Below are 144,179 nucleotides of genomic sequence, written 5' to 3'. Positions count from 1 at the left end.
ATCGATGTAGAAGGGTTTTTTGTCTTTTTTTTTTGGCTGCGTTGGGTCTTTCATTGCTGCATACGGGGTTTCTCTAGTTGTGGCAAGCGGGGGCTGTTCTTCCTTGTGGTGCACAGGCTTCTCATTGCTGTGGGCTCTCTTGTTGTAGAGCACGGGCTTAGTTGCTCCGCAGCATGTGGGATCTTCCCAGACCAGGGTTCAAACCCATGCCCCCTGCATTGGCAGGCAGATTCTTGACCATTGTGCCACTGGGGAAGTCTGATGTAGAAGTATTTTTTAAATTTATAAACACCCTACACCTACATAGTCAAGGAATTGTTTCATCCTTTTAAAGCACTAACAATGTGCTAAGTGCTAAAAATGACAGAGAATTAAGTGGGATCTTTGCTCATAAGGCTATGAGATGCATTCCTATAGGCTCAAAATCTACCTAACAGGATATGACATGCACACTGGGAGATACTCCAGGGAACAGGCTGTTGACAGAGTGGAAAAGTCAGGCATATGCAATTACAATGTTGAATCCAATCATCGTCATGAGTTCAGGGTAGATATTTATGGATCATCATGGGGATCGGGAGGAACTTGACATTCTGGATGGGTAGTAGGAGACGATTTTCTTGAGGAAGGAGAAGTTATCAAAGACAAAGTCACTTCCAAGTCAAGAATTGGATACTTTACAAGTTGTACAGCTCATCTGTTTAACAGGCCCTCACATTTGCTGCATGCAGAAGCTGAGTTTGGTTGCCATGAGACCACAGTAGACATTCTGAGTGCCACACTTGGTAGCAGCACAGCTGTAATCAGGACAGACTGCAATCAGGACCCTTTTCTCTGGCTCCATAGATAGTGACAAAATCCATGTTTTCTTTTTCCAGGGCCCAGTTCAGAAATCAGTGCTGATCAAACAAAGCACACATTCTCTCTGGCACTGAATTTGACTCGGCAGAATCTGTACAGAGATCCTGGCAAGCAAGAGATTCACTTTTCGAAGCCATGGACAGTCCCTGGAAGCAAATCTAATCCTAGTGCAGTGTTCCAAGAAGAAAAGTGAGAAATTTTTAGAGATGGGCAGAAGGGAAGATATAAGAATAACCATAACAAGATCCTTAGAGGGGAGAGCCGTATTGGATTAAACTTTATATGCCCTATAACAGCTATACAGTGCCTAAGTAAGTGCCTATAAAAAACTACATATGTTAATTAATGGAAGGAAGGAAACCTAGTCAGGACAGGCTAAGCATCTATGATAGTATTCATTTGGTTGCAGAATCAAAACCTTCAGCCTTTAAAATCACCAGGACCGGCTCATTACTCTACGGACATACAACTCTTATTTCTGAATGCCACCCATGTGGCACAGCCACCGAACTGAGGCAGCAATCAGAAGAAGCAGATGGGTGCTCTGTGCTTTATCCAGTCTGATTTGGCCAAGGCCACACAGATAGGTTCTACAAAGGAAGCATTATTGCCATTGTCACTGAAACACAAATCTACTTCTGGAAGACAAATGCCTTATAAATACACCAGTTGAAAAACAAAGTGAATTTAAGCCTATATGAGCAAGAGAAGATTCTTCCTTTTTTAATTTGATCTTTACTTTTTTCAGCTTTATTGAGATATAATTGACAAATAACTTTGTGTAAATTCAAGGTGTGCAATGTGATGATTTGATATACATATATATTGTGAGAAGATTACCACAATAAGTTAGATACATCCTTCACATCACATAGTTACCATTCTGTGTGTGTATGTGGTGAGAACATTTAAGACACATTCTTTTAGCAAATGTTAAGTATACAATACAGTATTGTTAACTGCAGTCACCATGCTGTACATTAGATCCCCAGAACTTATTCATCTTGTAATTAATGCCCGCTTCTACTTTTCTCTGACAAACCTTTCAACCTTTAAGGTCCTCAAAACATTCCTGTTTCATATCTTTGTTTCTGGTCCCCTCAATGACTTTAGCTGTTTTCAGCACTTGTACATAGGAACTCTTCTTACACGACATAGTCAACTAACGCAATATCCAGGCCTTACAGATAGGCTGGTTGCTGGAAAGTTAGCTTCTGACATGCCATATAAGTTTTCCAACAGATATCCAGCAATAATACATAATTACATTATATATTTATTATTATAATACATTATACTATATCATTATCATATAATTATACCTCTGCTGGATGTAGTGTAATCTTATCTCAGTGACTCATAAAGCACTTTAGGATCCTGGTGTGTCTCAGTTATACCTGGGCTCTCAGCAAGCAAAACAACTGTGCCAAAGTGCTGGTGAGCAGAACATTATGTTTAGTAGATTCCTGGTAAGCGCAACTACATCTTTACTCCAGAACTATTTGGTATGTAGATAGCTCTTAGGAACCTAAGCATTTTCTATCTACTTACTTACCAAGATTAGTTCTATTTAGTTTCCTGGATCAAACAAGATCAGGTGTGCTCTATTTAGCATGTTTTAAAATATTTGCTTATGATTATACTCATTTGTGCTCCCAGTGTTTTTCCTTCTTATGTTTTTATCTCAGATTCTCTCCAGGCTCAAATATTTTATTTTCCAAGGCAATTTCTTCCCCTGGATGTTTATTTTAAGGCTATGTACAATGAGTCCTTCAAAAAGTTGGCTCGCAGACTGCTGCTTACTGGCTACATCTTACACAGCAAAAATAAGCAATATATTATTCAGCAAATAACCAAAATATTCTTGGAAATAATATAGATTTAAGGTTCTCCTAGCACGATCTGCAGAGCTCTGGGTTTTTACAGATGTGCTTTGCTGGTCACTGTGATATGAAGAGAAAGCTAAACTCACTTCTCTCTGTGCATCTCATATTCCTCACCTTGAGCTGTTCTTTCCTTAACTGTTTTATATATTGGAATTCCGAATAAGGTTGTTTGTAAAATGGATTTCATAGCATAAAAATAGTTTGACAATAAGCAATATTGCCTCACCCACTGACTGACTGTGAATATTTCATTTTGATTGATCTAGTTGCCTGTTGACAAAACTACTATTGGGAAGTAGCAGTGATGCTGAGAAGCCCTTTTCTGGTGTAGAAATATTTTTAAATCCTTACCAAGGGTTCACTGCTTAATAAAGCCCATATACTCCCAATGCTTACTGTCCAAAGTATCATTATGCCCACCACTCAACTGAGCTTCCACCCTACAATTCTAAAATCTAAGCAAGGATGTGTGTTGTTGCTTTGAATATTTGGATTAGAAATTATTGGAGAAGCACGTTCTCATGCAGTTTGACTCTTCTCCACATAGGAGTAATTACCCCACATTGCAGCTGGACTCAAGGGATTTTGAATGTAGTAACGAATTCCTGTAAACCTTCCAAGAAATACAAAACCATATGTCTCAGGGACTTGGTTGGAGGCTGAAGCTATAGATAAGGATGTGGAAAGGGAATGGTAGTACTTCTAAAGCCAACTGGTTATGAATTAAAATTCATTGCTAATGTAAATGAAGCTAGAATGCATATTTCCCATGCTGTTTAGGGTGGAATTTGTCTTAGTAGTAGGAAACTGGATGCTAAACTTTATAATTTTCTTTCTAATGATTAAAGAACAGAATGTCCATATTCTCAGAATTTTCATACTAGAAGTTCAAATTTATATATGGCTTATATTAACTGGATAGCTATAAAGAGAAACTCTCAGAAGCTTAGGCAAGATCAGAAAAAGGTCAAAATATGAGACTGAAAGTAATGAGAATTAAAACACAATAGATGAAAATAGTCTTCTGGAAAAGTTCCATATTCAAGAGATCTTTTCTTCTTACTGAGGAGATCCAAATCCAGGCAAGAAATAAAACATAAATAAGAAAAGCAGTAACAATCAATTATATCCATTTATTATCTCTAGAAAGGGTGGGACGTGTTTATGGAAGCACAGTATTTCAAACTGAGGCTGGGAAAAGAGGAACCAAAAATAAAAATTCATAACATTCTCTAAGAAGAGATACCATATCTAAGTGACCTGAGGTAAACTCTCATTGAATAAGGATGGTTTAGCAAGCTTTTCTTATAGCCTTTTTTTAAAAATTTATTTACTTATTTATTTTTATTTTTGGCTGCATTGGGTCTTCATTGCTGCATGCGGGCTTTCTCTAGTTGCGGTGAGCGGGGCCTACTCTTTGTTGCGGTGCAAGGGCTTCTCATTGCAGTGGCTACTCTTGCTGCGGAGCACGGGCTCTAGGGGCACGGGCTTCAGTAGTTGCAGCACATGGGCTCAGTAGTTGTGGTTCGCAGTATCCAGAGCACAGGCTCAGTAGTTGTGGCACACAGGCTTAGTTGCTCCACAGTATGTGGTATCTTCCTGGACCAGGGCTCGAACCTGTGGTCCCCTGCATTGGCAGGTGGATTCTTAACCACTGTGCCACCAGGGAAGTCCTCTTATAGCCTTTAAGCAACTTTTAGGATCTCAAGAAAGAATAGGGAAAATAGATGTCTATAATCAGCCAACCATAAGTAAAAGAGATTAGTCTAGATATACTGGATGGGCCTGATTCAATCAGTTGAAAGGCTTTAATTGCAGATCTGAGGTTTTCTGGAAGAAGAAAAGAATTTCTCCTATGGACTGCAGTTACAGCCTGTGTCTGAGACTTCAGGCCTGCCTTTCCTCACAGCCTGACCTATGGATTTTAGACTTGCCAAACCAGCTCCCACAATCACTTAAGCCAGTTCCTCGAAATAAAGCCCTTACTGTATCTTTCCTATTGGTTCTGTTTTTTCTGGTTGAACCCTGACTGACATCCTCCTGCACAACCTTTCTCAGGCAACTAACAGAGAACGTACGTCATCAAAAAGAAAGAATCAATAAAGAAAGAGGAAGACAAGGATGAAGCAAACAGGGAATTCCATTTAAAAGAGAGATAAAGGGAATCCCAGGATGATAGTGACTAAACATTCCCAGGGAAACAGCTGTGGACCATGTTGGATAGGATGTCTAACATCCCTAAGGAAAATAGAAAGGGATACACTAGCTGTCTCTTATCTACAGTTTCACTTCCCCGGTTTCAGTAACCCATGGTCAACTGTGGTCTGAAAATATTAAATGGAAAAATTCCAGAAATAAACAAAGTTTTAAATCACGCACCTTTCTGAGTAGTGTGCTGAAATCTCGCAACTTCCCTTCCAGGACTCGAATCATCCCACTGTCCAGAGCATCCTGCCCATTAGTCACTTAGTAGCCATTTCAGTTATCAGAATGACTGTTACAGTATCACAGTGCTTGTGCTCCAGTCACCCTTCTTTTACTTAATGATGGCCCCAAAGCACAAGGGTGGTGATTTGGATATACCAAAAGAGTGCTTCCTTTAAGGGAAAAGGTGAAAGTTCTCAATAAGAAAAGGGGGAAAAAAATGTATGCTGAGGTTGCTAAGATCTATGGTAAGAACGAATCTTCTATCCATGAAATTGTGAAGAAGGAAAAAGAAATTTCTGTTTGTTTTGCAAACTCCAAAAGTTACAGCCAGTGTGTGACATGTGCTTAGTTAAGACGCAAAAGGCATTAAAGAGAGATACTAAATTCACAAACCTTTTACTACTGTATATTGTTACAATTGTTTTATTTTATTATTAGTTATTGTTGTTAATCTCATTGTGCTTAATTTATAAATTGAGTTTTATCTTAGGTATGTATGTATAGGAAAAAACATAGCATATAGCTGACCCCTTAACAGGAGTTTGAACTGCATGGTCCACTTATACATGAATTTTTTTTCAGTAGTAGATCATACAGTAGTACTACACAATCTGAGGTTGTTTCAATCCACAGGTTCAGAACCTCTGATACAGAGAAACCATGGATACAGAGGAAGTAAAAATATGGAGAAACTTCAGATACGGAGAAACTGTGGATATGGAGGGTAGCCTCTAATACTTGGATTTTTTACTGCTTGAGAGCCAGCAGCCCTAACCCCTGTTGTTCAAGGATCAACTGTATATAGGGTTCAGAACTATCCAAAGTTTCAGGCATCCACTGAGGGTCTTGGAATGTATCCCCCTCAGATAAGAGGGGACTACTATACTCATAAATTGAAAATTAGTAATACATACCAGATTAACAGGTTAGTAGCTGAGAAGACAAAAGCCAGACGTATTTTAAAACAATATTGACAGGAGTTCTTAGTGACTAAGACAAAAATGTACATGTTGCCTTGCCTGCCCATTTATTGGTGGAACCACAGAAGTTTGCAATTCACTGAACATAGGAAGCAGGGACACCAGCGAAACTCTTCCAGTGCAGATGTGCCATAATTACGTTTTTTGGTTTTCTTTTGCCGTACGCGGGCCTCTCAATGTTGTGGCCTCTCCTGTCGCGGAGCACAGGCTCCGGACGCGCAGGCTCAGCGGCCATGGCTCACGGGCCCAGCCGCTCCGTGGCATGTGGGATTTTCCAGGACCGGGGTACGAACCCGCGTCCCCTGCATCGGCAGGCGGACTCTCAACGACTGTGCCAACAAGGAAGCCCCATAATTATGTTTTGACTGAGATTATTATCAATTTTGTGTTCTGAAGAAAAATGTCTCAGCAATGAATGCTTAAAATGAAATTTTCTGGGGACTTCCCGGGCGATCCAGTGGTTAAGACTCTGTACTCCCAATGCAGGAGGCCCAGGTTCGATCCCTGGTCAGGGAACTAGATCCCACATGGCTCAACTAAAAGATCCCTCATGCTGCAACTAAGACCCAGAGCAGCCAAATAAATAAATAAATATTTTTAAAAATAAATAAAATAAAATGAAGTTTTCTGAATAGGGTTGCAGAAATGATCTGGGAAAGATGCCAGGAAGGAAAAGATTTCTAGGAGGAAAAGGAGAACTAAAAAGTTGTGTTGATAGAAAAATGTTTTTAGTAGACAGGAAGAAACTCAATACTACTAAGGTCGTGGTGTGGGGAATAAAACTCCAGTGTCAGAGTAACAGCTTTGATATCTTTCAGCTGCCAGAGACTATAAAATAAAACCACATTATTTAGATATCAGCATCATGTTTTATGCTAAACTGTGTCAAAAGCTAAATTTAAAGCAATTTTAGGCATAAATTGGATTGTTAGGTGAAGGAATGCCTTCTGAAGTTCTGGAGAGTCCAATAACTAACAAGTAATGGAATTATGAGCAGTGATTTCTATTAGGCTCAGGTAGATAAATGAAGTGTCATTCAGGTATGTCATAGATCTGAAGTGGATGGACAGGTTACAAATAGTAAGTACAATGCTCTAGGGTCAATTGAGTAGTGGCTTCAAGGGCATCAAAGGACTTTAAAAGTTCTTTCTTCTACATCAGCATCTGAGAATTCTAGGGAAAGTTGGAGATACAATGCCTTCATCTTTAGTGAGTTTAGCTTAAAATAATGAAAACAAATGCATTCATGTGTACATATAGGGATAAATACCATAGTATAATAAATTAGGCAGACTGACTTCAGCAAGTGGTATTGGGAAAGTTGGACTGCCGTATGTAAATCAATGAAGTTAGAACACACCCTCACACCATACACAAAAATAAACTCAAGATTGCTTAAAGTTTTAAATATAAGACATGAAACCATAAAACTCCTAGAAGAAAACATAGGCAAAACATACTCTGACATAAATTGTATCAATGTTTTCTTAGGTCAGTCTACCAAGGCAATAGAAATAAAAGCAAAAATAAACAAATGGGGCCTAATCAAAATTATAAGCTTTTGCACAGCAAAGGAAACCATAAACAAAACAAAAAGACAACATACAGACTGGGAGAAAATATTTGTAAATAATGTTAACAACAAGGGCTTAATTTCCAAAATATACAAACAGCTCATACAGCTCAATATCAAGAAAATAAAAAACCCAGTCAAAAAAAGGGCAGAAGACATAAATAGACATTTCTCCAAAGAAGACATACAGATGGCCAATAGGCATATGAAAAGATGCTCAATATTGCTAATTATTAGAGAAATGCAAATCAAAACACTAATGAGGTACCACCTCACCCTGGTCAGAATGGCCAGCATTAAAAATCTGCAGATAATAAATGCTGGAGAGGGTGTGGAGAAAAGGGAACCCTCCTACACTTTTGGTGAGAATGTAAATTGGTGCAGCCACTATGGAAAACACTATGGAGGTTCCTCAAAAAACTAAAAATAGAGTTGCCGTATGATCCAGCAATCCCACTCCTGGGCACATATCTGGACAAACCATAATTTGAAAAGATACACGCACCCCTATGTTCATAGCAGCACTATTTACCATAGCCAAGACATGGAAACAACCTAAATGTCCATCAACAGATGAATGGATAAAGGAGATGTAGTATATATATTCAATGGAATATTACTCAGCCATAAAAAAGAATGAAATAATGCCATTTGCAACAACATGGATGGATCTAGAGATTATCATACTAAGTGAAATAAGTTAGAAAGAGACAGACAAATACCATAAGATATCACCTACATGTGGAATCTGAAGTATGACAGGAATGAACTTATCTACGAAACAGAAACAGACTCACAGACATAGAGGACAGACTTGTGGTTGCCAAGGGGGAGGGGGTTGGGGGAAGGTTGGATTGAGAGTTTGGGAAGAGCAGATGCAAACTATTATATATAGAATGGATAAACAACAAGGTCCTCTTGCATAGCACAGGGAACTATATTCGATATCCTGTAATAAACCATAATGAAAAAGAATGTATATATATATATATATATATATATATATGTATAACTGAATTATTTTGCTGTATACCAGAACCTACACAACACTGTAAATCAACTATACTTCAATCAAAAAAAAATTAGGCAGACTGAGACATGATGCATGCTAGTACCTTAGCAACATGTATAACCAGGAAAGGCAGAGAAGGTGAGACTGTTAAAAACTGGGCATGAGGATACCAATGAGTCTTGATCACCTAGCTTCTGGAGTAGCCAGGAAATCAAAAGCCCATAAGCCAAAGGACATGGCAGCCTCAAGACTGAGTAACTAAGGGCCCCTCTCAGTTGGGCAGAGAACAGCATCAGGAATCCATCTGATGTTGATTATAACTCTCTTCACAGCAAGGCTCTTGCCAGGAGCTAGAGTCCACAGGAAAGAGGCTTGGTGCAAGCCAAATAGGGAGTTGGAGTCATAACCAAGTGAGCTCCAGCTCAGGGAGTATATCCAGTCCAGCAAGGAAAGCAGAGCAAATTCACAATCCGAATTAATATGGTGAGTAAAAGGGGGAAAAAATCCTGCAACAAAATGGGCTCCAATTCAAGAGCTTCCTGCAGTCAATTATAAACCAGGAAGAATAGTTCTAGGTTCTATCTACAGGTGGTGCTAACAAAACTGCTTTAACTTCCTGACCTGGTCATGATCTGCTAGGGAACTGGGGTCAGACTGGTCCAGCATGAGAAGGACAATATTGTCTCCAGCTGGGCAGAACTGGTGACAACAAAAGTAGAAAAAATGAGATTATTAAGGATAACACATAAGATGAAATGACACTTGAGTCTCATTTCAAAGCTGTTATATCTGCTGAGAGTCCAAGGAAACCTTGTCAGTGACGAATCAGTTTTTAATGAATAGAGTTATAGGAGTTCTATGCTGTATATTTCTAAGAACTCTGCTCTGAGCAGGCCAATGAAAAGAAACTTCTGCACATTTACTCAGACAGACACCGTTCAGAGTGATAATAGGAATTATTGTTTTGATCTCAGTAACAGTTTATGAAGCCAACTAGAGAGTCATGGAAAGAATGATCAAAGCAAAGACAAAAATAACCTATACTTTCTTTTTCCCATAGAGCCTGAAAAATCCTTTTACCCACCTTTCATTATCTTTTGAAATAACTTGTAGGGAAATAAAAGCGGATGTCTGGAGAAGTCATCAAGAAAAGACACAAAGCAAAGAGATTTCAAACAGGTATGTTTTAAATGATCTGGCTGAAGGTTTGGGGGTTTTTTGGCCCCTGTTCCATCCCAACTGATCCCAGAGTGTTGGTGGCTGAGTGTTCTAGCAATGAACACTTTTTCAAATCCAAATGTGCTGTCATTTTACTTCTCTTTGGTAAGAGAAGACTTAAGAAAGTGGATGAGGGGCTTCCCTGGTGGCGCAGTGCTTGAGAATCCGTCTGCCGGTGTAGGGGACATGGGTTCGAGCCCTGGTCCGGGAGGATCCCACATGCCACAGAGCAACAAGGCCCGTGTGCCACAACTACTGAGCCTGTGTTCTAGAGCCCGCGAGCCACAACTACTGAAGCCCACATGACTAGAGCCTGTGCTCCGCAACAAGAGAAGCCACCACAGTGAGAAGCCCATGCACCACAATGAAGAGTAGCCCCTGCTCGCCGCAACTAGAGAAAGCCCATGTGCAGCAACAAAGACCTAACTCAGCCATAAATAAATAAATATATTAAATAAATAAATAAATTACATTAAGGCAAATTAAAAAAAAAAGTGGATGAAAGTATGCCTTAGAGTATCAAAAGAGCGTTCTTCTGCAATCCAGTCCTTTTAATCCACAGGTAAAGCCAACTGGACCTGGAAAACTTCGAGTAATTCCTTGTCTGTCCTTCTGTTATACTTGCAAGGGAAAATATGATGTCACTTCTTATGAGAGCGGTCTTGATTCACAGAACATTCATTCATTGGCATTTGTTTTTTTCCTTTCTTTCCCAGAGTCATAGTATTTAACAACAAAATTTAAAAATCTTTTGGTAGTTTGGGTACTTCTTTATTTTTTCTTTTTAAAAGGACAGATAGGGGAACCTTTAAGATGGTGGAGGAGTAAGAGGTGGGGATCACCTTCCTTCCCACAAATACATCAAAAATACATCTACATGTGGAACAACTCCTACAGAACACCTACTGAACGCTGGCAGAAGACCTCAGACTTCCCAAAAGGAATGGAAGCCTGAGAGCAACCTACACACAGAGGTGTGGCCATAACCAAAGCTGAACCCCAGGAGCTGTGTGAACAAAGAAAAGGGAAATTTCTCCATGCAGCCTTAGGAGCAGTGGATTAAATCCCACAATCAACTTGAGGTACTCTGCATCTGAGGAATACCTGAATAGAAAAAGAATCAACCCAAAATTGAGGCAGAGGATTTTGGGAGCAACTGTAGACTGTGGGTTTGCTGTCTGCGACTGACTAGTTTCTGAAATTTATGTTTACCTTAGTATAGTTTTTAGTGCTTGTTATCATTGCTGGATTTGTTTTTGGTTTGGTTGCTCTCTTCTTTTTTTATTTTATTATTTGTTTTTATTTTAATAATTACAAAAATTTTAAAATTTTACTTATTTCATCTTTTTTGGTTTTTTTGTTTTTTTTAATTTAATTTTATTTGTTTTTTTATACAGCAGATTCTTATTAGTCATCAATTTTATACACATCACTGTATACATGTCAATCCCAATCGCCCAATTCATCACACCACCACCACCACCACCACCCCACTGCGGCTTTCCCCCCTTGGTGTCCATACGTTTGTTCTCTACATCTGTGTCTCAATTTCTGCCCTGCAAACCAGTTCATCTGTACCATTTTTCTAGGTTCCACATATATGAGTTAATATACGATATTTCTTTTTCTCTTTCTAACTTACTTCAGTCTGTATTACAGTATCTAGATCCATCCACATCTCAACAATTGACCCAATATCATTCCTTTTTATGGCTGAGTAATATTCTAGGTTCCACATATATGCGTTAATATACGATATTTCTTTTTCTCTTTTGAACTTACTTCACTCTGTATGACAGTCTCTAGATCGATCCACATCTCAACAATTGACCCAATATCATTCCTTTTTATGGCTGAGTAATATTCCATTGTATATATGTACCACATCTTCTTTATCCATTCCTCGGTCGATGGGCATTTAGGTTGCTTCCATAACCGGGCTATTCTAAAGAGTGCTGTAATGAACATTGGGGTGCATGTGTCTTTTTGAATTATGGGTTTCTCTGGGTATAAGCCGAGTAGTGGGATTGCTGGATCATACGGTAATTCTATTTTTTATTTTTTAAGGAACCTCCATACTGTTCTCCATAGTGGCTGTAACAATTTACATTCCCACGAACAGTGCAAGAGGGTTCCCTTTTCTCCACACCCTCTCCAGCATTGGTTGTATGTACATTTTCTAATGATGCCCACTCTAACTGGTGTCAGGTGATATGTCACTGTAGTTTTGATTTGCATTTCTCTAATAATTAGTGATGTTGAGCAGCTTTTCACATGCTTTTTGGCCATTTGTATGTGTTCTCTGGAGAAATATCTATTTAGGCCTTCTGCCCATTTTTTGATTGGGTTGTTTGTTTTTTTTAATATTGAGCTGCATGAGTTGTTTCCATATTTTGGAGATTAATCCTTTGTCCATTGATTCGTTTGCAAATATTTTCTCCCATTCTGAGGGTTGTCTTTTCGTCTTGTTTATGGTTTCCTTTGCCGCGCAAAAGCTTTGAAGTTTCATTAGGTCTCATTTACTTTTTTTTTTTTTTTGCAGTACATGGGCCTCTCACTGTTGTGGCCTCTCCCGTTGCGGAGCACAGGCTCCAGATGCGCAGGCTCAGCGGCCATGGCTCACGGGCCTAGCCGCTCCGCGGCATGTGGGATTTTCCTGGACCGGGGCATGAACCCGTGTCCCCTGCATCAGCAGGCGGACTCTCAACCACTACACCACCAGGGAAGCCCTCATTTATTTTTGTTTTTATTTCCATTACTCTAGGAGGTGTATCAAAAAAGATCTTGCTGTGACTTATGTCAAAGAGTGTTCTTCCATGTTTTCCTCTAAGAATTTTATAGTGCCCAGTCTTACATTTAGGTCCCTAATCCATTTTGAGTTTATTTTTGTGTATGGTGTTAGGGAGTGTTCTAATTTCATTTCTTTATATGTAGCTGTCCACTTTTCCCAGCACCACTTATTGAAGAGGCTGCCTTTTCTCCATTGTATATTCTTGCCTCCTTTGTCATAGATTAGTTGACCATAGGTGTGTGGGTTTATCTCTGGACTTTCTACCTTGTTCCATTGATCTATGTTTCTGTTTTAGTGCCAGTACAATATTGTCTTGATTACTGTAGCTTTGTAGTATAGTCTGAAATCAGGGAGTCTGATTCCTCCAGTTCCATTTTTATCCCTCAAGACTGCTTTGGCTATTTGGGGTCTTTTGTATCTTCATAAAAATTTTAAAATTTTTTGTTCTAGTTCCATAAAAAATGTCATTGGTAATTTGACAGTGATTGCATTGAATCTGTAGATTGCTTTGGGTAGTATAGTCATTGGCACAATATTGATTCTTCCAATCCAAGAACATGGTATACTTCTCCATTTGCTGGTATCATCTTTAATTTCATTCATCAATGTCTTATAGTTTTCTGCATACAGGTCTTATGTCTCCCTAGGTAGGTTTATTCCTAGGTATTTTATTCTCTTTGCTGCAATGGTAAATGGGAAGGTTTCCTTAATTTCTCTTTCAGATTTTTCATCATTAGTGTATAGGAATGCCAGAGATTTCTGTGCATTAATTTTGTATCCTGCAACTTTACCAAATTCATTGATGAGCTCCAGTAGTTTTCTGGTGGCATCTTTACAGTTGTCTATGTATAGTATCATGTCATCTTCAAACAGTGACAGTTTTACTTCTTCTTTTCCAATTTGTATTCCTTTTATTTCTTTTTCTTCTCCAATTGCTGTGGGTATGACTTCCAAAACTATGTTGAATGATAGCGGTGATGGTGGACATCCTTGTCGTATTCCTGATCTTAGAGAAAATGCTGTCAGTTTTTCACCATTGAGAATGATGTTTGCTGTGGGTTTGGCGTACATGGCCTTTATTATGTTGAGGTAGGTTCCCTCTATGCCCACTTTCTGGAGAGTTTTTATCATAAACGGGTGTTGAATTTTGTCAAAAGATTTTTCTGCATCTATTGAGATGATCATATGGTTTTTATTTTTCAATTTGTTAATATGGTGTATCATATTGATTGATTTGCATATATTGAAGAATCCTTGCATCGCTAGGTTAAGTCCCACTTGATCATGGTGTCTGATCCTTTTAATGTGTTGTTGGATTCTGTTTGCTAGTATTTTGTTGAGGATCTTTGCATCTATATTCATCAGTGATATTGGTCTGTAATTTTCTTTTTTTGTAGTATCTTTGTCTGGTTTTGGTATCAGGGTGGTGGTGGCCACATAGAATGAGTTTGGGAGTGTTCCTTCCTCTGCAATTTTTTGGAAGAGTTTCAGCAGGATGGGAGTTAGCCCTTCTCTAAATGTTTGATAGAATTCACCTGTGAAGCCATCTGGTCCTTGACTTTTACTTGTTGGAAGATTTTTAATCACAGTTTCAATTTCATTACTTGTGATTAGTCTGTTCATATATTCTATTTCTTCCTGGTTCAATCTGTGAAGGTTAAACCTTTCTAAGAATTTGCCCATTTCTTCCACGTTCTCCATTTTATTGGCATAGAGTTGCTTGTTGTAGTCTCTTAGGATGCTTTGTATTTCTGCGGTGTCTGTTGTAACTTCTTTTCCATTTCTAATTTTATTGATTTGAGTCCTCTCCCTCTTTTTCTTGATGAGTCTGCTAATGGTTTATCAATTTTTTTAGCTTCTCAAAGAACCAGCTTTTAGTTTTATTGATCTTTGCTATTGTTTTCTTTGTTTCTATTTCATTTATTTCAGCTCTGATATTGATGATATCTTTCCTTCTGCTAACATTGGGTTTTCTTTGTTCTTCTTTCTCTAGTCCCTTTACGTGTAATGTTAGATTGTTTATTTGAGATTTTTTTTTGTTTCTCGAGGTAGGCTTGTATAGCTATAAACTTCCCTCTTAGAACTGCTTTTGCTGCATCCCATAGGTTTTGGATCATCATGTTTTCATTGTCATTTGTCTCTAGGTAATTTTTATTTCCTCTTTGATTTCTTCAGTGATCTGTTGGTTATTTAGTAATGTAGTGTTTAGCCTCCATGTGTTTGTGTTTTTAACGTTTTTTCCCCTATAATTCATTTTTAAACTCATAGTGTTGTGGTCAGAAAACATGCTTTATATGATTTCAATTTTTTAAAATTTACTGAGGCTTGATTTGTGACCCAGGATGTGATCTATCCTAGAGAATGTTGCGTGCACACTTGAGAAGAAATTGTAATTTGCTGTTTTTGGATGGAATATCCTAAATATCAGTAAAAAAATCTGGTTTATTGTGTCATTTAAAGCTTGTGTTTCCTTATTTATTTTCATTTTGGATGATCTGTCCATTGGTGTAACTGAGGTGTTAAAGTCCCCCACTATTATTGTGTTTCTGTCGACTTCCTGTTTTATACCTGTTAGCATTTGCCTTATGTATTGAGGTGCTCCTATGTTGGGTGCATATACATTTATAATTGTTATATCTTCTTCTTGGATTGATCCTATGATCATTATGTAGTGTCCTTCCTTGTCTCTTGTAACATTCTTTATTGTAAAGTCTATTTTATCTGGTATAAGTATTGCTACTCCAGCTTTCTTTTGGTTTCCATTTGCACGGAATATCTTTTTCCATCCCCTTACTTTCAGTCTGTATGTGTCCCTAGGTCTGAAGTGTGTCTCTTGTTGAAAGCATATATATGGGTCTTGTTTTTCCATCTATTCAGCAAGCCTGGTTCTTTTGGCTGGAGCATTTAAGCCATTCACGTTTAAGGTAATTATTGATATGTATGTTCCTATGACCATTTTCTTAATTGTTTTGGGTTTGTTTTTGTAGGTCCTTTTCTTCTCTTGTGTTTCCCACTTACAGAAGTTCCTTTAGCATTTGTTGTACAGCTGGTTTTGTGGTGCTGAATTTTCTTAGCTTTTGCTTGTTTCTAAAGCTTTTGATTTCTCCATCGAATCTGAATGAGATCCTTGCTGGGTAGAGTAATCTTAGTTTTAGGTTCTTCCCTTTCATCACTTTAAGTATATCATGCCACTCCCTTCTGGCTTGTAGAGTTTCTGCTGAGAAGTCAGCTGTTAACCTTATGGGAGTTCCCTTGTATGTTATCTGTCATTTTTTCCTTGCTGCTTTCAATATTTTTTCTTTGTCTTTAATTTTCGCCAGTTTCATTACTATGTGTCTCAGCGTGTTTCTCCTTGGGTTTTTCCTGTATGGGACTCTGTGCTTCCTGGACTTGGGTGGCTATTTCCTTTCCCATGTTAGGGAAGTTTTCGATATAATTTCTTCAAATATTTTCTCTGGTCCTTTCTCTCTCTCTTCTCCTTCGCATTACCCCTATAATGCGAATGTTGTTGCATTTAATGTTGTCACAGCGGTCTGTTAAGCTGTCTTCATTTCTTTTCATACTTTTGTCTTTATTTGGCTCTGCAGCAGTGAATTCCACCATTCTGTCTTCCAGGTCACCTCTCCATTCTTCTGCCTCAGTTATTCTGCTATTGATTCTTTCAAGTGTAGTTTTCATTTCAGTTATTGTATTGTTCATCTCTGTCTGTTTGTTCTTTAATTCTTCTAAGTCTTTTTTAAACATTTCTTGCATCTTCTCTATCTTTGCCTCCATTCTTTTTCAGAGGTCGTGGATCATCTTCACTATCATTATTCTAAGTCTTTTTCTGTAAGATTGCCTACCTCCACTTCATTTAGTTGTTTTTCTGGGGTTTTATCTTGTTCCTTCATCTGGTACATAGCCCTCTGCCTTTTCATCTTGTGTCTCTTTCTGTGAATGTGGTTTTTGTTCCACAGGCAGCAGGGTTGTAGTTCTTCTTGCTTCTGCTGCCTGCCCTCTGGTGGATGAGGCTATCTAAGAGGCTTGTGCAAGTTTCCTGATGCGAGGCACTGGTGCTGGGTAGAGCTGACTGTTGCTGTGGTGGGCAGAGCTCAGCAAAACTTTAATACCTTTGACTGCTGGTGGATAGGGCTGAGTACCCTCCCTCACTGTTGGTTGTTTGGACTGAGGCAACCCAACACTGGAGCCTACCTGGGCTCTTTGGTGGGACTAATGGCAGACTCTGGGAGAGCTCACACCAAGGAGTACTTCCCAGAACTTCTGCTTCCAGTGTCCTTGTCCCCACAGTGAGCTGCAGCCACCACCGCCTCTGCAGGAGACCCTCCAACACTAGCAGGTAGGTCTGGTTCAGTCTGCCCTGGGTTCACAGCTCCTTCACCTGGGTCCCGATGCACACACTACTTTGTGTGTGCTCTCCAAGAGTGGAGTCTCTGTTTCCCCCAGTCCTGTCGAAGTCCTGCAATCAAATCCCACTAGCCTTCAAAGTCTGATTCTCTAGGAATTCCTCCTCCCATTGCCGGACCCCCAGGTTGGAAGCCTGACGTAGGGCTCAGAAGCTTCACTCCAGTGGGTGGACTTCTGTGACATAAGTGTTCTCCAGTCTGTGAGTCACCAACGCAGCAGTTATGGGATTTGATTTTACTCTGATTGCGCTCCTCCTACCGTCTTATTGTGGCTTCTCCTTTGTCTTTGGATGTGGGGTATCTTTTTTGGTGAGTTCCAGTGTCTTCCTGTCAATGACTGTCCAGCAGCTAGTTGTGATTCTGGTGTTCTCGCAAGAGGGAGTGAGCACATGTCCTTCTAATCTGCCATCTTGGCTCCGATCTAGTTATTTTATTTTATTAATTTTTTTTCTTTCTATTTTTCTGCCTTTTTTTCTGAGCCGTATGGCTGACAGGGTCTTGGTGCTCCGGCCTGGTGTCAAGCCTGAGCCTCAGAGGTGGGAGAGCCAAGTTCAGGACATTGGACCACCAGTGACCTCCCGGCCCCACATAATATCAATCAGTGAGAGCTGTCCCAGAGATCTCGGTCTCAACAGTAAAACCCAGCTCCACCCAACAGTCAGCAAGACCCAGTGCTGGACGTACAATGCCAAACAACTAGCAAGACAGGAACACAACCCCACCCATAATCAGAGAGGCTACCTAAAATCATACTAAGTTCACAGACACCCCAAAACACACCACTGGACGTAGCGCTGGCCACCAGAAACACAAGATACAGCCACACCCACCAGAACACAGGCACCAGTTCCCTCCACCACAACCCACTGAACCAACCTTACCCACTGGGGCAGACACCAAAAACTATGGGAACTACAAACCGGCAGCCTGGGAAAAGGAGACCACAAACACAGTAATTTAAGCAAAATGGGAAGACAGAGAAATATGCAGCAGATGAAGGAGCAAGGAAAAAACCCACCAGACCAAACAAATTAAAAGGAAATAGGCAGTCTACCTGAAAAAGAATTCAAAGTAATGAGAGTAAACATGATCCAAAATTTTGGAAATAGAATGGAGAAAATATAAGAAACGTTAAACAAGGACCTAGAAGAACTAAAGAGGAAACAAATAATGATGAACAACACAGTCAATGAAATTAAAAATTCTCTAGAAGGAATCAACAGCAGAACAACTGAGGCAGAAGACCAGCTAGGTGACCTGAAAGATAAATTAGTGGAAATAACTATCACAGAGGAGAATAAAGTAAAAAGAATGAAAAGAATTGAGGATAGTCTCAGAGATTTCTGGGACAACATTAACAACACCAACATTCAAATTATAGGGGTTCCAGAATAAGAGGAGAAAAAGAAAGGGACTTAGAAAATATTTGAAGAGATTATAGTTGAAAACTTCCCTAACATAGGAAAGGAAATAGTCAAGTCCAAGAATCACAGAGAGGCCCACACAGGATAAATCCAAGGAGACACACGGCAAGACACGTATTAATCAAACTATCAAAAATTAAATACAGAGCCTCCCTGGTGGCTCAGTGGTTGAGAGTCTGCCTGCCGATGCAGGGGACACAGGTTTGTGCCCCGGTTCAGGAAGATCCCACATGCCGCGGAGCGGCTGGGCCAGTGAGGCATGGCTGCTGAGCCTGCGCATACAGAGCCTGTTCTCCGCAACGGGAGAGGCCACAACAGTGAGAGGCCCGCATACCACAAAAATAAATAAATAAATACATAAATACAAAGAAAAATATTAAAAGCAGCAAGGGAAAAGCAACAAATATCATACAAAGGAATCCCCATAAGGTTATTAACAGCTGCTCTTTCAGCAGAAACTCTGACAGAAGGGAATGGCACGATGAAAGGGAAAACCCTACAACCAAGATTACTCTACCCAGCAAGGATGACATTCAGATTCGACAGAGAAATTAAAACCTTTACAGACAAGCAAAAGTTAAGAGAATTCAGCACCACCAAACCAGCTTTACAACAAATGCTACAGGAACTTCTCTAGGCAAGAAACACAAGAGAAGGAAAAGACCTACAATAACAAACCCAAAACAATTAAGAAAATGGTAATAGGAACATACATATCAATAATTACCTTAAATGTAAATGGATTAAATGCTCCAAGCAAAAGACATAGACTGGCTGAATGGATAAAAAAACAAGAACCGAATATATGCTGTCTACAAGAGACCCATTTCAGACCTCGGGACACATACAGACTGAAAGTGAGGGGATGGAAAAAGATATTCCATGCAAACGGAAATCAAAACAAAGCTGGAGTAGCAATTCTCATATCACACAAAATAGACTTTAAAAGAAAGACTATTACAAGACACAAAGATGGACACTACATAATGATTAAGGGATCAATCCAAGAAGAAGATATAACAATTGTAAATATTTATGCACCAACATAGGAGCATCTGAATACATAAGGCAAATGCTAACAGCCATAAAAGGGGAAATTGACAGTAACACAATATTAGTAGGGGACTTTAACACCCCACTTTCACCAATGGACAGATTATCGAAAATGAAAATAAATAGGGAAACACAAACTTTAAATGATACATTAAACAGGATGTACTTAATTGATATTTACAGGACATTCCATCCAAAAGCAACAGGATACACTTTCTTCTCAAGTACTCATGGAACATCTCCAGGATAGATCTTATCCTGGGTCACAAATCAAGCCTTGGTAAATTTAAGAAAATTGAAATCATGTCAAGTATCTTTTCTGACCACAATGCTATGAGACTAGATATCAGTTACAGGGAAAAAACTGTAAAAAATGCAAACACCTGGAGGCTAAACACTATGCTACTAAATAACCAAGAGATCACTGAAGAAATCAAATAGGAATTAAAAAATACTTAGAAACGAATGACAAAGAAAACACGATAGCCCAAAATCTATGGGATGTAGCAAAAGCAGTTCTAAGAGGGAAGTTTACAGCAATACAATTGTACCGCAAGACACAAGAAAAATCTCTAATAAACAACCTAGCCTTGCACCTAAAGCAATTAGAGAAAGAAGAACAAAACAACCCCAAAGTTAGCACAAGGAAAGAAATCATAAAGATCAGAACAGAAATAAATGAAAAAGAAATGAAGGAAACAATAGCAAAGATCAATAAAACTAAAAGCTGTTTTTTTGAGAAGATAAACAAAATTGGTAAACCACTAGAGAGCCTCATCAAGAAAAAAGGGGAGAAGACACAAATCCACAGAATTAGAAATGAATAAGCACAAGTAACAACTGAACCTGCAGAAATACAAAGGATCCTGAAAGATTACTACAAGCAACTATATGCTAACAAAATGGACAACGTGGAAGAAATGGACAAATTCTTAGAAAAGCACAACATTCTGAGACTGAACCAGGAAGAAATAAAAAAATATAAACAGACCAATCACAAGCACTGAAATTGAAACTGTGATTAAAAATCTTCCAACAAACAAAAGCCCAGGACCAGATGGCTTCACAGGCGAATTCTGTCAAACATTTAGAGAAGAGCTAACACCTATCCTTCTCAAATTCTTCCAAAATATAGCAGAGGGAGGAACACTCCCAAACTCATTCTACGAGGCCATCATCACCCTGATACCAAAACCGAGGAAGATGTCACAGAAAAAGAAAACTACAGACTAATATCACTGATGAACACAGATGCAAAAATCCTCAACAAAATACTAGCAAACAGCATCCAACCACACATTAAAAGGATCATACACCATGATCAAGTGGGGTTTATCCTAGGAATACAAGGATTCTACAATACATGCAAATCAATCAATGTGATACACCATATTAACAAACTGAAGGATAAAAACCATATGATCATCTCAATAGATGCAGAAAAAGTTTTCGACAAAATTCAACATCAATTTATGATAAAAACTCTCCAAAAAGTAGACATAGAGGGAACTTACTTCAACATAATAAAGGCCATATATGACAAACCCACACCCAACATTGTTCTTAGTGGTGCAAATCTGAAACCATTTCCACTAAGATCAGGAACAAGACAAGGTTGCCCACTCTCACCATCATCGTTCAACATAGTTTTGGAAGTTTTATCCACAGCAATCAGAGACGAGGAAGAATAAAAGGAATCCAAATCGGAAAAGAAGAAGTTAAATTGTTACTGTTTGCAGATGACATGACACTATACATAGAGAAACCCAAAGATACTACCAGAAAACTACTGGAGCTCATCAATGATTTGGTAAAGTAGCAGGATACAAAATTAATGCACAGAAATCTCTTGCCTTCCTATACACTAATGATGAAAAATCTGAAGGAGAAATTAAGGAAACACTCCCATTTACCACTGCAACAAAAAGAATAAGATACCTAGGAATAAACCTAACTAACTAGACAAAAGACCTGCCTGTATGCAGAAAACCATGAGACACTGATAAAAGAAATTAAAGATGACACAAAGAGATGGATATACCATGTTCTTGGATTGGAAGAACCAACATTGTGCAAATGACTATACTACCCAAAGCAATCTACAGATTCAATGCAATCCCTATGAAACATCCAATGGCATTTTTCACGGAACTAGAACAAAAAATGTCACAATTTGTATGGAAACACAGAAGACCCTGAATATCCAAAGCAATCTTGAGAAAGAAAAACGGAGCTGGGGGACTCAGGCTCCCGGACTTCAGACTATACTACAAAGCTACAGTAATTAAGATAGTATGGTACTGGCACAAAGACAGAAATATAGATCAATGGAACAGGATAGAAAGCACAGAGATAAACCCACACACCTATGGTCACCTTATCTTTGATAAAGGAGGCAAGAATATACAACAGAGAAAAGACAGCCTCTTCAATAAGTGGTGTAGGAAAACTGGAGAGCTACATGTAAAAGAATGAAATTAGAACACTCCCTAACACCATATACAAAAATAAACTCAAAATGGATTAAAGACCTAAATGTAAGTCCAGACACTATCAAACTCTTAGAGGAAAACATAGGCAGAACACTCTATGACATAAATCACAGCAAGATCCTTTTTGACTCACCTCCTAGAGAAATGGAAATAAAAACAAAAATAAACAACTGGGACCTAATGAAACTTAAAAGCTTTTGCACAACAAAGCAAACCATAAACAAGACAACCCTCAGAATGGGAGAAAATATTTGCAAATTAAGCAACTGACAAAGGATTAATCTCCAAAATTTACAAGCAGCTCATGCAGCTCAATATCAAAAAAACAAACAACACAATCCAAAACTGGGCAGAAGACCTAAATAGACATTTCTCCAAAGAAGATATACAGATTGCCAACAAACACATGAAAGGATGCTCAACATCACTAATCGTTAGAGAAATGCAAATCAAAACTACAGTGAGGTATCACCTCACACCATTCAGAATGGCCATTATCAAAATATCTACAAACAATAAATGCTGGAGAGGGTGTGGAGAAAAGGGAACCCTCTTGCAGTGTTGGTGGGAATGCAAACTGATTCAGCCACTATGGAGAAGAGTATGGAGGTTCCTTAAAAAACTAAAAATATAACTACCATAAGACCCAGCAATCCCACTACTGGGCATATACCCTGAGAAAACCATAATTCAAAGAGTCATGTACTACAATGTTCATTGCAGCACTATTTACAATAGCCAGGACATGGAAGCAATCTAAGTGCCCATCAACAGATGAATGGATAAAGAAGATGTGGCACATATATACAATGGAATATTACTCAGCCATAAAAAGAAATGAAACTGAGTTATTTGTAGTGAGGTGGATGGACCTAGAGACTGTCATACAGAGTGAAGTAAGTCAGAAAGAGAAAAACGAATACCGTATGCTAACACATATATATGGTACTTAAAAAAAAAAGTTTCTGAAGAACCTAGGGGCAGGACAGGAATAAGGACGTAGATGTAGAGAATGCACTTGAGGACACGGGGAGGGGGAAGGGTAAGCTGGGACGAAGTGAGAGAGTGGCATGGACATATACACACTACCAAATGTAAAATAGATAGCTAGTGGGAAGCAGCTACATAGCACAGGGAGATCAGCTCGGTACTTTGTGACCACCTAGAGAGGTGTTATAGGGAGGAAGGGAGGGAGATACAAGAGGGAGGGGATATGGGGATATATGTATACATATAGCTGATTCTCTTTGTTATACAGCAGAATCTAACACAACACTGTAAAGCAATTATACTCCAATAAAGATGTCAAAAAATTTTAAAAAGGACACATAATCGTTTTCTACATAGCTAGGGGTTTTAGATAGACAGACAGTATTTCAGGATAAATGGAATTCCACCCAAAAGAGTTGCGTAATTTCTACAAGTTTCGATTCTTAATATGGTGCTAATTCTAAGTTAGCCGATCGTTTTAGGTTCAGAAGAGGCCTGAAGAGATCACCTTGCCTCACCTCCTGTGTTCTGACCACCAAGATTTAATTATGTCCCTGTCCTCATTTTATGGAGTGAAGTTCAATGTTATGCTGGGGTTTCACTGCAACTCAGAGAGCATGAGAATCCAGGACAACTGCCTCTTGTGGAGGGCCTTGATCTACCACTACACCATGCTGTTTCTCTCCTAGACCACTGGCTGATTTAAGCTATATTATTATAAACCAGGCCATAGACATTAACTTAGTAACTGAGTCCTGTGAAATTTCCAAGCTAGATTACAATGACTCAAGAGTGTCTTCACAATAAAAATTTCATAATTAAAAGAAATGGTTTTGTAGAATATTGTGGGCAATAAAATATATTTCTTTTTTAATAAAGTGGTAAATAATAGGAGGCATTATTGTTAATTATTTTGATTCCCATATGAATGCATATAATTATAGAATTCCTACATATCATAGTGAATGTATTCCTGTCTGAGATATGATTCTAGAGTCAAGAATTGCAATCAGAGAAAGAAACCAAAAAAATCACTATACGGAAAGATGTGGTAGCACATGCTGGTAAACTATGGTAAGAAATTTGCTGTGATCCCATGTGTCCTTTAGTAGATGGATCTAGAAGGGGTTAATAAAAAAGGATACGGGGGGCTTCCCTGGTGGCGCAGTGGTTGAGAGTCTGCCTGCCGATGCCGGGGACGCGGGTTCGTGCCCCGATCCGGGAAGATCCCACATACCGTGGAGCGGCTGGGCCCGTGAGCCATGGCCGCTGAGCCTGCGCCGGAGCCTGTGCTCCGCAACGGGAGTGGCCACAAGAGTGAGAGGCCCGCGTACCGCAAAAAAATAAATAAATAAAAATAAGGTTACAGGAAACCTAGGATTAGACATTTCCAAATGGGAATGATGAGCTTTACACTCTTCCTGCCTTGCTCCAGAGAATGCCCTCACTCCCCACCAAGCATAGCTCACTCAAAACCCTGGTTTTCCAAGGAAGCAGATTACCATGCAACATGCACGAAAAAGAGGGAAGTGGTATTTCCACAGATAGTCTCAAGAAGCTTGGTGGTGTCTCAAGCCAGTCTTTGGGAAATCCTCATGTCCAATGAAAAACAGGGATATGGAAAATACAGTTTACTATTAAAAATACATCTTGTTATAAAATGTTATTAAAGTAATTAAAACAGGTATTTCTATGACATGGTTTCAACATATTTTATGAAACTGAACATTTGATTCTTGACATTAACAGTGAGAACGAAGACTTCTATCTGGTAAATTAACACTCCTAACCGCAAGTGCATGTGACCACGTGTATTCTTATTTTTGCTTTAGATAAAATTTTTCGGTTTTTATATTTACCATAAAAATACAGACATTTTAAAAACAAGATCCACAGGGACCTCCCTGGTGGCACAGTGGTTAAGAATCTGCCTGCCAATGCAGGGGACATGGGTTCAATCCCTGGTCTGGGAGGCTCCCATATGCCACAGAGCAAGTAAGCCCGAGCGCCACAACTACTGAGCCCACGTGCTGCACCTACTGAAGCCCATGTGCCTAGAGCCCGTGCTCCACAACAAGGGAAGCCACAGCAATGAGAAGCCCTTGCACCACAACGAAGAGTAGCCCTCACTCGCGGCAACTGGAGAAAGCCCACGTGCAGCAGCGAAGACCCAACGCAGCAAAAAAGAAAAAAACCAAGATCCACAAATTTCTTTTTCAAGCATTGTGGTTATATTTTTTAACAATCTCGTGTAAATTCTATATGATTGATGAAATTATTATTTTTAAAAGCAATATTCTTATGTATTTTTTATTTATGGGTGAGAGTATTTCTAGGCAGGATGTCTAGATTTACTTGTTTATATATCACTTTATACATTGCTATGTCCCTGAAAGAATGTAGGGGAAAATAAAAACATATAACCCATATGAATCTAACTTTAGATGATTAGATTAATTCAAGGTTATATTGTAAACAGTTGATTTGTTAGTATAGGCTAGACTGTGCTTTGGTTAAAAAAAAAAAAAAAACACCACCCCAAATCTTAGCAGCTTAATAAAACAAAAAATTTGTTTTCTTGTTTACTATATGTCTGTTGTGAGTCAAGGTAGCTCTTCAGGCAAATATCCTTCATTAGGAGACTCAAGAGATTGAGGCTGCTTTTACCATCTTCTAATGGTGATATCATTTTTACTTTTATCAAAATTATTTGAGTGAGGGCATTCTTTAAGTGCTGTATGATGCTATCAACTGTAATTTTTATTCTAAGCTATAGTATCTTCTATAAATATAATGCTAGCATAGGTTTTTTTTTTTTAATCTATCTTCACAATATTTATACTTGCTACATTGCTTGAAAGGCGTGCTTACGTGATTATCTTTGTAAGGTCACACATACCGTCATCACCTCCCACCCCTGCCAGAAAAACTAAAGCAGTTTACATTATTGTGCCTCCTTTTTTTCTCCCCCTTTAAAACAGTTCAGTCAAGTGACTTATATAAGCATTTAAAACTAGCATTGATTTTGGCCATATCAGTTTAATTGTTTTCCCCAAACAGTATTTGTTTAAAATAAATTTAGAAAATGCCCTAAAATATGAAAGACTTACAAGACTCCGAATGTAAGACAGTGTCCTTTTATTCTGAGGCATACTTTTGGGTAAAATATTAAAAGTCTATTAAATTCTTAGCATTATGCTAAGTCCTAAAACGAAGATAATGCACAGAGGCAGGGACGGACCTGAGAACTGGGGGTGTGGGCACGGGTGCATGTGCCATTTTGACTCTGATATGGAGGGTAGGCTCCTCTCAGGGGTGATAAGCATGCTGAAGGCCAAGTGAGATAGACAGTGAACCATGTGAAGCCTGGCGGAAGATCATTCCTGCCAGAAGGAGTATTAAGCACAAAACACAATAGCTGTAAGGTATGAACAAGCTCCATTTGTTCAAGAGTCTGAAAGTGAAAGAAGGTCATTCTCTGGACAGAGAGCTGTAGAAGATTAGTTGAGAGAAGTAGGTAAGGTGTGACTCATGCAGAGTCATACTGGCCCTGGAGTGGAGTTTTGATTTAAGTGTGCTAAGCAGTAGCCCTTGGGGTATTTTTAGGATGTAGTATGATCTCGTTCCTATTTGACAAAGGCCACTCTGTCTTGCACAGAGAATTGGATCCAGGAGACAGAAGTGGAAGCAGAGACTTGGTAGGAGGCCGAGTCTCTAGTCCAGGTGGGAGCTGATGGAGGTTTGGACCAGCAGTGGAGAAGGAGAGAAACAGAATTCCATAGGAAATTCCAAAGACACACAATGAACTGGAGAAATATTTGCACTTCATATCACAAAATGTTGTTTTTCTACAGATCAATAAGAAGAAGACCGATAACCTGAAACAAAAATGAACAAAGAATATTAACACGCAGTTTGCATGTTAAAAAAAGGAAATTAAAAAAGGCTTCTAAATATATGTTAAGCTGCTCAATCTCACTCCTAATAAGATAAATGAAAATTAAAATTACACTGAAATATTTGTTTAACTAGAAGACTGGCAAAAAGCAGAGTTTAAAAGAACACAGGAGAGACAGAAGATGGCGGAAGAGTAGGACACAGAGATCACCTTCCTCCCCACAGATACATCAGAAATACATCTACACGTGGAACTGCTCCTATAGAACACCCACTGAATGCTGGCATTAAGACCTCAGATCTCCCAAAGGCAAGAAACTCCCCACGTACCCGGGTAGGGCAAAAGAAAAAGAAAAAACAGAGACAAAAGAATAGGGACGGTACCTGCACCAGTGGGAGGGAGCTGTGAAGGAGGAAAGGTGTCCACACACTAGAAGCCCCTTCGCGGGCTGAGACTGCGGGCGGCGGAGGTGGGGGGAGCTTCAGTGCCACGGAGGAGAGCACAGCAACAGGGGTGCGGAGGGCAAAACGGAGAGACTCCTGCACAGAGGACCGGTGCCGACCAGCACTCACCAGCCCGAGCGGCTTGTCTACTCACCTGCCGGGGCGGGTGGGGCTGGGAGCTGAGGCTTGGGCTTCGGAGCTTAGATCCCAGGGAGAGGACTAGGGTTGGCGGAGTGGGCGCGAGCCGCGGCTATCAGTGCGGATCCCAGAGACAGGCATGAGACGCTAAGGCTGCTGCTGCCGCCACCAAGAAGCCTGTGTGCGAGCACAGGTCACTATCCGCACCCACCTTCCGGGAGCCTGTGCAGCCCGCCACAGCCAGGGTCCCGGGATACAGGGACAACTTCCCCGGGAGAATGCACGGCGCGCCTCAGGCTGGTTCAACGTCACGCCGGCTTCTGCCGCCGCAGGCTCGCCCCGCATCCGTACTCCTCCCTCCCCCCGGCCTGAGTGAGCCAGAGTCCCCAAAGCAGCTGCTCCGTTAACCCCGTCCTGTCTGAGCGGAAAAACAGACGCTCTCAGGCGACCTACACGCAGAGGCGGGGCCAAATCCAAAGCTGAGACCCTGGGAGCTGCGAGAACAAAGAAGAGAAAGGGAAATCTCTCCCAGCAGCCTCAGAAGCACCGGATTAAATCTCCACAATCAACTTGATGTACCCTGCATCTGTGGAATACCTGAATAGACAACGAATCATCCCAAATTGAGGAGGTGGACTTTGAGAGCAAGATTTATGATTTTTTCCCCCTTTCCACTTTTTGTGAGTGTGTATGTGTATGCTTCTGTGTGCGATTTTGTCTGTATAGCTTTGCTTTCACCATTTGTCCTGGGTTCTGTCCGTCCGTTTTTTTGTGTTTCTTTCGTACTTTTAAATTTTTTTTTCTTAATTATTTTTTATTTTAATAACTGTATTATCTTATCTTACTTTATTTTATTTTATCCTCTTTCTTTCTTTCTTCCTTCCTATTTTTTCTCCCTTTTATTCTGAGCCGTGTGGAGGACAGTCTCTTGGTGCTCCAGCCAGGAGTCAGGGCTGTGCCACTGAGGTGGGAGAGCCAACTTCAGGACACTGGTCCACAAGAGACCTCCCAGCTCCACGTAATATCAAACGGCGAAAATCTCCCAGAGATCTCCATCTCAACACCAGCACCCAGCTTCACTCAACGACCAGCAAGCTACAGTGCTGGACATCTTATGCCAATCAACTAACAGAACAGGAACACAGCCCCATGCATTAGCAGAGAGGCTGCCTAAAATCATAATAGGGCCACAGACACCCCAAAACACACCACCAGACGTGGACCTGCCCACCAGAAAGACAAGATCCAGCCTCATCCACCAGAACACAGGCACTAGTCCCCTCCACTAGGAAAGCTACACAACCCACTGAACAAAACATAGCCACTGGGGACACACACCAAAAACAACGGGAACTACGAACCTGCAGCCTGCAAAAGGAGACCCCAAACACAGTAAGATAAGCAAAATGAGAAGACAGAAAAATACACAGCAGGTGGAGGAGCAAGATAAAAACCCACCAGACCTAACAAATGAAGAGGAAATAGGCAGTCTACCTTAAAAAGAATTCAGAATAATGATAGTAAAGATGATCCAAAATCTTGGAAATAGAATAGAGACAATGCAAGAAACATTTAACAAGGACCTAGAAGAACTAAGATGAAACAAGCAACAATGAACAACACAATAAATGAAATTAAAAATCCTCTAGATGGGATCAATAGCAGAATAACTGAGGCAGAAGAACGGATAAGTGACCTGGAAGATAAAATAGTGGAAATAACTACTGCAGAGCAGAATAAAGCAAAAAGAATGAAAAGAACTGAGGACAGTCTCAGAGACCTCTGGGACAACATCAAACGCACCAACATTCGAATTATAGGGGTTCCAGAAGAAGAAGAGAAAAAGAAAGGGACTGAGAAAATATTTGAAGATATTATAGTTGAAAACTTCCCTAATATGGGAAAGGAAATAGTTAATCAAGTCCAGGAAGCACAGAAAGTCCCAAACAGGATAAATCCAAGGAGAAACACGCCAAGACACATACTAATCAAACTGTCAAAAATTAAATACAAAGAAAACATATTAAAAGCAGCAAGGGAAAAACAACAAATAACACACAAGGGAATCCCCATAAGCTTAACAGCTTATCTTTCAGCAGAAACTCTGCAAGTCAGAAGGGACTAGCAGGACATATTTAAAGTGATGAAGGAGAAAAACCTGCAACCAAGATTACTCTACCCAGCAAGGATTTCATTCAGATTTGATGGAGAAATTAAAACCTTTACAGACAAGCAAAAGCTGAGAGAGTTCAGCACCACCAAACCAGCTTTACAACAAATGCTAAAGGAACTTCTCTAGGCAAGAAATACAAGAGAAGGAAAAGACCTACAATAACGAACCCAAAAAAATTAAGAATATGGGAATAGGAACATACATATCGATAATTACCTTAAATGTAAATGGATTAAATGGCCCCACCAAAAGACACAGACTGGCTGAATGGATAAAAAAACAAGACCCGTTTTTCTGCTGTCTACGAGAGACCCACTTCAGACCTAGGGACATATACAGACTGAAAGTGAGGGGATGGAAAAAGATATTCCATGCAAATGGAAATCAGAAGAAAGCTGGAGTAGCAATTCTCATATCAGACAAAATAGAGTTTAAAATAAAGACTATTAGAAGAGACAAAGAAGGAAACTACATAATGATCAAAGGATAAATCCAAGAAGATATAACAATTATAAGTGTTTATGGACCCATAATAGGAGTACCTCACTACATAAGGCAAATACTAACAGCCATAAAAGGGGAAATCAACAGTAACACACTCATAGTAGGGGACTTTAACACCCCACTTTCACCAATGGACAGATCATCCAAAATGAAAATAAATAAGGAAACACAAGCTTTAAATGATACATTAAACAAGATGGACTTAATTGATATTTATAGAACATACCATCCAAAAACAACAGAATACACATTTTTCTCAAGTGCTCATGGAACATTCTCCAGGATGCATCATATCTTGGGTCACAAATCTAGCCTTGGTACATTTAAGAAAACTGAAATCATATCAAGTATCTTTTCCAACCACAATGCTATGAGACTAGATATCAATTACAGGAAAAAGGTCTGTAAAAAATACAAACACATGGAGGCTAAACAATACACTACTTAATGACGAAGTGATCACTTAAGAAATCAAAGAGAAAATAAAAAAATACCTAGAAAGAAATGACAATGGAGACACGACAACCCAAAACCTATGGGATGCAGCAAAAGCAGTTCTAAGAAGGAAGTTTAGAGCAATACAGTCCTACCTTAAGAAACAGGAAACATCTCAAATAAACAACCTAACCTTGCACCTAAAGCAATTAGAGAAAGAAGAACAAAAAAACCCCAAAGTTAGCAAAAGGAAAGAAATCATAAAGATCAGACCAGAAATAAATGAAAAAGAAATGAAGGAAACGACAGCAAAGATCAGTAAAACTAAAAGCTGGTTCTCTGAGAAGATAAACAAGATTGATAAAGCATTAGTCGAACTCATCAAGAAAAAAAGGAAGAAGACTCAAATCAATAGAATTAGAAATGAAAAAGGAGAAGTAACAACTGACACTGCAGAAATACAAAGGATCATGAGAGATTACTACAAGCAACTTAATGCCAATAAAATGGACAACCTGGAAGAAATGGACAAATTCTTAGAAATGCACAACCAGCTGAGACTGAACCAGGAAGAAATAGAAAATATGAACAGACCAATCACAAGCACTGAAAATGAAACTGTGATTAAAAATCTTCCAAAAACAAAAAGCTCAGAACCAGATGGCTTCACAGGCGAATTCTATCAAACATTTAGAGAAGAGCAAACACCTATCCTTCTCAAACTCTTCAAAAATACAGCAGAGGGAGGAAAACTCCCAAACTCATTCTACGAGGCCACCATCACCCTGATACCCAAACTAGACAAAGATGTCACAAAGAAAGACAACTACAGGCCAATATCACTGATGAACATAGATGCAAAAATCCTCAACAAAATACTAGCAAACAGAATCCAACAGCACATTAAAAGGATCATACACAATGATCAAGTGGGGTTTATTCCAAGAATGCAAAGATTCTTCAATATACGCAAATCAATCAACGTGATACACCATGTTAACAAATTGAAGGAGAAAAACCATATGATCATCTCAATAGATGCAGAAAAGCTATTGACAAAATTCAACACCCATTTATGATAAAAACCGTGCAGAAAATAGGCATAGAGGGAACTTTCCTCAACATAATAAAGGCCATATATGACAAACCCACAGCCAACATTGTCCTCAATGGTGAAAAACTGAAACCATTCCCACTAAGATCAGGAACAAGACAAAGTTGCCCACTCTCACCACTGTCGTTCAACATAGTTCTGGAAGTTTTGCCACAGGAATCAGAGAAGAAAAAGAAATAAAAGGAATCCAAATCAGAAAAGAAGAAGTAAAGCTGTCACTGTTTGCAGATGACATGATACTATAAGTAGAGAATCCTAAAGATGCTACCAGAAAACTACTAGAGCTAATCAATGAATTTGGTAAAGTAGCAGGATACAAAATTAATGCACAGAAATCTCTGGCATTCCTATACACTAAGGATGAAAAATCTGAAAGTGAAATTAAGAAAACACTCCCATTTACCATTGCAACAAAAAGAATAAAAATATCTAGGAATAAACCTACCTAAGGAGACAAAAGACCTGTATGCAGAAAATTATAAGACACTGATGAAAGAAATTAAAGATGATACAAATAGGAGATATACCATGTTCTTGGATTGGAAGAACCAACATTGTGAAAATGACTCTACTACCCAAAGCAATCTACAGATTCAATGCAATCCCTGTCAAACTACCAATGGCATTTTTCACAAAACTAGAACAAAAAATTTCACAATTTGTACAGAAACACAAAAGACCCCGAGTGGCCAAAGCAATCTTGAGAACGAAAAATGGAGCTGGAGGAATCAGGCTCCCTGACTTCAGACTATAGTACAAAGCTACAGTAATCAAGATAGTATGGTACTGGCACAAAAACAGAAATATAGATCAATGGAACAGGATAGAAAGCCCAGAGATAAACCCACGCACATATGGCACCTTATCTTTGATAAAGGAGGCAAGAATATACAGTGGAGAAAAGACAGCCTCTTCAATAAGTGGTGCTGGGAAAACTGGACAGCTACATGTAAAAGTATGAAATTAGAACACTCCCTAATACCATACACAAAAATAAACTCAAAATGGATTAAAGACCTAAATGTAAGGCCAGACACTATCAAACTCTGAGAGGAAAACATAGGCAGAATACTCTATGACATAAATCACAGCAAGACCCTTTTTGACCCACCTCCTACTGAAATGGAAATAAAAACAAAAATAAACAAATGGGATCTAATGAAACTTCAAAGCTTTTGCACAGCAAAGGAAACCATAAACAAGACCAAAAGACAACCGTCAGAATGGGAGAAAATATTTGCAAATGAAGCAACTGACAAAGGATTAATCTCCAAAATTTACAAGCAGCTCATGCAGCTCAATAACAAGAAAACAATCAACCCAATCCAAAAATGGGCAGAAGACCTAAATAGATATTTCTCCAAAGAAGATATACAGACTGCCAACAAACACATGAAAGAATGCTCAACATCATTAATCATTAGAGAAATGCAAATCAAAACTACAGTGAGGGTTTGCCTGGTGGCGCAGTGGTTGAGAGTCCTCCTGCCGATGCAGGGGACATGGGTTCATGCCCCGGTCCGGGAAGATCCCACATGCCACGGAGCGGCTAGGCCCGTGAGCCATGGCCGCTGAGCCTGCGCGTCCGGAGCCTGTGCTCTGCAACGGGAGAGGCCACAACAATGAGAGGCCAGCGTACCGCAAAAAAAAAAAAAAAAAAACTACAATGAGATATCATCTCACACAGGTCAGAATGGCCATCATGAAAAAATCTAGAAACAATAAATGCTGGAGAGGGTGTGGAGAAAAGGGAACACTCTTGCAATGTTGGTGGGAATGTAAATTGATACAGCCACTATGGAGAACAGTACAGAGGTTCCTTAAAAAACTACAAATAGAACTACGATACGACCCAGCAATCCCACTACTGGTCATATCCCCTGAGAAAACCATAATTCACAAAGAGTCATGTACCACAATGTTCATTGCAGCTCTATTTACAATAGCCAGGACATGAAAGCAACCTAAGTGTCCATCAACAGATGAATGGATAAAGAAGATGTGGCACATATATACAATGGAATATTACTCAGCCATAAAAAGAAATGAAATTGAGTTATGTGTAGTGAGGTGGATGGACCTAGAGTCTGTCATACAGAGTGAAGTACGTCAGAAAGAGAAAAACAAATACCATATGCTAACACATATATATGGAATCTAAGAAAAAAAAATGTCATGAAGAACTTACCTAGGGGTAAGACGGGAATAAAGACACAGACCTACTAGAGCATGGACTTGAGGATATGGGGAGGTGGAAGGGTAAGCTGTGACAAAGTGAGAGAGTGGCATGGACATATATACACTACGAAACGTAAAATAGATAGCTAGTGGGAAGTAGCCGCATAGGACAGGGAGATCAGCTAGGTGGTTTGTGACCACCTAGAGTGGTGGGATAGGGAGGGTGGGAGGGAGGGATACTCAAGAGGGAAGAGATATGGGAACATATGTATATGTATAACTGATTCACTCTGTTATAAAGCAGAAACTAACACACCATTGTAAAGCAATTATACTCCAATAAAGATGTTAAAAAAAGAACACAGATTTAGGGACGGTATGAAGAAATAGACACTCTCATACATTTCTGGTACGAATGTAAATTAGCATACTCTGTGTAATAGACAATTTGGAGATGTGTATTAAAATTACAAACATACTTGTCCTTTGACCCTACAATTCTGCTTATTGTAATTTATCCTCAGATGAACCTTTATTCTACATCCGTGTAACAGATGTTGTCAGTGCTTTGCCCATATCCCTCAGATTTGCGACCTCAGTCAATGCCTCTCAGATGCTGGTGTGTATTTACCTCCTCTCTCTCACTCTCGAGACTGAGTAATCGGAAGGGACGTGTTTTGCTCCTTTCTCGGATTTCCCCATTTTTAACTTCCTGTGAGGTTAAGCTCCAGTTACCCACTGAGGTACCTGGCTTAACCGTGCACCACTGGTTGCCTCCTTTTCCCTGGATCACTTTCCCTTCCTTTACTAGTCTTCCTAGCGCCTCTAAACAAACTACTTATAACCAATGTTGCTTTCTGGAGGAACCCAAATAAGAGAATTCTCAACCTCTTCTCTGGTTAGATTCCCAATGCGGGTGCTCCTGGCATTTGGGCAGAGTAAGTCTATGTTGTACAGGCCTGTCCCTACCTTTGAGGACTTTTAGTATCCGTCTTCCCTGGACACTAAACTTTGATAGCACTCCAGCTACTTAATGAAAAACTTAATCCATGAATTTCTACGTTTCCACATGTCCCTGTCTCTTCCCTGGGAACAAAGCTTCTCCACAGCCCTCACAAGCAGTACCAATGTCTTCCCTCACGTTCCTCTTACCACTGGGCCTGGTGGTGGGCTAGGCATCCTCCTTACTGTTTTCTACTGCTTCCAGATCATTTTCTCTTACTCTTCCCCTCCAACTCCAGCTTTGAATCCCATTCCTTCCCACCATAATATGTACTGTTATCCCTCGTCACAGGGGTACCACCTGAAGACTCCTCCTTACTCCTTGAAGATTTTAGCCCCTAGCTAACTGTCATTTTATCCAACACTACTCCTACAATAATTCTTGGTGACTGTAATATTTACCATGGCCTCTCAGTTCCTTGACCTTCTCTCTTCTCTTTTGCAGTGACTGTATCTGTCCTTCAAAAGAGAACCTCCAGAAGTTCCCACTACGACATCTATCTACTTCTCTGCATCTATGCCACATACAGCCTTCCTTTCTGTTACTACAGATGACCTGTCCCTTCCCCTATCTGGACCAACACGTTCTCTAGTATCCGAACTGCATACTTTCTTGCCTACTCAAGGACATGACTCCAGGAAATCACATCTCTCCATCTGCATCACCAATTTTTCCCTTTCCATTGGGTTACTACTTTCAGCATTCAAGTACACTGTAATTCTGCCCATCTTAAAATATTAATACACTCACCTGGGTTTTGTCCTACTTTACTGGCTGCTTCATCATAGCCTTCCTTGCTGGTTCTGCCTTATTCTCCTGACTTCTAAGGATGGAAGGGCCCCAAGGTTCAGTTCATGGTCTCTTCTCTATCCATGCTGCCTACATTAGAGATTTCATCCAGTTTCATGGCTTTAAATTCCATATACACATGAACAACTCCAGGATTTACTTCTCCAGCCCTCTCCTCTGAATTCCAAACTCATATATCCAACTCTACTTGATATCTCTATCTAGATACCTGATAAATGGTTTTAAATGGAAATGTTCAAGTCAAACGTCTTATCTCTTCCTACCCAAACATGCTCCTTCCATGGTCTTCTCCAACTTGGGGAATGGCATACCCATCCTTCCAGTTGCTCAGACCATACTGCTGGTATCATTTGATTCTTCTTTTTCTCTCATGATCTACCTCTACTTTAGTAGAATAGAATTCAACCACCACTTACACCTCCATTACCAACGCACTAGTCCAAACTATCACTTTTTAAAAATTGTAATAGTTTTCTGAGTTTCCTATGTTCAGTTTTGCCACCCTCCCCAGGCCAATTTCAAAACAAAAATCAGTGTGACCTTTAAAGACTTGTTAGATCACGTGAGTACTTTGCTCAAACTCGTGCATTTCATTTGGAGTAAAGGTGAAAGTCCTTACAATGGCCCACAACTGCAGAGTGGGGCAGATTCAGCATATATTTGGGGGTTAGAACTATTAAGACCTGCCAATGGGTTAGATGTGGTAAGATTAGGGAAAGAGAGCAATCAAACATGGCAAATGACTCCTTAGTTTTGGGCCTGAGCATTTGGGTAAATGATTGTGTGTTAACTCTCATAAGAAAGACAAGGGAAGAGTAGTAGAATGGGTCTGATATGTGTATATGGGATGGGGTTACAATGAACAGATAAGAATTGTCATGTACATTCTGGGTTTTAGGGACCTATTAGACATCTAAGTGAAGATTATGCATATGCAGCTGGTTATATAAATTTGATAAAAGAAAACTAGGTGTGATTTCATGGAACAATACAAAGTAAAATGATATTTTGAAAAGGATGCAGTGGTAAACTATTTTTGATGTTGCTAAGAGTGAATACAATTAGGACACAGGTTGACAATGAATTAGACAAATGCAGGTAATTGATGACCTTGAGAAGATTGTGTCAGTGGAGCTGTGGGATGGATTAAGGAGAGAATGAGAGGAGTTAAATGGAGGAGAGTTTATATAACTGATTTGAGAGTGGGAAGGTAAGTTGGTTCCCTTCTGATTATAATCATTCTTGAAATATATTTATTGTGATATAATTAACCATAAACTTTAAATTGAATTATTCATCTTATTTTTGAGTTGTAAAACTTCTTTATATATTCTGTATACAAGTTCCTTATATGATATATAATTTGCAAATATTTTCTCCCATTATTTTGGTTGTCTTTTCATTTTCTTGATAGTGTCCTTTAATACATGAGTTTTTAATTTTTTTTTTTTTTTTTTGTGGTACGCAGGCCTCTCACTGTTGTGGCCTCTTCCGTCACAGAGCACAGGCTCCGGATGCGCAGGCTCAGCGGCCATGGCTCAGGGGCCCAGCCGCTCCGCGGCATGTGGGATCTTCCCGGACCAGGGCACGAACCCATGTCCCCTGCATCGGCAGGCAGACTCTCAACCACTGTGCCACCGGGGAAGCCCATGAGTTTTTAATTTTGAAGTCAAATATATCTAGATTTTCTTTGGCTGTTTGTGCTTTTGGTGTCATATCTAAAAAACTGTTGCCTAATCCGTGGTCATGAAGATTTACAATCATGTTTTCTTTCAACTGTTTTATAGTTATAGCTCTTACATTTTGTCTTTGATCTATTTTGAGCTAATTTTTGTATATGTTATGTGACTATTATTTTGATACTGCTATGCACACAATTCTTTTATTAATTTCATTCTTAATTTCCTTCTGCCTGAGGAATGGCTTGTAACTTGTCTTATAGGATCTGCTGCTAATGAATTCTTTCAGGTTTTGTATGTCTGAAAATATCTTTACTTCACCATTGTTTTTGAAAGATGTTTTAGTGCGACATACAATTCTAGGCTGACAAGTTTTTTCCTTTCATTACTTTAAAGATGTTGCTCCACTGTGTTTTCACTTGGATTGTTTCCAATAAAAAAAAAATCTCATGTCACTCTTACTTTTATTGCTCTGTATGTAACATGTCTTTTATCCTGGATACTTTTAGGTTCTTCTTCCTTATCGTCATTTTTTTGACAATTTTGTGATAATAGACCTAGGTGTAATTTTCTTCATGTTTCTTGTGATGGAGTTTCATTGAGCCTCTTGGATTTATGGGCTTATAGTTTTTATCATTTGGAAAATTTGGGGACATATTTTCCCAAACATTTTTTTTTTCCCCTACCTTCTTTTCTCCTGTGGAGACTCTAACTGCTCACACCTTAGGCTGCTTAAAGTTGCCCCACAACTCACTGATGCTCTTTAATTTTTTTGGATTCTTTTTTTCTCTCTGTGTTTCATTTTGGATGGTTTCCATTGCTATGCCTTCGAATTCACTAATCTTTATCTCCTGCTATATGTAATTTGCTGTTAATCCCATCCAGTGTATTTCTCATCTTGGACACTGTACTTTTCATCTCTAGATATATGATTGGGATCTGCTTGTAAAATCTCTGCTTAACTTTCTGAGTATGTATAGTATAGTTACACTAATTGTTTTAATGTTCTTTGCTGCTAATGACATCAACTGTGTCAATTTGGGTCAACTTTGACTTATTGGTTATTCTCCTCATTATGGTTGCATTTTCCTATCTCTTCGCATGCCTGGTAGTCTTTGGTTGCATGCATACTTTGTGGATTTTATTTTGTTGGGTGCTGGATACTTTTGAATTCTCATACATTTTCTTGTGCTTCGCTCAGGAATGATGGTAAGTTACTTGGAAATAGTTTGATCCCTTCAGTTTTTGCTTTTATGGTTTGACAGCTTGGGAGCAGTTCTCAGTCTAAGGCTAACTATTCCCCACTAATGAAGCAGGACCTTCTTGAATAATCTACCCAGTACCTTATGAATTATGAGTTTTCCCAGCCTGGCTGGTGAGAACTGGCAATGGCATGGGTTCTCTCTGTTGCTTCCAGATGATTCTTTCCTGGGCTTCACGTAGTTTCCTCATTGGTACATGTTGATCAGGACTCTGCTGAATATTGGACAGGGGTCCCTCTGCAGACTGCCGATGTTCTCTCTGTGCAGCTCTGTCCTCTTTGTCACTTATCCTATCAACTCTGTCTTGATTTCCCTGGACTCTCACCTCTGTCTCTTCAATTCATGGTCCTAACTGGGCTTCACCTCGGTTCCTGTTCCATATGTCATGGCCTGAAAACTCTCTTAAGTGAATACACCTGGGCAATAGTTGGTCTCATCTCTCATGTTTCCTTTCTTTCAAGAATAACTGTCATTCACTGCCTAATAGCCAGTATCTTGAAAACCACTGTTTCATGTATTGTTTTTGTTTTGTTTTCTTTTTGTTTTGTGTTTTGTTTTGGTTGTTACAAGTGGGAAGGTAAATCTAATCCCTGTAATTTAACTCTTGGTCATATACCTTTTCTTAATCAAAGATAGCAGGGAGGAATCTGAAATGGCCCATCATTAACATCTTTCATTCCCTGTTTATGATGAGAATGGGAAATTTGGCTCAGATCATTTCTATACACATTTACAGTTTTTCGTTTCTCAGATCTCAAAAAACATATGAGGCAAACACTGATACTTCAAATGGATTCCTTCTCCAGAAACAAGAGACTTCCACTGGGGAATACTGATTTATAGTGTCGGATGCTAGCCAAAGCTTTGTTCTGGCAGAATTTACAGATCCAAACATGTCCACAGGGGTCTGATAGATGCGAAGTTGCAGGTCAGAAGTCATATGTGATAAACTGGGGAAATGGCAGTGAATGTAGAGGTAGGCCTGGTCCAAAGTCATCTAAATTCAATAGTAGGATAGCAAATAAGAGGACTCTAACTTTCTGAACCAACTTAATGGCACTGTCTACATCCTAAACTCCTACCACCTACCTCAATCATAAGATTGTTTTTTTAAAAGTACTTTATGAAAAAAACCTTTAAGAGCAATATATAATACTGAAAGCAAACGCAAGTCTGTGTGCCCGAGGCACAGTGAGGCCAAACAATACCAAAACGTAGTAGTATGGAGCAGAGAAAGGTTTATTGCAGGGTCATACAAGGAGACAGGTGGCTCATGCCTTAAAAACCTCAGACTCTCCAAAAGCTTTTAGCAAAGCTCTTTTATAGGAAAGGTGAGGGAGGGACGTAGTTAGTTGCCACAAACTTCTTGGTGTCAGATCCTTTGTTCTTGAGGTTAGGTCACAGTCAGGTCACAATGTTCCTGTAAACCTCCACCAAAACAAATGTTATTCTTTGTTCTGACAAGAAAGGGCAAGGTCCCAAGGCTCAACTTTCGCCCAGGCCCCGCTGAAGTTAGATCTCAGCTGGCGGCGCCCTGAGGGCCAGGTCTGCAGACCCTGCTCAGCCGTCATGGCTGAGCAAGCAAGGCGCCCAGGACCCAACCAGCCCTTAGGCTTTTCATTTAAACTGGAGAGAATCACTTATATAGGATCAAATACATGTTGTAGCAAACACCAATCAGGTGAATTCCCAGCTCACAACAGCTGCCCTTCTCTGAGAACAGCCCCAATCACACAGGTAGACCTGAAGTAATGCTGCGCCGTGTCCTTGCAACTTAACCCTGACCTCTGGCCACCACCTAGCGGTAGACAACAGATCTAAGGGGGACCAATTTTTAAAACGTGGAGAGACTGAAGGCTGGTTGAAACTGTTACCTTAATGGCAGTGTCCATATACTCCAGTTGCTGAGGTCTCCATGGACCGCGACCCACAGAGACTGCCGCCGCCATTAGGTCGAGGAAGTGGGGACTGGGGAGAGGCTCACTGCTGCCTCAAGGCCTGGGCGCCGCCAGTGGGCCGCCATGGTGAGGGCTCTGGAGCTCTGCGGAACACAGCTCTCAGCTTGTCCCCAGGCCCCCCGGCTCACCCGCCAGCCCGAGGCCACAGGACCTGGAGGGCCTCCAGGGAGAAAGCCACGATCCGCCCCTCACTGCACTCGCTGACGCGAGCACCACCGCGAGGCTCACTGTCGCTGGAGCGGGACCACTAACCACCAAGCTCCGTGTCTCGCGATAACAGTCTGGCGCTGACGGCCGCGTGCTAACAGCTGCGTGCCCGCTCCACCCCTATTACAGTATTAACCATTTTACTGATATTATTGTTGATGCTGATAAGTCCTTCAAAGAGGGTCCATATGAGCCTGCGCGTCTGGAGCCTGTGCTCCGCAACAGGAGAGGCAACAACAGTGAGGCCAGTGTACCGCAAAAAAAAAAAAAAAGAGGGTCCATAGTCCCCCAAAGAAGATTAACCAGGATAATGCAAAAAATATCATAGATGAGGAAATGAATTTAATTCTCCTGATGCAGTATCCTTTTTTACCAATCCTGGAAACATTGTGTGTCCACAAAGCTTAGCAGTATATTCGTGTTAAGGATAATACAGCTTTTCTGTCTTCCCAGCAAAAGTAGCCCTATTGCTACAACCCGTTTCTCCTGTTTTACCATCTGCTTTGGTCAATATTTTCTTAAGCTAGTAAGAAAGCTAACTGACACAGTTGAGACGGGAAACTGGTTTTAGAAATCTGTTGACAATATAAGCTAGAAGAGACAGTTTTAGAGACCTGGCATCAATATTTTTAAAATAATAATTTCTGGATTTTTTTTTTTGTCCACACTGTACAGCTTGTGGGAGGCTCATGGGATCTTAGTTCCCCAACCAGGGATTGAACCCGGGGCCACAGCACTGAAAGTACCAGGTCCTAACCGCTGGACCACCAGGAAACTCCCAATAATTTCTTGATTTTAAATAGCTACAGTTGGGTTTCCAGTGTCCTAGAAATCCAATGACAAAAACAGTATCTCATTAGGAATCAAGAATATGAAAAGTTCTACTGATTATGACCTAGCAGTGATTCTCATAAAATTCTAACTCCTGCTGCTACTCAAGGTAGCCTGTATAAGTATAGATCCAGAATATGAGTCATATTATGACTGAAATATACGTTCCTACTAATATTCGAGTTCCCTTGCCTTAAAGGACATCAAAAGATATCAACATATGATAGTCAGATATAAAGTATTAGTGTGGTTTTTTAATACCTAGTAAAAATAACAAAAGGTATTAATTGTATGAAGAAACCCACTTAATTAGGCAGTCCAATCACATATTCAGCAGGAAGATGAGTCTCTCCAACATAAATACTTTAGTAAGACACATGACTGCTATGATAGTGATCACTGACTTTCACTGCAGGATTTATGCATCTCTAAGGGTATGTTTCATGACCGAACTGCATTTTAATTTTTATTTTATTTATTTATTTTTGGCCGTGTTGGGTCTTCGTTGCTGTGCATGGGTTTTTCTCTAGTTACGGGGAGCGGGCTTCTCATTGCGATGGCTTCTCTTGTTGCGGAGCACGGGCTCCAGGCACGTGGGCTTCAGTAGTTGTGGCACACGGGCTCTAGAGGGCAGGCTCAGTAGTTGTGGTGCACGGACTTAGTTGCTTCTCGGCATGGGGCATCTTCCCAGGGCTCGAACCCATGTCCCCTGCACTGGCAGGTGGATTCCTAACCACTGCGCCTCCAAGGAAGTCCCTGAACTGTATTTTTAAAAGTCCTTTTCCTATATCTTCTTTGAAAGTCAAACTCTTTTTTTTTTAACAGCTTAAATTAAAAGGAGGTGACACGTTTCCCAAGTAGGTTTGGTTAGATCAGGGGTTCTCAACCTGGGCTTTTGTTTGTTTGTTTGTTTTTTGTTTTTTTGCTCCACCCTTCCTCCTAGGGAAGTTTGGCGATGTTTAGAAATGTTTTGATTGTCAAAAATGAGGAGGAAGGTGTTACTGGCATCTAGCAGCTAGAGGCAGGGATTCCACTAAACATTTTACAATGTACAGAGCAGGCTCCTACAACAAAGAATTATCCAGTCCCAAACGTCAATAGAACCATGACTAAGAAATCCCATGTTAGATGAAGGCTGTGTGATGCTATTAAACTTCACTATAAATTTGAATTGAGAAACACCTTTGTGCTAACTTTTAAAATTACGTTTGTTTCACGGACTTCCTTCGTGGTCCAGTGGCTAAGACTCCGCGCTCCCAATGCAAGGGGCATGTGTTTGATCCCTGGCCAGGGGACTAGATCCCACACACCGCAACTAAGAGTCCACATGATGCAACTAAAGATTCTGCATGGATCAACTAAAGGTCCCACATTGCCACAGTGAAAATCTTGCACACAGCAACGAAGATCTCTCGTGCCTCAAAGACCCAACACAGCCAAATAAATAAATATTAAAAAATAAAATAAAATTACACCTGTTTCAAGAAAAGATAGTCTTATTCACTGTTTTTAAATAATAACTTCTTACATTTCATCATTTACAAAATCCTTTCATTAATCTCATTTGCTCTTCAGAGCTCTGATGAAGAAGTCATCTTTTCCCCTGTTTTACTACCAAGGGCACTGTTGTGCAGGAAGAGGCTGAGGGATTCAAGCAAGATCACAAAGACTCAAATTCTGGGTGGATAATCTAGTGCCCTTTTTGCTATCCTATAGCTGTGACACTTTTGTTAAGAACACTATATAAAACAGGATTTAAAAAATTTAAAAGCCGGTCTTCCCTGGTGGCGCAGTGGTTGAGAGTCCGCCTGCCGATGCGGGGGACACAGGTTCGTGCCCCGGTCTGGGAAGATCCCACATGCCGCGGAGCGGCTGGGCCCGTGAGCCATGGCCGCTGAGCCTGAGCATCCGGAGCCTGTGCTCTGCAACGTGAGAGGCCACAACAGTGAGAGGCCCGCGTACCGCAAAAAAAAAAAAAAATTTAAAGCAAATTGTTGTGTATCTATGTGCACAGAAGACAGAAGACATATGTCATATGCTTTAAGGATGCAGAATGGGAGAAGGACTGGGCCTGGGTTGGGTATTATCAGAGGTGGGAAGCAAGTATGGAAGGTAAGGAGCTAAAAGAACGATGACATTAGCCAAGCCACATGGAGGAGAACAGATAGATCCCTAAGTTTAAAAAGGTGACTTCTTGGGACTTCCCTGGAGGTAAGACTCTGTGCTTCCACTTCAGGGTTTGATCCCTGGCCAGGGAACAAAGATCTCACAAGGCACACAGCATTGCAGAAAAGAAAAGAAAATGACTACTTCTCTGTGAAAATCATTCCTTCCCCTATAAATAGGATAAGACCCTTATGAAAACATAAAATGGACAAATGTGCTGAGTCCAACCAGAAAAAAAGAAACCACACTCATTACTTCCAACAGAGGATTTGATACATCCATTGTACAGCTGACGGAAAAACTGAGAAGAATTCAGGGATTAACAACCACAGGAAGCCATTACACTTTTAAACAGGCCGGAGGGAGGAGGCAGTATTGCCAGGGCTGATTTGGTGATAGGCTTGTGCAGCAGGAGCTGGAGCCTGGGAGAAAACACAGTTGCTGCCGGGGAGGGTGCCTAAGGCATAAAAAGAGGGGGAATACACTGGCTTCTCCGTTCCTCCCTCCCTCCAGGATCCCGACAGTGCCTCCTATGGGCCGAAGCCGGCAGGAAGCCAGCTGACACAGGAGGCTGGGAAACAGCCTGCAGGAGCTGGCTGAGATGTGGAGCAGAGAAGGGAAAGGGCAAGGGATGGCTGGGATGGCAAACGGGTTCAGAACCATAGCATGTCCTGCAGGCTTTGTGCCAAAATAAGGACACCACGACTAATTAGCGTACGGCATCAGGTGAATATTCCAGGAGCTAAATCATGTTTTCCTTCAAGTCAAGGAAAACGTATCTTGAATCTATCCTGGACCAAACAAATAAACAAGTAAAATAAAAATCAAACTCAGAAAAGGAACGTGACAAATGAAGCACAACAGTCTGTGTAAATATCCAGACTTTTTATGGTTAAGTAATTACAACTGAGAAAAATAAAAAACAGAACAAAAGAAAGAAAACAGCTCTAACGGGTGTTCAGAAAGGAAGCTGGGCTTTTGTCACACCTGTTTTGCACACAGTAGGCTCCACATTCAAAACAGAAGCAAATTCTTGCTGAGCTCTTGACATGAAAATAAAAACATTCATCACTTTTCCTCTCAAAATTGTAGACTATAGCAGAACACAATTTTTAAAAGGCTAGCCTAATTTTCTTTCTGGGGAAAAAAAATATTAAGAAAAGACGACTGAAGAGGCAATAGTATATTGCTGCAGGCTCTCTCTCTTAACTGGTTCACTCTATGCACTGAATATGCATAATTCAATTTTAAGAAGTATATTGAAATTATAGAATCACTAGTATAAAATCCAGAAATCCTAGAAAGTAAAAGCCAAACTACTAATGGCTATTTCAGCTTATTAACAGTTAATACTTAGAAGAGATGTAATCTGGGGTAATTGCTGGGGACATTTTGGTTTCTTTTTTTTTCTTCTTTTTTTTAATATTTATTTATTTATTTGGTTGCACCGGGTCTTAGCCGCGGCAGGCAGGCTCCTTAGTTGTGGCACACGGGCTCCTCAGTTGGGGCAGGCATGTGGGATCTAGTTCCCTGACCAGGGATCGAACCCGTGCCCCCTGCACTGGGAGCACAGAGTCCTATCCACTGCGCCACTAGGGAAGTCCCTTGGTTTCTTATATATAAGCTCAATCTGCAAGAATGAGTAACCAGGAAAACTTCCAGAGAAGTGTAGCAGTGATGCCATATGTAACAGAGGCGTACATAGTGCTTCCTTCAGGGAAGGAGACACTCAAAACAGAGAGAAATGTGAGCAGGCGCTTAAAGAGAAAAATGTAACGTGTGGTTTCTGATAGCTATTCTGCTTCAGACACAAGTGGGCTTTGCTGGTCAGTCCTAGCAGACAGGGTAAGACTGAAGCATCCAAAATGCAGTACGGGTGGGCGGTAACTGTCTCATACAGCAGAGGGTGGCGGGTGGAGCTCCAGAGAGCTGGATCGAGCTGTAGATTTACAGAGGTCCAGTCTGAGAACATCGTCATATCTACAGGGTCAAGCGAACAAACGCCATATTTAAAAGCTGCAGCCTCAGAGGGCGAAGGGGCTTCAAGACAATACCCAGGGCCCTCAGTGGTGGAAGGAGCGCTGTGAAAGGGAATCTAGGGGCTGGTGATGCTGTGAAATCCAGACTGGCCAGCCGGCATTGGGAATAAGGGGAATGTCACATGTGAGCAGCATGGGTAAAAGGTGAGTGACCAAGGCAGGGATCAAACAGAGAAGCCCAGTTATTAAAAACTGGAGAAGAGAAAGATTTCAGTGATGATGAGGTTGGGGAGAGAAGCCTTGAGAAGGAGTCAGGTGTGGAAGGGCTTACCTCCCTCCCTCCCAGAGCCATTTTCTTAATCCTTTTAAGGCTCAGGTTCTCACTATAGGCAAGTGCCCAGGGCCCATAAGCTTTTCCAGGTTTTATCAAATGGTTTGAGAGCTGGAAAAGAAACGGTTTGGGGCTCTAAAATACAAAGAAAATTGCAAAATGAAATTATTAAATATTTCAAAAGGAAAATTAGATGAATCTCTTTCATTTTGCATAACAAAACATTGTATATTTCATGTGAGACACGGCTGCATTTTTTTCCGTGTTTGACAGAATGTGGGATGAGGCCTCTAAGAGGCCTATATAATCCAGGGGTTATATAGCCCTTGAGTTGGCCCGTCTCCAGCCTGGCATAGTTCAGGCAGAGAAGGTCAAGGGTGCTAAAACTTCGGGAAGGTTGGACAGGCAGGGAGGGGAAGGCAAAAAAACCAAACCACCTAGGCTAGAAATGCGGGGGTGGGGGGGGGGAGGAAGGCTTGGGGGGAGGGTGTTTGGCACCATTGCAGAGGTTGGGATTGACAGGCTGCTGGGAGGTGAAGGCGCAGTGTCCCCGGAGGTGGCGTGGTCTGGTTTCTAATTTTGGAAATGGCCATACCAGGATTTCCAATTTGGCAGCCAGGCTGGCAGCGAAGGGCTCTGAATAGCAGAGAGAACCATCTGGAGGCAGGTGGCCATTCAGTGTTGTGTAGGGGTATGGATGCAGATTTGGCAACAGCTAGACAGCAGGGCTTAGTTTCTAAAGCAGGGAGATGGCAGAACGGGAGGGAAGAGAGTGGGAGAACTCAGTCCTTCTGAGGCTGCAGAGCAGGGGAAAAGCAGCAAGTCAGGGAACACTGAGGCACGGAGGTTCCAAGGCTCCCGGGTTCACCTAGCGTCTGATTGGCCGCAGGACAGTCCCAGGAACACCGCTGCAGCTCACCCAGTGGGCCCTATAGGGCTTCTAGATTGCTGGTCTGGGAGCAGGGCCCAATTCTACATGCTTCCCCTTGGAGGAGGAGTGCCTAGTCTGAGGGAAACAGAAGTCCTTCCGAGATTCTGCTGGAGGCAGGGCCCCTTAATATTTCCAGAGAAAACGCCATGCAGCTGCCATTTCTTGAGTCAGGGTCAGAAGGAAGTGGAGTGAAGTGACCCCAATTTTCGGGGAGAAGAAGGCCAGAGAGGCAGGGATGCGTGGGCGTTGCAGGGACAGATGTTTAAACAAACTCCTCTAGCCAGAAATTGCCCTGATAGGCATTAGGGTGTGTCTCTCTGGGAGGGGACTGAAGACCCTGACCCGGAGGCATTGTGATGACTGAGCAGAGGTAAAAGAGGAGGAGACAGAGCTGCTACACCTCTAGAGCCATTTGGGGCTGCTGCAGAGGCTGCTGACCCTGGCTGGAGAGCACAGTGGAGAGCTCCAGCCTTCCCCTGGGACTGTCTCCAGGGTCCAGAATCAACCGCAACTTCTTGGGTTACCTGAGAAGCAGAGAAGGGGCAAGGCCAGTGCACCAGCAGAGGAGAGAGAACTTAGCTGGCCAAGCTGAAGAAGGGAGAGGTCATCAGGGACTGCTAGATCATGGCAGCAGCGAACGCCTGGATCCTGGCACAGTAAAAATATTTCCAGCAACCGTAAGTGACCTTGGATGAGAGTTCTCAGGGCACATCTGGAGCGATGCTGTAGGGGCTTTGGGTAATCTTGTAGAAGAGAACATTTTGGATGTTTTTCTCCTATTACACTGTGAATAGAGGACTTGCAAGTTGGGTGACCAAGCTTTTTCCAAGACGATATATTGTGTAGGTAGAGGTATCACTATTTCTCATTAACTGGGCATTACTGATCCAGAATCTAGGATTGCTGATGGTTTAAGGGCCTCAAAGTGTTTCAGACTTGGTTAAATTTAGTATTTAATTAAATGTCTAGAAAATGTAACAGTATGCCAACTAGTGAACTGCTGCAACTCAACCCTTACTCTTCACGTGGTGATAGAAGAACAACAAAAGTCCTCCCTCCTATAGCAGACCCGACAGATTATGCAAAGGACGAAAGCATTAAATATATGAATGTGTTTGAAACAAGGGAGCAACTTGAAATATTTGACATAATGTGGTTGAGGACATGAAAATAAGGGTTAAGACTTAAAAGACTTAAAAGACATAAGATCCTGTTCTCAGAGTTCTGGGCAGGTCCTGTTCTCAGTTTTCTGAGAATGGTTTTTGAGTGATAAGTACATGAAGTTTACTGGCCCTTTTTTTTTTTGCTACAGGCATCACTACACAAGAGTTGTAGGTATAATGCTAGTGTTCTGAAGTTTTTAGATCCTTAAAAAGTGAATAATAATATAATGCAAAAGTACTACAAAAGTAGGAATTCATATGCAAGATGAAAAGCCAGAGATAGAAGAAATGGAGACAAGGGAACAGAAAATGAAATTACATGTAATTTACAGGTAATTTACAGGTTATTCAACAAGGGTTTTAGTGTTTTCCTCCAAATAAAAGGCCTAATATTTATAACAATGAAAAATTAACAAATGAGTTGTTCTTTTCTTTCCACCTAAATTCCAAAAACTAAATGTTAAGTGTCTGATCACAAGTGTTAGCTTGTGGGAAGTAAGACCTGAGTTTGGTTCCCTTGAAGAAAATTTAAGACAGGAAGGGATAATGGTTAGAAAAACATGCGGAAGCCAGCTCACTGAGAGAAGAGCTTGGTGGACCACATTAACAAGGGTAGGGGTATGAGCAAAATGTTCAGGGAAGCTCAGAGAGCACACCACTTAGGATTCATGAAGAATACAATGTTTGCTAACAAGCACATTATTACCTTTTTTTGCTCTCTAAACTGAAGATAATAATGGATTTGTTCATCGTTTGCCACTGTATGTTTTAGGTTTTGACAGAATTGGAAAATGATAATACAAAACAGAGTAGTGGCATGCAAGGCAGTGGCAAGTCCATTGTGCCATGAAATGGAAGGAGCTGTGATGTTTAATTTAGAAAAGAGGAATAAGATGCTGCAGTCACTAAAATATCAAAGTGGAGTGCTTGGATAGCTCCTCAGACAGAGCCTCATAGGGCTGAGTCAAGAAGATTCAAAATCTGGTCCTCATCTGCATGCATTAAGGTCAGAGAATAAATGGCTCTTCTGATCTTTACTAGCTGCTGACCTATTATCTACAATAAGTAGAACTTCCAAGTCAGCCACACTCATTGAGAAATCTGAATGGTTTCCTACAGAAAACTGAAAATGAGCACCAAAATGAGTATCATAAAGTTTCTTGGCATCTAAGGAGTTGGATGGTCATAATGGCTAATGCCTTAGCAATGCAAATATGAGTGGAAGCACACTATGCTCTACATCAGTGATAGAGCTGTTACTTATTTCTCTATCTATAAAAGTCACTTATGGCTGCAATAAACTAAAACCTATTTTTCTTTTTCTTTTTTTTTTTGGCCACATGGCACGCGGGATCTTAGTTCCCCGACCAGGGATCAAACACGCGCCCCCTGCAGTGTCCTAATCACTGGACTGCCAGGGAATTCCCAACTAAAACCTATTTTAACAACCTAGTTTTCCAACAGGTATCCAGCTAGTAGGAAATCAGATCAAGAAAGGGAGTTCTTTAGGGGATTGATAATATAGCACCAAGCTTTAATCCAGGTTTATTGACCATAGAGCCATCTTTTACTTTGCCAAACGATCACATTTTTGTTAGCATTATTTACAAGCCATATTTACTCTATTTACTATTATCAGTGGATAAAGTCACCAAATACTTCAAGAAAAGAATGATATATCCTAATACTGCAAAGAGATCAAGCCTAGGGGAAAGACTCTGATAATACCTTGACGAGCAGTCTGACATCCTTGTGGTGGAAGTTTATTGAACCACTCCCCAACTAGAACTCAGTCAAGTATCAAGAGTCCCCAAGTACCACTCATTTCTTAACTCCCAATTGGAAATCTACTTGAAGGATTTATTGCAGTTTGATTCCTTGAGCCTATTACATTCATTAGTGCCTAACAATGGTTGATTAGCAAAAGAAAGGGCATGAGTGCTAAGGGGTTGACAGAGCTAAAAGGCCTGGGCAAAAATTACATGTAATTTTCACCCTTTCTGTCACATACCATAAAGTTAACACAGACCCACAATGAGTACAGCAACTAATATTAACTGGTTTTTGTTCATGTTTGGAGAACGAGAAATTCTGCACTAATAATTTCCTCTCCCCACAGGCCCCAACACATCAATGCTCACTTCCACTTCTGTTTTTTTAATTCTTGGCCTAAGGCAACTTCGATTATGCGGATCCTATCTCCTTCCTGAAAATCTAGGTGGAGCTGCTTGTATTCCACGCACGTTTTTCTGTGTTAAAACACGTGAATAAGATTGCCAATGTAGTATCGTGGTCACCTTTCTCTGAACTCCGTGAGGCAGTCCCCTCATCTCTTAAGACATCTGCTTAGACATAGCCCTATTTACCACCAACGTCCAGTCTCGGGAGCCTGCTCTTCCGTGCTTCACAAGCATCCTCAGCAGCCCCTCGGCAGACCCCTCCCCTCCTAAGCCTGAGATTTCAGGTTCATCTCCAACCGAAAACCGCTCCACCGTGGCACTTCATCTTGTCTACCACACTGCTGTCTTTATCTTTATCCCTCTTTGGAGACTGTATACTGCTGTTTTGTTTGGGCAGTTCATACGGCTCTTGGCTCGCAACAAGAGCTTGGTACAAGTTGTACCTTGGCTTTCTAGCCTGGTACAGCTCTAAAGAAACCGTGCACAGAAACGGCAGTCGCCTCTCACCCGACGTGGTCAATCAGACCAGCTACGAGGAGCTATTCAGTGGGGTTTTTAGTTAAGGAAAGTTTGACGCTGGGCCGAGGAGGCGAGGGGCGGGGGGGAGGAGGCGTCCTCACCAGGCGAGACTCGGCCCGGGATGCGGAGCCCGCCGGGCTAGTAGCCCAGAGCCCCGCGCAAACAGCGGCGGCTACATTCAACCCCCAGTCTGATCCGATCCGGCCCGGCCCGGAAGTGCCCGGCGCCGGAGGGAGGAAGGGAGGGAGGAAGGGCCTTGCGAGCAGACGCTGCCGCGCGCACGCGCCGTCGCGGGCTGGGGGCTGGAGTCGCAACTCGGAAGCCGGAGCCCAGACGGGCCCGGGGCGGGGGGGCGGGAGCCTGCGCGGGGGCGGGAGCGCCGGAGACGGCCGCCCCTGGCGGCGGGTTTGTTTATCCCGGGGAAGAAGTTTAGGAGCGAGAGATAGGGAAGGAGGGCGGGCCGGGGAGGAGGGATGCGGTTCGGCGGAGGCGGCCGCCACAGGGACTCGCCGCCATCACCTCAGCCGCCTCAGCCGGAGAGGAGCCGCCGCCGGGGCTGCCCGCCGCAGCCCCGCACGTCCGGGTAGGTGCCCCTCCCCCTCCGGGGTCCCGACCGCAGCCTTGGTCGCTGGCTGCCCCCTCTTTCCTGGGACTCACCTGCACTGAAACCCAGCGACCTCCTCCTCTCCCATTTCGGCGCCCCCATCCCTCTCGGTCTGGGACCCCCGCTCCTGAGGCGTGCCTTCCGCCCCCGCCCTTCAGCCCCACCTCCGCCCCCCGGACCTCCCTAACCTCGCGCGTCTCTACTTCCCCTGGGAATTACCCCTCCCCCATTGATCTCCCAGCTTCCGTCTACCAGGATCCCCCCGACTTTCCTCCACAAGCCTTGCGCCTTTTTTCTTTTCCATTCTCCCCCCTTTGTACCTGTAGACCTCCTCGCCCGCACCTTGATACCTTGTCCCTTGGCAGTACTGCCCAAAGCGAGAAACTGCAGGCCACCCCCGCATTCACGTCCATCCCTCCTTATCCCAAACGTATACGCCTGAAACAGTCCCCACTAGCCCATTTTAGGGTGAATTCTCAGCTCTCCAGCCAGGCCACTCGGTGCCTTCACCCCAGTGGTCATGCCCTCAACCTGCCTACCTCCAGGCACACATTGCCCTCTCATCCGTTCTCTCTCCCCAGGTACATCAAGCTCACTCTGCAGTTCAGGGTCCAAGTCCTGACTTACCCCTTTCTGCTCCCTTCTGCTGCCCTTTCCCCTTACAGTTCTTCTTGCATTGATGCATTTGTGTACTGAATCACAGAAATGGGAGGAGATGGGTGGGATTTCCTCTCTCAAAGCAGTAGATCCAGTAGAAATAGGATTCACCTTCTGCTTAGCCCAACTTTTGGCATCTTTCTCTGTGAATAGTGCCATTCAGCCATACTTTTGAGGCTTCTGATGATTTGTCTGTATTTGAATACTCCTGGGCCTAGGTTGTTTTATTGTAGTACTCATCTTCCCAGTTTTTCCATATAGCTGAACCTCCTGTTTCTTAGACTGGAAACTTAAGTAATAAAAGGTTCATACCTTGGAAAATTACATTTCTCCTGCCATAATGGGAAAGGTGGAATATTTCAAATTATCCTTCTATTATTCTTGAGAGAAATGGTGCCTAGTGGTTAAGAGCTCAGACTCTGTAGCTGAACTGCCAGGATCTAAATCCCTGCCTTTCTGTCTACCAGGTCTGGCCTTGGGCAAGTTATTTAATCTCAGTATTCTTACAGCTGTAGAATAGGGTTAGTGATGTACTTCATAAGATGGTGGTGATAATTGCATAACTTAATGCAGGTAAAATACAACAGTGCCTGGTAAGAGTTCAATAAATGTTCTTTATCATCATCTCTTAGCTTGACTTGGTTTGGCTATTGGTAGGATAATTTTGAGAGAGGAAGGGGGAATGGAAAACTGTCTTTTTGCTCTTTTTTATTTAACACCTCTTTTGAGGTAGCTATGATTCATATTTTGTTACTCTATAAATTAGTTCCTTCTGGTGTGAAAAGTACAGTTTTAGCTCCCTATTTTCAGGTGAGTTACCAGGCTACATGCAGTCCCATTTTCAGGTACCTGTTTGGAAATTTTTATCTTTGTTTTGGGAATAACTGAAGTTGAATTATGTAGCAGATTTATCATAGGGAAAAATGAGGATTTTTGCCAATGAGAATTTTAGTACTACAATTAAATACTCAAACCTGGTTGGATACTTCACACCTACCTGTCCTTTATGTTGAATTGCTACTCAGGATAGAGCTTTGGCTTCATTCCAAAGACTGGTGGCTTTTCTCTTACTAACATGTTATGTTTTATTCACATGACCATGCCTTGATGTGTCCAAAAGTTTACTCTTTAAAACCCTGACAATTTCTGTCATATTTGCTTACCTCCTGTGCGTTATTATTCTTTTGATACATTTTTTAAACACCTCACAAAAAAAATCTGAATAGGTACTGTTAACTCAATGTTGTTGTAAGTAGTAAAAGTTTGAAATCACAATTTGCTGTCCCAATTACACATAAAAATGTGTGCATATGGAACTATCAAAGTAAAGTTGTTTGCCTGTGTATAGCTTAAAATATTTTTTGTGTGTCACCAATGGAATGTTCATTAAACTTTGGGTAACACTGCCTTTGCTTATGCTATTCCCTGGCCTAGAATAACCTTTGCTCTTTCCCCTGCATATTCGAGTTCTACTTATCTTTCACCTCTTACTATTTTCATAGTTCTTGCCAACATTGGTTTCTATTCCTTGGCTTTCCTACTGTCTGTATTCTGCATTTGGCTTTGAATAATGCAGACTGCCCCAGTTCAATAAAAATGACTCCCATAGAATCATACTTTTAAAGTTTGTAGAAACTTTGAAGGGGTGGAATAGAATTGATCATTAGTATCTGCTCTGTGCTGAGCACTATTCCTTTGGTTTTGTAAATATTCATTCTTTCCAAAAATATTTAATGAGCACCTACTTCATGCCAGGCATTGGGCATACACAAGAGCAGCCCTTCCCAACTGGGGTTCCAGTAAATATTAAGCCCTAATGTTCTAAAGTATCCAAGGTATGTAATAACTACTCTCCTGTGCACCTAAAATGGTCGTATGTCCCATTCTTGAGAGAGAGAACTGAGGAAATAGTTACTTAACTCAGTTTCTGTAGGGTTTAAGTCTTTGAGAAAAGCTCCACCAGAGAATAATAGCACAGACTGCTTTTTTTGTAATTTATATCAGTGTGGCACTGGCAGACAATAAGCAAGTAAGAAGATAAAATTATCTTATAAGAGCACTGATAATGTTAAAAACACTTATAACCGCTAATACTTATAAAGCACTATGCCAGCCACTCTTTCAAATGATTTATATATATTACCTTGTTTAACCTCTCAACAATCCATTGAAGAAGGCTTTATTATATCTCCATTTCACAAATGAGGAACCTGAGAATCAGATTACTTCCACAAAATCACACAGCTAAGTAAGCAATGGAGCCAGACAATATGGTTGTAGAGACTGCTACCCTTCGTTGCCTCTCAGACCTTCCAACCTTCCAATTTTTTGTTGGTTACTTTAGACAAGATTCTTCACCTTTCTGAAAAATCGTTTTTTTTTTTAAATCTCAACAATGAGATTCCCCTGTCTTTTAGGTTGTTTAGGGGAGTAAAGAAGATTTAACTTTGTAAAGCACCTGGTATACAGATGTATCCCAAGTCTTATATATGACTAGATATCGCAGGCATTTGCATTTCGGTGGTCCTGGTCACCATTTTGTTTCCTGACTTAGGTTTATTCACTTAGCAAAAGTTTATTGAACATCTGATCTGTGCCAGGCACTTGCTAAGCTGTGGTGACACACGTTATGGAAAGAGTGTACCTGTATTCATGATGGCAAAACTCTGTTGGGGAATAGAGAAACTAAGCAAATTATTACAAAAATAATAATTACAGTTACGATAACTTCCACAAAAGAAAATTATTGTAAACAACAAAAGCTCACTAATGTATCAGAGAACGTTTGTCTGAAGAAATGACTTTCAGGCCGAAGTCTGAAGGATGAACTGGAGTTACCCAAGCAATGCTGGCGATTTCAGCTTTCTAGGACTGAAAAGTCCTGTGGAGACTGGACCTTAGCACATAAGGCTGGGTGATATGAAATGAGACAGGAGCAGATCACAGTGGTCAATTATTGCTAAGCTCTTTGTACTTAATCCTAAGAGCAGTGGGAAGCCACTGGACAATGTTAAACAGCTGAGTAAGTTACTTAAATTTTTGCTTTAAAAACATCACTTGGCTGCTCTGTGGAGGACAGATTGGAGAGGCAAGTGTAAAAGCAGGGAGATGAGTTAGGCCAGGGCTCCTCAAACTTATCTGTGGTGAAGGACATGTTTTGTTTTGTTTTACTTTCTAGTTTGTGCTGGTACTTTAGTAATACACAGTAAAATGGATGTTGTGGCAGTGTCTGTCAAATTGCTATAAAAATTTCTAAATGCTGCCTCTCAGTTTCTGTATTTACCTTGTCTCACGCCAATAACAGTAGTTCATGGGTCAGTATTGGTCCACAGCTCACACTTTGAGCAGAATTGAATTCACCTATTATAGTCATTTAGGCAAGAGATGATAGAATCTCGGTCCAGACTGGTGGTGATAGAGATAAAGCAGCTGGATTTGACAAATATTTGGGAAGTAAAGTTTAGGATTTGGTGATGGATTTGATTTGAGGGTCTACGGAGAGGAGAAGGCCGATTTCCAGGGTTAGTGGTTCTTGTGCTTAACCTGGGGGAATATTGGGGGAGGAGCAGTTTTTTGTTAGTTTATGGAAACGGAGGAGTATTGATCATAATTCAGTTGGGAATAATCAGTACATAGCTGATAATGGATGTTTCAGTATGGAAGGTGGGGGATGAGATTGCCTAAGGAGAGAGTATATAGAGAGAAGATAAAGGGACGTGGTCCCCTATGATTCTTCAACATTTAACGTTGAGGAAAAGAAATGGAGCAAAGGAGACTGAGAAGATATAGCCAGAGGTTGGAGGAAAATTTCCTTAGCGTCACTGAAGTCAAGGCAATAGACCAAAAAAGGAGGGTGTGGCTAATCTGCTATGTTGATTGAAGCTGAGAAATCAATTAAGTTGGGAACTAAAGAGTACACATTGCATTTAGTGACAGGGAGAAAATTTTATGTCTCAGTCGTCAGTCCATCCATAAACTATTAGATGATTTTTGTCTTAATCTGCCAAAGCCACAATTCTAAATTTAGGGTAGAATTTTATCTGTAACATGAACCATGTCTTCCTTCCTGAGCTCAGACCCATGTTTCTATTTATCACCATCTGGGTGTTCTATAAGCATCTCAGACTCTACAACTTGTTCATTCAGAACCTACTCAAATAGAATATGTTTTTTAAGTACTGTATATTAGGCAGTAACTATTAGACTTTTAGGAATGCAATTAGACCTCAGAGTCTAGGGGCAATGGACAATTAAATATTGTTCAGTGTGATTAGTGCTGTCATAGCAGTTTATTCAGGTTGCCTTGTAAGCACAGAAAAGGAACCTTAAGGAAGGCTTTCTAAGGAAAGTAGAGTGTTGGGCAGAGTGTTTCTGAAGGACAAGTGGAGAGATGGAAAGGGCAATGCAATGGTAGAGGAGTTTAATTTGAAAGCATGCAAGTTTGCTGTTTTGCTTAATGTCATCACTACCCATTTAGTCACCAAACATGGAGTTATCTTCAGAGTGTCTTCAAGATTTAAAGATTTTCCAATAGAATTAGAAATGAAAAAGGAGAAGTAACAACTGACACTGCAGAAATACAAAAGATCATGAGAGATTACTACAAGCAACTTAATGCCAATAAAATGGACAACCTGGAAGAAATGGACAAATTCTTAGAAATGCACAACTTGCTAAGACTGAATCAGGAAGAAATAGAAAATATGAACAGACCAATCACAAGCACTGAAATTGAAACTGTGATTAAAAATCTTCCAACAAACAAAAGCCCAGGACCAGATGGCCTCCACAGGCGAATTCTATCAAACATTTAGAGAAGAGCTAACACCTGTCCTTCTCAAACTCTTCCAAAATATAGCAGAGGGAGGAACACTCCCAAACTCATTCTACGAGGCCACCATCACCCTGATACCAAAACCAGACAAGGATGTCACAAAGAAAGAAAACTACAAGCCAATATCACTGATGAACATAGATGCAAAAATCCTCAACAACATACTAGCAAACAGAATACAACAGCACATTAAACGGATCATACACCATGATCAAGTGGGGTTTATTCCAGGAACGCAAAGATTCTTCAATATATACAAATCAATCAACGTGATACACCATATTAACAAATTGAAAGAGAAAAACCATATGATCATCTCAATAGATGCAGAGAAAGCTTTCGACAAAATTCAACACCCATTTATGATAAAAACCGTTCAGAAAGTAGGCATAGAGGGAACTTTTCTCAACATAATAAAGGCCATATATGACAAACCCACGGCCAACATCGTCCTCAGTGGTGAAAAAGTGAAAGCATTTCCACTAAGATCAGGAACAAGACAAGGTTTCCCACTCTCACCACTCTTAATCAGCATAGTTTTGGAAGTTTTAGCCACAGCAATCAGAGAAAAAAAGGAAATAAAAGGGATCCAAATCAGAAAAGAAGAAGTAAAGCTGTCACTGTTTGCAGATGACATGATACTATACATAGAGAATCCTAAAGATGCTACCAGAAAACTACTAGAGCTAATCAGTGAATTTGGTAAAGTAGCAGGATACAAAATTAATGCACAGAAATGTCTGGCATTCCTATACACTAATGATGAAAAATCTGAAAGTGAAATCAAGAAAACACTCCCATTTACCACTGCAACAAAAAGAATAAAATATCTAGGAATAAACCTACCTAAGGAGACAATAGACCTGTATGCAGAAAATTATAAGACACTGATGAAAGAAATTAAAGATGATACAAATAGATGGAGAGATATACCATGTCTTGGATTGGAAGAATCAACATTGTGAAAATGACTCTACTACCCAAAGCAATCTACAGATTCAATGCAATCCCTATCAAACTACCACTGGCATTTTTCACTGAACTAGAACAAAAAATTTTACAATTTGTATGGAAACACAAAAGACCCCAAATAGCCAAAGCAATCTTGAGAACGAAAAATGGAGCTGGAGGAATCAGGCTCCCTGACTTCAGACTGTACTACAAAGCTACACTAATCAAGACAGTATGGTACTGGCACAAAAACAGAAAGATAGATCAATGGAACAGGATAGAAAGCCCAGAGATAAACCCATGCACATGTGGTCACCTTATCTTTGATAAAGGAGGCAGGAATGTACAGTGGAGAAAGGACAGCCTCTTCAATAAATGGTGCTAGGAAAACTGGACAGGTACATGTATAAGTATGAGATTAGATCACTCCCTAACACCGTACACAAAAATAAGCTCAAAATGGATTAAAGACCTAAATGTAAGGCCAGAAACTATCAAACTCTTAGAGGAAAACATAGGCAGAACACTCTATGACATAAATCACAGCAAAACTCTTTTTGACTCACCTCCTAGAGAAATGGAAATAAAAACAAAAATAAACAAATGGGACCTAATGAAACTTCAAAGCTTTTGCACAGCAAAGGAAACCATAAACAAGACCAAAAGACAACCCTCAGAATGGGAGAAAATATTTGCAAATGAAGGAACTGACAAAGGATTAATCTCCAAAATTTATAAGCAGCTCTTGCAGCTCAATAACAAAAAAACAAACAACCCAATCCAAAAATGGGCAGAAGACCTAAATAGACATTTCTCCAAAGGAGATATACAGATTGCCAACAAACACATGAAAGAATGCTCAACATCATTAATCATTAGAGAAATGCAAATCAAAACTACAATGAGATATCATCTCACACCAGTCAGAATGGCCATCATCAAAAAATTTAGGAACAATAAATGCTGGAGAGGGTGTGGAGAAAAGGGAACACTCTTGCACTGCTGGTGGGAATACTACGGGGCATATACCCTGAGAAAACCATAATTCAAAAAGAGTCATGTACCAAAATGTTCATTGCAGCTCTATTTACAATAGCCCGGAGATGCAAACAACCTAAGTGTCCATCATCGGATGAATGGATAAAGAAGATGTGGCACATATGTGCAATTGAATATTACTCAGCCATAAAAAGAAACGAAATTGAGCTATTTGTAATGAGGTGAATGGACCTAGAGTCTGTCATACAGAGTGAAGTAAGTCAGAAAGAGAAAGACAAATACCGTATGCTAACACATATATGGAATTTAAGAAAAAAAAATGTCATGAAGAACCTAGGGGTAAGACAGGAATAAAGACACAGACCTACTAGAGAATGGGCTTGAGTATATGCGGAGGGGGAAGGGTAAGCTGTGACAAAGCGAGAGAGTGGCATGGACATATATACACTACCAAACATAAAATAGATAACTAGTGGGAAGCAGCCGCATAGCACAGGGAGATCAGCTCAGTGCTTTGCGATCATCTAGAGGGGTGGGATACGGAGGGTGGGAGGGAGGAAGATGCAAGAGGGAAGAGATATGGGAACATATGTATATGTATAACTGATTCACTTTGTTATAAAGCAGAAACTAACACACCATTGTAAAGCAATTATACTCCAATAAAGATGTAAAAAAAAAAAACAAAAAAGATTTAAAGATTTTGTTTGTTATTGTCAAAGGTGGTGTTTTGTTTTTGTTGGTTAGCTTTATAATTTATTATATCTATACTTATGGAATAATTAAGTAATAGTAGAATGTAAATATTTCTGTTATGCTTTAATGATTTTTTTTTCTGAATGGGAGAAATTTTATACATACAACTTTTTCTCAGATTTAGCAAATTAAAATTAAAGCCTTGGTAAGGATTGCTAAGAATTTACTGCTAAACATCAGTTATATGGTCAATGATGGTGTTTTGGGCTCAGTGGTATAATAACACTCCCCTGATACCTTAAATGCTATTTTAGGTAGTTGTCTAAATGTCCCTAGACTTAAGTCTTACATCATAGTATAACACAGTTCATCTTCAGGAATTACTTTATGAAGAATACTGTAGTTGGCAAAACCTTAATTGACAAGAAAATAGTGTATTAGAAGGGTAAATGATGTTAAAATGGATTTTAAAAACACAGTAAATAAAGGTTCTATAAGACATCTGTTTTAAAATAACAGGAAGATAGGGTCAATCAAAATTTTTGCTTCTGAAATACCTTCTTGAGTTTTTGTAGAAACATCATTGTGTTATTCTGATCTGCTAAGGCAGTCTTCCTTATATTTTATATTAAGAAAGTTGTAACTTAAAAATTTTATTTTTATTAGTTCCTACTGGCTTTTACTCTTGTCTTCTCCCTGGTTTTTTTAAAAATCTTAATAAATTCTTGTACGACAACTATATATTTTTCATATATTATGGTTCTTATAGGTATACTTTCCCAGGCCTTTTGTTTATATGCATAAGTAGAATTCTTCTGATATTCTTCAGACTTGCCTACATGTTCTAAAGGACAGAATAATTATTAGCATTAAATTCTGAATTATATAACTCTGTGAAACAGCACTTTACATACATAAAAAATAGCAGTTTTTAAAAAATTTGACCTACAAATATAAAATTGCATTACCTCAGACTTTGGTTGGGGTATGTTGTTTATACACTTGAAGGGAAAGTAATATAGTAATAAAAATACTTAGGAGTAACAAATACAAAAGAAAGAGGTTTCACTCTGATATTAGGTAATGCAAAGTCTCAAAGGTTGTAGTGTAACTGAAATGTAGTATGAGGCTTTTAAAATCTTATTTGAGATATGTTAAAAGAAGATACTGTGTTTCCTGTTTGGGTATGTTTTCTAAGCAAATTTCAGTTTTTCCTTGTGAAAATGCATTTTAATCCCCTCCCTTTTGCCCCATCAAAATTAAGTGATTTTTAAGGTAAAGCGTGCTCAAGGTGGTTTTTTGTTGTTGTAATTTGGATGCAATTTTTGGTGTTTTAGTGGGAAATTACCCTGAAAGGTAGTTTTCATCCAATAAGACAAAGGCAACCCCCCCCCAAAATATTGAATATTAATTAAGTCATCCTGAAATTACCAAGGCAAGTATTGACACAGGAATATTTAAATGAATTGAATTTTATTTAATTAAAATTTTTTGGTGGTCACTCTTAGTATCAGTTTAAACCTTTGTTAACCAGTTATTTAACATTGTGGTTAAGTTCAATATGTCCAGTTTTGTTAGAAAAGCTCAAGTAGGGCATGGGCACACACCAAGCATATTTAGTTATTTGCATTCAAAGTGTATTTTTTAAAAAGTGAAGATACTTTTTCATGTCAGCATTTTATCAGTGGCATTTGAGAACTGGCTTGAATCAAGTGGTACTTGGGAGGTATCTTGAGTTATGCTTTACTGTTGATAATTTTTATTTTCTCAGGTGTCTCATTTTCACTGTTGTTTTGTCTGCCTGCCTTCTCCCCAGCCAAAGTCCTTTATTTGTTCATCAAATTGTATAATGAAACCAGTTATTTTTCCCTAGTAGAATATAACCAGGTTTAGTTGAACATGGGCCTGAGAAACTGACAACTTACTACAGTGTAAATGGAATATCCTCATAGATCATTTTGGTTTAAAGGGGAAAAATGCCCTTTTTTAAAGCATTTGTACCAGAGTTGTCAAGTACTTTAGATATTTTATCTCATTTACTTCTTATCACTAACCCATGAGGGTCATACCATAAGTTTTTGAATCGTACTTGCCTGCAATTACCAGATGCACCACTGCTTTATGTACGCCACAGAGAGACAGCACTGTCAGTTAAAATTGTAAAATGCCATCAATTTTAGATATGTTAAAATATGAAAAAAATATGGGTATCCTAGAATTTATTAACCGTGCCATTAGTACTGCTTCATTTTATGGTTATCACGCAAGGTCTTCAAAATAGCTAACCTCCCAGCGTCAGGTGAAGTCAGGATAAATTTAGTTTTGCTTAACTTCAGAGATCTCTGGGCAGTATAGCACAGAGGTTAATAGAGTGCATCCAGTCTGCTTTTTAGTAGCTTTGTGACTTTAGGTAAGTTACTTAGCATCTCTGCCTCAGTGTTCTCATCTGTAAAATGGAAAGGATAACTACTTCCCTTGTAAGAGTTACAAGAACCAAATGAGTTATATTTACATTTAGAATAGTGCTTTCCACATAAGTTGCTTTGTGTAAATGTCGTTTAATTAAAACAGTGATGCTATTTCTGATCTAAGATAAATAAGTAGACAGTGTTCTTAAAAGGAAGGGAAAAAGGGAACCATTAGAACCTTATCTAATGGTTCATTGGTGTTTTGTGCACACGATGGAGATTAAAGTATCTTATTAATTTGTCTTTTAAGTCTAATGTAAGATTGCAGTCTTGATGATTTTGATATCTAAATTCATAAAAATAATACCACTGTATAAAGGTTCAACTGAAATTCGCTTTCCTTTCATTTCTGTTATGACATATTTAGTCAGAATATTGATGTGCTATGATAGATGACTTAAAAATAACCTGTTATATACTTATGATTCCTGTCAAACTCATAGGAAATTCATTCAGAAATATTTTTAAAGGATTTCAGTATTAAAGAACCATGTTTAAATTTTAGTTAAGACATCTGACTTCTTCATTTTGAAGTATATGGAGGAAAAGTAATACTGAGGCAGTTTTTATTTATTTTAATGGTTTTAATATGTACCTGATTCTGTTGCTTCATTTGAGATTTAAAATCTTGTCATTTACCCTGATATAAAAATAAGGCCTTCCTTTGAACTTCTTGATATTTCCCTTTTTCCCACTTTTGCCTTGTTTTTATTTTATTCTTTTTGTTTTGAGCTCATATCATTTATTTACTCCATTAATTGACCAACTGTTAAATGCTGGGTTCTGTGTTTACAGTGATGAATTGGAAATAGCCCTTGACCTGTTAGAGTCACCATTTGGGATTTTTTAATACTGTTTAGTCATTGAGTGCTTAGGCACAGTGCTGAAGACTTCATATATCTGCTCTTTTTGTTTCAGTCCTCATAACTACCTTTCTAGGGTGTTCATTACTTTAAAAATATTTCCACTAAATAAATGGCAGAGAAGAGTGAACTCTTGGTAGATGGAAGGGTGGTGAAGATAATGTGGAGAGGGAGAGCTTTGGTGTTAAAATTCTTTTCAGATTAGTGTTTTCTCTCCTAAAAAGGATATGACTCTTGCATTCTGTTACCCTAATATAGCCGCCTTTGTTTTAATATAAAAATGTATTAGATTAGCATGAGGGAAGATTTTTAAAAGTGTTCTGTCCCAATTTTAGGGTGGAGGGAACATGACACTGGGAATAGGATTGTATTATAAACATTTAGGCATCAAGGTTGCTCATTTATTGAATATTTATTTGCTTTTTTATTTTACATAAACTTTTATGAGTATAACATACATTCAGAGACAAGCATGTAACATCGTACAGCATCAACACCCTTGTTTATGGCTTCTTACATCAGTTTTTATGTGATCCATCCATGTAGTGTGTAGTGGTAGCTTCTTCATTCTCATTCTATTGTATTCCATCCCATTGTGTGACTATGTATATGTACCGTAATTTATCCATTTTATTGTTGATGAACATATAGGTTGTTTCCAGTTTTGAGTCACAATGAATAGTGCCCCTTATAGAATATTCTTTTATCAATACATATCTTTTGCTGCACATCTGCACATCTTGCTGTAGTAGAACTTTTTGGACCGTGTGTGCTTTTGTTCAGTTTTAGTATACATTACCCAGTGTTTTCCAAAGTGTCTTTTCAGTAGTGAATGAGAGTTTTATTTGTCCCACATACTCTGCAACGTTTGCTTGATATTGTTTCATTTATTTAGCTATTCTGGTGGGTGTAAAGTGGTATGGCTAGTTTTTCAAAATATACACGATTCCTTTCTTCACTCATACCCACGTACCCCTCCCATGTGCACACCAAGGGAAAGTGGAATAGAGACGTGTATATTTTCATAAAACCCATCAAATGATTCTGGTTGCCTTGTCAGTTGATAAGATGCAGAATATAAAACAAATGTAAGTATAATTTAAGGAAAATGAGACTGTCATGAAAATTACAACTTCACTGTATAGTTTACTGACTTTCTTACAAATGGTGCATTTCTGCCTAACTATTGCTAAACATGGGACAGGTTTTAAGATTTTGCAAGCTGGTGAAAAGTTTTGTAGGCCCTTTTATTGAGTGAGTCTGCAACATTTCCCCAAAGCTCTAATTATGCAATACTGGAATGCTCTTGCTCTTATTTGATTATCTACCCAGATTGTAGGTTATGTTCATTCATTATTTTGTGAGGTTTTGCTACCCCTTAAATAAGGGAAGTGCTGTCTACCCAGCAGAGTTGACTCAGTTTTCAGAACTTGAAAGTTGAGCAAATTTTACCAAATGCCCACAGCATGCTACGTATTGTTTTAGACTTAATTTCTTGTTATTTATGGAGTTTTTCTTGTGTCACAGAAGGCAGTGTTGCTACTAATTTTTTTTTAAAATTATCCAATTGTGTAGTGAATACCAAGGATGTGAAAAATACTTTTGCCTGTGTATCTTTTTCAGGGTTAGGATTGTGATTAGTCTCTTCTCATTCCCCAGTCAAGTAGATCATGTTAGAATCATATGTAGGGATGCACCATTCCTGTACCTTTTGTGAATCATAATTAGTTGTTGATTTCTTCTGTTAAGTCACACATACAGACTCGTAACTGCAGATAAGCTCATAGTTTTCCCTTTTTAACGTTGTCTTATGCCTTTTTAGAGCTAATATTTTAATATCTGACTTTATTTCTTACTGCTGCAAAGTACTGTTCGTGGGTAGCACAGCTGTTTGATAAATACTTGTGCTCTACATATTCATAAGTAGTTACTGATTATTGCTAGTCATAAGAATCTTGGAATTATTAGCTCATCATCGGAAGAACTGAGATGGCATTCATGTACTTAAAGTGTTCTCTTGAGGTATAAGAACAACTCAGTTTATTTTTTTGCAAAGCATTTCCTTGAGAGGCAGGGCTGGTAGGTGGATGGCAATAGCCTCCTTTGATTTAATCTAGCTTGACCATTTGTTACATTATTTCAGAAAAGACTGGATTAAAATCCAGGGTGTCCTAACACAATGCTTTTCATGGATCATTTTGCTTCATTTCTTTCTCTTTCAACTTCTCTCTTTCTTTCCTTTTTTTTCCTCTTTTCTTCCCCTGTAAACTAAGTAACTATATGAAATGTTTTTCTTTAAGAAAGTGTGATTCCTTAAGGAGGAGTAAGCCATTTTAATGGTTGTAGACATGCAGGGTGTAATGATAGAGACATATAGATCCCTACAACCCTGTATCCTAAGGCATGCTGTTTTGCCCATTTCTTTCCCCTAGATTTTATGATTTAGAGTTCCCCAAAGTGGTAGTTCCTCGTATCTTTTTCAAGGATGGTGGTTTTTCCTGCTTTTGTCTAGGATAGTACTAGTTTATGTCTTTTGTCCCAGCATCTTGTCCAATTTAACATTTGTAATGATTGTTTAATTTTTACTGAAATACTATTATTAATAGTTGCATTAAAATAAGCCTTAGTGGGTTTGGTAGAATTTTTATTTCCAGCTGCTGCCATGGTCTAGTCTAGTGATAGGTGAGAGACATGTGTAATAATGAGTTCTGCCTTTAACAGGTGGTAAAATCTGAAAGGAATCTTAAGTACACCTCTCTTTCCCTAACCCATCTCCGATACAGTGTAACCAGTGACAGTATCAAGGTGAGGATCTCCATGATTAGAAGTGGGCTGGGACATAAATGATTAGGGGGTAACTAACTCCTCTTGGTCTCAGGTGACGGTAAGAGATTTGATGCCTTCGCCTTCATTGACTGCTTTGGGTACCAGCCTGTTCCACGTTCATGCAGCTTGCAAGATTCATGAAGTCACAAGGATAGCAATAAGTGGTGTCAGTGAGAAATTGTAGGTTATGTAAGCTGAAATAGTGGTTGAGCAGTTCTGCCATAGAATGAGTGAGCAGCACTGTTTAGTAAAGCTTTGTGTAATGATAGAAATGTTCTATGATTCCCACTTTCCATTATGGTAGCCATTCACCACTGTGTATGTTGAGCACTGAAAATGAGTCTAGTATAACTAAGGAGCTGAATTTCTAGTTTAATTATTTCATCATTTGGTAAGACTTTTATTTTGCAACAAATCCTCTTGAAATCAATTAGTTAAAAACAGAAGTACATATTTAATGAAAGTCTACACTTCAGAAGCTGTTCTGCTCTTTTTAAAGATTTTCTACACCATTGCTCAGCAACCCAAATAACAGCGTACAGTGGGTGGTTAGACTGATACAGAATGGAGGGTTTACAGAATTGTTGTGATAAAAGAACAAAGGAGTGAAATGTTAAGCGTGCTTACTAGAGAGTTTTTGAAGTGATCCACTGTGGGTTTTGAGTTTGATAAGGAAGGAAGGGAAGCCATAAGGGGGTAATGACTTAAGAAGAGTGGTATGGACTCAGTGAAGTGTTGGTAATAAGAGATGTTGGGGGATTAAATTGATGACAGAATAGGAATAAGTTCTGTTATTAAAATGATATATTCAAGTTTATTTCCATGGTTGATCAAGCTATCCTAGGTAGTAAGTTCCAAGTCAGAATCTCTGAAAAAGATTGCTAAAATTTTAAGTGGGTGAGATCATTCAGGAAGGTAAAAGAACTTTGATGCTGGTAGGGAAGAAGTCCACTGGAGTGCAGTCATCCAGGGTGGTGGCAGGAATAGTAAAGAAGACAATGGAGACAGTGGTTGAAGTCCTCCATAAAGGAGTCTAACTCAGAGAGGTGAGTAGGTGATTGCAAGAGAGAAGAATGTAAGAGAATTTTGTAAGAATGGACTCATGCAGTTGCCATACAGTTTTGTTAGGTTGCAAAAGTAGTCTGGAAGCAACAGTGGTGAGTCAGCAGAACTCTTTAACTACCTCCAACTCCTTTTACTATGGGGTTCGCCAAAAAGTTCATTTGGTTTTTTCCATAAGATGACTCTAGTGATGCTTAGGTGTCTTTAACTTCATTCGAAACAAATTTTGTAGATTGTATTGTGACAGCTGTCATATCAGCGTGCATTAAAAAAAACTTATCAAATTGGTGAATTTTTGTGTAGCCATTTTAATATTGAAGGTGGAAGAAAAACAACATTTTCAGCATAGTATGCTTTATTATTTCAAGAAAGGTAAAAACACAACTGAAACGGAAAAAAAAGATTTGTGCAGTGTATGGAAAAGGTGCCATGACTGATCAAACGTGTCAGAAGTGGTTTGCGAAGTTCCATGCTGGAGATTTCTTGCAGACCATGCTCCGTGGTTGGGTAGACCAGTTGAAGTTGATAACGATCAAATTGAGACATTAATTGAGAACAATCAACATTATACCATGGGAGGTAGCTGACATACTCAAAATGTCCAAATCAAGCATTGAAAATTATTGGCACCAACTTGGATATGTGAATTGCTTTAATGTTTGGGTTCCACATAAGTGAAAAAAAACCTTCTTGGCCATATTTCCGCATTCAGTTCTTTATTTAAACGTAACAAAAATGTTCCGTTTTTAAAACAAATTGTGACAGGCAATGAAAAGTGGATACTGTACAATAATGTGGAACGGTGGTGGGGCAAGTGAAATGAACCACCACCAACCACACCAAAGGCCGGTCTTTATCCAAAGAAGATGATGTTGTGTATATGGGGGGATTGGAAGGGAGTCCTCTATTATGAGCTCCTTCCAGAAAACTAAATGATTAATTCCAACAAGTTCTGTTATTAACATAATATATTCAAGTTTATTTTCGTAGTTGGTCAAGCTATCCTAGGTAGTAAGTTCCACTGAATCCCAATTAGACCAACTGAAAGCATCACTCAACGAAAAGTGTCCGGAATTAGTCAACAGAAAACACATAATCTTCCATCAGGGTAACACAAGACCGCACGTTTCTTTGATGACCAGGCAAAAACTGGTTCAACTTCACTGGGAAGTTCTGATCATCCACTGTATTCACCAGACATTGCACCTTCGGATTTCCATTTATTTCGGTCTTTACAAAATTCTCTTAATGGAAAAAATCTCAATTCCCTGGAAGACTGCAAAAGGCACCTGGAACAGTTCTTTGCTCAAAAAGATAAAAAGTTTTGCGAATATGGAATTATGAAGTTGCCTGAAAAATGGCAGAAAGTAGTGGAACAAAATGGTGAATACGTTAAGTTCAGTAAAGTTCTTAGTGAAAATGAAAAATGTGTCTTTTATTTTTACTTAAAAACCAAAGGAATTTTTTGGCCAACCCAATAGATCCTTCACAGGTGTAAGAAAAGGATATGATTTTAGCAGTTCTATTTGATGTGCTTTAGTTAGGTATTTGCCTCTCTGACCTTATCTTTGTTTCTCCAGTGCCTGACCGATTTAGGTTCTTAATAAATGTTTGCTCAGTAAATGCTAGATGAATGTGAAGTTGTTCCAGTGTCCTGGAATTCTAGAACAAAGAACATTGCTTAGACACTTTTAAATTGAAAACTAGTAACAGGAATTGTTACTTTGTTTTGTTTTGTTTTTGGCAGCACCGGGTGGTTTGCGGGATCTTAGTTCCCTGACCAGGGATCCGAACCCAGGCCCTTGGCAGTGAAAGCGCGGAGTCTTAATCACTAGACCCCCAGGGAATTCTCACTTGTTTGACTATAATTAAATGAGAAGGAAGAGAAATATGAAGGCAAAAGACTGTATTATGACTTGTTAAAAAAAAAAAACTAAGGAGGCAAAAGCTTTAATCAAATGTTTACTCATATTTTTCTAAAATAAAAGAGATGAGGGGAAGAGTAGGAGAAGGGAGAGGGAGAGAATGTAGGTTTTATTTTGGAGGAATGTTTTAGGACTCAAATAAATCTGAAAAATGCCTAGGGTTAATGTTAAGTGGATCCAGAACTGGCAACTAACTGTGCAGAAACTAAGTACTTTATAAACCTTATCTCCTGTAACACTCATTATATTCTTTCTGTATGAGAAATTATTCCCTTTCTGAAGTTGAGAAATCTAAGGGCCAAAAAGGGAAAGTAACTTGTTCAAGGGTTATAAAACCTAAAAAAACTTTTTTTTTAAACTTGCATTGTTTCATATACACATCTTTTCTTACGTGTACATTTCAGTGAGTTTTGACAGATACGTTCACCTGTGTAACAACAGCCCAGTCAAGAGACAGATCAATTCCATTACTCCAGGAAGTTCTCTAGAAGGTTACACAATTCCTGAGAGACACTTTGGATGTCAGTCTATCTTTTTACAACTATACCTCCACATTACTTGCATTAAAAGGGAGACGGAAGTTGTTAGAGATAAGCAGTATGAGAGCAGCAGCGTGAGAGCAGTGTTCATAGCTCATGTAAATAGCTCATGGAGAGCCAAGTGATAAAGATTGAAAAAGTAAAAACAAAACCTCAACAACATACTTAGGCAAATTTAACTCTGTTCTTCTTCATAGTTCATGAGATTATTACTGTTTTGTAAACTAGTTCTACTTTTTAGTTTCATATTAATACTCATACACATTAAACTAATTTATTGAGTGCTTTCTGTGTACCAGACACTATACTAGGTGTCTTCTATACATTCCCATTCAGTACACCAGTCATTTGAGATAATTACCATTTATTATTCCCATTTTACAAACGAAATTGAGGCCCAGAGAGCTTACACAGCTTCAGGATCTGCACCTAACTCTAAATTCAGAAACCAAATTCTCAACCCTGATGGTGTTCCATGGATAATTCTGTAATACTAAATTATATCTGGTACTTTGTTTTTCAGGAGGCAATAAATTATGTACTGTCTAGTAAATATGTAATACCTTTCTAGTAGTTGACTTCAAATCTAGTCAATATGTCTTTGCTTAGTATCTGCCATCGTATACACTAGGCAGTGGTTACGTAAAGGTGAAAATATAATCTCAAGGAGTTCAGCATATTTGATGGATTGAAAAAAACGATAGTATTTTCAGTTAAAAATCCTGGATTCAGGGACTTCCCTGGTGGTCCCATGGTTAAGACTCCGTGCTTCCAATGTAGGGGGCGCAGGTTCAATCCCTGGTCAGGGCACTTAAGATGCCACGCGCTGTGGGGCATGGCCAAAAAGTGGAAAAAAAAAAAAAAATCCTGGATTCAATTTCTGAATTTTTTTGTCTTTTTTTTTTTTTAAACTCTATGACCTTAGATCATATTGCTTCTGTTTCAGTTTCCCTTTCTGTAAAATAGAAGTAACTACTTCACAGGGTTGTTTAGAGGATCAAATGAGATAATATGTATAGGAGTAAAATTCTAAAGTGTGAAGTAAGATCTTACAGATTATTGTACTCATAATTACAATAAATTTGATTAATTCTATATAAGAGGCATTGGTTATGAAAGTGCTTGGGTAGCTAAGGAGTAATTCATTTTACTGAAGAAAATGGTATGGGAGTAAACAAACGGTTGGTTAGTAAACATTTTACAGAAGAAGTGGCAATCAAGATCAACAGATTAAAACATTGTTGGTGCTTAAAGAAGGAATAAGGTTAAGTTATCTATTGTTTGTTGATTGAGATAACTTACTCCTCTTGTGTTTGATAAAGAGTGTGTTGTTATAATTTATAAATTAGATCTTGAATAAAGATTCTACCTGAAGGGACCCCTGAGATCAGTTCAAATAATGCCATCCTTCCTTGTCTTCACAGGGCTTAACTCAGCGTAGAACCTCCCAAGATACTCAAACAGGTCAGTGAATAAGAGAGAGAGAGAGACTATAAAGGAAGAAATGAATGAGTAAAAAAACCCCAAAGGAATGGGGAGTGGGGTGGGGTCTTGCAGCTTGGCCATAGTGAGTAGTCTCCTGACTGCTAGTCTTGCCCTGTTTTGGTTCACCACAGTTTATATATCACTATAATTTAAAATCTTACCTCATGAAGTTTAATGACCATAGTCATAAACTGCCATGCTGAGTATTTAAATAAGGCTGATTTTTTTTAACTCCCAATACTGTCTTTATAAGATTTCTGGAAATAGCCTCCTTTTACTTATATTTTTTCCTTCACCCTCCTCTGGAAATAGCCTCCTTTTAAAAAGTGAAATATTTGCTTCATACATTTTAAGGGGATATGACTATTAATATAGATGCAGATAGGCTTATAATTTTCTTATTGTGCCTTGTATATGTTATTACACAAGTAATATGAAAACAATTGAACTTGTAGCAACTAGCATGACATATAAATCTAGTTTTGTTTTTTGGTTTTTTTTTGCGGTACGCGGGCCTCTCACTGTTGTGTCCTCTCCCGTTGCGGAGCACAGGCTCCGGACGTGCAGGCTCAGCGGCCATGGCTCACGGGCCCAGCTGCTCCGCGGCATGTGGGATCTTCCCGGACCGGGGCACAAACCCATGTCCCCTCCATCGGCAGGCGGACTCTCAACCACTGCGCCACCAGGGAAGCCCCTAGTTGTTTTTAAATGACAATTTTTTTTTTTAAATGGTTGCCAAAGAGCCAGACTGTCCTTAATATGTAATGCTACAGGAAACGCAGTCAGGTTCTGAAGTGATCTGTAGTCGATTTTTTTTTTCCCCAAGTTCATTGCACTGTGAGGAAATCATGTAGTGATATTGAGTACATTTTAGTCTACAGTGTATGAGTCTTACTGTATAAGCTTATGTTAGAACTGGATAGGATTTAGTGATTCTCGCCCTGAATGCTTTGTTTAGCCAACAGCTCAGTGATGTGCAAAAGGGCATGTGTTCTGAAACCAAAAACGGCCAGGGTTAGAATCCAGGTCTCCCAACACATGGACCCCAGGGCTTTTTTCCATTTTTACCTTTGTTAAGGAAAATGACATTGCATCTATGTCAAGAAATGTTAAATAACTTTTAGTTTTAATCTTTTTTTAAAAAAAATACATTAAAGCGACAGAAATGGAGTGATTTTTTTTTTGGTTACAGTGTGTGTACACGGGAGTTGACTTTTAGTTTTTTGGTTTTTTTTAAGGGAGAACCTTGGCATTGAATGACAAGGCAGCAGTAAGCAGAGGCTTTAAATCCCTGCTTCTGTACAAACCTTCACCAACATGTATTAATGGCTTTTAGGATTTATCAAATAGAGAAAGAGTTCGTCTTAAAATGTCTGTATTTTCCTTTACTAATAAAGTTTCCATATATATGTTATTAGAACTACCTCCTTACTATCGGTGTTAGAGGGTGTTGTAGATTTCAAAACAGATTCCATAACACTGGAATAGGACCCTGAAACAAAGAAGTTGAAAACTAGCCCAAGAGATCTACCTCTCAGGATAATACTCAGGTAAAATGGAAGACTTAGTCATAAGTAGAGGACAGATGGATAGCTGCAGCAGGGATGGTGAGATTTTTGTATTATTGGTAATAATAGCTTTCTGGTCTAATCCTCACACTAGAAATGTGATTCTCAGTGTGAGATCCCTAGAAGAGCAGCATCAGCACCCTCTGAGACTTGTTAGAAATGCAAATTCTGGGGCCTAACCCAGACCCCCTGAATCATTAATCCTAGGGTTGGGGCTCAGTATTCTGGTTTCACAAGGCTTCCAGGTGATTCTAATGCACAGTTAAATTTGAGAATCACTGCCCTAGAAAAATATAAACCTGTGAGTCTACCATTTGTAATCACTTAGAGGCTGGCAGTACTTGGTTGGACCATATCAAATTACCCATAGTCTCCTGCTTTTGATTTACCAAAATTTCAAATTACCAAGTTTTAAAGAAAAGTCAGCTTTTATTTTGGGCAGAGAGTTCAAACTGTAAAACTGCCATTTCACTTAGGCCTCTCAATAACCAAAGTAGGAAAAATTAAGGGCCCCAGTAAGAGACTATAAGGTAAATGGAAGTACTTGCGCAACGTGTGTGTGTGTGTGCGCGCGCGCTGACGCGCACGCCCTGGGTGATTTCATCATAAGCCGTGACTCCTGTGTGCCCGTCCACTCTCCCGCAGCTCTTTTAGCTTTCCTCTTCTATAGGAGTATATATAGTCAGGAAGCAGGAATGGTCTTCCCACCCCCAGCCATTTTTTTTCTTGAGGGTTCGGAATATTTCCGTTGCTATATCCTTCATCAGCTCCTGTTCCTGCCCCCTAAGATTTTTACTAGAACCTGTGTCTAGATGTGCTGCCACTGAGTTGAATCACTCTCCTGAGAGTCACAGCTGTTTCTGTTTCAAAGAGGAGCCTTTCTCTCCGTGTTATATGCATTTTAGTGAACTTTAGTAAACTTGAGATAAACTGGTTTTAAGTGATTGGAACTACAAGATGGCTTTTCTCCATTATTTTCCTCAGACCATTTAATTAGTCCCTTCCCTCTTTTTAAAAAATAAACACTGAGCATTGTGCTAGGCTTTGCATTGCAGAAATGAATAAAACAGAAAAACCTTCAAGAAGATCATAGTTTATGTAAAAACACAGCTGTTCTGTGCACGTAAAACTCAGTAGTAAAAGGCAGTAAATGAACGGAGGGTGATGGAGGTGGTAGGTGTATTTAATGGGAGCTGACTATGGCAATCAGTAACCAATTTCAGTTTTCTAAATGGGCATACTGTGTTATGTACTGCTTTCCCTCCTGCTTATAATGCTTCTTAAAAATAGAATTCGTAATTATATTGCGATTCATATTACATAAGAGTCAAAAGAATAGGAGGTCACCTTCCCACCCCCAGTTCCACTTCCCACTGTAAATTGTGCCTGCTTTTAGTTCTAGACAGTATTGCCTACCTCTGTGAATGATAGTCTTGTTTCTCTCCTCACTCCGTCAATCTCCCAATTATTATTCGTTGTTAAGGCTACATCATCAATGTGTTTGCATTTTAATTTCTTTTTTGCTTTATTTGCAGACCAATTCTAAAAATTTTAAACCTGGAAATATTTATAATGTGATTATATAAATACTTACTATAGAACAAAGTAGGGTGGCCTCACAGAAAATGAAATGTAATCCTATGTACATAAAAACTTTACCAGTGGAAAATTTTCTAAGTGTCAAATTATAGTGAATTCTCCTAGTTCTTTTTTAGTTTCCTTCTCTACTGAGACCTGTTCAATTCTGTTGTTTTTTCAAGCCCATGGTTTCTTTCTTTAGGGTTCGTTTTCATTTGGTTAGAGCTGTGGTCTTCAAAACGAAGCATCCACATAAACGGGTTACACAAGATAATTTTGGGGGGTGTCAGAATATATTAAAAATTAAATTATTTAATTTTTATCTGATTATTTTAAATTTTAATTTTGATATGCTTTATAATATATATAAATATATTACTATAATAATACATTAATTTATAAATAGACATGCATGCTTAGAGCAGATGATTTTTAATCATAAAGGCATGTTATACAAAAAAGTTTGGAGTTCATTGGGTTCATTGAGTAATTTTCAATATAGAATGACAGACTTTTCAAGTATTTGCTGTCTGAAAATGTCCTTTCTTCAGCTTGCCTTCCTGAAGAATTTTGAGTATGAAATTCTAAATTCAAAATTTTTCTTAAAAACCTTAAAAGCATTTCTCCTTGTATCTTAACAGCATTTAGATTTCAGTGTGACTGGTTCCTTCGTAGATAACATGAGAAGTTTTAAGATTTTCTCTTATTTGGTGGAACTTTGAAATTTTTGCCAGGATGTGTCTAGGTATAGATCTTTTTTCAGTAGGCATTCTTGGTACTTGGTGAGGCCTGACTGGGAACTTGTGTCTTCCTTCAGATCGTGGAAATAGTCTTCTGGTTTTTTCTCTTGATGTATCTCTGTTATTTCTGTCTTAATCCCCTTCAGGAGCATTTAATGGCTCTCCTGTTGGAATACTGGATCTCTTCTGTCTGACCTCTATGTCCCTAACTTCTCTTATTTCCTGTATTCTTTGTGTATTTAGTTTGTGTCTTCAAAAGTAGTCTTTATCTTTTATTCTCCATTAATTATAAACATTTTATTGTTTATCTTACCCATTGGAATTATCATTTAAATATATATATATTTTTTAATATTTATTATTTTGGGCTGCGTCAGGTCTTAGTTGCGGCACACGGGCTCTTTGTTGCAGTGTGCAGGCTTTTCTCTAGTTGTGGAGTGCAGGCTTCTCTCTGGTTGTGGCACGCGGCTCCACAGTGTGTGGGCTCAGTAGTTGCGATGCTTGGGCTCTCTAGTTGTGACACGTCGGCTTAGTTGCCCCCCAGCATGTGGGATCTTAGTTCCCTGACCAGGGATTGAACCAGCGTCCCCTGCGTTGGAAGGCGGATTCTTAACCACTGGACCACCAGGGAAGTCCCCCATTTATATTTTTACTTAACAAGAATTCTTGTTTTCTAACCACTTGTTCAAAGCAGCTTATTCCTGTTTTATTTAAGTGTACCATTCTGTCCCCTAAATTGTCTCCATTTCTACCAGGGTTATTTTGTTTTATTTTGTTTTATTTTACAGTTTTGGACCTTTTCCCAATTGTCTGTTGTGATTTTCTCCTTTAAGCTTCTCTGCTGATTTGTTCCTATCTAATTGATTTCTCTGCTAATTTGTTCCCATTTATCTGCCTTAAATTTCTCAAAATTTCTGATCCACCAATATCATCCTTTTGTGTTTTCCAGCCCAGTTATGACTACATTCTTTTGCAAAAATTTGTTTTCATCTCATTGGTATGTTGAGAAATAAAAAAGACAGATAAATGTGCTCACTTGACTGCCTTGAACTGTTTACTGCTTTCAAAGTTCCATCTTGGGTACAATATCTGATCCAGACATCTAGAAATTAGAAAGTTGATGGAAGGCCATATAATCTGTCACATGAGTTTGGAAGAGAGTATGAAACCCCTTTGTTTGTTTGTTTTGTTTTTTGTTGTTTTTTTCTGTTACTAACATGGTAGAAAGGTTGTCTTTAAGAATTATAAGCTTAGGCTGAATCCAGGCAGGCAGGCAGACATTGCCAAATTTTAGCATTATAATCCTGGGTAGATTATGTAGCCTTTTTGCACTCTAGTTTACTATAACATTGGCAGAAGCAGTGATTACTCTCCTCGTAGAGTTATTTTGGGAATCAAATTAGACAAATACTTAAGCCTGGCATATAGAAAGCCTTTACAAAATATTTATTCTTGATATTGTTAGATTGCTTCTATTCAGGAAAAAGTTACACATTTTAGATAACTCTTTCCTTATAGAACAGATAAGTTTCTCTCAAGTTGGCTATGAAGTTGATTATTATAAAATAAATTTTCACAATGATTCTTTGTATAGTACTGAAGATGCATTTGCAGAGAAAACTTCCTCAATTCCATGAGTTGAAAACCTTGGATGAAGTCTGTTGGTGACTTGCTGGAATCAGTAGCAAATATACTTTGCAGTAACTGCTAGAGATTTTTGTTCCCTCTTAGTAAGCACCTACTGGAATAGTAATAGGGTTCTTTGCATGATTGGACTCATAGGAAGCTAATAAATAACACTCATCTCGTATCATTTTTCTGTGTGTGTACTTCTGTAAAGTTATAATAAATATGTATATTTTTATGGTCTTCTTGAATGTGATGATAATTCCACTTCCTCTCCTACCCCTAAACTGTTAAATTGTCCAGAAACGCAGCTTCTTATTGTCTCTTACATGAATCACCTTTATCATTGACTTAAGTCTGTTTTCTAAACTACAAACCTTGATATCCATAATTCCTCAAAACCTTGTCACTTATACCTCTGCTCTTCTGACTTCATTCTCATTGCTGTATAATATTTCACTATATGAATGTACCATAGTTTACCCATTCTATTACTTAGGAATAATTGGGTAGTTTTCAGTTTTTGACAATCACAAGAGCTTTACTGCTTTGTTTTTATATTTATATGTAGAGCCCATCAATGAGCAATCTTGTACACATATTTTGAAGAACATATGAATGTATGCTTCTGGCTGTATACCCAGGAGTGGAATTGATGGGTTTCAAGGTATTCAATTGTTTGGCTTTAAACAATAGATATTGCAAACAGTTTTACAAAGTGGCTAGACTAATTTATGCTTTTACCATCAGTGTAATTTTAGAGATTCATTTCTCCCTCTCTGGCAACATGTATTATCTTTTTTAATTTTAATTTTAGCCATCCTGTTGTGTGAGTAGTGGTTATCACACTGTTGTCTTAATATATTTGTCTGATGACTAATGAAATTGAACACCTTTTCATATGTTGACTAACCTTTTGGATATCTTTTTTTTTTTTTCACTTTCTGTGAAGTATTTAAGTCTTTGGCCAATTTTTCTGTTCAATTCCCTGCACTTTTTATAATAATTTGTAGGAATTCTCTGTATACTCTGGATATAAGCCCTGTATCAGATCCCTGTATTGCAAATATCTTTTTCTACCCTGTGTCCTGCTTAAGAAATATTTGCCTACCCCAGAGTTGTAAAGATATTCTCCCATTCCCCACTCCCTTCAAGTTTTATTGCTTTACTTTCATATTTATATCTGAACTAAATCTGGAATTGATCATTGTATATGACATGAGGTAGGAGTCAAGATTTTATTTTTCTCTATGACCGTCCATTTGACCCAGGACCATAAAGACCATCATTTCTGTACTGCATTTCGTTATTTGTCATAAATATGCTAAATATGTGTACATCTGTTTCCGGATTCTGTTTTCTTCCATTGATCAGTTTCTCCAATTTTTTCACCAGTACCACTCTGTCTTAATTTCAGTAGCTATATTTTAAGTCTTGAAATTTTATACTTAAGTCTTGATGTCATACACTTGACGTACTTATAGTCCTTTAGCTTTGTTGTTCTTCAAGAATGCTTTTGCATATCCATATAAATTTTAGAATTCATCTGACAATTTCCACAAAAAGCAAAATTGGGATTTTGATAGTGATTGTACTGAATTTTTGTCAATCTGGGGAGAATTCTTTATAAGATTTATTTTACATTTCATGAACCATGGCATATTTCTTTTTACTTTACTTTTCTCTCAGTACCATTTTGTAGTTTTCAGTATAGAGTTTGTGAGCATCTTTCATTAGATTTACTTCTAGGAAAAGTGGATTTTTTAATTATATTATAAATGGTATCTTTAAATTTTTCTATTTTCTAATTGTTGCTAACATATAGAAATACAATAGATTTTTATATGTTATACAGCAACTTGTACAAAATTCCTTGTTAATTCTGTTACTTTGTACACAATCATGTGTGTTATCTGGGAATGATGATGATTTTCTTTTTTCTTTTCCAATTCTTATGCCTTTATTCTTTTCCTGCTTTAAGGTACTGCCTGGGACTTCAAGTGCAGTGTTGTGTGAAAGTGCTGATAGTGGTCTTTCTTGTCTCATCTCACCTGGAACTCTTACTGTAGGGGTGTGGGTATGTGTTTTAAGACACTTTTTGTAAAATTAAAGAAGTTCTTTTTTTTTTGGAAGTTCTCTTTTATTCACAGTTTTTTAAAGAGTTTTTATCCCAAATGGGTATTAAATTTTATCAGATGCTTTTTCTGCATCTGTCAGGGTGATCTGTTTTCCCCCTTTTTTGGTTAATAGAAAAAACTAATAGATTCTGATGTTAATCACCCTTACATTACTCAAATAAAACTTCATTGGTCATGAAATATACTTTTCATGCAGTCCTAGGTTTGACTTGCTATTAGTTTGCTTAGGATTTTTATATGTATGTTCACGAGACAGACTTTCCTATATTTTTCCTTCTTGTAATGTGCTTGACAGGTTTTGGTATAAAAGTTACACTGGTTTCATCAGACAAGCTGTGAAGTTTGTTTTCCATTTTGTGGAAGAGCTTGTGCAGTGAAGCCATTCCTGTAAGTTTTCCTTGTGAGAGGGTTTTTAATAATTAACGTTTAATAAAAATAGGACTTTATAATTTTTCTCTTTCATATTGTATGTCAGTTTTGGAAAGTGATTTTTTCAGGTAATTTTCTCATTTTACTTAAATTATCAATTAAGTTGGTGTAACGTTTTCATGATAGCCTCATTATCCTTCAGAGCATCATTTTAGGTGTTGTAAATTTGTGTCCTCTCTCATTTCCCTTGATTAGTCTAAAGCTATCGATTTTATTATTTTTTTCAAAAATAATACAAAGCATTTGGCTTTGCATTTTTTTCTGTTGTCTGTCGTACACTTTTTTTCCTAGTCATTGCTTTCTGCTCATACTTTTATTACTCTCCTTTCTTTGGGTTTGACATACTCTTTTCTAGCTTCCTTAGATAGAAGCTTGTCATTGATTTTCAGCCTTCCTTATCTGATATATGCATGAAAGGTATAAATTTCCTAAGCATTGATATAACTACATCTTACAAGTTTGGAAATTTCTTATCTTTAATATTCAGTTCAAAATGTTTTCTAATTCTCATTGTGCTTTCTTTTTTCACCCATAGATTTAGAAAGCTATTATTTAATTTTTGGAGATTAGGTATTTTCTAGCTATCTTTTTGCTTATTGATTTTTAACTTAATCCCACTGTGATTAAGGTTTATACTTTGATTGATTTCATTGACCAGTATTTGTTTGTAAGGCTTTCTTTATCTTGCAGTAATATGGTCAGTTTTGGCCAATGATTCCTGTGCCATTGAAAATAATTTGCATTCTTTTGCTGTTGGGTGCCATATCTCTCCCCTCAACTCCTGCCTCTCTCCCTCCCTCTGGCCCCTCATATATATATATGAATATGTGTATGTATATTTACCTATATATGTCATTACAGTTGTTCTTTCACTTACTGAGAGAAGTGAATTAAAGTCTCCCAGTGTGATTTTTGGAATCATCCTATTGCATACAGACACATTTAGTATTATGTTTTTATGATTGACCTTTTTTCTCCTTTTATTCTTTTCCTTTTTATGTCTCTGAATACTTCTTGCTTTAAAATTTCTTTTAAATTTTAAATTTAGCTAATGTAGCTGTACCTGCTTTGTTTTGGATAGGATTTGTCAGTTATATATTTATTCTCATTATTTTTAACCTAAACCTTTCTTTACCCTTATACAGTCACAACGTTTATTGCATTTTGCTTTATTGTGCTTCACAGATAATGTGTCTTTACAAATTGAAGGTTGTGGCAACCCTGTGTTGTCAGATGATGGTCAGCATTTTTAGCAAGAAAATATTTTTTAATTAATGTATGTACATTTTTTTAGACATAATACTACTGCACACTTAGTAAACTATAGTATAGTGTAAACATAACTTGTATATGCACTGGCTTAGTAGTTGTAGCTCATGGGCTTAGTTGCTCCGCGGCATGTGGGATCTTCCCGGACCAGGGCTCGAACCCATGTCCCCTGCATTGACAGGTGGATTCTTTACCACTGTGCCACCAGGGAAGTCCCCATATGCTTAATTTAAAGAGATTTAAGAAGCTTATGATACATGTATTGTTATTATTTTATCTTATTCTTCCTGATAAGTCTTAACAAAACTGTTGAACGTTATATATTATTATATATTAAGTTACATACTAACTTATTTCATTATGTAATTATAGTTGATATATATAAAATTGCCTTGACCTCAGACAGTATTTTCAGTTATAACTTCATGAAGCAGTTCTATAACTTTTAGGATAAATATGGTAGTATTTCACAGTTGCAGCATGATTTACATTTTGTTAGTTGAAGAATTAATACACAAAAATGTTATGATCAACATCACATTTGGTTAAGAAAGCTCCTAGAAGACTTGCGCTGATTACAGATGACGGTACAAAAGAGGTACCTCGTAAATACACGAGTCACATTTTATAACTGGATAGAATTTCGATAATATTCTTCAGACAGTATGGCTTTAAAAAAAAAAAAACCTGAACTTTGCTGGATAATTCATATATTCCATTAGTCTGGAAGCTTGATAGCTAACACACTAGGAATACTACACAGCTATTGAAAATGTCTCTCTTGGGAGTTATTAAAAATAATCTCGTTAGTACTTTATTCTCTAATAGTAGCTAATTTATTCTCAACAGTTACAGAAGAGACTTTATAATTCCATTATTTTTAATGACAAAAGAAATATGTGTATATATGTAGATATGGACATGTATGTGCATATATTTTTTAAATGAGGTAAAATTCATATAACATAAAACTCACCATTTTAACAGTTGTTTTTTTTTTAATATTTATTTATTTGGTTGCACCAGGTCTTAGCTGTGGCTCGTGGGGTCCTTAGTTGCAGCAAGTGGGCTCCTTAGGTGTGGCTTGCCAACTCCTTAGTTGCAGCACACAGGCTGTTTAGTTGCAGCATGTGAACTCTTAGTTGTAGCCTGCATGTGGGATCTAGTTCCCTGACCAGAGATCGAACCCGGGTCCCCTGCATTGGGAGTGCGGAGTCTTATCCACTGTGCCACCAGGGAAGTCCCAAAATATTTATTTATTTATTTATGGCTGTGCTGGGTCTTATTTGTGGCACGCAGGATCTTCATTGCAGCATGTGGGCTCTTAGTTGCAGCATGCAGACTTCTTAGTTGTGGCATGCACGTGGGATCTAGTTCCCCGACTAGGGATTGAACTCAGGTCCCCTGCTTTGGGAATGCGGATTCTTACCCACTGGACCACCAGGGAATTCCCTTAACAGTTTTGAAGTATACAGTTCATTGGTGTTTATAGTACATTCACAGTATTGTGTAACCAGCACCACTATCTAGTTCCAGAACATTTTTATTACTCCAGAAGGAAACCCCATACCCACTGAGCAGTCACTCCCCATGTCTCACCCTCCCTCTAGCACCTGGCAACCACTAATCTGCTTTCTGTCCATATGTCATATCATATTCTGGATATTTCATGTGGCCTTTTGTGTTTGGCTTTTTTCATTTAGCATGATATTTTGAGGTTCATCCATGTTATAGCACATACTTCATTACTTTTTCTGGCTATGTGATATTCCATTGCATGGATATACATTTTTTTTTTTTGCGCTACGTGGGCCTCTCACTGTTGTGGCCTCTCCCGCTGCGGAGCGCAGGCTCAGCGGCCATGGCCCACGGGCCCAGCCGCTCCACGGCATGTGGGATTCTCCCAGACCGGGGCATGAACCCATGTCCCCTGCATCGGCAGGCAGACTCCCAACCACTGCGCCACCAGGGAAGCCCCACGTGGTTATACATTTTGTTTATCAGTTCATCAGTTGATGATTTGGATTATTAGCCAATAAACTTTTGGCTATTGTGAATAGTGCTGCTGTGAACATCGATGTACAAGTTTTTGTTCCAACACCTGTCTTCAGTTATTTTGGATGTATAATTAGGAATGGAATTACTTTTTGAGGAACTGCCAAATATACCACAGCAGCTGAAATGAACCATTTTGTTTCCACCAGCAATATGCAAGGTTTCTAATTCCTCCACATTCTCACCAATGCTGGTAATTTTCCATTTTTTAATTGTAGCATAACCATCCTAGTGACTATTTTTTCCTTGTCTTTGGCTTTCATCATTTTTACTGTGATGTGTCTATGGATCTCTGCGTGTATCCTACATGGAGTTAGTTGAGCTCCCTAAATGTGTATATATTGTTGTTTTTCAATAAATTTGGGAAGTTTTCAACGTTTCTTAGAATATTTTTTTCTTCTGCTCCATTTTGTCTTTTTTTTCCCATTATATGTATGTCAGTGTACTTAATAGGGTCCCACACTTCTCTTAGGCTCTGTTTATTTTTCTTCATTCTTTCATCTATGGATTGCATAATCTCTTGATCTCTCAGCAGGTTCAGTAATTCTTCTGCCTTCATATCTGCTGTATATGAACATGGCCCCTTATGTCATTCTTCCATTTCAATTATTGTACTTTTCAAGTCCAGAGTTGCTTTAAAAAAATAATAATAATTTTTACCTCTACATTGATATGCTCTATTTTTTGTGACATTGTCAACATACTTTACTTATTTAATCACGGTTTCCTTTAGTTCTTCACATGTGTATACAACATCTCCTACATAGACAGTTTCTATTACCTACTTTTTCCCCGTTATATGGGTCATGCTTTCTTGTTTCTTTGCATGTTTTTTGCAAAGAAAATCTGCATAATTTTATGTTTGAAACTGGACATTTTATATAATGTTAGAAATTCTTGGAGTTGGTTTCTCCCTTCCAGTGCATATTATTGTTACCTGCTTGTTTATTTGTTCAGTGACTTGCGGGATTATTTTAGTGGAGTTTGTTTTCCTCTCCTTCCATCTACCCCACTCCCCCACCACACCCCCCAACACGTACACACACACACACACACACACACATATGTGCGCGAACACACACAGCCTCTGATGTTACTTATCTAGGGTTATAGCCCTACGTTTTCCAATGGTTAACGCTGGGATGACAATGATATTGGCAGAGTTCTTGACTGTCTCTTTCCCTGACAATTTAGAACTGTTATGGTCCACTAATCTAAGGCTAATTGCACTATAATTTTAGCAATGGCCTGAGGCATTAATTGCTTCACGTACTAATCAAATTTGAGTTCCTTTGGAGGAAAGGTTTCCTAAATCAGTGCTTGAGATATGTTCTGACCCCAGGAAGGCTCCTCCTAGTTGTTTCCATTGCTCCCTAGCAAACAAACCGGCCTACAGTTTAGCTTTTACGTCCCGAGATTCCTCTAATCTCCTCTCAATTGCCTTTCACCAGGACCTCTCCTGTTTTTCAGAGCACCCTTGCTCATTCCCTTGCAAATGAATTGCTATTTCTCTAGGAAAAGATTTGAAGCTATCAGTTTTATGGCCTCCTTGCCCCACAGGCAGTATCTCCAGGTCAGGTCTCTGGAGTCTGGAGTGAGTACAGTGATGTATTTCTCTCCCAGTGATATCTCTGCTCTAGGAGCTAAGCACTTGGTGGAATGGGGGTAGAGGAGGGGAATGGCACCCTCGGGTCTTCCTGGCTTGGTCCTCCCAGTATGGGACTCCCACCTTACAGGCTGCAACAGTAGCAGTCAGTGCTACAACAGCACCACACCCAAGGTAGATCCTACACTCCCCCCCCCCCCCCGCCCTCCAACCCCCGCCATCTCTTGGCCACATTCACTTGGGAACTTAGCTTTAGCAATAGAATGGGAAGTGTTGACATCCTGCTCTTCCCAGTAAGATGGATACCTGAGCCCCAAGGGGGAAGAGGGAGCGCAATCAGAGAAGATACATTTTCAGTATTTTAAAATTTGTCAGAGACTTGTTTTGTGGCATAGCATACAGTCTAAGTGGAGAATATTCCATGTGCACTTGAAAAGAATGTGTATTTGTATTCTGTTGTCGACATGTGAATGTCTGTTAGGTTAGTTGTTTTATAATGTTGTTCAAGTCCTCAGTTTCTTTATTGATCATCTTCCTGGGTGTTCTATGTATTATTGAAAGTCACGTATTGATATTTCCAACTATTATTGAGCAATTGACTGTTTCCAATTTCATTAGTTCTTTCTTGATATAGTTTGGAGCTCTGTTTGCATATATGTTTATAGTTGTTATGTCTTCGTCATGGTTCACCTTTTTATCAATATGTACTGTACTACTTTGTCTCCTGTGATAACTTTTGACTAAAGTCCATTTGTCTTATTACGATAGCTACCCAGCTCTCTTTTGGTTCTTCACATGGAATATCTTTTTTCATCTTTTTACTTTCAACTTATTTTTGATTTCCATAAATACACGGAGCCAAAAACATACTTTTCTAGTTTTGTAGAAATTGGCTTTTTCTTTTGAGCACTCCTTCAAAGCTTCACCATTTACAGCTCTGCCTTAGTCTTCACTTTCTGCTTGTGTGACACCTAAAGGTCAGCCAGAGTTGATAGCTTAGGGTTGTCTCACATTTTTTCCAAGGATATGTTTGGACTCAGTTATGCACATGACCTTCTAAGTTCCCCTGTATGTGTGAGAGCTTTTAAAAGCCCTTTTCTCCCAAGTATCTTTCTCAGTTTCTTTCTCCTCAGGCTTTCTTATCTGGCTGATGATTGCCCCAACACTTACCCCTGTTCCAGACAGGTACAGTAATACATTTGCTTTTAAATGGTTTTGACAAATGCTGCCACCCAGAATGCTGCTTCTACCCTGCGGAAGCTCCAAGACAGGTGAGACAAAGGCAAGCCCTTAAGCTGATCCTTCGGGAAGGTTACCAGCCTGCACAAAGCACACCCCACTTTGCCATTTTCAGTGAGGTCTATATGCATATAATTTACTACATCTGTAAATTTCTATCTATATAGTTTAGGGATTCACAGATACACAAGAATGTGAAGAAATTCTTTGCTATGCTAGAACTTTAAGATACAGATAACTTCTGATAGGAAGAAGAGGTTTGGTGGTAGGAAGATGGTTGTTTGACATACGGTTCTTTATATATATTCTGGATATTTGACATTCTTTATGGTGAATTTATGTAGCTGAGTGTGTGTCTGTTACGTATGCCTAATAGAACAGGGGTCCTCAACCCCTGGGCCGTGGACCAGTACCGGTCCATGGCCTGTTAGGAACTGGGCCACACAGCAGGAGGTGAGCAGCAGGCAAGCGAGCAAAGCTTCATCTGCCGCTCCCCATCGCTCACATTAACGCCTGGGCCATGTCACCACCCCCCACCCCCGTCCGTAGGAAAATTGTCTTCCATGAAAGCAGTCTCTGGTGCCAAAAAGCTTGGGGACTGCTATAATAGAACGTTAAGTCTGGCACTCAAACATTTTTTTTTTAAGTAGAAAATTACATATGTGTTTATTCTAATGAGTCTTTTTAAAATAAAGCTATAAAACATCACACTTAAAATTTTTAAAAGAAACATATTTAGAATATGGATGAAACCTTTATTTGTTAATTTGTGTAGATTGTCTACAGTTATTCTCTAGATTTTATATTAGTTGGGCTCTTTCTGCAAGAACAAGAATAGGAAGTCCTGAAGGTCTTGAATGTAGCTGATGGTCTACTATCTTTTTTTTTTTAACGTTTGAAGAGAAGAAAAAGAAAATAGAATACTGGCAATAACACTGAAATGGACATTAGGAGATCTTTGTCTTTGTCCTTCTTCTGATATTTATCCAGCAATGTAAACGTGGGCAGTTTATTTTTCTAGTCTAGTCCATTTCTCTCATCTTGGTCCTCAACTGTAAAGTAAGAGCTGGACCAGACAGGTTAAGGACTGTTTCAGCTCTATTATATCAGGAGCAGCAGCATTATTCTATGGAAAGAGTGTAGACTTTGGAGCCAGGCAAATTTGTGTTCAGCCACTTTCTGGTTAATAAAGTCTAAAGTAAGCTTTCTAACTTGTCTAGTCATTTTCTCATGGTTAAGGTGGGGTTATTAACATCCATCTCATAGAGTTGTGGAGGAATAAACAAGGTACATAATGTCTTGTAAGTATGCACAAATGCAGTCTACTCACCAGTATTCTTCATACCCCCATTACATAACTACATCATTTGAAGTAGTTGGAAAAAAGACAAAAATCTTTGTAACCTTTTACTTGGTTCTTATATATATATATATGGATTATGTTGTGAGTTACACTTGAGCAAGGTAAAAACTCTTGTAGAGGCATTAAAGAACTGTTTTTTACTCTAGATTCTTTAAACTTACATTTTATTTATTTTATTAGTATTAAATTAGCATCTTCTTATAGAAAGTTAAGTATTAAAGATTATGATTAAAGTTTTCTTTGACTTACCATCTTCTTTGACCTAATGTCTCTCAATGTCTACTACTTGAAAAGTCTCTCTCTCTCTCTCTCTCTCTCTCTCTCTCTCTCTCTGTCACGCACACACACACACACACACACACACACACACACAAACAAACACATTTTCTGTGGGCTAATGTAAGCATGCAAATAACTGATTTTCTACTTCTTTTAAAAATAATGACTTGTATCTCTGTTAATTAAAACATAACATACTTAGAAAATATAAACAAATAAAAATAAGCAAAAATCTCACCACCCAGAGGTAGCCTCTGTTAATACTTAGATATATATATCTTAGCAGCATTATCAGTGCCAAAGTTCAACTCAGTGTGTCTGTGTGCCAGTCTGTTTTTCTTTATGCACCATACTTGTAATAACTCTACAAGCATACTTCGTTTTATTGCGCTTCACTTTTTTGTGCTTCACAGATGCTGCACTTTTTACAAATTGAGGGTTTATGGCAACCCTGCATCAAACAAGTCTATTAGTGCCATTTTTTCAACAGCATTTACTAATGTCATGTCTCTGTGTCACATTTTGGTAATTCTTAAAATATTTCCAACCTTTTCATTTGTTATGGTGATCTGATCAGTGATATTTGATGTTACTATTGCAAAAAGATTATGATTCTCTGTAAGCTCAGGTGATGGTTACATTTTTAAGCAATAAAGTATCTTTTAATTAAGGTCTGTACATTTTTTAGGCGTAATGCTATTGAACATTTAATAGACTACAGCATGGTGTCAACATAACTTTTATATGCATTGGGAAACCAAAAATTTCACGTGACTCACTTTGTGATAGTCGCTTTACTGTGGTGGTCTGGAACCGAACCCTCAGTATCTTGAGCTATGCCTGTATGTGCTATTTAAAGTGAGGTCCTTTAAGGCATACTCTGTTTAATGTTTTACTTTAAACATATGTTGAATACTTTACCTGTCATTAAGAAAATTAAGTACATTCTTAATGGTTGCATAGTTCTGTGTATATAAATATATCACAAAAACATACTACGCTTATACTTAGTTATCTTTTCCCACAGTTGTGATATTTGTCCCAAGATGAATTTCTAGGATGAATCTGACAAAAAAATTTCTTTTGATACTAATTGTAAGATTGTCCTACAGAAAAGATTTGCCAGTAAAGTAATATCTGCTTCTCTGCAGTTTTCCTGGCTATAGGAATTGACAGTTTAATAATCTTTGAAAATAAATACTATGGGTGGAAAATGGTATGGATTCTTTTATTTATTTTTTTTTTCCAGTACGCGCGCCTCTCACTGCTGTGGCCTCTCCCGTTGCAGAGCACAGGCTCCAGACACGCAGGCTCAGCGGCCATGGTTCACGGGCCCAGCCGCTCCGTGGCATGTGGGATCTTCCCGGACCGGGACACGAACCCACCTCCCCTGCATCGGCAGGCGGACTTTCAACCACGGTGCCACCACGGAAGCCCCATGGATTCTTTTTTTTTTTTTTTTTTTTTTAAATAACTTTATTTATTTATTTATTTTTAACTTTGGCTGCGTTGGGTCTTCGTTGCTGCGTGCAGGCTTTCTCTAGTTGCAGAGAGTGGGGGCTCCTCTTGTTGCAGAGCACAGGCTCTAGGCGCACGCGGGCTTTAGTTGTGGCATGTGGGCTCAGTAGCTGTGAGCTTGTGGGCTGCAGAGCACAGGCTCCATAGCTGTGGCGCCTGGGCTTAGCTGTTCCACAGCATGTGGGATCTTCCCGGACCAGGGCTTGAACCCGTCTCCCCTGCATTGGCAGGCGGATTCTTAACCACTGTGCCACCAGGGAAGTCCCCATGGATTCTTTTATAAATGATTATAAAGGAGGTTAAACTCCACTCTCCCTCTTTTTAGCTATTCTCCTGCAAATTGCTTCTTCATCTCACTAACTTTTTCTGAATCTTTTTGAAATCATTCTTAGTTGACAGAAACCATATAATTAGTGTTATTTGATGTCCATGAGAAGCATCAGCATTTTTATACTTGTAAAATAGTAGTTTATTTATTAGCATCATTTCCTTTTCCTTTTGCCAGAAATTTCACCATAAAAAAAATGAGGAAGGGGCTTCCCTGGTGGCGCAGTGGTTGAGAGTCCGCCTGCCGATGCAGGGGACGCGGGTTCATGCCCTGGTCCGGGAAGATCCCACATGCCGCGGAGCGGCTGGGCCCGTGAGCCATGGCCGCTGAGCCTGCGCGTCCGGAGCCTGTGCTCTGCAATGGGAGAGGCCACAACAGTGAGAGGCCCGCGTACCGCAAAAAAAAATGAGGGAGGTTATTAAAACAACTTTACAATTTATATACATTCCCACAAGAAATGTATGAGAATGCCTATCCTTAAACTCTCACCACTTTTTTTGGATTATCACTAGTGTCCTGGGTTAAAAAACGGCTTCTTAACTTAGTTTCAATTTATACTACTCTAATTATGAGTAAAGTTCTTTTTCTATGAATTATTTGTAGTCTTTACTTTTTCTTTCTGATTTTTAGGAATTCTTTATGTATTAGGGAAATTACCTTTTTGTGTGCTATATGCATTGCAAATACTTTCCTTGGTTTGTTGTTTTCAAGGTTGGTTATTGTGGCTTATTTTATTAGCTTGCTTCAGAATCAGTGGCAAAAGTATGACTAGGACAGGCTCTTTCACATATTCCTAATGGGTAAGTTGATAATCGTTGCCCTTTCGGTACATTTATTAATTGTGAATTTGCTTAAGAGAAATATCCAACTCGTGTTTCTGCTCCTATTTCCACCTTCAACCCAGTAGAAAACACTGGTAGTTTTACTAGTCTGGGGCTAGCCAGGAAGACCAGCTGCCAGATCAGGTGGACTTGATTCGGGGCTTGATTTGGGGCCAAGGAGGGAGTGGGAGGAACTTGGCTTTGTCAGCTAAAAGTAGCAAACTTCGTTTGAAAGAAAGGGGACAGCCTGCAGCTTTGCTAACCAGGCAAAAAAGTTAAGAATAAAAAGCCAAACAGATATCAGCAGCTATACAATATGGTGGAGATGGATACTGCAGTTAAGTCCTAGCAGGTTACTAAAAAGAAAACAACCACCCATAGAAAAACAAATGAGAATCCAGAGTTGCTACAGTGTATTGACTAACAAGTCCAGCTTTCAGCCAAATATTATGAGATATGCAAAGAAACAGGAAACTGTAATACATATTCAGGGGAAAGAGCAGAAGCCACACATAAAACTACATGTTGTACAATTCTATTTACATGGAATTTCTAGATAAGGTGTAACTATGGAAAGCATGAGTGGTTCCCTAAATTTGGGGGTGGGAAGGACCTTTTGGGATGCTGGAAGTACTCTAATACTGTACTGATGAGTGGACAACTGTATAAATTCACTAAAAATCATTGATCTGTACATTTAAAATGAGTGAATTTCATGATATGTAAATTATACCTCAGTAAAGCTGTTAAATATGGAGGGGGAACCAACATCTTCGATGGTGCTCTGGATCTCCCTGTTGTGACTACCTGTTTGCTGTTCTGTTTTCAAACGTAAATAACCACTTGTGGTTTATAAAAGTAACTGAAGATAACAGCTGGAGGTACTTACAAGCAGTACCTCATTTTTATGTAGAAGTGAATAATTCTTGTTAAAGTGACAGTGTACAATGCTCTTAAATTGTGTATTCACTTTTCTTTGAGGCACTCTTCCTTCCTTCAACCATTTATCTCCTCTAGCTTACTTAAGTAAGGGACATCCACTTTTCTTCACCTCTCCTTTAATGCTGATTGTGACTTTTAAGTGCTCCTCATAGAGTGTTCCCAATGTTATCATCCTGACTTTCTTGCCTGGCTACTTTGCTGATTGCCTAGTTGTGTCATGCTGCAAGTACATGATGTGACAGGAACTCTTGTATGTGAGGAACCTACATAAATACATTTGGGTGAGTATATTAGTATAGATGCCATTACTGAAAGGGGGAATTACTCAAACAATCCAATCATAAAGGAGTAGAAACATGATATAGTGCAGAATCTTTGTGCTACAGCCCTTTTCCCCTTAGACCTCTGTAGTAATTAATCCTGTTTTCTATATGTATTTAACAATGAGGAGAAAAATGGGGCCATCCTGAATTTTGTTCCTTTAGTCAAACATGATACTTGTGATTTTTTTTTAATCTTGGTGGTGGTTTCTTATTTTTATTATTCTAGTACAGATTTTGAATGTGCGTCTTCATTTGTAGTTTGGCATTTTTTTATACCTTTTATATCTTTTTTGATTTTTGTTTTTGGTTTTTTGGGGGGGTTTTTTTGCGGTACATGGGCCTCTCACTGTTGTGGCCTCTCCCGTTGCGGAGCACAGGCTCCGGACGCGCAGGCTCAGCGGCCATGGCTCACAGGCCTAGCCACTCCGCGGCATGTGGGATCTTCCCGGACCAGGGCACGAACCCGTGTCCCCTGCATCAGCAGGCAGACTCTCAACCACTGCGCCACCAGGGAAGCCCTCTTTTTGTTTTTATGTATCTTTCAGGTAGCTTTCTTCAGTCTTTGTTTTCTTATTTCATACTATTGTTTCATTGGTTGTAGACACAGAGCAGATATTTTCTTCTACATTTTGAATGAAGTCCTTCCTTTTTTTTCCCTTAGTAGTTTCTTTTTATAGGACTCATGTGCTTTTCTTCACTCATTAATTATTCTTAAATGAAAACAGTGTTCTCCAGACTTGATTCCTTGTACTGGAATGTAATCTCAACACCGCTGCCTATACCCCTGCAAAGTGCAATACTTACATAGCTCTTCTGGATTTTGCCTCTTTTCTTTTATAGACTTTTCCAAGTTGCAAAGCACCATCTAGTCACTAATGTCCTGGCCAGGTTATGATGATTAATTATGTGTCCAAATAGATGTAGTTCAAGAACAGCCAATTGGGAGGAAATTTTATGAGACGGTACATATTATCTGGTAGGGAACACTCTGATAGGGACAAAGTCTTATCTGAGAACCTGTGTGTCTGAGATGGAGGTAGATTTCTGTGGAATATAATTCTTCAGCATTGCCTGTTATGTCTCATTCTGTGTTTTTAGTTGGTCAGAACTTGGGGGTCTGAGAGACGAGTAATATTTGTAGTTTCCAGGGCTGTTCTAACTTCATAGCCCTTTTGATTTTCATAAATATGTCAACGGAAAGGTGAAGGAAGATGAATCAAATATTAATTGTTACAAGTTTCCACGTTATTTTGTGATTTTATGTTTTTGATCTTACTATTAAGCTATATGTTATTTTTTGATTTGTGACAGTTTTGGAAAGCATGGCTTTGTATAATAAAATCTGTAAGTATTAACTTCATTCAGATTTCAAGTATTATATGGCATAAAGTTTTATGGTTTTATTTCTAAAAAATTAATTTTCATTAATTTAAATGAAATCCTCATGTTTCCTCATAATGTAATTTGAGAAAGTAATTGTTTTATGACTGTTTAAATACTTCTTTCCTCTTGATTCAGTTAGTTAAACTTTTTGATTAGTAAATTAAACTTCTTTTCTTTGTAGTAAAGCACTCAACTGTGTGGGATATTGCATAAATCTTAGAAGACTACAATAAAGTGGCAATGTCTCAGGAACCCACCCCACCTCTCTCTGGAGATATGTCTACTGGTCCTATAGCAGAAAGCTGGTGTTACACACAGGTACATGCTGTTAAAAATGCCTTCCTTTATGTCACTTACAAGTTGTGTAGTATTTTGAGACTATTGTGAAGCACTTTGGCATTGTTACTAGAAGTGTTAGAAGAGTGGGTCAAAGAATGTTTAACATGTGACAGGTCAAGAGTGTAAAAGTCATCATTGTAAAAGTGCTTTTCTGAATGTTTTAGGTTAAAGTTGTAAAATTTTCCTACATGTGGACCATTAATAACTTCAGTTTTTGTCGAGAGGAAATGGGTGAAGTGTTAAAAAGTTCAACATTCTCATCGAGCCCCAGTGACAAAATGAAATGGTAAGATGTTTGTTTGTTTTGGGTATTTGTTTTTGATATGATCATCGGCTACTTTAAAATTTTGTTGTTACTGTTTCTGAATGGATATTTGTCTAATTTTATATTAGATTTATAATAAGTTCCTAATAGTATAGAGAATTGTAAAGAACTGTGAGGATATTGACAGGAGTGCTGTTCTATTATTAAGATTTAACATAAAAAAAAAGAAATAAGATAAACTTACTTTGTAAAAAAAATATATATATATATATATATATTAGTGGATAATTGAAGACACTTCTAAATTAAAACCAGTTCTCTTAAAAAAAAAAAAAGATTTAACAAATGATTTCAGTATCCTCTCTCTTGAATGTTTAAAGTATTATTTTCCTCCTTGTGAGCCTATTGTTTTATTTTAGGTGCCTGAGGGTAAATCCAAAGGGATTAGATGATGAAAGTAAAGACTACTTGTCCTTATATTTGCTTTTAGTCAGCTGTCCAAAAAGTGAAGTTCGAGCAAAATTCAAATTTTCCCTTCTGAACGCTAAAAGGGAAGAAACAAAAGCAATGGGTAAGTGATTTCCAAACTGACTTGAAGAAGTCTCTGTGTAACTGTGTACTGTGACTTCCGCACTTTTACTTAGAAAAACTTAGGATTTTTTTTCCCTAAAACCTAAAATCTGCTTAACCCAAAACATTTCATTTTGGCTGTTAATTTTAAATACCAGTGTACAGTTACAGTTGTTTTACTAAGTCTTAGACTTCCTAAGACATGTAAAATTAGTTTTAAATCATATTAAAATTTAAATTTTTTATGCCCTAAAATGACATTCACTTTTCACTTGTAAAAACAGCTACTGTCAGGGCAAGATGCCTGGTTCAATGCCTGGCATATGTAATAGGTGTTCAGGAAGCATTTCTTTTTCTTCCTTGCCATTTTTGCCAGATAATAAAATCTGAAGAACAATGTGAAAGGAGTTTGAATGTCCTGATATTTTGTCACTAGAATTTTTTTGAGCAGTGGGCTGAACACTGACTGAAAGGAAATCAGTTTTTTTTAGTCTCAGGACCTGTTAAATTCATTTCAAGCTTCTGAATTATAGCCAGCTGAAACCATGTAGCCTGGCACTTCATAACAGAAGATCATTGTAGGAAATGTACAGTGTGCGTAGTAGGAAAATATGAACTGCTGCATTAAATTTGAAGTGATTTCTGGAAGTGAACAACAAAAATCAAGTACTAACCTCACTACAAAAAACCCTCCAAGTACACACTTTAATAATATGTTTTGTTGCTAAGGTAATACATAGTTTCACATGTGTTTTCACATTGTCTGACATTTAAGACAGGCGAGTGTCTTAGTTCAGGCTGCTATACAAAGTAACATAGACTGGGTGGCCTATAAACAACAGACATTTATTTCTCACAAATCAGGAGACTTCGAATCCAAGATCAGGGTGCCAGCATAGTCAGATTCTAGTCCGACTGTTGTACTTGTAGACTGCCAGTGTTTCACTGTGTCTTCACATGATGGAAAGGGCTAGGAAGCACTAATCCTTACATTCATGAGGGTATCTACGCTCATGACCTCATCTAATCCCACTCACTGGCCTCTTAATACCATCACTTTGGGGATAGGGTTTCAACATGAAACTTTTGAGGGGATACAAACATTCAGTCCTTAACATGGAGTATCTCAGTTAAATTTATTACTGGTTTTCTACCTTCAGCTTGTATAACAGATAATGAATACTTTCTGTAAAGGACCTTGTTTATTTCATAGTATACAGCTGTTAATCAGTATGTTAGGCATTTGAAACATTTACTTCAGACATTTATTAAATCTTTTACTAATCATACTAAGACCGTCTTCTGGACTTTTATGAAAATTGTTTTTAGAGGTAATGGGACTATGTCTGAAGACCTAGAAATGATAGGGGACTTTATTTAGCTTTTTTACCAGTTAATGGATTTTTCTCTAGTTAATGCAACTTAAATCAGTGGGATGGTTATCCCAGGAAAGCTTACAGGATGCCCTGGTGATATAGAGCATCCATTTTTAAAGGGAGAAACAAGAAATGAGAGGTATGCTTCTAAGTTGGTTCTGATATTAGATGATGAATAGTATGCCTATGCCAATGTATTTTAATCCTACTTCATTGTTAAAGGGCTTAGATTGTTTGAAAGATCTCTTCCTTCTCCTTGACATTTGATCTGGCTTTTCTTCTACTTAGATATCTAGGAATCTGAAAGTGAGCTCATTGATAATGGCCAGAAATTTTGGTAGACTGTGAAATGATCTGGTTCTACCTAATGTAACTCTTTTGACATTTTACCTATGAACACACATATCTGTAATTTTTATGATGGATGTATTGGCCCAGTCCTATTTTTCACATTCATTTAACTGTGTTATCATTAACAGAATGTTTCTTGGATACTTGTTTATTTAAACTTTTATTCTGTTTTCCACCAGAAAGCCAAAGAGCATATCGATTTGTACAAGGGAAAGACTGGGGTTTTAAAAAATTCATTCGAAGGGATTTTTTGCTTGATGAAGCTAATGGTCTTTTACCAGATGACAAGCTTACATTATTTTGTGAGGTGGGTACAATTTTTATTCAAGGAACTCACTGTTTGGCTATATTTAGTGATGAAGCAAAAATATACACTAAGTAACTGGTGTAATTGGTAATATTTTATATGTAAATATTTAACCATGTAAAAGCTGACTGGATTTTCTTAGAAATCAATGTAGTAGCCCAGTCTGAAAAAATTCTGTCATGTCTTTAAGCTATAAATTGTATATACAGTTATACTACCACATACTAAATACTTCTTCCTCATAGGAAGACTATGGATGTGTATAGCTTCATATCAAGATTTCTGAATATCTTCTTCATTCTGAATAATTCTAAATAGATGGTCAGTATTTTCTGTCATATTCAGATTGATGATATTAAACATTATTACTAGTTTATCAGTTTGAATCCATACTTAAACGGAAGTGAAAGTGCCTGAAAAAAGGCTGGGAAGCTTTTTGTTCATTCAAGCAGTTAGATTCATTTATTCAAATAGATGTTAGCATTATAAGCAAAAGCATCTCAAAATTTTTAAGATATACCTATGTCTGTTGACAGACTTATAAGATATAATTATATGCATGAAATGTCATCTTTTGAAACTTACCAGCATTGCCCCTTCTAATAATTTACACTTATGATTTGTCTTAATTTGAGGCTTGAACTTGGTTCTGTCATTGTTATTACGTAGCTTTATCTATATGAATTGTTGAGATGATCAGGTAACCTCAGCATTAAATATATTTCAGTAGGTTATTGTAGACAGATGAGTGTCTTGGAAGCACAATAACTTCCTTAACTGCTACTAAGGTAGATTTACTCTTTTTATAGAAAATGTGTAAAATTTCTTGGCAAGATTTACAAACTAATTGAAATATGGCCCCAGAGACTACATAGTGCAAATATAGTGCATCTTATTTTCACTTAGACAAGTTAAATGAACTGTATGATGAATTTGTTATGAATACAATTATTTGGTTGATAAAGCACATACCACAAGTGTCTTGAGCAGAGCTTATCATTAAATAATTTGATAAAAATACATACTAAAGCATTTGTTGCCAATAGATAAAATGCTCTAAGTAGTATTTTAAATAATTGTAGGTTATGTTATTTAAGCATTCTTTTTTTTTATTTATTTAAGCATTCTTAATGTAGAATCTTTTCATAATTTTAGCAGTTATCTTAAGTTTCAGCATGTTAATTTTTTTTAATCACATAATCTTAGAATTTAAAGGATCTTAAAGGTTGTGTAATCCAGTTAAGAAAAAAAACTACTGCAGCTAAAAGTCTTTTTGTGAATAAACATTTTAAGACAATATTTCTTTTTTTAGAATTGAAATATTGTTTACTAAGTATATTTCCCTAAGTATATTTTATTGGAACCTAGACAACCAAAAAGTTCAGAATGAAGGCTGAAATTAAGATCTTTTTCTGATATAAGTTTTTGAAGTATACTTTTTATTCACATGCTAAATTATACAAGCTAGTGACCTCCTAAAAATCGAACCCACCATGACATGTATTTTAAGTTGACATTGATCAAATTCAGTTTTGGATACTGTAATACATACCTTTACTGATGCAGACCTTTATACCCTGGACACTGTATTTAACATAGGTGGGCAAAAAGTGCTTTGAACAAACATTCCTTGTGCCCTTTCCCTCTTTATTCCGTGCCTCTCACTGATGCCCTTCCTTCTACAGCATCTCCAGCACTGCTTGCAGAAGAGGAGGAAGCATTGCACTGGCCTACCTAAAGAACTGCCTCCTCCCCTCCCCTGCAAGTGGTGCTGTAGACAGGTAAGGCAGTCTGGTGCTACTCTTTGGTGCAAGATGTAAATAATCTTGCAAGTTCCATACTATGAGTCAAATAGCCAGAGGTAGAAATTTCTGGCAGTGTAAACAGTTCTGCCCCTTCTCTCCCAAAGTGATGCAGAAAACAGGCATTGAGGAATAAGTAGGAAAAATAGAAAATTGGTTAAATTGCTTTATCTTTTGGAATCCAGCAGATTTTAAATAATCTTATGGTCCAAAGACCCATGCTATTCTATGGTATACAGAAGACTATATATACAGGTAGAATATATGTAATGAATTGTTCATAAAATTAAATTAATTCATTTAGAAGGACTTTTTTTCCCCTCCTATTTTTCTGTTGCTAAGTTAACCTTTCTGTTTTAAAATACTTTTGATAGTGGATGGAAGTTGGGTTTTATTCTCTAAAAATGACAAAATGGAAAACTGACAACCTGATTTCTATCATCTGCATTCTAAAAAAGGATACCTGTCTATGAAAGCCAGAAAGTCTAAGACCCAGTATTCTAGAAGATGATATGAAATTGGACTACTAAAAGTTTATCACTTTGGAGCCAGTGTAGGGGATGGTTAGGTAGTTGATTAGAGTGGCAAAATTTGTAGTACTATGCACCTTTGGATATTTCTAGCTAGCCTTCAGAATTAGATTAGAGAATTGAGAGTTTTAAAAATAGGAACCAGTAGTCCCAGATTTCCAGGGAAGTCACAGCTGATTAGAGCCTGCACATGTTCATCTTTAGTCTAAATTATATTCTCAGAGTTGATCCAAAAGCAAATTTGAAAAGGAGCTGTCAAATGAGTTTGAGGTTTTACGTTGTCAGTTTTGAGTATTGTGCATTTGCTGTTTTATTTTGAAAGAATAACAGTTTAACCTCAGGAAAGAATCTCAGCCTTTCTTCTGAATTTTTTTACTCTAGCTTCCATTCAGTAAGAATGTTCATTACCTATATTTGAATATGTACTAGAAAAAATGAAAATTTTACCAATTTCTTAATTATAGGTATCAAAGAAAATAATCATCAGAATTCATTGCATATCAGTTTTAATTCGATCATTAATTTCTGCTCTATAAATAGTCCCTTGAATACTCTTCAGAATATGAAATGTTAATTATGTCTTACTTAAAATTTGTGGTTGCTGTGATAATAGTATGTAGATATGTATGCCAATAATATAAATTCTTCTGAATTGTGATTATATATACAAAGTACAAATATATCATCATCAGTATCTATGCTCGATAATAATGGCTTTATTTTTTGATCCTTTTTTCCTTCTATCACCTGATTTTTGTAAAATTTTTACATTATATATTGTTTTGAATTAAGATAATTAGATAATAAGTAGAATTTAAGAAATCTTTTCCTAAATTTAAATAATATGGTCACATTTTCATGACTCCACTGCATACTTTATGCAAGTAATTGAACTGTTCAGTTTAATCCAGTTTCTGCTCTCTAGAAATTTCAAGAGCAGTGCGGATATGAACAAGCAAACACTGTCTTTGTGATCCTAACTAAACCCTGAATATTAATACCAACATTTTTGATTTATGTATCGTTAAGTTATAATGTATGGTGTAACAGAGCAATAAGGTAAGGATTAGTGAAGCTTTTTTTTTCTGTTTTGTAGTTTGTAAAATTTTAGAAACAATTTGAATAATTAAAAACTTAATAGAAGAATCTTTATTCATGAACTTATTTATGTGCACAATGTCTTGGCTCCTATATTTAGAAGAACATCTCAGAAGATTGTTGTGATAAATCCCTTCAGAACCATAATTGCATTAACGTACTACTAATTTCTTTAAAAATCCAAAGAAATACTGTCTAGTACAAAGAATGCTATAAAAAGGGATGTAGGTCTAGTCTTCCTCTGATACTGACTAGCAGTGGATTTAGGACACTTTAGTTACCTTCTCTGGATCTCACTTTTTCAAATTTTTTTAAAAAAATGAGGTGATTGGATTAGATGATTTCTATGATGTGTGATTCCAAAAGGTTAATAAAAGCGGACAAACAAAATGGTTAATCAAAATATCCTCAGAAAATAAAGTTTTCTTTAGAAGCCGTCTATTCATTCATATGAGATAGATGTTATTACATCTGGGTGAGTGAGTACTAATGAGATTTAATATTCTTCAAACATTTTATATTGGACCATTATACTTTCTTAGCATGTTAGTAGTTTGGTCCAATTTATCCATTTCCAATTTACAATTTCTACATAGTTTACTGTATTTGTCCTTACTTATACTTACTTTTAATTAACAAAAGCCTTATGAAATATGTTTTTAAATGAACAGTCATCTATCGCTGCATAACAAACAACCATAAAACTTAGTAACTTGAAATAGTAGATAACTAATATAGCACTTTTTGTGAAAGATGGTTCATTTACTCTTGACACATTTGATTTACTAGTTGAGGTAGTATTTTCTTCAATTTATTAAATGTAATATGAAATTCCTAGTAATAGTATATTCCTTTTCCTAAAAAATTAGTGTGCCAAACTTAGTCAGTAGTGTTTTAAGACTTCATTCAGTATGTAGTCATCTGAGAGATAATTTAATCCATATATATTGGACTCCATATAAAAGCAATGTTGCAGTCATACCAAGTTTTATTTATTGATTATTTTACAGGTAAATAAAAGGTCTGCAAATCGAATTAAATTATATTTATGTTGTTCTTACTGTTGATTTTTTTAAATAAAAGATTTCCATGAACATTAATAACTACATTGGTTTTGTGAGAATTCTCATACTTTAAAATTTAAATCAATATTACTAGATATTTAAATCAATTTGTTTAGAGTTGAAACATATAGGGACAACACTTAAAATACTTCCCAAATTGCATATTGTAGTCTGTAGTTTTAAAAAACATTTTAAAATACTCTAAAAAGTCACAAGTGTGATGCTGTGTTTATTGAATGTATAATAAACTTTAAATGTTGATAGGTCTGTAGTGTGAGGAAATAAAAATTAAAGAAATTTCTTACTCCTCACAAAAATACCTTCTCCTTGTTTGAATTTGGAATCATATTATGACCTTTTTCTTGTTGAGAAATACTTTTTGTGATTAATAGCCGAGCATTCCAAGGAATCATTAAGCCATTTATTTACATAAAATGTCACTTTAAAATGAACTAGTTCATTTCAATTGTTTTCTATATTATTTCTCTCCTTTAAGTTGTGTCCTTAAATTCAGTTCCCAAGTATTACTATTTTTGATCAGGAGTACATTGAATTTTCTACATGATTTTAATGATAAGAAGTTTAAGTTTAGACTTAGTAGCTTATTATTGATATTAATTTATAAAAGTGTTTTTTCTTGCTGTCCCTTTTTTATTAGGTGAGTGTGGTCCAAGATTCAGTAAATATATCAGGACATACTAATACAAATACTTTAAAGGTGCCTGAATGTCGACTAGCAGATGATTTAGGTAATCTCTGGGAAAACACAAGATTTACAGATTGCAGTTTTTTCGTGAGAGGACAAGAATTTAAAGCTCATAAATCTGTACTTGCAGGTACTTTCTACTTTTGGGTAATATAGTAGTACCTTTCTTTCATAAATTTGTACATTAAATAATGATGCTTAATCTTGTTACAGCTCGATCCCCAGTTTTTAATGCAATGTTTGAACATGAAATGGAAGAAAGCAAAAAGGTAAACATGGTTTAAAGGGCTAATATTTGTACAAATGTAGAATAGTGGAATGTATATTTTAAAAGTAAAGGTGCATTTTCTTATTATGATTTTAGAAAGAAATAGAAGGATGGGGGAAATATGTTCTATCATAGAAAAATAGATGTAGCTTACTGTGGGTGAATATTCCACATAACAGCTATTTCAGCACCCTTCTGGTAGCAAAATAAGTGGGTAGTTGTTATCCAAAAGGATAGCTGTCCAAAAGGACTGTACTGGTCCGTAACTATTTGAGAGTTCTCCAGTTAAGATGTATATTCCTTCTTTCTAGACTTTGAGTTGATTTTGGAACTTGTTTTCTAGAACAAAGACAATTCCTACATTCTTTTTACCACTATAATAAGAGGATATTTATTAGATTTAATAAAGGACATAAATTATGTCATTATTAGTATGCATGAATTGTAATCAAGATACTACCTATTTGGTTTTCTCAGATATTTCTCTTTCACCTGTCATCTTGAAATGTAGTCAGATTAAAGACCAGAGGTTGATTTTTGCGGGTTGCATTACACGTGAGCCTTATTGCTCCAACTAGGCAACTCCTGAGTTTATTTATACGTCTCAGCTTTATTCTCCCTGCAGAACTAGAAGCTGCAACGAAGTAGCTTCTTTCTTTCTTTTGATTATTGGTCTGGGCAGGTAGTATGATCAGTCTTCTGATCAATGATGTCAAATGTTATTGTCATCAAAGGGTCAGAAAAGTTTGGTATTGTTTAGTGTTAACTATTTAGCTTCATTGATCTCAGGAGAGAGACCAAATACAAAGATACAGGAGCAAAAAAGCAACTGGTCCTCTTTGGACTTGAGTATGTCTCAAGTAAAGAGGTGAGGTGCCCGTAGATAATATTACATGCCGTTTTTGTAGGAGAGTTCTGAGGTAGTGGGCTCTGGTATGTTCTCAAATACCTGACCTTACCTTTGCTTAAAGCTGGGACTAGAACCAGTGGTTATTGAGTCTTAGGCATTGTATTACCACCTAATTCTTTTCAGCAACAAAAAAAGTTAATAACCATCTTCTTCTAAGATAGAGGTCAGAAACTGAATTCAGATGTATTTAGTTTGGCCTTACAGGTTTTTTTGTTTCTGTTTGAACTCTTTTTAACTGAGAAGTTGGGGTTTATGTTCCTCCATGGTAGTGCTTGACTTGGTGTACTTCTCTTAGACCTGCCTGCCTCACTTTGCCTACTTACTTAGCCTACTGAAGATTTACTTACCTCAATTTTAAAATACACTTTGGGGCTTTTAAGTTGCTGTCAGTTTTGCTTTGGTTCATTTGTGTATGTGTGTGTTCTTGAAATATAACTTTTTTGTTGTTGTTTTCAATACCAGAATCGAGTGGAAATAAATGATGTAGACCCTGAGGTTTTTAAAGAAATGATGAGATTCATTTACACAGGGAAAGCGCCAAATCTTGACAAAATGGCTGACAACTTGTTGGCAGCTGCAGACAAAGTAAGTAATTCGGTCTTAAAGAGCTGAAAGATGTCCTCAAGCTTGATGTATCTAGAAAACTATCATCAAATGAGAACCCCCAATAACTGGAAATATTGAACCAATTTATACCGTTTGTGGATGGCTCTTCAGAGTATTATGAAATAACACACAGTGGGATAATATAGAAATGAAATTTTTTTAAATCAATAAGACATAAAAGTATCTTGAGCCAATTTACAGAAATGGCAGATTAACTGTAGACTCAATAGTTTTGAGTGTATCATTACCCTGTTTTATGAGAACACACACACAATAGCATATATAGTCTATTGCAATTTTGAGATATTCTTAGTGTTAAGATACAGTGCATGACCTTTGTCTAAAAAAAGGAAAAAAATATTGGGTATTTTTTTCTAACTTAATCTTGTATTCATAGATTTCTTTTCTAATATAAGAGTATAGAGAAAAAAACAATGTTAATTTTATAATGTTCTTTTATAATGGTGATTTCCTGAAGGTAGGGAAACTACAAAAATTTCAGGAAATCTCAAAGCCAGTAGTTCTCAATCCTCAAAGCACTAAAGCACTTTGGGAGCTTTCTCCAAAAGTATTAATGTCCATGCCACTTCTGTCTGTGTGTGTATGTAAGTGTGTGTGTGTATGTGTGTATGTATATGTATATATAGTGATAATTATACTCATTTTGAAAAATGGTACCATTGGGAGAAACTGGGCCAAGTGTATATTACTATCTCAATAAAGATTTAAATGTAAAAATGCCATTATAATAGAGTCAAAAATTTGAATTACGTAGACATAAATCTGACAAAATATGTTCAAGACCTGTATGCTGAAAATTATACTGCTAATAGAAATTAAGGTAGACCTCAATAAATGGAGAGAAAAAACTTGTTCATGGACTAGAAATCTTAACATTGTTAAAATGTCAATTCTCCTTTGATTAGTAAAACCAACATGTCACTATCAAAATCCTAGCATTCTTTTTGCAGGGGAAAAATTGACATGCTGATTTAAAAATTTTATATGCAAGTGCAAGGACCTAGAATAGTCAGATAACTTTGAAAAAGAAGATCAAAGTGGAGGACTCATAAAGGTTCAGTATTTAAGACAGCATTGTATTGGTGACAAGAGAGACAAATAACTCATTGAAGCAGAATATAGAGTACAGAAATAGACTCACATGTATGACTACTTAATTTTTTATAAAAGTGCAAAGATAGTTTAGTGGAGAAAGGATAGTCTTTTCAATAAATGGTGCTATAGGAGTTGGATAGCCTATGTCCAAACAGATGTACTGTGGTTGAACTCATTTGAAAAAACTTTGTATGCGAACTTCACATCATATACAAAAAATAACGCAAAATAGATTATAAACCTAAAAATCTTAAACTTCTAAAAGAAAACATAGGAGAAAGTCTTCATGATCTTACATTAGGCAAAGACTTCTTAGCTATGACACCAAAAACATAATACGTGAAAGGAAAAATGATAAATTGGACTTCAATGAAATTTAAAACTTCTTTTCTTCAAAAGACATAGGAAAATAAAGACTAGCCGCAGACTGGGAGAACATATTTGCAAAGCATATATTTGATGAACAACTTTGGGGTTTGTTTCTGTTTTTTGTTTTGTTTTATTTTTTAGCAAATTGTATATTTATTTATTTATTTATTTTTGGCTGTGTTGGGTCTTCGTTTCTATGCAAGGGCTTTCTCTAGTTGCAGTGAGTGGGGGCCACTCTTCATCGCGGTGCGCGGGCCTCTCACTGTTGCGGCCTCTCTTGTTGCGGAGCACAAGCTCCAGACATGCAGGCTCAGTAGTGTGGCTCACGGGCCTAGTTGCTCCACGGCATGTGGGACCTTCCCAGACCAGGGCTCGAACCCGTGTCCCCTGCATTGGCAGGCAGATTCTCAACCACTGCACCACCAGGGAAGCCCCTGTTTTTTGTTTTGATGATGAACAACTTTTGTCCAGAATATAAATGATTAAGGACTTTTGTATTCAGACTGTATAAAGACCTCTCAAAACTCAATTATAAGTAAACAAAGTTATTTCTAAAAATAAAAATATTTGAACAGACACTTCCTAAAATAGTGTCATTCAAGTATATCAAAAGATGCTCAACCACATTAGGGTAGTGTAAATTAAAACCACTGTGAGATACTTCTGTAACTATATTATAATAACTAAAATTACAAAGACCATACGAAGTATGGTCAAGGATATGGAAAAATTAGGACTCTCATATACTGCTAATGGGAATGTAAAATGATACAAGCACTTTGAAAGACCATGTGGCAATTTTTTTAAAGTTTTACACATACCATATTATTCAGCGAGTTTACTTATAGGTTTCTGCTCAAGAGAAGAGAAAGCATATGCCCATACAGTGACTTGTATATGAATGTTTATAGCAGCTTTATTTGTAATGGCTAAAAACTGGAAACACCCAAATGTTTGTCAGTAGATCAGTGGAATACTATTGATCAATAAAAAGCATAGAACTATTGATACAGAGACAACAGCATGCGTGAATCTCAAAATAATTATAATGCGTGGAAGCCAGACAAAAACAAATGCAAATTGTATGATTCCATTTATAGAAGACTTCAGAAAATGCAGACTGTAGCAGTAGAAAACACATCAGAGGTATTGCCTGGGGTGGGGTGAGGAAGAAGGGTTACAGAGAGATAGAAGGAAACTTTGGGGAGTAATGAATATGTCCACTCTCTTGATTTAGTGATGGTTATATGGCTGTATAAACTTATCAAAGTATATACTTTAAATATGTGCTATTTATTTTATGTCAATTTTACCTCAATAAATTGCCAAGGATGTTCTGATAACATACACTAAGTTTTTAATGGTTATGAATATGATTTGTTTAGCCTTATAATTTATTTTTCAGAATTAAGTAGTGACAACATGCAGTGTACTGACTGGTGTTTAAAATAGTAGAAAAGAGAAATATACTCATTAAGAGTATTGAGTAATAAGGGGTTTTTAAAGAATAAAACCTTATTTAAAAAATATCCTGTATCTTGCACTTATGCAAATAGAAATTTCTTAAGAAAAATTAGTCTTTCTCTTGAATGCATTAATTCATACTTTCTTTATATTTAAAGTAATTTAAAGACTTTTAAAGTACCCTCAGTTCAATGTGTAATGGGCTTAAACTTCATTTTCTAAGTTACAAATATCGTGTATTTAAAAACTTGCTAGTTTGAGTAAATGTTTAATGTTATGTTTTCCTTTTGGATAGTATGCACTGGAACGGCTGAAGGTCATGTGTGAAGAAGCTTTGTGTAGTAACCTCTCAGTAGAAAATGTTGCTGATACCCTTGTCCTTGCAGATTTGCACAGTGCGGAACAGTTGAAAGCACAAGCCATAGACTTTATTAATAGGTAAGCTATGCTTGTATTTCAGTGGACATGACACCTTCAACAATTCTTCACCGACCTTTTTCTTAAGTGTGTTTAAATCTTCAATGCAGGTGCAGTGTACTTCGACAGCTTGGGTGTAAAGATGGGAAAAACTGGAACAGCAAGTAAGATGACATCAGTTTCTGACTTAAAGTTGATCTGCATACATGAAATTAAGTGTTTGCATAGCCTTTTGTTCATCTCCAATAAGTATGAATCCAGATATTAGTTATATGAAGCAAACTGCCAGTTTAAAAAATAATAATTTGACTACTTAGTGGATTCTTGAGGCTATGTTCTGTTGTAGATCAGCTTCTAATGTGAATTGGGATGGACGCTCTAATGTCTTAAGCACGTATGTTCATGTAGTATATAGCTGAGTCCAGGTATTTCAGTGGCTGGAGATCCTGCCCTTGCCCCTTCAGAAAGCATTTCTAAAAATGTGGGAAATATTTATTTTATCCTATGAGGAAATGTACCCTCCATATTTGCCTAGAAACTCTTGACATTTGAATGCTAACCCACTGCTTCTTAAGGTAGCCAGATAACTTGCATCACATGTTATATTAGGCTAACTGCCTACCATTCCAGAAATAGTAGCAATTTGATCTTTCCTTTCCCTGGTAGATTATAATGAGCAGGGTAGTTGTGACATCTTTCTAAGCCTGGATCTTCGGAATATGATGTAACTATTAGAATTTATTATTCCCTTTTTTTTTCTTCTTCTCTCATTTTATTTATTTATTTATGGCTGAGTTGGGTCTTTGTTGCTATTGCTGTGCACGGGCTTTCTCAAGTTGCAGCGAGCGGGAGCTACTCTTCGTTGCGGTGCGCGGGCTTCTCATTGCGGTGGCCTCTCTTGTTGAGGAGCACGGGCTCTAGGTGCGCAGGCTTCAGTAGTTGTGGCTCGTGGTCTCTAGAGCGCAGGCTCAGTAGTTGTGGCACACAGGCTTAGTTGCTCCGCGGCATGTGGGATCTTCCCGGACAAGGGCTCGAACCCGTGTCTCCTGCATTGGCAGGCGGATTCTTAACCACTGTGCCACCAGGGAAGCCCTTCACTCATTTTTAGAGTAACATTTTTACTCTTTGCAATTATTCAGTATCAGGAGTCAGGAGGTTGAAGAATTTGCATATGCTTTTGGTTAGTTTTTGCCTGTAAACCCTTAAACTACATTTTTGCAATTTATCAAAAGTTGATACAACTTTTGATAAATTGCATTAGAGACAAGAAAATGAATATTTGATTTATGGCCCCTCGCTTTCGTCTGTTTTGATAGAATTTGAAGTTGGTTAACTGAATTCTTAACAGTTTGTGAATTCTGTTTTATGAAAGTAAAAATTAGTGGCTACTTTTAAGATATTGATTATTCTATATATTGGTCAGTGTGTGATAATACGTTATCATGGTATGTGATCCTAGAAAAAAATCAAATGACTGTTTTGTGATTCTTTGTACTTTGCCACTTTCAAGCTCTAGTTTTATTCTGTTAAGAAAATATTTTGCCTTGTATAGCTTTTTCAATGTCAAAAAATATAAGCTTATTTTATATCCCGTGTAGAAGCTGTATTGTACATAGAGACCTTCAATAGCTATTTGTTGAATTAAATAAATGAAAATGTCAGGTAAATTAAGAAGTATCTGTGTGATTCTAAACGAGTTGAAATTATAAACATGACGACACACTGGTAATTGGATGTTAGGCAAATTTTTTTTTTAATTGTTATTAGCTGCTATTTAGTGAAGCAAACATTTGTGTAGCATCTATTGTGTCTCAAGCACCATGCTGGGGTCCTGCATATAAAAACAATTATGGGGAAAAATCCTGTCCTTGAGAAATTGATCTAATGACAGGAACACATCCATGAATATATCATTATATTATAATATGGTAAGTAATGTGTTAAAGAAGGTTATGTGCAGGGCACTTGACTAAGGCTGGAGGTTTAGGGATGAAGATGACTGAGGCTTGTCTTAAAACAGGAATAGGAATTAGCAAACTAGGAAGGAAATAAGCATTGCAGACAGCATAGCTTGAATCAAAGTATAGACGCGTGAAGCAGTAGTTGATCAATCGTTTGATAGATATTTATGTTTATTATCCAGTAAATTCCCAGGGCACTGTGCTTACTTAGTACAAAGAATATAATGGTGAACATGACAGATGTTTTCCCTGCCTTCATGGAGTTCATGTTTTAGCAGGAGATGTATAAGAATTAAACAAGTAGTTGAAGTTAAGTGTAATAATAGGTAATGTAGAGCATACCCATCTGAGCATATAGCAAAGGGACCGAACCTAATCTAGGGGTCAGAGAAAACCCTTTTGAAGAATTGTTGTATAAATAAAGACCTGATGAAGAAGAGCAAAGAGGTGGGAAAGTATATCCCGAAAAAGACATTCAGGTGTGCAAAGTTTTGGTGATAAGAAAGAACAGTATGGAGGGTGGGGCATGAGAAGCTGGAGGAAGAGAGCAAAGATCAGATCACAGAAGGCCTTTTAGACATTATTCGAACAGGAATGGGCATACAGTAAATGGTTTTAACCTAGAGTAGGCTGTGATCAGGTGTGTGTTTTTAGCAATGTCTCCACATGCATGGTTGTGGGGAGGTTGAGTTGGTGGTGGTAGTTGAGGAGCAAGGTTATATATAGGTAGGCCAGTTGGAAAGTTATTGGAGTGTTTCAGGCAAAAGATGAGGGCAAAATTAGACTTGACTGGCGACAGTGTGGCCAGAGGGAAATAAAAGGATATAATATTTTGAATGGACAATCTATAATACTTGGATATTATTTGGATGGAGGGTAGTTACAAAGGAGAGAAGACAGGAGACAAGGAGGGATAACTAGATTTTTTGCTTGGGTAATTGTGTTTACTCAGAGCATGTTGTACATCAGGTACAGTAAACAGTTCAGTATTATTATACAGAGTGCCAGAGCATGGAAGTGGGAGGTAGAAGGCTTGGGGGAAGAACTAGGAAACTTTCTCTTTCTAAAGAACTTGGGTACCGGCAATGGAGAAGAGTAGAAGAGGATGTGTTCATGTTAGTGTTTATGTTACTAAGGCAGCATGGAAGCTGGTTTGAGAGGAGCAAGATAGGAGAGTAGAAGACAAATTAGGAGACTCCCATAATAATTCAAATGTGAGATGATGTGGGCCTTAACTAGGGATTCAGGATACCTTTGGGAATTAAAATAGGGCTTTGATGACTGATTGGAAAGGATGGCATCTAGGGTGACTTCCAGGTTCCTGACTTGAATCACTGGGTGATGGTGGAAGCATTCGCTGATGGGAAATGAGAGAGGAAGAATTTGGGCCTTGGGAGAAACGTGTTGAGTTCCCTTCCGACGGTCCCAAATTTATGGGTCTCCAGGCACATCCAAGTAAAGAGAACAAGTGGTTGGGAACAACCTTGTGGGGAGGCCTAGGACTTAGCAAATCATTATTTATCATCACTGAATATGATAGTTAAAATTGTGAATAGTGGATAAGATAAGATAAGTAAAGAATGTTAAGGGAGAAGAGTCGAGGGCAAAACTTAGAACTCTAAAGAAAACCTGCATGTAAGAGCCAGGGAAAAGAGCTCTTGAAAGAGCGGGTATAGAAATGGTAACAGTGGGAGTAGAACTATGCAGACAAGTGTCACACACTTCCAAGAGTAGAATTTCCAGAAAAATTGAATAGTTTCATTTACAAAAGAAAATACCAGTAAGGTAAAGATGATATTTTAATGAATTCAAATGGTTAGAATACATAGAGAGGCAAACAGAATGTTCCAGACATTTTGAAATCTGTAAATTAAAAAAGAAAAAATTGACAGTGCAACAGTGCACTTTGAAAAGTATTCTTTAGTAAACATCTCTTAATTTTATTTTTCAGCCAAGCAGCAGACATAATGGAAACATCTGGGTGGAAGTCCATGATTCAGTCTCACCCACATTTGGTAGCAGAAGCCTTCCGAGCACTAGCATCTGCACAGTGTCCACAGTTTGGTATTCCACGAAAACGGCTAAAACAGTCTTGAAATCTTCCATGAACTGTAGAAAAATGGAACTGACTTTTACTCCTCCAGGTCCAGAAGGATTCTAATACACAAACCATAAGCAAGAGTTGTTTCTGTTGTCTTGTCCACAGAACAGAAGCTGAGAAAGCATATTGCTTGAATTTCAGGTGGATAATTTATGGTTTATTCTTCAGCTTTAAATTAGACTGATTATACTCTAATTCACTTCAAGGCCTTAAATTATCTTCAGTGACTTCTCTTGTTCATATATATACTTTAATTTTTTTATTGTGCCTTGTCATTGTGACCAAGGCTATGCAGGATTGCACTAGCTCCATAATGCAGTAATATTGATAACTGAAGATAATAAGTTTCAAAAGGATCTTCCATTAGTTTGAGAAAGGCAAATGAATATTATAGGGTTTGTCCTATGCTATCTCAAAGTTTAAAACTAGGCTTTCCTTAAAAAAGCACTTCTATTGGAGATTACTGGTAACGTCTCCAGTCTAAGTTCTATAAATACAGGAGAACCTGCTTACCTTCAAGGTAAGTTATGGCAATACACTGCTTCAATTCTAATTTATTTTTCATTTCAGGGGGCAAATATGCAATGAGTTGGCCCAAATTTTTAATGAAATTTGTAGTGTTTTTATGTTATCTGTCCAACAAACTAAGAGAAGCATAACAAACCTTTGCTTGTGTTTCTTTGTGAGTTTATCCAAGTTTACAGTGATTGAGAACTGATTGAGGTTAAGATTTCAATAAGAAGAAAGCATGTTTTGTGCTGAATTAATTTTTTTTTAATTTATAGTGACCTACATTTATATGAAGAATTCTGTACATGTTAAAAGTAAGGATGACCAAATGTAAATTTAATGAGTGGGCCAATTAAGAAGATATATATGCACTTTTAATGTGTAACTTTTTTATACTGAATGGTACTTTTTTTTTTTTTTTGCTTTTGAGAGAATTGATAAGGTATAATTAATTGTCTTAACTTTTGAAAGAATTTTTAAGACAGATGGAGGCAACTGGGATGTTTGTGATAATAGATAAGGAAGATATTCTCGATTATAGTTAAATTGGTTTGACTTCCAGATATTCATTATTGAATTCACGCCTGTTTATCACGCTTTGGAGAAGGCACCTGACAGTAAATGAATCCTGGACAGCCTACTCTCCTTCTAAAAGCAATGAACTGCTATTATTTGCAGACTAAAGGAGAGAACCCTTAGAAATATGTCAGGCTACACTCTGAAACCTTTTTTCCTCCCTAGCTTTCTCCTTTCTGTCTCAGTTACTGTACCAACATTGTGGATGATAGTGAAATTCTGCATAATGTGAACAGGATAAACTATTCATAAACTGCTTTTCACGGGCCAGTTCTTTATTATAAATGAATTTTAGCTTTAAACACATACACATCTTCAGTTTTCGATAGCTCTGTTTACAACAGAAGTCTGTTCTGGTGCATTGTCCTGGTGAAGCAGGAGCAATCGGTGTCAAGTCACTGCATCTGATTTCCTGTGACAGTGGCAGTATGCTTCTTAGGCAAGATTTACATTTGACCACAAGGGAAAAATTTTTTTCACTGGAAAAAAAAATGCATATACCTATATATTTACATATATAACTTTATTCTCCAGATTAAAATTTGTATAATTCGTTTATTTAGTTTTTGAATTTAGGACAAAAAGAAAAAGATGAAGCGTGAAGTTTTAAAATAGATTTTATTTTTGTTATCTGTCAGTTAGGTATTTACTGAAGCAATCCTAATATACCAGGAGTGATTCATATTTACATTGAACAAACACTGTCAAATAATCATTTGTTATCCACATCAAACTGGAGTTCAAAAAGATCATATTTTCAGATATCTTCATTTCTTGCTGTGTAGCTTGAGTCTTTGTTGTGTTAACCTAAATTTGAAATTGGAAGACTCCCTTCGGATAGAAGAAAGATTCTTACATATGAATGGATTCCATCCTATGTAAGAGTATTATAGGGAGCAGAAATTCACTTCCTTAACTTCACCATAAGATTGAGCCCTTTAAATTTAAAATGTGCAATTTAAAAAAGAAACCACACACACATACATATACACTTTAAGAATTTGAGATTTTGCCAGGGTCTTAGAAGAAAACAAAAGTTCATCCCTCAGGCCCTAGAATTTTGTTGTCATATATTAAAAAAATACTGGTGTATTCATTTATGTCAGATGCACACAGGCGCATTCTGAATTAATTCACTGCTTGGGTCTACATTTCTAACCATAGTGACTTCAGTGATAACACCTATTATAATGAACATTTCAGCTTACCCTTACTTACATACTTACTTTAGTGTTTGTTGCAAATCTGAAGGGTTTTATTATAAAGTTTTTTTTTTTTAGTTTGGTAGCACATTTTGTACCAAAAACGTCCAACACTGTGCTGTAAGAATATCCACATTTGTAGAAATGTCCACTTTTCAGATAATATAATTCCTACCATTATACTAACAGAATCATATGGTAGTTGATTTATTTTTTTTATTTATTATGTATATTTTTGGTATTGTGGGTTCTTGAGACAATGATACAAAACTGTTAATGTATTCTGACGTGAGTGCTGTAATAGCTTTTTTTTTTTTTTTTCATTTTTAAACTACAGACATTGTTTTCGGTAGGCACAGATTTTGTCCTGAGCAGTGTTGACTTTTGAACTAAAGCCTGCTCCTGTTTCCCTTTTGTCACCTAAACAGAGCTTTTTCTTAGAAAAGCAGTAACTGGTCTTAAATGTTCCATATTATAAAAGTAACTATTGGAGAACTGTTCTTTAGATTGAGATACAGAAACACTGTATTTGTGCCTTTTTCATTTTTTAATATTAATGTGTATCGGTATTTGGAGCACAAATATGAAGGTGCCATAACATTATGGCCTGCCATTGTTACCTCCTTGAATACTCATGTGTCATTGTCTTGAAATAGTAATTGGAGATTCTTGCATGTATTCCGTGGTCATTTGGGCATGTGTGTGTGCGTGCGTGCACGCGTGTGTGTGTACATGTACTTGTATTTGCTTGGACTTGTGTGTGGTATGTTCAAAAGAGTGAATTTCTGAAAATAGAACTCAGTTAAATGTTGAAAGTTTAGGTTAGTTGAAGTGTATTCCATTTAAATGTGCTTTTAGGGGACAATTGAGAGGAAATTATAATTCTCAAAAATGTGACCAATTTACTGCATGATGAAATGTGAAAACAGTGCCTTTTAAGGACATCAATTTTAAAATTAAGTTTTAAAATATTAACAAAGATCTCTTAAAAAGTTGTCATGAACATTATTGGTTTATTTTTAAACGAGACCTAAGTTAGAGCTTAAATGCCAAAAGTATAGTTATTAATTTATTTACCCATTTGTTTTGTGCATAAATTTAAAACCTAAGCAGAATTGTTTATAAAATTGTGGATCATAGATGCTACCCAGTGTTACTAAAATAGAACACTAGGGACTTTAGTAAGTTGTTTTGTTAAAATCCAACTCAAGCTTTTCTCAAAGCCAAGTCTCCTTGAAGAGGTGAATTGTTCTGAGTTGGATGTTCATGCTCTTTGATGGATAAAATGAAAATATTCAATGTCTTCTTGCAAAACAACGTGGGTGGTTGGGTTTTAGTGTTTTTCAGATTATAAAGACAGCACTTTCAACACACATAAGAGTATTTTGCAAACCTCTTTTATACAGATTATGAGCTCTAGTTTATTTAAGTGTTAAATGGAATGATGTAAATTTTAGGTCCAGTTGAACGAATATTGAGTGCCTACCATGCGAGACTTCTTCACTAGGAATGAAATCACCACACTGTGTCTTCTGTTTGCAGTATGTGGACTTCACGTTTGAAAAAGAATTCTTATATTTAAATCTTTTTCTGTTGTTAAGGGTTTATCCTTGTATACTGTAACCCAGTTAATTTTTGCATTCAGTTTTTTAGAATGAAGATATAACTTAAGTGAGTCCCGTTTTTGAAAATAAAATTCTGCTGAAATTATTTAAAAATCAGTTCTGGGGCAAATTGATGTTCAAGATTCAAATGTATAAAGACATTTTGAACTTTTCAGCCTCATTTTTAATCAGCTGATGTCAATGATGAGATACATACTTTTTGTATCTTGTTGCTGAAAATATTTTTTGCATTTCAGCACATTGAGTTAAAATAAAGTTGATACTACTTATTCAGAATTAATTGGTTTATTTTGTGTTTATTTGAAAACTATGAATAGTTCTTTATCCGATTACTGTGATGCTTTACAAAAAGAGCCATGTATTTGATATGGTAACTTTTAGAATTATGCTTAGTAATTGTCTTTTCTACATAAGAAAACTAGTGTTTTTTTGGAACCTACTAAAGACTTATTCCTTGACTCTGAGATGTTACATATATATGTACTTTAACATATGCATACCATCAATATTGCGTGACTTATGCTAATGCTATGTAATTTAGATCACCTTTCCCTGGTCCTCCTACCCCTTCTTAATTTCAGCTAATTATTTGCTGCTCTCAAAAAGAGCAAATTTGGGGCAGTGTATTCCTACACCAGCTTAGTAACAGCAACATAATTAGTGCTTAAAAATTACGGCCAAAGTCACAGAAATGCACAGTGAAAAACCTTCCATATTCTCAACACACACATACACATGTCCACACACACTGAATTACCCTTAAAAGAATAAAAGAAGGGTTGAAACACTTAAAAAATATTACCTATACAACTATAGTAAGATAGGACAAGTGGTCATATTCTAAACTTTAAATGAACTGTATATAACCTTTTCCCTTACTCTGCAGCAGCCAGCACCCTTCATACTTTGTTTTAGAAAATTGGAATGTTGTGTTTCCTCTGTTCTGTCACCTCAGAATCATTTGTTTCTAAGAGAAGGCCAAGACTGGCATTTGCTTTTTGATCACTGTTTTTAAATAGAAGACATTGATAGAGATGTTTACATGATTGCTACCTTCTTATTTTTTGTACCAGGGAGGTTTGCATGCAGATGTCTGCAATGATTAGTGGCAAAAAAGTTTGTCATTCCCGTTAGGAGTGCTTCCTTTCCACCTCTCCCTCATCTCTTGCCCTCCACCCTTAATTCCTTTGTAAAGGATTCAAGTGTAGTCCTGCTTCAGTCTGTGACATCAGAGCCAAACAGTTCCTATGGTATCTAATCTTACCCTTTTGTCCAAATTCAAACCAGGCCTTTCGTCCAAATTCAAACCAGGATAAGTGCAAAGAAAGAAAAATTGTGAGGTTTAGGAATGACATTTGCAGCACGCACACACACAAAGGCAACCAGTGTCCTGAGGACTCTGATATAACTGCCACAGCAGAAGGTTTTTAGAATGTATACTTTATAAATGCCCCCCAAATGTGCAGGTCATTATGAAAATTGGGCAAAAATGAGGAAAAGTGAAAGTGGCATGCAGTTGAAAAAGAGTAGTGAAGTTAGATGCATTAAACTTGATAAACCTTCCTGAGGAAGTGATGCTCATCTCAAATTGAGTGGGAGTTAGGCAGTTTAGTGGTGGTATCATCCAACCGATTGTGTGTTGGCAAGGTTCATATGGAACATTTATGGGAGTAAAAACAGGTGTGGCTATATCCCATTGTATAAAGGGAAGAGAAATCTCATGTTGTAAACCAGTTAGCAAAGATCACGATTGTTTAAAGATCTTATTAGAAGAGTCGAACTTATAACTATGAGTGTTGAGTATGTCATCAACAATCTGTGAATCTTCAGGTGGGTTGGAGGGGGCTAGAGGAGAGAGGGTAAGGAGACCCTCTTAAGAGGTGAGCAATACTAGTGCTTTGTGCTAGGCTAGGAGACCTGGGATGGAGAGATTGGAGAGGAAATTCTGAGAGGACTTGGAAATTCATATGGTAGAAGGAAGATGGCGGAGTCAAGAGTGACTCCCAGGTTTGATATTTGAGCAACTGGGTGGAGGATGGTACTGATACATTCACTGATACAGTAATCACAAGAGTAGCAGCAGTTTGTGGAGAAAAAAAAAAAAAAGGTTATTTTGATTTGGAGCCTGTTGATCTTAAAGTTCTTATAGGGCATTCTGGTTGGATATGTGAATCATAAACATGAGGGTGATCTCAGTTATAAAGTCAGGAATCCTTAGTATTCTACAGATGGTAACCAGTGTATGCGGGCTGAGGTGAGAAGGCAGCACAGGGCAGAGACAGGGACGAGCAGAGAGAGAGCAGCTTGCAAAAGAAGATGCATGATCACAAAGTCAGAACCAGAAGACTGTCCATCCTAGCAGTTGGAGAAGAGAATGCTTCAAGAAAAGGGATGGTTAACAGTGTCAGGTGCTACCGAGCAGTCAAATAGGCAACTAAAATATAAATTCCATTTGTGAGGGAGCAAATGAAAGGAGTCTTTGGAGTGGGGAAAGCAGTAGGATTAGAGTAAGGAAATGTATGCTCTGAGTAGAGACCGTGGGGTGTCCAGCGAAGATGGCAAGGCAGAAACCGTAGCTGTAAGATGGGGTTTAGGTTCAGTTTCTTACTTCGATTTGTTTTCCTTTATGGTGGGAGAAATGTCAGTATATTAGGATGTCATAATAAAGAGTCAGAAAAATAGAATACAAAAGGGATTACTGATGTCCTAGTCTGAAGAGAAGAGGAGTGCAATGAGATGCCAGACAGACTGCCCCTAACGCATGTGAAGGGGAAATGCAAAGGATGTCGAGTCAGATTTAATACTTTTCTTTTTTTTGGCCTGAAAGTTGGTATACTCATTTTATGTCTTTTATTCCTTGTGAAGTCATCTATTCAGAGTAAAGGGGGTGGATGATGGGTTTAGATCAGGGGTCAGCAAACTTACTTTGTAAAGGACTAGGTAGTAACCGTTTTACCCACTCGGCTATGCCATTGTAATGTGAAAGCAGCCATAGACAATATGTAAGCTCACGAGGTGGCTGTTTCCATTAGAACTGTTCACAAAAGCTGGCAGTAGGCAGGATTTAACTTTGGTGCCATAGTTTGCTGATTTCAGAGATTTGAGAAGAGCAGAGGAGTTTTGGAATAGCAGACGTGAAGAAAAAACATGATGGCCCAGTTGCAATTGGAGGCCATGACTTTACAGAGGATGAGTTAAGGAGACTCGGTGTTTGCATAATTGGTGCAAAAAAATAATAATAATAATTGGAATAGAATCAGTGATTAAAGATACTAATCATTTTTCTTAAAAAAAATTAAGAGTTTTAGAAATAAGAAAATTCATAGTGCTCCAGGTGGAATTCATGAACAGATGTCCAAACCTAGACATACTGGGTGACTTGTAAATTGGAAAGATAAGTAGTGTGAGTATCCAAGCAATAAAAAAAAAATTTGAAGTCATGTTTCTCTGGCAATACTTTTAAGTGAAAAAAAATTTGACCCCAAAACTCTTAGCTGTTTAGCGATTCATTTCTAAAGTTAACACAAATTATATAGAGGTAGTATATTAACATAGTACCCAAAGCATAGGGAACATTGATCAAAAGTAATCCAAGCATAGGAAGCTGAGGCTTAAAAGGACTGGCAATAAGTATTAAACTGTTAGAGGGAAGACTGACTAATTGTAACGTTGTAAACTTGAATGCAACCCCTCTCCCCAACCTTCCACACTCCCACCTGCTTGCCCCTCCTCCCACCTCAGGATCACACTCAGAGATAGCTGTCGTCCTCCCGGAAGAAGGTCCTCCTTTCCTTCCCTCACTGATGAACCCTGGCTGGTTCACAACTGTAAAATGTAAAATGTGAAAGTGTTCATCTATTGTAAGTAAAAAGGAAATTAGACAAGACGAAGGGGGGAACTGGCATTGGAAATCAAAAGTGCAAAAATTCTTCCTCTTCCATAAAATGAGAATTTAAACTGTTTTCTCACTGATTTTAAACTTTGAATTATAAACATTTAAGCATTTTTTAAAAAATAAGAGGCTCTAACTATCCACTGGTAGAGTTTAAAATAGACTATATATCCTCCAAAGCACAAAATACTGTGTGTGTGGCAAAGTCAGGGGAAAGAATCAACTAGGATACCAAAAAGGGAGAAGGCAAAGATAATATTACAGAGATGTAGCAGAACTAGTATGACAAACAGAATAGGTAAAACGTGTTCTATCAGAAAAACCTTTTCAGTAATGATCTCTTTTGTGGGTATGTAATAGACATGCCCTGTTCTGATGGAATTTAATAAAATCAGTAACAAAATATAAGCCTGTGAAAGGGGAATAGAGGGTATTGTGTAGCACATCTCAAGAGTAAATTACTGCTAGCCAGGCATAGAGGAGAGTGTTTATATAAGGGAATAAGTATGGAGGCTCAGGGGTCAGAGGAGTTGGTGATTTTACTGAAATTCAGTAGAGCTGAAAAGTAGTGCTTTTTGTTGATGTGTAGTACCTCTGTGCGTGCAGGTCTTTTTTTTTTTTTGATGAGGGTAAGAATGAATCCAAGTGAGAGAACTCTGAATATGTGAGTACATAGGACTAAGTCAGGAAAGGCCTTTTAAGCTCTTAATTGCCCAAATTCACAATCACGGGAAAAATGGAAACAATTATAAAATAATTACCTCCAGAAAAGTCTTGGAACTAGGTTGACTTTCTTCAAACTTTCTAGGAACTGATAATTCCCATGATATGTGCATTGAAGAAAATACTGAAAAATAAATTTAAGCAATACTTTTAATCAAACTAGTATGAAACCAGGTAACCTTAGAAAATTGCCAAAGAATAAATGAAATATATGTAAGACACTAATACATTGTCCTAGAGGTAGCAGTAGCCTAGTAAATGCTGGTTCCTAATCCCTTTCGCCATTTTCCTAAGAGAATACCCAAAAAGGAAGGCTTACAGACCCATCTCTATTATAAATATGAGTGATAGAATCCTAAATAAAATCCTAATAGCTAGAATTTAGTAATAAAAAGAAAAACCAAGTCACCTAAGGTTGGCCTAGGACTCTGAGGATGGTTCAGTATTATGGTAACAGTTTTGTACCACATCAAAAGGTAAAGTAAAAGCCATGATCATCTAGTGGAATTCAGCAAAATTGCACATTTATTTTTTTCACAAGATATCCTTACAAACCTAGTATGGGAGATAATTCAACACCATTGAGACTACCACCCTCACACCATTAGCCAAAAACATCATAATGACAACCCATTAGAGTCAACCAAAACACAGGTAGTTTGATAATATGTTTATTTAAAATTATTCTAGAAATTTTAGTGAAATATATATGAAATAAATAAGCAATATAAGTATGGGAAAGGAAGCCTATATTTGAAAGTTATATACAGTTGTTTTCCTAGAAGACCCAAATTCATAGTAAACTGGCTAGGAAAATGTAGAGATAATCTGCAAGATAATATATCCTGGCAGGAACCATTTATGAGAAATAAGATCCCAATTACAGTAGCAGCAAATAAAATGGAAAAGGCCTAGGAATGACCTTAGGTTGAAATGTAACAGCACTACAATGGGCAAAATGAACCTATCCTATTATATGAGAAAGGGAAAGAAATGAATTGTGAAGTTAATTAAAAAAAAAATCTGTTGGTTTTTTTATCTTGTTTAGATAAACCATACTATTATATACCAATATTTAATAAAAATACACTTGAGGGAAATATAAGGATATAATAAGAGCATTTGTCTTTGGATTATGTACTGGGAATCATTTGTTCCAATGGACTGCATTTTCCAAAATTTCCATAAAACAAATATGTTTATATTACTAATGAGAAAAAAGATTAAACATTAAAAAATGTACATTCTGGGAAAGTCAATAAATTGATTTTTTTTTTAAGCTATCCAGAATGGTAAATTTGGTAACACTGAGAACAGAAGTTACTGATACAGCTTCTGCTTGGGGAAGATAATTATGGTCATGTAAGCTGTTCTGCTAGTTTGTATTTAACTCTTAGGCAGACCATCATTAGATAATCATATGGAAATAAAGTGGCATGCAATTGCTAGAATAATGTAAATTCTTATTTTCAAAACATAACATTTTCCATAAAATGAGGATTGGGTTTTTTTTTTTCCATAAAATGAATGATAATTAAATGCTGTTTGGTTTTTGTTTGTTTTAATGAGAACTGGTAACACTCAAACTTAGGAGAATCTAGCACATTGGAGTCTTGATCTGATGCATTCATCTTGGACCTTTCAGGTTTGAGGCTGAATGGAGGAGTATTTCCTCAATTATACAGTTGAGCCCTTATTCTATACAAGTTGCAGTGATGGTAAAGCAAAACAAAACAAATTCAAAGACAGACCCCTTACTCTCATGCACCTTCTCACAGATTAGTAGAGGAACAGTCATGGATCAATAATGATCCGTCCTTATAAACAGTTGTTTTAATGGAAAATTTAGTGGTAAATATTCAGAGTGTGTTCTAAAATTGTATAGTTTTAGGGCTTAATTTAAATACTTTGACTATGGCATGGTCCCTCCACCAACTAAGCTGACTGGCATCGTATTTTGAAGCATACAAAAAAAGAGTGTACACTGTATATCAGTAAATGGTGGCAATTTTCTAAATTAAAATATGTAAAGCCTATATAAATATATGTGGGCAAGTTGTTTTACAAGATAAGCAAGAAGCAAACAGGGAGCTCAGTCCTCGTGTTTCTACCACACATTTATATTACCACTTCACCATGCTCAGCATCATAGAAGGACCATTTAAGAGCAGGCCTTTAAAAACAATCTATAAATCTGTAAGTTTAAAATTAGTTTAAAACAAAAGTTGTTTAAATATCCATAAAAAAATTAATGATCGGTCTTGCTATATGAATATAAAAAACAAACTTTTGACTTAATTTTCTCTGTTGTTAGTCCATTTCCTACTTCATCGATGTCCCCACTTTATTACTTCTTCATCGTTTCTTGGTTTCTTAAGATGGAAGCTCAGATTGTTAATTTTTACATATTTCTTCTTTTCTAATCATGTAAACTACTGATTTTTCTCTAAGCACTGCCTTAATTACATCTTACAATTTTTTGTATGTTGTATGTTCATTATCACCAGTTCAAAATATTTTCTAATATCCCTTGTGATTTATTCTTTGGTCCATGGGCTTACTTCCTATATTTGGGAGGATTTTTCTAGGTATTATATTTTTACTGATTTCTAATTTAAATCTATAGTGGTCAGAGAATAGACCCCATATATTTTCAATAAGTTGATATTTATTGATACTTGTTTCTAGGCACAGAATATGATCTATCTTGAAACTTCTGTATGCACTTGAAAAGAATGTATTTTCTGCAATTGTTGAGTACTGTATGCTATATATGACAGTAAGGTCAAGCTGATTGATAGTGCTGTTCACATCTATATGTTCACTAGTTTTTGTCTACTTTTTTCTAGTAATTACTGAACAATGAGTATTAAAATCTTCAAATTTATCAGTGAATTGGTCTGCTTCTCCCTTATCTGTTAATTTTTTGTATATTTTGTTGTTGTTGTGTTTTTGCGGTACGCGGGCCTCTCACTGTTGTGGCCTCTCCCATTGCGGAGCACAGGCTCCAGATGCGCAGACTCAGCAGCCATGGTTCACGGGCCCAGCCACTCCGCGGCATGTGGGATCTTCCCCGACCAGGGCACGAACCCGTGTCCCCTGCATCGTCAGGTGGACTCTCAACCACTGCGCCACCAGGGAAGGCCAATAGTCTTTATTTTAAAGTCTATTTTGTCTGATATGAGAATTGCTACTCCAGCTTTCTTTTGGTTTCCATTTGCATTAAATATCTTTTACCATCCCCTCACTTTCAGTCTGTATGTGTGTCTAGGTCTGAAGTGGGTCTCTTGTAAACAGCAAATATATGGGTCTTGTTTTTGTATCCATTCAGCCAATCTGTGTCTTTTGGTGGGAGCATTTAGTCCATTTACATTTAAGGTAATTATCGATATGTATGTTCCTATTCCCATTTTCTTAATTGTTTTGGGTTCGTTATTGTAGTCTTTTCCTTCTCTTGTGTTTCTTGCCTAGAGAAGTTCCTTTAGCAGTTGTTGTAGAGCTGGTTTGGTGGTGCTGAACTCTCTCAGCTTTTGCTTGTCTGTAAAGGTTTTAATTTCTCCATCAAATCTGAATGAGATCCTTGCTGGGTAGAGTAATCTTGGTTGCAGGTTTTTCTCCTTCAACACTTTCAATATGTCCTGCCACTCCCTTCTGGCTTGCAGAGTTTCTGCTGAAAGATCAGCTGTTAACCTTATGGGGATTCCCTTGTGTGTTATTTGTTGTGTTTCCCTTGCTGCTTTTAATATGTTTTCTTTGGATTTAATTGTTGACAGTTTGATTAATATGTGTCTTGCCGTATTTCTCCTTGGATTTATCCTGTATGGGAGTCTCTGTGCTTCCTGGACTTGATTAACTATTTCCTTTCCCATATTAGGGAAGTTTTCAACTATAATCTCTTCAAATATTTTCTCAGTCCCTTTCTTTTTCTCTTCTTCTTCTGGAACCCCTATAATTCGAATGTTGGTGCGTTTGATGTTGTCCCAGAGGTCTCTGAGACTGTCCTCAGTTCTTTTCATTCTTTTTTCTTTATTCTGCTCTGCAGTAGTTATTTCCAGTACTTTATCTTCCAGGTCACTTATCCATTCTTCTGCCTCAGTTATTTTGCTATTGATCCCATCTAGAGTATTTTTAATTTCACATATTGTGTTGTTCATCGTTGTTTATTTCATCTTTAGTTCTTCTAGGTCCTTGTTAAATGTTTCTTGCATTTTGTCTATTCTATTTCCAGGATTTTGGATCATCTTTACTATCATTATTCTGAATTCTTTTTCAGGTAGACTGCCTATTTCCTCTTCATTTGTTAGGTCTGGTGGGTTTTTATCTTGCTCCTTCATCTGCTGTGTGTTTTTCTGTCTTCTCATTTTGCTTATCTTACTGTGTTTGGGGTCTCCTTTTTGCAGGCTGCAGGTTCGTAGTTCCCATTGTTTTTGGTGTCTGTCCCCAGTGGCTAAGGTTGGTTCAGTGGGTTGTGTAGGCTTCCTGGTGGAGGGGACTAGTGCCTGTGTTCTGGTGGATGAGGCTGGATCTTGTCTTTCTGGTGGGCAGGTCCACGTCTGGTGGAGTTTTTTGAGGTGTCTGTGGACTTGTTATGATTTTAGGCAGCCTCTCTGCTAATGGGTGGGGTTATGTTCCTGTCTTGCTAGTTGTTTGGCATAGGATGTCCAGCACTGTAGCTTGCTGGTCGTTGAGTGAAGCTGGGTGCTGGTGTTGAGATGGAGATCTCTGGGAGATTTTCGCCATTTGATATTATGTGGAGCTGGGACGTCTCTTGTGGACCAGTGTCCTGAAGTTGGCTCTCCCTCCTCAGAGGCACAGCACTGACTCCTGGCTGCTGCACCAAGAGCCTTTCATCCACACAGCTCAGAATAAAAGGGAGAAAAAGTAGAAAGAAAGAATTAGTAGAAGTAGAAAGAGAGAAAGAAAGAAAGGAGGGAGGGAGGGAGGAAGGAAGGAAGGAGGGAAGGAAGGAAAAAAAGAAAGTAGATAAAGTAAAATAAAATAAAGTAAGATAAAATACAATAAAGTTATTAAAATAAAAAAAGTAATTATTAAGAGAAAAGAAATTTTAAAAAAACAACAAAAAAAAACAGACGGATAGAACCATAGGACAAATGGTGGAAGCAAAGCTATACAGACAAAATCTCACACAGAAGCATACACATACTCTCAAAAACAGGAAAAGGGGAAAAAATCATAAATCTTGCTCTCAAAGTCCACCTCCTCAATTTGGGATGATTCGTTGTCTATTCAGGTATTCCACAGATGCAGGTACAGCAAGTTGATTGTGGAGCTTTAATCCACTGTCTGAGGCTGCTGGGAGAGATTTCCCTTTCTCTTCTTTGTTCTCACAGCTCCCAGGCGCTCAGCTTTGGATTTGGCCCCGCCTCTGCATGTAGGTCGCCGTAGGGCGTCTGTTCTTCGCTCAGACAGGACAGGGTTAAAGGAGCCGCTGATTCGGGGGCTCTGGCTCACTCAGGCCGGGGGGAGGGAGGGGCACGGAGTGCGGGGCGAGCCTGTGGCGGCAGAAGCCAGCGTGACGTTGCACCAGCCTGAGGCGCACCGTGCGTTCTCCCGGAGGAGTTGACCCTGGATCCCGGGACCCTGGCAGTGGCGGGCTGCACAGGCTCCCCGGAAGGGGAGGTGTGGATAGTGACCTGTGCTCGCACACAGGCTTCTTGGTGGCGGCAGCAGCAGCCTTAGCATCTCATGCCTGTCTCTGGGGTCCACGCTTTTAGCCACGGCTCACGCCCCTCTCTGGAGCTCCTTTAAGCAGCGCTCTTAATCCCCTCTACTCGCGCACTGGGAAACAAAAGAGGGAAGAAAAAGTCTCTTGCCTCTTCGGCAGCTCCAGACTTTTCCCCGGACTCCCTCCCGGCTAGCCGTGACGCACTAATCCCCTGCAGGCTGTGTTCACGCCGCCAACCCCAGTCCTCTCCCAGCGCTCCGACCGAAGCCCAAGCCTCAGCTCCCAGCCCCGCCCGCCCCGGCGGGTGAGCAGAGAAGCCTCTCAGGCCGGTGAGTGCCGGTCGGCCCTGATACTCTGTGCGGGAATCTCACTGCTTTGCTCTCCGCACCCCTGTTGCTGCGCTGTCCTCCGCGGCTCGGAAGCTTTCCCCCGCCGCCACCCTCAGTCTCCGCCCGCGAAGGGGCTTCCTAGTGTGTGGTAACCTTTCCTCCTTCACGGCTCCCTCCCACTGGTGCAGGTCCCGTCCCTATCCTTTTGTCTCTGTTTATTCTTTTTTCTTTTGCCCTACCCAGGTACGTGGGGGATTTCTTGCCTTTTGGGAGGTCTGAGGTCTTCTGCCTGCATCCAGTAGGTGTTCTGTAGGAGTTGTTCCACGTGTAGATGTATTTCTGGTGTATCGGTGGGGAGGAAGGTGATCTCTGCATCTTACTCTTTCGCCATCTTCCCGGAAGCCTCTCCCTCCGGTTGCTTTTAAAATTCATTCTTTGTTTTCGGTTTCCAGCAGTTTGCTGTAAAGTGTCTAGGTATGTTTTTCTCTGAATTGCTTCTCTTTGGGTTTCTTGAGCTTCTTGATATATAGGTTGGTGTTGTTCATCAATTTTGAAAAATTCTCAGTCATTATTTCTTTAGATATTTCTCCTTTCCCATTCTCTCTCTCCTCTTTCTGTGACTCCAATTGTGTATGTTAGATCATTTAATATTGCCTCACATATTTCAGATGCTCTGTTTTGGTTTTCTTGTTTTTTCATTCTGTATCCTACTTGTTTTTGAGTTTGTGTACTATCTGTTGACCCATTTTCAAGTGCACAGATTCTTAAGTGGAATCCACTCTGGTACTAATCTCACCTAATGATGTAATTTTCACTTAGAGACTTTCCATTTGATTCAATGTTTTAGTGTCTCTTCTGAAGTTTCTTATTCTTTTCATGTATATTGTTTAGCTTTCCATTTCCTTTAGCATTTTTAGTATAGTTTCAAGTCCTTCTCTGTTAATTCCAACTTCTGGGCTATAGCTGGATCTGCTTTTATTGACTATTTCTTTTCTTGATGATGAATCACATTTTCTTCTTAATTTTGCTGGTAATGTTTGATTTTATGCCACATGTGAAAAAAAAGCAATAAAAACTAAAGTAAATAATACGTACTTCCCAAAAAGTGCATGCTATTTTTTGTCACACCACTAAAGTGAGGCTGAGTCAATATCTGTAGTGATCCTGTTCTGGATTTTGTCACAACTTTGTATTAATGCATTTTACCACTGGCTTCATATACTTTGAAACAAAATGAAGATTTTCCCTTCTGAGCACTGGCAATATTCCAGATGTATTTTGTGTTTTATAGCCAAGCTGCCAGCTGAGAAGTGTCATTTGCTCTTCAGTCTTGTTCCAGGCTTTCAGTTCCCTGGGAGATCTCTTTCTGCCTTGGAGAGGTATCTCCAGCTTCACTCCCATACCTTGGAAGATGAGAGCCTGCAATACCTAGTGTGGGGAAAGGGGAGAAAGGCTCTTTACATTTTAGCTTGGCCCTCAATATTTCCCTGGTAAAAGTCCTGAGTACCTTGAATTGATTTCCCTCATTCCCTTTGCCCATCCAATTCAGTGGGTGGTTGCCTTATATTTGGGAGAGGCTCCTCTGGCATAGGAGTGTCTTTCCTGCCCTACTCTGCCCTCAGTTGTGGTGTACTGTGCCTAGTCCTCTGTAAAGCACTCTGTAAAGTCCCATAGGAAAGATTTGGCAGGTTAGTGCCTGACTTCCTCTGTGACTGTGGCTTTTCAGAATTTCAGAATTATAATTTGTCATGCCAGTCCACAGACAGCCATTAAGTGGTTTAAATTTTTTTTTGGTTAGTTTCACCTTACATCTGTGGTATGTTCTGCTTTACCCTGCTGTTTCACCAGAGATGAGAATAGCCATGGATTTCTTCCACCTTATAAAGAACTAGTCACTTTCTGGAGTTCTCTTAAGGTTTTTGTTTTTTTTTGTTTTGTTTTGTTTTGTTTCTTTGTTTTTTGCATCCTCAGTTCTCTGATGGGTTTAGAAAAATTAAGCCTTGTCTGGTTTATTTTTGTTGTTAGGGTGAAAGTGATAACCTCTTGCAACCATTTAATACTAACTGGAAGTAGAAATCCTGGTATTTTTAAAAATTTATTTTCCATTATTTGTTTCTAAGGTATAAATATGCAATTTTTATATTTTCTTGTATGGCCTTCTACATTTACTTATTAACTCTACTAGGGGTTTTTGTATATTATTGTTTTGTTTTTTATATATTCCTTCTGATTTTCTACATAAATTTTTCTCTGGAACAAAAGGAAGTTTTACTTCTTCCTTCTTATTCTTTATACTTTCTGTTTTGTTTTGTTTTGAGGAGGGGGCTTATTTCATTATCTAGTACCTCCAGTGCAATGTTGAATAGAAGTGATGAGAATGAACATCATTCCCAGGTTGCTGAAGTAAGCATGAAAAGTTTACTACTTTTCCATTAAGTATGGTGTTACCTGCAGTTTATCACAGATGCCTTTAACAGACTGAGAAAGCTTCCTTCTAACCCAGCTTTGCAAGTTTTCTCATGAATAGGTGTTAAATTTAGTCAAATACACTTTTTTTAATCTATGGAGATGGTTACATATTTTTCTCTTTTATTGTTTTAATGTGGTGAATTACATTGAGTAATTAAAAAATTTTAAAACAATCTTGAATTTCTGGAATAAGCCCAAATTGGCTGTGAGTTACTCTTTTTCTATATTACTGATTAAATTTGCTAATATATGTTTAAGGAATTTTTGTGTATATGTTTGTGAAGGATTTTGGTCTGTGTGTGTGTGTGTGTGTGTGTGTGTGTGCTTTCGTTTTTTCTTGTAGTAGCTGTATTAGGTTTTGGTATTACAATTATTCTTGATAAATTATTCTAAAATGGGTTGGGTAATGTTTCTTTGTCCTCTATTTTCTGAAAGAGATTGTATAATACGACATTATTGCCTTCTTAAATGTTCGAAATAATTCACCAGTGAAGTTATCTAGACCAGAAATTTTCTCTATACGGATTTTCTTTTTTTGCAATTTATTTAATAATGTAAAGCTGTTCAGATTTTGTACTTCTCATGTACATTTTGGTAAGTCATGTTTTTCCACTTATGACCATCTTATATATGTTGTCAAACTTAATTGGCATGAATTAAGTTGCTCATACTATTTCCCTTTTTTATCCTTTTGATGTTTGTGGATCTGTAGTGATACCTATTTTTCATTCCTAATATTGGTATTTTTTTTCCTTTATTTTCTTGATTGGGCTTCATAGGAGTTTATCAGCTTTAATTAATCTTTTTTAAAGGTCAGATTTTTTTTAATCTTTTGAATTTTCTTTTTTTATTGTTGGTTATTTCTATTTTATTGATTTCCAACTTGTCTAATTATTTCCTTCTTTTTATTTTATTTATTTATTTTTTTCTGTGGTACGTGGGCCTCTTGCTGTTGTGGCCTCTCACATTGTGGAGCACAGGCTCCGGATGTGCAGGCTCAGCGGCCATGGCTCACGGGCCCAGCCACTCTGCGGCATGTGGGATCTTCCCAGACCGGGGCACGAACCCGCGTCCCCTGCATCGGCAGGTGGACTCTCCACCACTGCAGCACCAGGGAAGCCCCTCCTTCTTTTTAGTTGCTCTAAGTTACATTTCCTCATCTTTTTCTAGTTTTTTATTTTTTTATTTTATATATTTTTTATTATAGTTGATTTACAATATTATATTAGTTTCAGGTGTACAACATAGTGATTCAATGTCTTTATAGATTATACTCCATTTAAAGTTATTACAAAATAATGGCTATATTTGCCTGTGCTGTAAAATATATCCTTGTTGCCTATTTATTTTATACATAGTAGTTTGTGTCTCTTAATCCCATGCCCCTATTTTGACCCTCCCTTTTTCTAGTTATTTAAGATAGAATCTTAGATCATGGATTTTACACCTTTCTTCTTTCCTATCATAAGCATTTAAAGCCATAACGTTTCCTCTAAAAAAATCTTGAAAGTGATCTTAAAAATTGCTTTTTTTTTTTTTTTTGCGAACGCGGACCTCTCACTATTGTGGCCTCTCCCGTTGCGGAGCACAGCCTCCGGACGTGCAGGCTCATCGGCCATGGCTCTCGGGCCCAGCCACTCCACGGCATGTGGGATCCTCCTGGACCGGGGCACAAACCCGTGTCCTCTGCATCGGCAGGCGGACTCTCAACCACTGAGCCACCAGGGAAGCCCAAAAATTGCTTTTTGTTATGTTTCTTTATTGTTCCATTTGACCATTTTCTAATTTCCCTGTGATATTTTTCTTTGACCAATGAGTTATTTAGAAGTGTTTTATCTTGATTTCCAAATAGTTAGGAATTTTTCTAGATATCTTATTTTTTAAATTTAATTCAGTTCTGTTGTGGCCAGGTGATACGCTCTGGCCTTTGATATTTATTGATACTTGTGTTATCACTCAGCATGTAATCTGTCTTGGTAAATGTTTCACCTGCATGGGAAAGAATATGTATTCTTCAGTTGTGTAGCAGTCTATATAAATGTCTATTAGATCAAACTGGTTGAAAATGCTATTCAAATGTTCTATACCTTTACTAGTTTTTTGCATTCTTTTTTATCAATAGGTAAAGATCCTGAGAGAGGGGTGTTCATCTCAATCTTGCCAACTATAATTGTATATTTGTTTATTTCTCCTTTCAGTCCTGTTGATGTTTACTTACTGTATTTGAAGTTTCTTTTTATTAGATACACACACACTTAAGATTTTTATGTTTTTCTAATGATAATCTTTCTATCATAATAAAAGTCCTCTTTATCTCTGATAATACTTTGTCTTGAACTCTACTTTGGTAATCTTAATATAGCTACACCAGTTTTTTAAAGCTTATATTAACATGGTACATATATTTCCCCCCATCACTTTCATCCTATTTGTGTTTTTATATCTAAAGTGAGTCTTTTATAGACAATATATAGTTTTGTCTTATTTTTAATTTAGTCTAATAAGTTCTGCCTTTTAATTGGTGTTTGTCAATTTAAAAAAATTACATAAATTACATTATGTAATTACTGATATGTTGGAATTTACATCTACTATCTTCGTATTTCTTTTCTGTATTTTTCTTCCTTTTTGTTGTTGTTGTTCCTCTGTTGCTCCTTTCCTGCTCTTCTTGTGTGTTTTTTAATGTCTTTAATCCTATTTCATTTCCTCTGTTTACTTTTTAAGCTATACGTTTTTGCATTTTTAGTAGTGTTAGACTTATAATGTATATCCTTAACTTATCACAGTCTACTTATACTTAATGTTGCATCATTTCATGTAAGTTATAAAAAAGTACAACTATTTAATTTCATTTATTGCCTCCTCCATCTCTTGTACCACTCTTGTCATGTGCTTTATTTCTACATACAGTTATCATGTTATAGTTATCGCTCTAAACAGCCAATATCTCATAAAGAAATTAAAAGAAAGAAAATATTTTCTATTTACCCACATATTTAGTATTTCAGTGTTCTTTACTTATTCATGTAGATCTGAATTTTCATCTGTTGTTTTTGCACTTATTTAGAGAATTCTGGAGAGAGTTTGTGAATTAAGTTAATGATTGATAACTAGAAAACTAAGCACATATACAGACAAAAACATTTGTTAACTCCAGGGAACTAAAATAGTCCTACAGAGAGGAAATGCAGTCAGGTCATACTATTGGGCTCAACTGGGAACAGTGTTTTTATACTAGCACAATAATGTAAACACTGAGTATTGCCGTAACCACAAACTGGGATTCTATGCTCTTAATCTATCTTAGTGGGAAATCGATAGATAATGTCAAAGTAAAAATAAAAAATTAAATAAATAAGAAATAATAGAGGAATTTCCTGGCAGTCCAGTGGTCAGAGCTCTGTGCTTCCACTGCAGGGGGCATGGGTTCGATCCCTGGTTGGGGAACTAAGATCCCACTTGCTGTGACGTGGCCAAAAAAAAAAGAAAAAGAAAGAAACAGTAAATAGCCATAACAGCAAGTTTGGAGTTTGGAAAGAGGAAAGAGTTGAGAGTTGGCTGAGTTTGCCTCTGGGAAAAGCAGGAGTGGCAGTAAAGTAGGGGCTGCTCTCTCTCATAACAGGTTTAGTTTTACTGTTTGTCTTTTTGTATTATGTACCTGTACTACTCTGATAACAAAAACAATCCTTAAGCTAATGGGAATATCCCAGTGAGAGGGAAGATATGAGTATGTAAGAAACAGGCTAATGGACTATGTAGGATTTCTGAATACACACATTGGGATGATGTTCATTAACATAAGTGGCTTTAAATAGAAGAAAAGACAATTGTTCTGGTCTGTTAACAAGAGGGGAGGAAATAGGATTAAAGCAGATGATGGTAAATCTATGTGTTTGGCTAACTGAAGGGCATCCTGGTTCTATTTGCTATAAAAACTTGGCAGGAGAGTAAAATGGAAGTATGAAGTGTCAGCTGGGGGCTTCCCTGGTGGTGCAGTGGTTGAGAGTTCGCCTGCCGATGCAGGGGACACGGGTTCGTGCCCCGGTCCGGGAAGATCCCACATTCCGTGGAGCGGCTGGGCCCGTGAGCCATGGCCGCTGAGCCTGCGCGTCCGGAGCCTGTGCTCCACAACGGGAGAGGCTGCAAGAGTGAGAGGCCCGCGTAATGCAAAAAAAAAAAAAAAAGCTTCTTTGAAGTCTCAGCTGCTTTTCCCTGAGGCCTAGCAGTGATGAAGACGAGGGGATTTTGTTAGTCATTTAAAAATTTTCCATTAATTTTGGGGGTGTATTTTTGTTGTCATGTTCATCCTTATAGCCTGATACTTTACTTCTTAGTTTATTTTATATGTATTTCCTTTCATAATTTTTCATCCGCTTGTTCTCAGGTTTACTCCCCTGAAAGACATTTGTAGTCCTTTGAAGACATGTTCTTTTTCTGTTCTTTGAATATGCAAAATAAGCTTTATTTATGAATATTTGAGGGCTGTTAGCATCTGAAGAAAAATTATAAATGTCCATGTCATCCCTGTAATTTCTTAACTACTATGCTTTGGAAAGTATATTGTCAAGAGGCTAGGGAAGCTGAAAATCGAATGGGGGTATAGCCCAGAGTCTCCTGTGTGTAACTTCCTGTCTTAAAGAGCCAGATAGATGTGCTCTGGACCTAGAGAAAAGATTTAGTAAACCTGATAATAGGGACTGGAGAAAGCTGCATAGACATTGAAGGGACACTCAATCTAAGCTGAATGGTTAGAACTTGGGTCCACCAACCAGCTGTGGTTTCCTGCCCTCAGTACACACAGATTTAACTAAGCCGCTGGGAGTCAGTATCACTGCAATGGAATCCTCCACGGCTTACCAGCTGTATGTTCTTGGGCAAATGACTTAAACGCTGAGCTTAATGCTCCATTTTTAAAAATGTTAACGGCTTTGGTACCTTATAGGAATGTTGTGAGGATTGAATGACAAGAGTGGATGTGAATGCAACTGTCACACTGACATACATACAGGCACATACTTGGCTACAGGAGAAAGAAGCTCTCATCACCACTGCAGGATCAATCAGTAGCTAAACTGAACACTAACTATTCTAAATTTGAGGAAACTTACTTTTTAGAGGATCAAGAGTTTTCACGTTTCAATGAGGCAATTGGCAATTAGTTTAAGATTCTGATGTGGGAAGTGGGAAAACAAAATGGAGAAAGATGAGAGTAATCTGGAAAGTTAGGAAAAGTGAAAGATGGGGGTTGGAGACCGAAAGAAGAGCATGAGAGCAATTGCAGAACAAAGATGCCGAGGTCTTAACTGGGATTGATGGCCATGAGCATGAACGTAGGGGAAGACCCAACATTTCCAAACTGTGCTTATGTGGCCAGTGTATGAATGTGAGTTTCCCATGAAATGAATAAAGCTTCTGCTTCAGAGCCCCTCACATGGGCTCCTTCCAAGGCTCTGGGACAGATTCTGGTAATGTGATTGCATATTCTTGTGTTTTCATAAAATTTGCAAAATAAGATGTTTGGACTGCAATTGGCTAAGGCTGTTGCCTCTTTTCACTTCAACTTTCTCTCTGACACTCTTCCTCTTGTATTGGGTGGTGTGGTATTGTATTGGAGTGGCCCTAGGCATTTTGAGGCTACGACCAGGGAAAGATTGAGTTTGGGAACACATTTAGTTTGAGTTTTGTGGGATCTATGGAGGTGGATCACAGCATCCACGTACAGTTAATTATTGCTAGCTGTTCTGGTGAAGGAATGACTTCCAGGAATAATCCTTCTGCCTACCATGCCAACTTCCTGAAACAATGTAAAAAAAGGTTCAGGACCAGATGTTATATCATGATATAAACGTGTCCTACTGCACCTGGCATTATGTATATGGGTAATAAAGGAGAAACAATATTTGAAATGTATAGAGCCATGTGGCCTGTGGAAAAGTCTTCCAACCCTCAGATGTACAAATTTGCAAGAGGTGAATTCAGTTCTCATTAATACCTAGGAAAGATGGAAGTTGTGTCCTGTGAGAATATAGTACCTTATAATGCACCATCTATAATTATCAAAGCACATTTTTTATTTCTTGATGGAATTTGTGTAAAATTTATCAAAATTTCTATGTGTGTAGGGCACAAAACCGGTAGCATTATTATAGACGCAGTACAACTGAGTGTCAAGTCATGTTTTATGCATCCCAACATACAGCATCTCATTACCAACAGCAAGTTGTGAAGCTGAACTTTTTTTAAAAAACTATCAGTATTATAACACAGATTTCATCCGCCATGTTTCAGGCTGATTTATGTTTCTGTTACTTCTTTGGAGATAATATATTACAAAATTGTCAATATGAAGAAGTGTTCAAAGGTTATGCAAATTTTAGGGAAAAAGAGAAGTATAGTGTATGTCAGACCATTAATTAATAGAAACATTGTTATATTGATTTTGTGATTCTGTATTTATCAGCTTTTAAAAGTGTGTAATTTATTGTGATTTCTTTTCTTATTCAAAATAAATATTCACTTTTCTAACAAATTTTGCAATAATTTAGGTTTTTTTTCTTAAAGAGCACCCCCAAAAGTGGTATAAACTTCAGCCTCACAAAACCTGACACCACCCTGGACGAGTTAGATAGTACAGGATAGAACAGTTTTTCTAGAAAAGGACATTAGTTCACTCTTGACACCACTGAGAGTTTCCAGTTAATCACTCAACTCAAATGAGTGATTCCACAGACTGGACTATTCTCAGAAATTGACTTTTCTTTTAGTACCTTGCTACGGACTCTTAATTCTCCATAATGGATCAGCTGCATCCTAGAGCAGATGTTGGCCGAAACCTTCGGGTACCCTTGTGCTTAACGACTTTGTCTTTCGAATTAGCATGAGACCTCTCAAACTTTCTTGTTTTCCTCCCAGCAACATGGGGCATCCAGGACACAGGACCTTGAGATACCAAAAGAAAAGTTGTGATGTTCTCTTTGTTAGTACTGTAAGTAAAGAATTTATCCTAATTTCTCTCTTCCTTTTTTTTTTCAATGGAGTGCAAACCTAGGAAATCCTCTTTTTGTTTTAGACCCAAAATTGGGCTTGCATTGTTTCTGAGTTAAAACCAGGCGCTCTTTGTTGCAGTGATTACCAATGAAATATTGATATGGAGGATATTCACAATGTAATTCAAATGCAAACCGCTATTAAGAATTTGTTCAACTCATTCTGTGTTACTAACCTTCAAATGTCTCTGTAAACTTCTATAGACCTTGTCATTAATTACACATTGAAAATTGAAAGTAGGAAGCAAACGGTTTTCACTGTGATCTTTTTTTCTCATAGAATTGTAGAGAGCAAGACAGCCCAATAGACTGATTTACAGTAGGATCAGTTCTCACTTAAGGGACAGTTGTCATCCTACCTTGTGTAGTTTCCTGTAATCTTCTCCTTTGTTCACAGTTTTGCAGTTATAATCTCTGATATCCTAGGAGCAAATCCCTTGGCATTTCCCTAGGAGAAAAATGACTTCCAATACCATAGATAGTACAGAAAAAGGAGATGGAGAGCATCAGATCAATTTAGGGAATATCTGCTTATTTTATTTTATTTATTTATTTTGGCTGCCTCGGGTCTTAGTTGTGGCATGCGGGATCTTTCTTGTGGCATGTGGGCTCTTCGCTGTGGTGCACGGGCTCCTCTCTAGTTGTGGTGCAGGCTTCTCTCTAGTTGTGGCTCACGGGCTGCAGAGCACAGGGGCTCAGTAGTTGTGGTGCGAGGGCTCCAGAGCACATGGGCTCTGGAGTTGCGGCACTTAGGCTCTCTAGTTGTGGTGCAGGGGCTCAGTAGCTGCGGCACACGGGCTTAGTTGCCCCACGGCATGTGGGATCTTAGTTCCCCGACCAGGGATCTAACCAGTGTCCGCTGCATTGCAAGACCGATTCTTAACCACTGGACCACCAGGGAAGTCCCAAGATCTGCTTATTTTAAACTTGACTTTTATCTTTATCGAGGCTGAACCAATGGATTTTTTTAAATAAGACCTACGCTTTGGTTTCTTAACTCTCAAAAAGCATGATGAACCAACTTCCTGAGCTAGAAGCCATAGGAACGAAAAGCCAGCAGAGCAAACAGATGAAGCTGAGCGTTTTGTTAATCCGTAAATTCAGCATTCCTCCCGTGGTCATATTCCTTCCTCCTGGATCAGACATCTGCTTATTTGTGTTTTCCAGCTGGGCAGCATTTCATCCCTTCCCTTCCTCTCCAAAATGTTTCTTCTTTTTTCTTTTTTTTTTTTTTGTGGTACGCAGGCCTCTCACTGTTGTGGCCTCTCCCGTTGCAGAGCACAGGCTCTGGACGCACAGACTCAGCGGCCATGGCTCACAGGCCCAGCCGCTCCACGGCATGGGGGATCCTCCCGGACCGGGCACGAACCCATGTCCCCTGCATCGGCAGGCGGACTCTCAACCACTGTGCCACCAGGGAGGCCCTCCAAAATATTTCTTGATTTTCAGGTTTGTGGAAAGACCTTTAAGTGATAGCTATATTTATTCCTTTTGTAGCTCTTGGTGTAATAAAATGTATCTCTCTCATCTACATTTAAGTTTAGTGATTTCCTATCTTCTTGGTCAATGTTTGTACCTCTTAGGGTTTTGAGTTTGTTTTGTGAAAAGGAGGCTGAGAATTTCTTCCCCAAATTGTCTCAAGTGAAGCGACCTTCTGCTTAGAGTCTTCAGACCTATATTTTTTTAGCTGACTCTCTCCTACTCCTTTTCTCTCCATTCCTCCATCCTTTCCTCTCCCTGGCCCCTTCCCCTTGATTTCATTGTCATTCAGGGAAGAATGGGAGAGCGAGAAATTACTCACTGGCTCTCATCCTCTCTTCTGGGACGTGAAGGGACTTAGTCACCTTGTCCAGGTGACTACGGACGACATCAGGCAGAAGACAGCTTCTGCCTAGAGACCACTTGGATCTTATACTGAATTGTAACCAATGGTGAAATCAGAACAATACTCCAATACACAGTGAGTGATGGTCAGCTTAGAGAGGGAAATATTTCTCAGAATTGTGAAAAGAAGATTTATCTCTCTGCTTCTAGGAGAGCTAGCACCCCCATCCTGCATAAGAGGTCATTTTGAGAAAATACTCATGGTACAGAAAACCTTGAAAAACCTGGATTAGATCATATGTCTCTCCAGCCCCCGAACCTGAGGTCCAACCTGCATTTTTATTTGGGTTTAATTCACATTCCGTACTTTTTTTTTTTCTGGCCATGCTACGCGTCTTGTGGGATCTTAGTTCCCTGACCAGGGATTGAACCAGGGCCCTCGGCAGTGCCAAGTCCTAACCACTGGACCACCAGGGAATTCCCCACCCAGGTTTCTCCTTAATAGCTTATCTAATACATCTTCCTGTTTTTCCTGCACCACTGTAACATCTTCAGGGCTCCAAATGACAGCAAAAATCTTGTGATTATTGACTCTTTGATTACAGTATACTCAGTGATCTCCAGTACCTCTTAGGTGACTATGTGAACTCAAGCCTTAATTTATTAGGGTATATCCCACCACTATTTAGGTCTTCCATTTTCCCTAGACAGGAAGGATCACCAGTTTTACCAGCTACAATTATTTTTATACTATACCTCTTACAAAAAAAACCTCACTTTTCAAAATCATACACAAAAATTAAGAAGAAAAAAAGCAAGAGAAAACATGACAACCATTAAATGTCAAAACATTTTTGAGATTCCAGTTGGTCAAGGCACAAAGAAAAAGCTGGTGAATTAACATTATCCCATAGAAGACAACATAATCGTTCCTCAGATGACATCTTTCTGAATTTTGACTTCATGCCATTGATAAGATTACAACTTTCCAATAATATTAGCACCTCCCATGTTCTTCTGTACTCTCACATATATTCAAAATCTGTAACATGGCAACAGTAACTATTAGAAATTGCCATTTTTGTAGGTCAAAATAGTTAAATATTACCAATTTCTTATGAGATAAACCCATACCTTGCGGGGTTAAGATTAGTAATAGAGGGAAAAATTGCTCTCACTTCTACCTCCATCCAAACTGAATGCTCCTTTTAATGATTTTTGTGTCTCCTTCAAGAATATCTTTATATCAATATAAGCAAATAAAAATATGTATTTTTTTCTATTCTTGCAAAAAAAAGTATACCATATTCACTATAGGCCTTGCTTTTTAAAAAAATATATATTTTAAGTGTCAGTAGCTTCAAATCCCCCTCGCCCCTCCTTTTTTGAAACAAGTATGTAAGTATCTTACTGTAAGAATGTAACATGACTTGTCTTATCAGCCCCGATTGATGGATTTTTCAGGTTGATGATATTTTTAAGATCACTATTGATATGACCAGGCAAAGCTTTTGCTATTATAAACAATGTTACAATGGATAACACTGCCATGTGTCCTATGTGTGCAGATATATGGTTAAGACACATTCTCAGAAATGAAGTTCCTGAGTCAAATGGTAAATGTATTTGCACGTCTGATAGTTCACTGCTAGGTTACCTCCACAGGGGCAATTTGTGCTCCTGCCAATGAGTGAAAGTGCTATTTGCCTACAGCTTCACCAGCATGATACACTGTTAAATGGTTGGAATTTTTGCCATGAGGAAAGTCATATTTTAGTATGGTCTTATTTTGTATTTCTATGTATACATGAATAAATCTTAGAATGTTTTTCATTTAAGGAACATTTTTTCCAATAGAGAGCCCATTTAGCCTATTTATCTCTTTTTCCCTTTGATGTTGTCGATCTTAATCTCATCATTTGTATAGACGCTCTTTATATATTAGGAAAATTAGCACTATACTTCTAATATAAATTGTAAATAAATACTTTTCCCAGTTGATCACTTATATTTTGACTTTGCCTGTATTTTTTTTGAATTTTTGAATTTTATTTTATTGATTTTTTTAAATAGCAGGTTCTTATTAGTTATCCATTTTATACATATTAGTGTATATATGTCAATCCCAATCTCCCAATTGCTTGTATTTTTGTGTTTCACTGAGTAGAAGTTTTTATTTTTATGGAGATGAATGTACCCATTTATCCATCTTTTCTTTAATAGATTCTAGATTTTGAATCAGGTAGAAAGGACACTGCAAGTTTGCAAAGGATTTTCCTGAAGTTTTCCTCTAGTAACTTGATATTTTTTTTTAACATTGAATTATTTGATTCATATGGAATTTATCATAAAATGTAAGATTTAAACCAACTTTTTTTTTTTTAGGCGATTATCTAGTTTTTCCAGCATCACCTATTGAAAAACTCATCTTGTCTTCACACATTATTTTCTTGTTTATTTTTCCATATAAACTTTAGAATCACCTTTTAAAGTTTTTTTAAAAGTATCCTGTTGGCACTTTTGAGATTATATTACATTTCTATGTTAATGTAGTTGAGAACTGACATCTTGTTATTTTTTCCCGCTGGAAATTATATCTTTTTTGGTTGCAATTAGAAATGGGATTTTTTTCTTCTACTACATTTTGTAACTTGATTCTGGTATATATGAAATCCACTGATTTGTGTACATTAATTTTCTACTCTACTACCTTATTGAATTTTCTTACTGCATGCATGAAGTAGTTTTCAAGTCAATTTTATTTTGCAAATATATAATTGTATCATCTGCAAATAATGATAGTTTTATCTTCTCCTCATTTTATATAAGCAATATATGAATATATTATCACTGAATAAAAATTTAAACAATACAGAAACATTTTGAATCACAAACAAGAATCCTTCCTAACTTGCCCCACCAACTATCTTTCCCAAATATAACTATTGTTCATCTAAAGCTCTTTCTGTATATTTCCATAGGTCTGTATGTAAAGTTATACATAGTTTTTTCTGTTTTCATATTTGGAATAGACTTTATGTACTATTATTTTGTATAGTTGTCTTCAAGAAAATATTTTTGAAACAATTGCAAAATTAGAAGTTGCGAGTACAGAACAAAGAATTTATTCTCCTGAATCATTTTGAGGAAGTTACTGACCTGATAATCCGTAACTCTCAATACTTTTGTGTGAATTTCCTACATCAGGGATGTTATCCAAATAGAACCATTGAAATCAGGTAATCAACATCAGTACATTAAACCTGTCTAAACTGATACTGCATTCTCATTTTGCCAGTTGTTGCAGTCATGTTCTTTATGACAAAAGGATCCCGTTCAGCGTTGCATGTTGCATTTAATTGTAATAATGGCTCTTGAGTCTCCTTCAGTCTTTCCTTGAGTTCCACGACCTTAGCAGTTTTGAAGATTCTTGGCCAGTTATTTTGTATAATGTCCCTCAATTTGAGTTGGTTTGGATTTTTTTTTTTTTTCTCATGATTAAATTCTGGTTACTTGCAGGAATACACTGGGAGGAATATCACAGAAGTAAATCTGTGTTCTTCTCATTGTAGCATATCTGGTGGCACATGATTCCCATTTGTCCCATTATATTCACCTTGATTATTAAGTTTCTGTCAGCCAGGCTTTTCCACTAGAATGTAACTTTTTAATCTTTTTGAAATTAATAAGCCTTTTGTGAGGAGTTACTTTGAAACCATGTAAGTATCCCAAGCTTCATGAAACATTTTTACTTATTTGGTTATGTATTTATTTATATCTGTATGAACATCATTTTCTATTTATTCAATGGGTTACAGTCCTTTACTATCATTATTTCTTTTAATGGTCAAATTGTCCCAGATTTGGCCAATGAGGGCTTCATCAAGCTGAGTTCTGTGTCCTTTCGTCATGTCTCGACATTCTTTAAGCACTTCCTTGCTTCCTGAAATAGCAAGATGTTTCAGACATATACTTCTGCCTCAGCCCTAGAATCAGGTTTTCTTCAAGTAACCCCAGTTGCTTTTAGTGGAGAATGGTATGTAGAAGCCAGGATATGAGCACTTGGCATGCTTATTGCTACTGGAGTATCCCTGTTCTCAGATCCTTTTAAGGGCTAGAGCAAGGGAATATATGTACATGTACATGTTCATGTACATGTATATGTGTACATATATCATATGAATATATATTTACGTCCTTTTTCCTATGTTTATTATATGTCCATCTGTGTATTTTGAAAACCACAAGGTCACATTGATACTTCTAAATCCAGTAGTAAACGACAGGATTCATTTTAGTGTTCTCCCTTTCATAGTTGTAGACCCTTTTCCAGCTAATGATAAACCTATCTCCCATTATCTTTAATATACTTAGTTATGTGATCGGTTTTCTTGAGTGTACTCGATCTCCCGTCTCTGCCCCCCAAGTTCACGTGGGCATTCTCCTCACCCGGTTTGAACCCTGACATCCCACTCTGGGCCACTACAGCTCCCCCTTTCTCTGGTGTGGGCACCTACCTTGTTCCCTTCCACTTAATGACTTCAGAATTGAACTGTTCAGGAAGGGGTAGAGAAACAGGAAGTACAGATACCCTAGACAAAAAATTTAATTGTAAAATAAGCCAAACATCAACTTTGAAATCAAAATCAATTGTATTTCAATTTGCTTTTTATTTTATGTAATGCATGTATTGAACATCTTTCATTGTGAATGTACATATATCTGCTTCATCTTTTTTAAATTGCCTTGATGAATTCTGTAATATGGCTCTACTGCAGCTTGTCAGTAAAGGAATGGTAAAATATACATTTGATTTCTTGAACTTTTCTATGTTATAAACAATGGATATCACGTACATATTGCCTCTTCGTGTATTTTCCGTGTAGAAAATGGAAAGTGGAATTTCTGGATTAATGGGTATTATTGGCACTTTATTTTAGTCAGTAGTTTTGCTGCAGGACTCCTAGTCCCCAGAGCTCCTAGCCTAACAAAGAAAAACTTGAACTGGGCTCTTTTATTTTATCTATTTGCCTCAAAAATGTCTAATACTAAAGGCAGACTGTGATGGGTAAAATGCTTAACGTCTCTACTCTTGAGGTTATAGTCCAGCCGAGAGGAAGCTCTAGCTACATACACAGCCAAATCCAATAAAACTTTATAAGATTATTTTAATGTTTAAAACTCTATGACTTCATGGAGGAAATGAGATATATGAAAGTAGTTTGAAGATAAATAAAACACAGACAAGTGAGATGATGCAGTATCTGTCTTTCTGTGTCTGGCTAATTTCACTTAGCATAATGTCCCCCAGTTTTATCTATGTTGTCTCAAATGGCAGGATTTCCTTCTTTGTGGTGGTTAAATAATATCCCATTGTGTGTGTGTGTGTGTGTGTGTGTGTGTGTGTGTGTGTGTGTATCACATTTTCTTTATCCATTCATCCGTTGATGAATGGGTTGGGTTGATTCCATATCTTTCCTGTTGTGAATAATGCTTCAGTGAAGATAGGAGTACAGATATCTCTTCAAGATCTGATTTCATTTCCTTTGGATATATATCCAGAAGTAGGATTGCTGTATCATAGGTTAGTTCTATTTTTAATATTTTGAGGAACCTCCATACTGTTTTCCATAGTGGCTGCACCAATTTACATTCCTACCAACAGTGACAAGGGTTCTCTTTTCTCCACACCCTTGAGAGTCTAAAAAACTCGAACTCATAGAAGCAGACAATAGAATGGTTGTTGACAGGGGCTTGGGGTGGGGGAAATTAGGAGATGTTGGTTAAAGGGTACAAACTTTTCACTAAAAGATGAATAAGTTCTGGGGATCTAATGTATAAAATGTTGATTATAGTTAATAATACTGTCTTGAACACTTGAAATTTGCTAAGAGGGTAAATCTTAAGTATTCCTACCACACAGAAAATGTTTCATATCTGAATGTAGGCATTGCTTTAAGCATTTTGTTGAATATTCCAGTTGCTCATGCCTCAGCAAAGTTTCTCAAGATTAAAATTCATACAAACTACCTAAGAACAATAACCACTCAAGGAATTCAGTCTAATTTGTCAATACTGTCAATAAAATACAAACTATGTGAAAAACTTGATAACAACAACATAATTAATACATTTTCTGAAATTAAGGCAATAAAAAGAAATTCTATGGAATAAATATGATAATTTATGAATTATGTATGTTTTTATTTTATTGTTCATCCTAATATCACCTGGGTGATATTAGTGTTCTACAGAACACCCAGGCAGATCACCTTTGATATGTTGCTGATTTTCAATTAAATCAAAACCACAGCTTTCCAATTTCTTTGTAAAGTTTGTAGTAATGAAGGTGTGTTTGTCAAAAGAGGAGAATATAACTTATTTGACAATTTGTAGCATGAAATATGACTTTAAATAATTAGACACATGCCATGTGGGTCACTTTGCCGTCTTATCCTGAGCCCAGCAAATGTTAAGGGTGGACTGGTCTATTGTGATTATATTACTGACCCCTATATATGCATTGGGTGAGTAATCATGAGTGTTATAGGTCTTAGCACAGGGGAAGAAAGGGGCTGATGAGAGTGAAGAGGGAAGGAGGGGAACCCAGACTACTGTACTGCTTGTTTTTCTGTACAAGCATCATGGTGTTACAAGTCCCTCTGGGCCTGACTTATGATAGTCTTTCTATCAGAAATATCTTCTTCGGACTTCCCTGGTGGTGCAGTGGGTAAGATTCCACACTCCCAGTGCAGGGGCCCTGGGTTCAATCCCTGGTCAGGGAACTAGATCCCACATGCATGCTGCAACTAAGAGTTCACATGCCACAACTAAGGAGCCCACCAGCCGCAACTAAGACCCTGTGCAACCAAATAAATAAATAAATATTTTTTAAAAAGAAAGAAATATCTTCTCCTCTGTGTTCACTTAGATGCTTCCTATTTGTTCTTCATGCACCAGTGTTGTGGTTGAATTGTGTCTTCCAAAAAAGAAATGTTGAGGTCTGGAATGAGTGAATGTGACTTTACTTGGAAATAAGGTCATTGTGGATGTACTCAAGGGAAGATGAGGTCTATTGAGTTAGAGGGGGCCCTAATCTGGTGACTGGTGTCCTTATTAGAAGGCCATGAGTGACACGTGAGGAGCGCCACATGACGGTGGAGGCATAGATTGGAGTGATGCGGACAGAAGCCAGGGGATACCAGCAAGCACCAGAAGCTGGAAGAAGCAAGAAAAGATTCTTCCCTACAAGCTTCAGAGGGAGCACGGTCCTGAGAACATCTTGATTTCAGACTTCTAGCCCCCCAAAATGTAAGACAACAGATTTCTGTTGTTTTAAGCCACCCAGCTCGCAGTACTTTGTCATGGCCGCCCTAGGAAACTGATCCGAGCATCGTGGTGTTTCAAGCCCGTGGGCCTGACTCATGAGACTCTTTCTACCAGAAACATGCTCTCCTCTATATCCACGTGGACACTTCCTATCCATCCTGCACATTCCACTCACTGCTTCCAAGTGGACTTTGTTGACTGTCTAGAAGAGGACTGGCTTCATGCGGGCCAAGGGAGAGCTGAAAGTAGAATGCAGCCCGCTAGAGGATGCTGCTGCTGCTTCTACCTCGCATTGGCTCGTCGTTTCCTCCTGTAATTAGGAAGAACCATGTGCAGTCTCGCAGCAGCAGCAAGTTCTCCTGATCTGTTCCTGGGATCAAACAGTCTGACAAATCAGACTGGCATAGCCCGGGTTCATTCCTTCCAACTGTCTCCTTTTGGAAGGTGGCAACCTTGGCCAGCATCTGCTCACGGTCTAGGAAGGACAGATATCTTGATGCTTGTTCATCTGGAGGACAGAACAGGCTTTTGGCGCTGCCATGATTGGTTCTACCAGATGCAACGGCTCAGCTTCTCTGGGCCCTGGAGTCTGAAGTCTCCAGGGCCACCTACCTGGCATTGATGTCAAGAGCAGCACTTTCAAAAGGACCCTGGTGTCAGCAGCTACTTGTGTGGGTAACACTAGGTGTAATCATCCCCTTAGGCCCTCGAATTAAGAGTTGATTAGGCCAATTGTATCCAGATCATGTTTCCCCTATGAACAATGGCAACTATGGGGCACATTAAAAAGAAAAAAAAAAATCTAGTCTAAAATGGGAGAAAAAGATACCGTTTTTTCTTGTTCTTGGAAATGAGAAAATAGATTTGGACTCAGCTTCTGAATTATATTTTCTATCTCCCTGGGTTTCAGTAGCAAGCCTAATGTAGAAAAGAATCGTTTTACTCTGGAGGGAAGGAGTTTGTCCTCTCAACAAATCGACATTCTCTTCTCTTCCGTGCAACACTTGAGCTTGAATATGCAAATGATCCTCTAGTAGGAATTATCATTAGTCATTCTTTCACAAAGAAATAATTGAAGAACATTGTGGTAGATGACAGCATTAAGATTCATCAATGTTCAATTCTTCTGATCTGTCATCCTGTCAGGAAGCAGACGTCTAATTTTGTAGCCCTGCTGGTGAAACACTGGACTCTTTCTCCTGTTGCACAGTTGAATCACCTC

At 38.1% G+C, this 144,179-nt stretch overlaps 1 protein-coding gene across 3 annotated transcripts; it reads left to right on the top strand.

Moving 5' to 3' along the window:
- The first annotated feature begins 51,396 nt into the window (after positions 1 to 51,396).
- On the top strand, positions 51,397 to 113,939 carry SPOPL (speckle type BTB/POZ protein like). 3 transcript variants are annotated; one of them, XM_082658209.1, is made up of 13 exons: positions 51,397 to 51,595; positions 70,861 to 70,900; positions 92,308 to 92,444; positions 92,630 to 92,751; positions 93,150 to 93,301; positions 95,207 to 95,334; positions 97,020 to 97,115; positions 100,487 to 100,664; positions 100,748 to 100,803; positions 102,175 to 102,297; positions 105,563 to 105,705; positions 105,795 to 105,848; positions 109,597 to 113,939. In XM_082658209.1, the coding sequence occupies exons 3-13, from the start codon at positions 92,367 to 92,369 to the stop codon at positions 109,739 to 109,741; spliced, it is 1,275 nt and encodes a 424-aa protein (XP_082514335.1). In that variant the 5' UTR covers positions 51,397 to 51,595; positions 70,861 to 70,900; positions 92,308 to 92,366; the 3' UTR covers positions 109,742 to 113,939. The 3 variants fall into 3 exon arrangements, with proteins under 3 accessions (XP_082514335.1, XP_082514334.1, XP_082514333.1); XM_082658208.1 differs by lacking the exon at positions 70,861 to 70,900; XM_082658207.1 differs by lacking the exons at positions 51,397 to 51,595; positions 70,861 to 70,900; positions 97,020 to 97,115 and having other exon boundaries at positions 92,352 to 92,444.
- The last annotated feature ends 30,240 nt before the right edge of the window (positions 113,940 to 144,179 follow it).

The sequence above is a fragment of the Grampus griseus genome (genome assembly GCF_964374135.1).
Source record: "Grampus griseus genome assembly, chromosome: 7".
Lineage (NCBI taxonomy): Eukaryota > Metazoa > Chordata > Mammalia > Artiodactyla > Delphinidae > Grampus > Grampus griseus.
This window is presented reverse-complemented; position numbering and strand designations above follow the sequence as displayed.

Excerpts from the sequence above, each read along its gene's own strand:
- SPOPL (XM_082658208.1), top strand. The coding sequence starts at position 92,367 with ATGTCTCAGGAACCCACCCCACCTCTCTCTGGAGATATGTCTACTGGT. Across the intron at positions 102,298-105,562 it reads TGTTGGCAGCTGCAGACAAA|TATGCACTGGAACGGCTGAA; the intron begins GTAAGTAATTCG and ends CCTTTTGGATAG. Across the intron at positions 105,849-109,596 it reads GGGAAAAACTGGAACAGCAA|CCAAGCAGCAGACATAATGG; the intron begins GTAAGATGACAT and ends TTTATTTTTCAG.